Source organism: Hippichthys cyanospilos, chromosome 2, assembly GCF_059441005.1.
Source record: "Hippichthys cyanospilos isolate Australia breed blue-spotted pipefish chromosome 2, RoL_Hcya_1.0, whole genome shotgun sequence".
NCBI classification, from domain to species: Eukaryota; Metazoa; Chordata; class Actinopteri; order Syngnathiformes; family Syngnathidae; genus Hippichthys; species Hippichthys cyanospilos.
Window position 1 is genome coordinate 28386532 of NC_142370.1, and position 144179 is coordinate 28530710.

Below are 144179 nucleotides of genomic sequence, written 5' to 3' on the forward strand. Positions count from 1 at the left end.
CATTTGATTTCAGTTGGGACCTCAGAGGGTCAGCGGTTTCTGATCGCTGACAGGTTGGCCACAGCAAAACTATTCTTCAACATTCCTCAATACATTCTAAAAACCGTTGGGTCAAAAAATGAAGCATCCACCTTTTTGATTTACTCCTCTGATCCAACCTTTTGGCCTAATTGAATAACCTCTCAAAAGATTTGACCCAACATTTTTGAGGGTTTGAATAATTATCTAATTAGGATACTTATTGAACCAAACACAGGGTTAGTGTTAACCCTAAACCACAGAACCCAAACATGATTTGCACAAAACAACCTTTTTTTTCCCCATTGTTTTTGCTTTATTCATTGACCCAGTTTTGGGGGGTTTAATTAATAACCCAAAACATTGCGCTACATAACTGAAAACGTTGTCAGGCCATTTTTTGGCTCAATCTGGGTGTTTAAGGTGTTTGTGCATATATGGTGAGATGTACAGTTTTTCATTAAAGTGTATTGTATTGTTGTCATGTTATTAGATAAATATTGATTTCAAGCTCCCCCAAATGATGAAAATAACACATGGGCTACAACATTTTATTATTGTTGTTGTTTTTTGTATGTATTGCCGATTTACATAACTGCGTCATGATAATGTAACTGGAAACAAATGCACGGCATGCCAGTTGCTTACATAAATGCCTCTTACAAAAGATTCACAGAGCTTCAGTGGAGATGACTTACAGCCACAGAGACAGAACATTTTGTCACATATACCATCGCGCCCACTTTGTCATTTCAACGTCTCACATGGAGCTGTATGTCACCATGCACACATATGCTAGGTTTGTGAAAAACAGCAGAACTGGCCCGATGATTGACAGGCAGTTATCAGGGGTGGAAACTTATTGTAGCCAGAGGTTAACTGAAGGTGAATCTGTTTGCAAGGGCCTTTTTAAAATGTCAAGTGCAGCCATGCACTGTGTTGTGTCACATTTACACCCCCTAGCCATACAACTCCCACCCACTCATAAGCACATATGAGAGTCGTTACCGCACAGGAAATATGAATCACTATTTCGGGTTTTGTGTCAAAGGAAGACACTGGTATTCTGGATTTAGGGTTTCCTTTCATTTTATCAGTAAGCTATCACATGTCCAACCATCAATTACGGCCAATTATGCCCAAACCGTGAAACTGGAACATTTTGAAAAACATACATTAAGCAAAATAGAAGGATTCTCAAATCCTTTCAACCTGTAACCAATTGAAGACACTACGAAGACAAGTTATTTAATGTTGAAACTGACAAGCGTTGTTGTGTATTTATTGTTTTGTTTATTACAAATATTCACTCGCTTTGAATTTAATGCCTGAAACATTCTTCTAACATGTCTTTTAAACAAACCTTAGAATGTTTTTGACATGACGCGAAGTGATAAAGTGGAATTCCTTACCATTCTTGGTTGATATACGACCTCAAATGTTGATTAGTCCGTGATTGTCGTTTTACTTTGTGCTTCATAATGCGGAACTCATTTATGGGAGACAGGTCTGGTCTACCTGCACAGTTTGTCCAGGAAGACATGTTGTTGTAACATGAGCAAAATGTATTTTTGCTACTTGATGATTTCAAAAACTTTTGGAAATAGGCAGTCTTCAAACCACAACACACTTTTCCATTTTGCAACAGTCCATCTCAGATGAGCTAGGGCTTGGAGATGATGGCTTACATTTCCGGCTTTTGATTAAAAAAACATTTGCTTTGAATGGTAGTAACTAAAATTTTTTTGATGTAATGACAAACTTTCCTAACTGACCACGGTCACCTCACATCCATCTGTCGGCTTCCTCAAAGGCGCGTTGTCCAATTGGAATCAAGTTGAGCGGCTCGGAAAGCACCCGGTGTGGGTGGGAGTAACTGGGGCACTGTCGGCATTACATAAGAGCAGTGTTGCTGGGTTGATTCCACGGCACTATTTATTTTTATCACTGAGCGCCTGCCTGTGGTGGAGTCGCTTGTTACGCGGGGATGTGCACGGTGAGCGGCTGCCACTGTGATTTAAACTAGGTCACTGGCAAAATGCTGCTGGGGGTCAAGCGTGGACCGAACTGGCTCAGTTGGCTAAAGGTTCTGTGGCAGTGCCATATGTTTTGGGAATATATTTCAGTCAATGGATTTGTGGTTTTTGGGCCGTTTAAAAAAAAAAAAAAAAGCCATAATCCAAAAAAATCAGTTGTTTTCCATTGTTGCATTCCTCTATCGTTTGCAGGCAGCAGCACTCCCCCACCCCTGGACGCACACACGTATGCAAACTGCCTATACATGCTATAGAGATACACAATTCTATCTAACATTATCAGATTTACATTTAAACGATAAAATTCAGTTGTACTTCGTTCAGTTTTTTTTTTTTTTTAATTTCATTTTTTTTCAGGGTGAATGACAGAAATTATGATTAGATGGAGTGGACTCTACTACACACTCGTGGCACTGAATCACATCATGATTAGGGATGAGCAGATTGATATTAAATATTGATATTTTAATTCAGAGTGCTCAATTTTAAGTCTCAATCTTCTAGTATCGTTTTTTTCTGCACTATAAGCGGATCGGATTGTAAGGCGCGGCTTCAATGAATGGCATATTTTAAAACAGTTATCTTATATAAAGCTCACCACGTTATAAAGTGCACAGAATAGAAGCTACAGTAGTGGCTGAGCTTGCCTTATGCATCCACTAGATGGCGCATTGCTAAAGGGTATTTCAACAAAACAATCAGATAAATCAGTCAAACTTTTTAATCAGAAATGAAGAACAAAGGTGATTTGTGGAAAGAATCTGAAAAATGGGAAAAAAAACCTCTTGAATACATGAAAGGACTGTTCAGACCAATGCTAAGACCAATCAAGAGTTTAAAAGAATGACTAAAACTAAGATTCAATTAAATATTCAACTTTTTTTAAAAATCAAATTGCAACCAAAAACCTTAAAATATATTTCTTCGTGGATTTAAGATTGCTCTTTCTTTTACAAAAACTCATGTTTTTTGCACCTTGTCTCCATATAAAATATATGATTATAAGGCGCACTGTCAGCTTTCGAGAAAATTAAAGGCTTTAGGTACCCCTTATAGTGCAAAAAATACCGTATTGACATCTGCAATTCATTTTTTAAATATTCTTAATCTCTATCTTTTGTATATTTCTTGCATACAAATGATCATATTCCACCTTCTGCACACACGAAAGCACCAGCATCTGCTCATGCCCAATTTTATGCTTTAAACCCATGCCAAGCATGTATCTCCTCTGCCCTACACCAACATAAACATGTGGAAGTGAGACATGGAAGTGGTAACAAAATAGTTGGAAGCTCAGTTGTACCTCTACTCACGAACACCTCTCGTTACAAATATGTCAGCTTACAAAACGCCTTGGCGGAAAAATATTGTCTCTAGTAATGAGAAAAAACACAAGACACGAAAAGTGACATTGTTGGCATATGAGACACGAGACACCAGCGCTTGCGCAAACGTGGCTCCAATGTAATACGTTATCACTCAGCGCACCCACTGATGGTTTTACTTTTGTCAGTCGGGGTCACTACAGAAGGTTCTTTTCAGTCTGTGTATTTTTATGAGGCTTCCCATCATAAAGCACTTTCCCAAAGCGCAGTAATGCGCACCAAAGGTAGGTGTTCCGTTGATTTGGTGATGGATCTCCCAGCTTTGGCAAAAAGATCAAATCCACGTCCCTTCAAATCGCTCTTTCTTGAATGAAAATATGTTGATGATGTCATTGTTTATGGATAACATTGTTTATTTTTGCTGTTTGACCCTCATAGCACGGAATGTTTTTACACAATCTTGTGGAATTTGGATTTTCTTCCGGTCCAGTGGATTGTGTTTTTATTCTTTTCATTTTTGTCAAATACAATAATGTCCATCGCAATAATGTTGACATTTCCCTTAACCAATGAGTAAAAAAAACCCTAACAACCCTATTGTAAACAGCTAGCCAAAAGAGCCTCGTGTGTTCTTGCCAGTGCTGCAGTGACAAATGCATTTACTCAAAGCGTGAAGTCATCAGCCTGAGGTTGGCCAAAACGCTGTATGTCCTCGCTCGCTCTGTCAACTGCACTCATTTCGTCTTTGATATACTCTGATGTGTGCAGCCATGCACTAATGCTGCGAGATAATGGATAACAAGAGCTAAATTAAAAACCCCCAGCAGGAGGATGGGGGAAAGTAGAAATGGCTAGAGCTCCATATTACTGATAATAGGAGTCACAAAACTCATAACCTCCGCAAAAATGATAGGTCCCCTCCTGCCGTTATATCGGGTTGATCAATAATGAAATGGTAATTGTAAAAATAGCTAAGAACTAGTTCTAATTCGGACTGGAAACTAAATCAAGTGGGATAATATGTTTGCAGATGAATTGCTTGATATCCAATTGGTTCTTGCACCGTCAGGGATGATTGAACTGAATTGTACAGGAGTGATTCAAAAACATGACCCCTTTTTTTACGCCCTTTACCAATTTGAATGCTCACACTTGATTCTGGAGTAGCTGGTTAGAGTGGGGTTGCCTGTGCAACTAAGGTGGGCAAAGAGTCACTAACACTTTAAATCCTTAGCATGAGCACCATACTGTACAGGCAAAAATTCAGGTGAAACACCACGCGTAACTGGACAGGCACTGAGTGTGGAAAATTTGCATGCTCTCAGAGATGGCACTTTGCTCCCTTTTTCACTTGTTTCCGGCATCTCCTACCCTCCCTATTTGTTTGTAGAATTAGTTTAATGATTGTCATGCCGGTTTTGTCATGAGACATGTTTTTCCATCTTGCTGGATTTGCTGTCATGCCTCGGCTACGCTTTTATTGGACCATTTACAGCCGGCTCTGACTCATGTGAACATAATATTTGTTTCACAGGACATCAGTAGAGATCCCAGGTGATTACAAGTGTGAGATTTTGCTTCGGGTCGCAGCGGAGTTTTCTGACTGACCTGGTTTTTCCCAGCTTGGCACATGCACTTCTACTCAGTCCCCTGCCTGGCACTGAAATCTCTGACCCATGTCACAGGTTGCGTGTTGCGCCTCACTAAATGATGCACAGTCGAAGTCACCTAATGCAAGCGTCTGTTATCGCCCGTCTGTCATCACTGCTTTTGCGTCCACAAATAAGTTAGGAAGCAGAATAATTTGGCGAGGACATTTCTGCCTTCTTGCCAATATCTGCTTCCACTTACGGTATCTTTTATATTGTTTTGCGCTATAGGTGGTATTTGGATTTAGAACCCTTTATCATCTCAGGGAATGTAGGGGAGCAAGTAGTGACAAGTATTGACACTTTTTTTTTAAAGCAATCTAAGTATATAAAAGAGTAAGGGCAAAAATACTAGTGCACATTGCCCTAAGAGTGCAAAGGAACTTCAGCTTTCCTTGAAATTCTCTGCTCCTTTCCCCCGCAAAGTGATAAAATATTTATATGTATACATCCATCATTTCACCTCTTATCCTCACTGTTGCCAAATCCCAACTACATGAGCTGCAGGATTGCTGGAACATATCCCAGCTGTCTTTGGGCAGCAGGCGGGGTATACCCCAGTAGGTAGCCGGCCAATCGCAGGGCACTCTAAGAAAAACAACAATACCCGGAGAAAACCCATGCAGACACAGGGAGAACATGCAAACTCCACACAGGAAGACCGAAGCCAAAGGCGAGCCCATGACTCCTGGACTGTGAGACAGATGTGCTAACCAGTCTGCCACCGTGTGGCCTCTGGTTGTACATTTGATTGACTCTAAGCGCTAAAATACCTTCATACTTTGTTGGGAATCAGCTTCTTATCACAGGTAATTGAAAACAATTTCTTCTCATTCATCCCTGTAGTGCTGAAGTACTATTTACAGTCGGATACTGGGAGCTTGCCGCTTCCATGGGGACGTGTGGAGGGGGGTTTTCCACTGTGTGAAACTGGACTGTCATTGTTGTTGTCCTTTTCAATAATTTACTTGGAGTCCAGCTGTGCGTGTGTGTCCGACATTTTATTATTACCCCGAATTCCTCTCTGTCCCAAGCATCTGTACAAAACAGTTGCACCACATCTCCCCTTTAAATAGTCAGTGGGTAGACTGCCATTGGCCCAGCAATGCTTGAAGGTTTTAGTTTGCCCCTGTGGCTGGAAGGTTTGCTCCTCTCAACCGACACACCAATTCAACCTCAGCTTAGAACAAAAATTGCAAAGAATGATGCAAACACAGGAAGGCTCGGTGTGATCGTGGTTAGCACGTCCACCTCACAGTTCAGAGGCCCTAGTTCAAATCCAGCTGGCTCTGGCTTACCTGTGTGGAGTTTGCATGTTCTCCCCGAGCCCGCGTGACTCCCACACTCCAAAAACATGCATGGCAGGTGTTTCGGAGTTATTAAATTGCCCTTAGGTGTGATTGGGTGCGTGAATGGCTGTTCGTCTCTGTGTGCCCTTCAATTGGCTGACAACCAGTCCATGGTGTCCCCCAGCCTACTGCTCATCGTCAGCTGGGATAGGCACCAGCAAGCTTGTGTCATGTCTCTGACGCATGGCTGTGTTTGTGTTTGAAGGCCGAGAATCTCCTTGTTGAGGGGGCGGAGTCACCGGCCGCACACGTGAAGCTCATCGGTCATCACAGGGGCGTTATAAGTGCGGCCGGAGCAGGAGGACAACGCCAGATTATTCCTTGCCATCCGCTGCGTATTACCTCGAGTTTCCAGTCGACTTTTGCAGCATCTATTGCTTAGTAGTGTTTTTTTAGTCGATACATTGCGTTTCCGAGTTTTTTGTTGGTCTTGTTACTGTGAGTTTTTGTTGTCACTTTCTAGGTTCCTTTCATCCTCCTATGGACTCTGCAACCCTCCAAATTCAGATATGAGTTTTGACCTAGACGTTTAGTAGTTTTACTTTTAGTACTTTGATATTTGACCTATTGTCAGTTGTACTATGCCTTATTGGAGTTTTAATGGATCCATATAGTGCATGGTCTTTTTATTATTAAGCAGACCATCTAAGACTATCATCTTTTAATTTCTGCCTGGGGTCCACAACCCGTCTGAGTCTGGAAGTTGGTCTTGACAGCCTGTGACCCTTGTATAGAGTATAAGCAGCTCTAGAAATTGGATGGATGGATGATGCAAACACCTTTCACTGAGTATCTTTCTTCACTCTAACTCTGAGACTTGAAGATTTCCATTCAAACAATACAACAATTTAGGGGGGGGAAAAACACACAGAATTTATTTTCCCATTTCCATTTTTCTCTCTTTTTTGTGTGTCCTCATCTCTTTTAAATCTAATGAGCAAAATGTACCAGACAGGTCCGACCTCAGCTCTCCCAGACCTGGTTCTAAGAGTAGGAGTAGACGGTGGTTCAGGATCATTCTGCAGCAATGGTGTTGCTCTAGATGCTTATGGATCACTGTCTCACTCTGTCAAAGGTTACATGGCAATGAATGGCGACAGTTCTATTTGTCCCGTGAGATCCCTTTACCAAATATGAACAAGGTGTAAATGGATGGATCCTCCAACTTTTTCAGGAATCCCTTCTCGGTCTGCCCTGCACATTCAGCTTCAGTGTTTCCTTGCGGTTGTTTTGGACTTCTCGTGACATGACAGAACCCACAGGACACAGCAAAGTCATCCGATGAGAACTGTGGTCCGGTATCAGTGATTCCCCAGCATGAATAAATCTGCTCCACACTTTTGCCAAGGGTAGCCTGGTTATGGGGGTGGAATCAGTTGCTCCATGTAGTTTTATCTCTTGACACCATGTGCGGCACCTAAGAATCACTTCTTTCAGCTGCTAAGTCAGCCCTGGCTACCAAATAAATTTTTTACCCTCTCTCAATGCTTGACCACCCCTTAATGACCTTTTTGCAGCTTGACACGAACATATTTTCTCAATGTAGAGGGCATGACAAGTCTTTGTCTTTTCGGTCCATCTTGTATAAAGAAGAGTGTGATCCAGCCAGTACAGTCTGAGTCAGGTTCATTTGTGCTGTACGTTGGCCATTCTTCTGGACACAGTTGCATCACACGTGAACATACTGTGGACTTTTCAGCTGGTCTATCAGTCCAGTCAGATAGACAGCGATTGTAGGTAGGTTGTCCATCGCCATGTTCACATAGATGTTGGTGTCTCTTTTTCAGACTGTGTTTTTGCCAGTGTATCTGCTGTTCAAAAGCATTACACTGTCACATCAGATACGGTGTAGGAATAGTGCAGCAGACGCATTGTGAATCGCTGGATACACGCAGGTTAAGGAACCAGATCAAGAGATCCCAGAAGCGCGAGGAGAGGTTTATGATCTGTCTCCAACAAGTGTTTGCTCCCAAGCAATCATCACGATCATGTTCTAAGCTGTTGAAATTTCATATTGACAATGATAAATAATTATTCCGTCAGTTATTTTATGCTACAGCTTATGCAATGCACAAAACTACTTAGGTTATTGTTTCATTGTATTATTCTTAAGAATGGAAAGATCAAGCGTCACATCTGCAACCAAAATAGTGAGACGGCCATTATGTAATAATCATTTTCATGGTTCATGCTCACGAAAACAATGCAATTTGAAGCGCTGCATGAGTAGAAACTTCAAGAAGGCACAATTCAATGATCTATTGTAGAAGTGCATCAACTGATTTTTTTTTTTAAGACACCAATCTGTGAGCTGCAAACATTTTCAACAATATATATCATAACCTAGATTGGTGAACCCTACTTAACTGCAAACGATTATTGTTTATTTAGCAATGCATGTATTGCAAACATGCAGCTTCACACAGGCTAGTTGAATAACGCTAAACCACCACTTATGTCATAAATTTGGTCAGGCATGGCCTGTCACATGAGAAAAACACTACCTTGTCTCTCAGCTCACATTAATCATTGTACAGCCCACAGGTTATATGCCCTTTTGGTAGACAGCAGTGTAATGATACAGAACAGGGGCCACTCCTGCTTCCAAAATGAGCAGACAGTTAAGGAGTCCCGTTTTCATTGTTTTCGTCAAGTGTTTGACAGTTTAAAGGATGCAGCATCGTCACCCAATTTATACACCATTTAATGCAAAGATATCAAAGTTCTCTCTTTGGCTTGCTGAGCCATTTTAGCATAATCTGCACATGCTTATGGTCATGATTCATAAAGGTGTTCACAAGCCCCACTGCCGTGCTGCAAGATGCGAATCCAGGGGTCTAATAGGATCAAAAACACAAACGCTGCTTTTGAAACTTGACGACACTTAAAAGCATGATCACAAGGATGAATATTGAATAGGGCTGAAGTGGCCTACTTGAGGACAGACAAGATTTGAGACAAGACTGTTGGCAGCCTGCTATTGCACATATTTACACACACACGTAGAGAGAGACACACAAACGCACCACAAATCACACACAGTGGCATACAGCAGCTGAGACTCAGCTGGGGCAGAAGTGGTGAATGAGGCGGAAGAAGAGACAGCAGGCAACCGGGAGAGGGGAGCGAGGATGAGCCAGTTTGCCGGCCACACCGTCCGCAGGATCAGGAACGTTCCCCTGCTTGAGCAACTGGCGGTGAGTGTCATCCTTCCATCCCGTCCATAGAAGAGGAAAGTGGGGCAGTTGGCAGACTGTCTGGAGCTGGCCAATAATCAGGCTGCCTTTCAGTCAGGGCAAATTTACAACCACCTACTGTACGTTCGGCCAGACAGGAATTGCTGCAGGTTAGAGGACCACGTTGGGGGGGGCTGCAGGCAGAACACCAAATGTGCTGTACTATGTACAAGGGTGCATGCAAGTTTTCCGTGGATCGACTGCTAGCACTCACATTCCACTATTTTATTTGAAGTTTGATTTTATCCACCAGGTACTGTCTGTGCGCAAAGTAAGCCATGTCTGTGTAGCATATCTAGGTCACTTGTGATGCAGCGACAGTAATTATCCTTCACATTCGGACTTATTTCAGATCACGACAAGGCTGCATACTTTTTGGTAACATTGTTGTCATCTGTGACGAGATTTTGAAACCACCAGGATTTTTTTCCTTTTACCCGATTTTCTTCCCGCAATGTCTCCCTTTGAGAGATGTTCAGCGGTTGCAGTACTGGAGTCATACTGACATAAGTCCAGCTCTGAGATGCCATATATCTTATGTCTAATTACATTAACAGGAACTGAATAGTGACTAATGGCTCATGAAAAGAGAACGAGTGAGACAAACAGCCAAGAACTGGCGAGCCTTGTGATGCATGATTGCGTTTTTCCATCCTATTTCACTGTCATGCCCAGATTAGCTCCGGAGGACCTACCCCCCCCCCCCCCCCCCCCCCCCCCCCCCACACACACACACACACACACACGCACACACGTACATGCACACGCACGCACACACACACACAAACACAAGCACACACACACACACACACATTTCCAAATCCCAACTTGAACCTCCTCACGCGTTCAGGCTGACCCGGTGAACCTGTCTGACATACTTTAATGCAGCAACATACATCAAGCCTTGGCATTGCTGCTCATGTTGTATTTCTTTGGAGTCTGGATCCAAATTAATCTTTGTTGGGCCTCCAGAGCCATTTTCATCTTGCTTTTACTGGCAAGCCAATGAAAGCTTTACTTACACTAAAGGTGCAACAGATAGGAGATATTTATGTCAACCATGTGTAGTTTGGCGAGCAAGTCTTTCATCATCAGCTGGCAAGGGTTACTAATCTAAAGCCGTCTTTACATAAAAAAAAAACAAAAAATGTAAAAGAATGACTCATTTAGAATGAACTGTGTCCATGTAAGTAATAATAAAGATTTGTTTTTTTTCTGATACAACCACGAGTCATAGGTACCAGTTTTCAAAAAAATCTTAAAAGCAGTAAATTGTGAATATGAAATCTACCATGAATTCTACTTACTTGTATCAGAGTGTAATAATGCAGAAAATCATGTTCCTGCACGGGATGCAATGGTGCTCCTTTTTTTGTAATTTGGCAATTTAAAAGTATCTTGAGGATTACATTGCAATCTGCTACCCCCTATAACTTTATGTAAATATCCCCCAGCTGCAAGCTGCACCACCGTGCTGCTTCTCTACATTTGGACACACACACACACACACACACACACCAACACACGCGCGCACACACGCACTCGTAGATACACACATGCACCCACACGCCCTTGGGACAGTCATAGGAGGGCCATGAAAAGGATGCCGACATGATTAATTAACTCTGCCCTGGTTTTGATAGCGCCTTATTGGCTTTAAACACACTGTTTCTGCTCTAGAGCTTTGCATAGATTAGCTCCCAGACCAGCACACAGACACTCTCCCCAAATATCAAGGCCATGTTGCTTGTAGTGCTATAGTGGATGCACAACATTGCTTGTTTTAATGTTAGTTTTGGAAAAAGCTGTTTTGAGAAACCAGTATATTTGTTGGATAAATGACGTTCATTGTGATATTTTTTTGCATATATTAACTGTCAGTTACCTGTGGTCATCCACAAATTAAATGAATTATATTTATAATGTAATCTTTGAGTCATTCTAGGGCATATGCAATTGTAAAACATGTACATGTGACGCATAGACTTCACGTGAGCATCCCAAGGGTTCGAAGCATCGACTGTTTGCTCATTGTATGTGCGTGTGTTCGCGTGGGTCTGTGTTTGTGTCCTCTCCAGCTGTCCCTGCTGTGGCCCTGACCGAGCGTCCCTTGGGCTTGTGTACTTTTTCATTGGTGACAGCTTCAAAGGGACATTTGCACAATACACTTCCATGTGTCACCTCTGCACGATGGAGAGAGCCTGTCTTTCAGGCTCGCATTGGGCGGTATTATGGGCAGGAAGTCACCTGCCCACGTGGCTGATGTGTCACACAGTGCACATTTGCATGTTTTTGATTGAGTTGGCCTGTGCTTCATATTGTGTAAAAGGTTAAAATCCTGTCTGGCGTGTTTTAAAGTGCTTATTTTCATAGCAGACGCCGCTCCCTTAATTTCTTGCCTAAGTGCTTTTATTTTGAGCAGCAGAACCGAGGCAACATAAATTGAGACATCTGTCTTGACTCAAATGAGAACACCTTTGCCGTGTAACACGTAAGGTGTTGCGGGGAACCTGTCTTTTTTCCTTTCATGACCTTTATGACAGTCCTGATTTAGCATCTTGCTGCTGGTAAGAAATCATTTTGCTTCATTACTCTTATACAAGATACATTTAACCATTTTGTCAATGTGTTTTGTTTCATGATGCCGTCTCCTCAGATTAGACCATTTCATTACTGCCACACTTTCTCCACACAGAACACACACAGTTTTCCAGCAACCTCTGCGAACATGTAATCCAGGCAATTAAAAAAAATACAATTAAAAATGTATTTATTAAACTTCCATACACCATATTTCGCATATATCTGATGTTACGACCTGCGGCTTAGAGGCCTGTGCGGCTTATCTGTGGAAATTGCTTAATTTTTGTTGCTGCGCCTTATATACCGATGTGGTTTGTAGTCAAGAAAAAAACAAAGTATATATATATATATATATATATATATATATATATATATATATATATATATATATATATATATATATATATATATGAAATCTTCTTTCAGGTCATTCGTGGCGGCTTCACAGCAACACACTAACTAGCTTGTGAGCTTATAAAATTCTTTTCTGTCAATAACTCAAAATTAATACTAATTATTACTGGATACGGATGAATTTTATATTTGAAAAGGATTAGGACAACGTATGCATTTTAGTATACACCTCAGCAATTTTACATTCATGTCACTGCATTACTCATAGACATTAACATTTTTGTGGTAGCAAGACCTCTAACATGATTACTACTCCAATAATACAATTACAAAATGTTAAAAGAATCCACATAACTCAAGCAAGGTTTGTGTAGTTTAGCAACTTCTGTCCATGTCTATATTGCTAAATTTCTCTGGTGGGTAGCTTCAGTAAAAAGTGGAGCAGAGTAAAGTATGGAACAACATAATCATCTTTGATAACGTTCAATAATTGGTTTTCAAGATGAAAAAGACTCTGGCTCTGTATGTCAAAAGTCCAAGAAATAAATCAGTATCATCTCACTCTCCAAATAACTGCTCACATGGGTCTTTGTGGAGTGCATAATGTGAGCCGTGTGCTTCCGAAGTAAAGCACATATCAGTGATTTCTGTCACGCATGCATACCTGCGTACCAGTTATGTACATCCCTGTCCATAACTCAAGTTTATAGTGATGCGCTCGTGGCACTCGATGATTTTCTGGCGTGCTCACTTGCTGTGGACAGACGTAAGAACCGTGATTAGGACTTTATGAGGCGGGCCTGGCCCCAGGTGAACACTTTGGGTAGGGGGATGCTCCATGTGGGATGGGGTGATGCCCAGAGGCTGATTGTGTCAGTGGTCAATGGTTGTCTTTGTGCACTGCCACAGCGGTCACCAAGGGACAATTGTGAGGACAGGGCTATCAAGCTGCGACCCGACATCCATCTGGTGGTACAGCTGGGGTAGCTGTAATTTCAATGCGTTATATAATCTTAGTTTCCTGATTTCCAGATTTCTGATGAAGTGGGGGAGTTTCAGGGGAATGAGAGCTAAATAATGAATCAATAAGTCTTTGAAACACTTACTGACGCAGAATAAATGGTCCAATGAGAAACCTCCTTGCAATATGTTCTGTGTATGTTTCACCGCTGACCATGTAGTGAATGCCAGCCTCCATTAATAATACACCCCGTGTGGTTGGTGCAACTTGTGACCTACAAGTGAACAATGCAGAATGGCCTAGTGTGAGATGTACAATGCCATGGCAAACAGTTCATGCTGAAGGTAATGCTTTCAGGGGTAGAGGGCATCTAATGGGTGAGCTATTGTAAACCCTTAGAAAGAAGCTGCTACCCCACTTCAATCAGCCTGTTGGCCAGTGCCGCTTGAGAAATAGCTTCCAGAGGCTTCAGAGAATGGGAGAATAAATTGCTAGAAGGGGCTGGGGGTTAGGGGGTCAATGTGGGGGTTGCCCCAGATAAAAGAGTTAGCTGAGTAAACATGTAGAAATGATAGAACAGTGTTGTTATTGTAAAGCAAATAGCTGGCCTAAGCAAAGGAAGTTTAGGTCCTTGCGTTGCAGCAATTTCCCACAGCAGTGCTGTCGGAAAAACTTAGGAAAAACTGCAATTTGGGACATTCAACATTCTAAATCACCTTCCTTTTCTTGAAATGGGTTTAAGAAACGAAGGAGAATTATTGAGAAAAAAAAATGACTTTTGACACCTTGCTGTAAAATGTGAATCAAAGCTGAGCCAAAAAGAAGTCTACTGATGTCACCCCATTTGAGAGGCTTAATTAGAACCAGCCCTTTTGTCAAATTCCTCACCAGCACACATCTGGAAATGTTAAAACTGGCGTAGTTGCTAAAAATAAGATTGCACATGAGAAGATAACAAGGATTTAGTGCCATTAATTTGTGTAAATATGGCACGTGTCTGGCTCTGAATTCATTTTGGAATTCCAAGACTGCAATCTAAGTAGTTCATGCTGCTGAATTACTGCAAGCTTTGTACAAAGATAGGATGTAAGGATGTGCTGTGCATGTTGAGCTCGGAATGCTGCTTGGACGTCAAAACAAAAGAACATTTCCAAACGTGCGCCAAAGGACATAAACCAATGCGTGTATTATTCAACATGGAAAGCTCACCTATGACAGCGTTATTTACAGTTGGACCTGGAGGTTGGGGGAGGCATGGATTTACAACACCCATGTGCGCACAGTTGTCTTCTCTGTAGCTCCGTTCAAGTTCGGTTCATTTACTGTGTATGCCTGCGCACACCTTGGGGCTGCAGCCTCAGCCAAACGTTGAGAAATCATATATGACCCCGAGATTAGTTGTTGCCTGTTGCTGGGGTCATGGGTCGCAACAACTCATCTCTTTCTCATTAATATTCTTATATGACTCCAAAAGCAATCTCACAACTGTAGCTTTGTCAACGAAGACAGGAAATGTAATAAGATAGAGTGGCACAGGTGGTGACAGTCACACAAACACACAGCATTATAGCATATACGTATATATATATATATATATATATATATATATATATATATATATATATATATATATATATATATATATATATATATATGGGACATATGTAGGATATATATAGGACACACATATAGGATATATGTAAGACTAATTTAAGCAGTCTCACCATCTGCCAGACACCTGGTTTGACAAGCTTTATGCTTGAAATGGTTGAGACAATCAATCAGACTAAGGCCTAAAAAGAGACGACCCTTCATGAATCTCCGTTGGGATTTGCCCTGCAAGAAGATATGCTTGCAGTTCTAATTGTTGCTGCAACTGCTTGTCACCTTGTCAAGTCAAGTTTATTTGTACAGCCCTGAAACACCACAGTCTCAAAGGGTGAAAAAGAGGTCATAGAAATCATAGGGAACATCCAAATACACAACGGCATCCCCTGAACAAAGCGCCCAGAAGAAGGAAAAACTCAAAAAACCCATTTGGATAAAATGGAAAATCGTCAGAAGATGGTAGGAGCCAATTTCCAGGCTCAACAGGTTGCACTTGATGGCGAGAGCTAAAAAAAAAGAAAAGAATTGTGTCATATTAAGCAGTAAGTATGTGCAAAGATGCCTTGAGAGCAGGTGATCGGGTATGATCGGCCCCACAGTCTGGCCTAATGGGCCTAATCAGTCGATCGGCACAAGTCTGCATTTAGCCCCCTCTCCATACCAGAAGAAGGACGCAGGAAGGAGAAGAAGGAAGCTGCAGTCAGAAAGACTCATTAAGTGAATGCTTGAGTGTAGAAATGTGTTTTTAGTTGGGATTTAAAGACTTCTACTGCGGTGACTGCACAAACTTCTGTTGGTAGGGCATTCAAGGGCACTGGCGCGTGAGTGGAAAAAGCCCGTGATTTACCGGACTTATTTTCAGCCTGCGGGCTCATTGACAAACCAGTGTTTTGTACCAAACCTTTCGGGACCTTGTCCCGTAAAGACTGTTTGGCAGAAATGACAGGGGTCCATCCATTCATTTTGTGCAGCACTTAGGGTCACGGGTGAGCTTGAGCCTGTCTTGGCAGGGTTCGGGCGGATGACAAGGTACACTTCATCTATGACATCCGACTCATACTCACATTTAAACCTAATTTGCAGCCTTCAATGAAGCTACCGTGCTTGTTTTTGGAGACTTATGCAAGCACGGGCAAAGCAGGCAGAACATGCACACTTAACATAGGTAGGCCAGAGCCCAGATTCCATCTCCCAACCACAGGACTGTGAAATGTTATTTGCTGCGCCAGCTCCCAATCGAAACTGCTCAGTAACGTGTGCCGAATTCCCGTCAAAGGCTAAACAGAAGCTCTACTTTGCACTTGAAAAGTCAAAAGGCAAACATCTGTTTGGCATCACTCAGCTCAGTCTGCCCTTTTCCTCCTCTATCACTTTCACCTTCATTTCTTTTCCAAGTCTCAATCGGAATGCTGAGATGGCGTCTTAGTTTGGGCGCAAGCAGCACTCAGCAGACTCTTGTCTTTTCTCTCTGACCGGGTTCTTTGTAGCAGCAGCCTGCCGCTCTTACCTCAGCCAATTGAACTCCTTGCCGCACCCAGCTCCCTGTTTCCTTTTCGTTTCTTTCATCACCAACCACCAATCCAAAATCTCCCGCCCTGACTACACCTGGCAGAATACAAGCCCCAAGATGATCATAAAAGCTGAGCTTGTAAAACTTTGGGCAACTTTGTACCCCTCTTGTCCTCTTCAACAGAAAAGTTCCACACATATTTTGAAGTAAAAACATATGTTCAGAACTTGCATTTAGTTTTATGTGGGGTGAATTGGGCTATTACTTCAAGTCATTGAAGGAATAACACAGGTGCTACTAATGACTGTATATAAAGTGTGGCTTTGGGAACACAGTTAGCAGCACCGTCATGTTCCTGTCAAAAGCTAGTTTGAATAATACATAGTTTGCAAGGTTGACATTGTCCGTCCTGTAAGAAAGCCAGGATTTTTGCATGCTTTCACTTTTTTCCCAATTTCCCGTGCGCGGTTTGCCCCGTGAACAGTTTCACCACTGTTCCCTGCAGGCATGAATAGGGTGCTCTGTGCGACTCAAAGAGGCTGATAAAGACTCAAAACACAAGGGGGGTTATTTTAAACGCTGCCGGTGGCTCATGTTTGGAAAGATAATCTGCCGACGATTCTTGACGGTGGTGAGGTGTTGATGTTTGCGAAAGGCGCGGCAAAAGGTGCTTGGAGCATTAGATAGACCAAATCCATGGAAGAGGATGAACAGGGTCTTTTCTGCCTTCGAGATATTTATTGACTCGATGGTATTTGGGCCGGACAGGCAGGAAAATACTGTCCGGTGAACTGGAAGCATTTGTTCAGTGTACTGTATGTCTGCAGCTAACTTTGTGAAGAGCTAATTACCAACAATTAAAGCAGTATGACTCTCACCCTGCAGCCAACAAAGGCACTGGAACTTTACAATGTTAAAATTAAGCTTCAAAATGTATTTCCTGTAGATTATATTATTATTATTATTATTATTATTATTATTATTGTTTATATTATTATTACGATTGGGTGGCACACTGGAAAACTAGTTAGCACGTCCTCCTCAGAATTCAAGGGTGGCAGGTTTGTTTCAGTCTTCCTGTGTGGAGTTTGCATGCTTTCCCATGCCTGCATGGGGTTTCTCCAGGTACGCCTGCTTCCTTCCATATTATTATTATTAGTAGTAGTAGTAGGATTATTAGTATTATTATCATCAGTTGGTAGATGACTTTAGTGTAATGCACTTTGAGGGCCTTGTAAATGGAAAGTGAGTCTATGGGTGAAGTACATTTTACAAGTAATAGAATGTTAATTTCTATATGGAAATCCATATTACTTCTTTATGGAAAGCATGGATTTTAGTCATTCACTCAGGTGGAAAATCTTTAGCAATAGTCTTGTTTTGCTGTCAGCCATATTGGCCAATGTTAATGTTTGTTTTTTGATTGCAGAATGCAAAGATGTTATCTCAGTTTAGCCGCAAAGATGTTTTCTCAGCTTAGCCGCAAAACACACAATAATAGATTTTGCAGTCTAGTGCCTGGCCCATTGACTTACTAAGGCTGCAATTTAGGGTTTGGTGTTGCAATCCAAGATTTCATGGCATGACTAGTCAGAAATATCTCAGCAAGCAATGGCAGGAGCAGGTGACGGAATGGAGAGGTCACCACTTTGTCTTTCATGTGAGCTACTGACCTCAACATTGTGTCTTATTTGTACACATTTGGGCAGAGACTTTGAATTTACCAAGGAAGAGAATCCTTTGTTAAGCTCATATGAGATGCATAGAGGAGTACTGTAGTTTTATCTAGAGTAGTCACTGATATTATATAAAAGTCATTCAGTAGTCAGACAAATGATGCAAAAAAAAGGAAAGTACATAGATGAAACAGTGCTCTCTCATTTTATCTTTCAGGCCCTCTGTCAATCAAAGAAATAAACTATATTATGAAAATACGGGCTGTGATGCTTTCCTGCATGCCAAACAGATTAGTTGACTGAGAACGCAAATGCTGCAGGCACTCCTACAAGACACACGATTGGCTCGCGAGACAACATGAGGATACCTTTATTCTCCAAGTCTCGATGCTATTCGGACGAATTTTCAGTAAATTTACTCTTATGGGCTTAGCACAACACATGAAAGTTTAAAAAAATGACATTTTTGTTTGTAAATAGGTGGCGCTATAATTAATTTGAAAAATAACCAAGCAGATATTTTAAAGCAATTACTAGTAGATTTTCTGTACAATTGAGGGCAGGAGTAGATGACAACTCCTGGGCAGAAGTGGATTACAACTCCTGCCCTCATTGGTCTATGGCGCGCCAGAAGCCAATCATTTTCTTGTAGGAGTGCCCGTATTGTCGGAGTGCACTGTATGCGCAAATTGGTTTAATTAATGTAACTCAGAGGTCACTTGAATGGTCACATGAGCCCAAACACATAATAAACACAACTCAACATGGCGTGCCCCATTATCTGACATAGGGGCACACCTAGGCAAAATTTTGAGAAGATCGGTTAACAAATATGATGGGGGCGGGGCTTCAAAATACGTGTTCCAAAGTTAAATTATGATTTTGTACATTTTTCGGTACCAAAACCCTTGACCCGATCAACTTCACATTTGACGTGCTCCATTATCTGACAAAGTGGCACAACTGGGCAAACTTTCGTCAAGATCGGCTAACCTATATGATGGGGGCGGGGCTTCAAAATACTTGAATCATATTTCCTATGCCACCAGTGCTTAAAAACCTTAATATTTCAGTTTTTGCACTGTGGTAATCCTGTTTAACAATTTAACGGTACCAATAGCGACACCTGGTGCCAGACAAAAGAGATAGTTTTTACACTTTCATGTTCTCTGCTATGCTGCTTTCAGCAAATTCACTGAAAATTAGTCAGGAGAATATTGAGACAAAGAGAACATTATGAATCTCAAGTTTCGTGACTCTTCAAATTTGGGCCTGGCCTTTACACCGCCTCAAAGTCCGATGTCTGGCCAGACCGGTAAAACTTGTATGTATTTGGACCAAGATGATCTTCTCTAAATTTCATTTTGGGAGTGCAATGCTAAACACACTTTTTTTCCTCGTAGTGCGGGCGCCACCTGGTGGCAGCAAAAAATTACATTTTCATTTATAGGTACCTTGTTGAGCCTGTCAAAGTAATATCACTGAAGTTTTTTCAGACAGGCCTTCAGAAACGCTTAATTTCTTTCATCAAATATTACGATGTTTTGATCATGGCCGTAGCCTATTCAGCAGTGCTCATCCATTTATCGTAGCAGTAAATGCTGATGTAGTTTATCCCAGATGATCTCATCTTCTCACGACTTCACACGTTGATTGAAAGTCAATTCCTTCAGACATCAACAAACATATATTCCATCGTAGTGCTAGAATCACCTCGTGGCAGAAAATATATTACCAAGTTTGCAATTCCAATTACTTAGTTGACCCCGTTGGACAAATGCGAATGAAACCTTTTCTAGAACATTGACCTCTACATTTCGCCTGCATTTGCACGAATATATTCATACCCCAATATGTTCATACATGGAACTGTTCATCCTTCAACATGCTCATGTCTGCGAGGGCCTGTTATAGCTGCTTGCAGCTCTAGTTATTATTATTATTATTATTATTATTATTATTATTATTATTATTATTATTATTATTATTATTATTATTGTTATTGTTATTGTTATTATTATTATTATTGTTATTATTATTATTCTCCGAAGTAAACTGAACAGGAGACAGAGGAATCACAGACATGCTGTCAACAATGCTGTATCATGTCTCCACCATGCTGGCAAGTAAGGCTGTGAGAATGCTGTTTCGACAAATATGTTTCCAATCTATTCTAAGCTTGCTTTAATACTGCCAGTGAAGGTACATATTTGGATGCAGATTTTCTCGATAAAACGTATATGCGTTCTTCCTCGACACCAAAGGTCCACTTTAACAGTTCAAGTACTGTGTTTCCATTTTGTGCATTCACAACTCACAACTGAAGATTTTTAAGTGACGTTGTCCTGAACATGATCTTCCAAGAAATTTGAGATTAAGTTTGAGCAAGTCCAGACCTGTGAGTAACTGGTTTTGGTGGGAATGGTGCAGTTTTCTCTCATGCTGTCAGAATTAAAGCAATGTTCAGAATATAATACTTTGCAGTGCATTGCACACGTGAGCTAGGCTTTTAAATCTTCACTTGAAATACCATTCACATGACAAAAAGTACACTGCATTCCTGGCATTCCTGCACGTTTGCTGAGGAGTTTTCTGGTGCCCTGTCATTAGGAGAGAGCTGCCTGATGACAGCACTGACTCAGGCAGCCTTACTTTGTGTTTGATGTAGCCTGTAAATATTTCCCCTGACACTGGCCTTTCACAAAGAAAGGTCCCTTTTGTGTGGCAGTCAAAATCATTACAAGATTGTTTTGCTAATGGGAGAAAGGCGTTTGAGTCCAGACAGTAATTTTGTCTGCTCAAGCAAACAAAAAAAACAATAACCAAACCAAAAAAACCCCAAACAAACACGTGGTCTTGTTCAATTGATTATCTAGTTTTTGGATCATCAGTAGATTTGTTTGTTGAATGTTTCACCTTTCAATTATTTTTTTACATCTAACTGAGACTGCAAACTATGACTCTATGTTATTAAGCATCATTTGCCATGTCCCATTGGCATTTGGGGGTGTTCTGGTTACTTCACATTTGAGGCATATCAGTGATAGTTTCAATGATTCTACTTTTTGGTTTTATCTACATCCACCTGAACATTTTTGAGCATGATTTATTCACGGTTGGCATCAATCAACTCGTGGGAAAGGAGATGTTGTTCACACTTAGCAATGCACCTTTATCGTGGACGCAAAGTGCAGTAGTGCTTTTGTCAGTACTGTGTTGAGAATATTACAATTTGGTCATCATGGTTAGGATGGAGATTCCATCGATTCGTTTTCTGTAAAGCTCAATCTTTATATGACTGCAGATGAGCTGACCTATCCCAGATGATTTTGGGCAAGAAACAGGATATAGCTGATGATCTCACTTCAGGTTAATTCCATTGCTTACTGTTCTAATCTGTTCATGACAGGAATACATGGACTCCAACCAGTGCATCGATGAGCTGCTTAAACAGCTTGAGGAGGAGCGCCGCAACATTCGGAGGTAAGACCTTCTTACGACTTTTGGGCAGATGTTGTATGGACAAGGGATATGAGCATCTGTCAGCAATTTGTTTTCAGTCAGAGGCAGCATAACAATGTTGTTTGGTTTTGGGTCCGAGATGAGCTTTGCCGAACATCTTTATCAAAAAGACACTTTTTGTGTGCGGAAACAATGGGTGGGGGAGTTAAACCCTGGGCCAAGTGCAGCGTTGACTGGGGGCATTTCTCATGGAAAGGATCTTCCAGGACAATGGGCTCGCAACACTGATGGAAATGCCAACGTAATGACCTTTTCACCTCTGTACTTCTGGACCATCCTTCCAAAAACATGCGACCCATTTTTTTTAACTTCTCCCTTTATGAAAGAAACTTCTCTCCATCTCAAAGGAGCTATGTTGCCCCTGCTTAAAGTAATTTTCCCCCTGAGAGGGCAGAAAGGGGCTGGGGGTGAGGGGTCTCGGGATGCGTAGTTGATATGGAGGTGGGTGGTGGTGGATGACCAGCGGCCAGCCCCTTTACTAGGCGAGGTCGCCCCTTAATAAAGAAAAGAGATGCGTAAAGGAATGACCCTTCTGTCCAAGTCATCCGCACCCCTATTTAGACACAAGCCAGTCATCGTCACTGACCTGATGGCCTCTTAGCAAGGCCACAATGCCCTCGCAAGGTCCCGCTGTGTGTTTTTGAGAAGGCCATGAACTTGTAGGTTACACTGAAATTTGATCACGTATTTTCCTGAAATCACTTGTGTCCTGACCAGGACGAGGCAATGTCGATAACATGTGGCCAAAAGGTTTGTTCAGCTTCAAATTCTACATTTAGTGAAAGTCTTGCCACACCTGATGAAAGAGAACCTTAGCATCAATAAGATGTGCTTTGATTTTCACACTGTTTCTTGAATTGTGGCTCAGTTACTATCTTTCCGATTGCTTGTTTTATCGAGACAAAATATATAAGACCAAAGACAACCGGGAAGGTTCAAAGCTCCCCACTCTACAAGGCTTACAACATTTCACAGTGAGGAAAAAAAAACCCTCATCATTAGGCAGCACCTTGTGGGGTTGTAGACATTCCCCACTGGACCTCAATGGGGCCCATCAATCCATCAGGCCGTTACATTCCTTCGTCCTCTACTTCCTGACCCAGTGACCTTGTGCATTCATGTCATTCATTGTCCCGCATTATAGGGTACTTTCACACCAGTGGAGAGACAATTATGACTTCTTTTTAATGATTATTATTTATTTGATTACTTATAGGCGATTCTGTGACGACTCGGCTGCAAATTCAAGCACGGGTTTTGTGATATTCCTTTGAAAAATTCTAAGTGGCAACTTGTTGTTTTCATCACACCTCAGAAACATCTGTTGAATTCTCAGCTTCTCAAATTGATGTATAGCCAATGCTAAGACAATGCTCTGGAAAGTGTAGGCATCAGATGTTTGTTTTCATTATCACAACGATGTTCATTATGAGAATAACGTGTTCAGAAGATACACATTCATGCTTTGTGAACCAAGGCATGTCTGCTTGCTCTTTGACACAAGGGCCAGTGTAAAGCTCATGTGAACAAAGCACTTTTTACACAAGCAATTTTCTCACGCTTGTGTCGAGTTGGTGTTTGCAAAAGCAATTGAACAATGAAGGCCTGCCTGGTGAAGTAGATGTCATTCTTCCAGTGTCACAACAACATGATGATGGGCATTTTTTTTTTCGCGCAGCCGGACGCCTTGACCCGTACAGATGCACATGCACCCAAACGTTCACAAAGCCACTTGAGAGAATTACTATTTGTCACCAATGATTTTTTGCAGGCCTGCAATTTATTCATTTTAGACATATCAAACATTGGAAATACCACAAAAAGCATTCTCGTGTATTACAATCTGTTTTGCAAACTTTAAATCTGTTTGAATATTTGTAAAAAGTTCATTGCCGCACCAAAATACAACAGTACATAGATTTCGTCACTTCATGACAAAAAGAAGCTGACCAGTGGCGTAACAACATGCTGATGGGCCGCCGAGCAAACATTTTTTTGCACCACCAGATACATTGCCCTAAAAGAGTGGTTCTTATCCTGAGTTTGATCAAACTCTAAGAGTTCTGTGAGTCGTTCTCAAGGGTTCGACGAAGCCATCACTGTGGAGGTAAAAACACACCCTAGAACTTTTAGCTTTACCGTCTTTATTTTCCATTTTGTTTTTTCTTGTTTGTGAGCCACTTTTTTTTTTTGTTTGCCTTCAGTATGCAAGACAGCAATGTGGTTGAGGTGGTGGACCTAAAATGCAGAGAGGCAGGTCGCGCTTGGAAAAAATAATCATTTTATTTGGAAATAACACAAGAAAAACAAGGTCGACAACTGCGTGCAAAGTAACGAATCAAAACTCAGCAATAAGCTTTAAAATACTTCAAAAAAAGGACTCGGAGGAACACTAAAGCTTACGGAACTCTTCAACAGAACAATTCCACATTGAAACAACAACTTCGACAATGACCCGACAAGAACTTCAAGGAAACAGGAAACTAAATACACTCAAAACTGACAATACAAACAAGGAAAACCAGGACATGACACAATAGGAGCAGGGAGCTGATAGGCAGATACAAGGGAAGCAGGTTAACGAGGACAGGTGGACGCAGTCACAATGATGAGACGCTGAAACGAAGGGAACAAAAACATGAACTAACTTTCTAATCACCATGACAAAACACTGGTGTCAAAACATAACAAAAAATATCTCAAATAACCTTCAGAATTAGACAGAAATTAAATCTGTAAATTCCGTGTCGGAACCTCCAAGTACTGCTAGAATATTTGTGAGTGTTTGAATAAAAACAGATTGTGAGGCTTACTGTACGTCTGCTGAAATACATGCATCTACTTTATAGTGCCTGCGCCAGGTTAATCGAGTAGTTTGATGAGGCCTTCCGCCATTGAGCCGTCAAGGTTGAACAAATGAGAATTGCTGTGCTTAAACAGTAATATGGTAATGCCGATCCACGCTGCTGCAGCTTGTGACATGGTCAAGGTTAAGCTGTTTTTTCACAAGTTGTTTTTCTCAGCACATATCTATCTTTTGTTGTACTTGAGATAAATAAATTCATGTGGTTTCAACATGCCATTTGAGCTCTTCTCCATTGTGTAATGAAATTCAGTATATGAGTACAGTACCGGGAGAGTGCGGTGCGTCCCCTTTGGTGCTCACGAAAGCGCAGCGTTATTTGGAGCTGTGCCTGTGCTTCCGAGCCTTTCTTGTCAAAACATCCTCAGTGTAACGATGAAGATCCATCAGGGCCGTGTGGTTTTTATTATTATGCAGTGTTTTTGTGGTTTGGGCTGATAGGAGATCATTTCCATGAAACTTACCTACAGCTTGGAGGTCTTTTGAAAGCATCCCTTTGTCCCAAAGGAAACAGGAAGGTGGGAAAATGTGTAATATCCAAAACAACCCAATGTGGGCTTGCTGAATGATTCAGGTCAGCCTTTGAAGTACTGTATTTGGATTTTTTGCAGAGGATCACATCGAGTGCTGACTTACACAAACACACACACACACATATATATATATATATATGTATATGTATATATGTATATATATATATATATATATATATATATATATATATATATATATATATATATATATATATATATATATATATATATATATATATATATATATATATATATATATATATATATATGTATTTGTCACACTGGAAACAACCAAGGTTCAGTACAGATAAACTCAATCGGAGTTATTCTGTTTATGGAATAATTTCAGTATTTCCTGTGTTCAGAGAGGAAATGAGTCTGAAGCTCACCATGTCTCGTCAGACTTGCATCGCAATGCACACAGCCAACCCCACCCACCCATGCTTAATTAGAAATGACTATTCGGCCGTAATGTTTTTGTCCTATTACACACTTGTCTCGCCACATACAATTTCAAACAGACACTGGTGGGTTCTGCCAGCATGACTGTCTTGTGATTTGCATCTGTCTGGCCATTTGCTGATCTGAGTGGGTTTGTGTTGGGTAAACAAACAGGCTGTCTGTCTGCATTCTGGAATTTCCTTTGCTCATATTGCTGCAGGAAATGAAAGAGCTGCCATGTTGACACTGAAACATCTGATGAATGGCTGAATGCAAACCACACGTGCTTCCCCTTGAGGATTTAAAAAGTATCTAGAAATTATTTGCCATTGTTTACTTTCCTCTCTGAAAAACTGTTAGCTCCTGTTACCGGTGTGGTAAATGTTTGAGCACACTCCGAATCAGCCCATTGGACAAGTCCAGCAATGAACTCTGACGCATGCCGGCGTCCTCCGTCTGTCTTTGGTTACTCATCTGTGATCAAAACACCGCTGATTTATGTCACAGAGCGAAAGTGGGGCCGATGACTCTGGCGATTCCACTGATGGCCATACAGTGCCAACACCATAATCGAATTTTCAGCAGCAAGCTTTCGTGAGTCGAACACTCTAAAACTGTGCTGAAATGTAGCCAAAGAAAATCAGACGTTTTGAATTCACATAACAATGGGTCTCAACAACACACTCAGAAAATATGCATTCTGGCTTTCTAGCAGAAGACCCACTTTTAATAAGCCATGCAAGTCCAAGCGTTCCTTGAACAAGGTCGTGCTCCACTGCACTCGCTCTTCCAACAGCCCGTCACTCCTGCTGCTATCGATCCTGCCAACGACTGTCTCAGCACCGTCCTGTCTCCTTCCCTTTGCCCACAGGCTCCCTGTGGAATGCTAACCTAGCCCTAAGTGTGTCTTTGTGTACACGTGACAGCAGTGGAGCCTGGCTGGCTGTACGGGCGGCCAAATGTTTCCAAACAGAGGAATTTTTTGCTCACACTACTGCAGTGTAGTACAATACGGGACAGTATAGAACAACTAATGATAGCCGAATGACCACAGCACAACCGTTTCGTGTTAACTGATCAAAGACAGGTACAGGAATACCCACCTCGGTTCTGTCACTTTTATGAGTTTATTTTATTTTATGTATTTGTTCTACTTGTACTATTTGGTGAAGTGTATTAGGACCACGTACCATGGTGATTTTTCCACTCCAAATAAGTTTATTGATTGGTTGACTCATTATCCAAGCCGCTTAACCTCGCAAAGGTCGCTGGCGAGATGGAGTCTATCCCAAGCTGTCTTCGGGCAGCCGGCAGGGTGCACCCCGAATTGGTTTCCATCCAAATGCGGCGCATAGTAATAACATATAGTAGTTTATTAAAAGCGCAACTAAAAAACCGCATCATGTTTTCCGAGTTGAAAAGCTGAGTGCATGTGTGAAGTCAGTGCACAGCAAAAATAAAACCATCGCTCAGTGACCGCTTGCTGCTGATCTAATTAGCATGGAACACTGCCTTCGATATTTTTTGATTATGCACACATGTATGTGTTAATTCCGACTCAGTCGACCATTAGTCTTTTTTACCCAAATGGGACAATGGCATCTAATTGGCAGCCACCTGCTCTGAAAATCAAATCGCGCTGGCTCCATATTCAGATTTGTCTGAGAAGCAGCTGTGCTTATGTTAAACACGATTATCTCGCTGCATAACCCTCATCATCACCAACCATCATGAATCTTTCCGATTTTTATGATGATGAATGTGAAAGCGGGGTCCAAACAATGTGGAGCATCTTTCGTTATTCTTCATCCATCCTCTCTCCCCAGCCCCCACCCGCCTCCACAATTCTTTCCTCCTGCAGGCTAATTTCCTCACATGGTTGGTGTCATTGTTCTTTCAGCACATTAGTGACAGTGAATGTGGGGCCAAGTGGCAGCGATGGCCTCGACTCCAAGTCAGACCGGTCTCTTTCTCTTCCCTCTTTAACTGTCCGCTTCTGTCAACGGGACCCTTTTAATTCCCCCCTTTCTCCCCTCCCATGCCCGCCTCTCTTCATACCGGCCCCATTGGGAAACAGACAAAAGAGGGTACCCCCCTCCCACTCTTTTTCCTCATCCTCTTCCCCCCCTGCATCCCATCTCTTTCGGTCCTCGCTTGCAGGCCCTGGTTGAAGCTGCAGTTTGTCACAGCCATTCAGCTGAGACTGATTGTGATTGCAGCAGATGGGCAAAAACTCAGACCTTCTTTTCCCTCTCTGCCTTTCACCTTCCTCGCTGCTTCACCTAGAATTTTTGGTAAAATGCCTATTCTTGTAACTTGACATAATCATTCAGGGATTCAGAATATCTGGTACCTCTCTGCTTGTCTTAAAAAATGAAGATAGCAAGGCCTCTTTTCGAACTTCCTGGCAGTTCTAAACAGCACTTACTCAAATCTCACAAGGAGAAGCTAGCTTGCTTGTTCTTTTCCACCTCCACATTGTAAGCTCCACACTCCCCACATCCTGAAAAAATACAAATCCACCTCCTTATCCATGCAAACCCCCACTTGGTTCTGCCATTGCTGGAAGGCAGTACTTTCAGAGATGCAGCAGTGAACACATGTTCAGTGTCCTGCTCGGCGGAGAGACAAGGTCTGAGGGAGAGGCAGAAGCGGAGATGTACCATTGAGGCGAGATAAAGCCTGGGGGCGGGGCGGGCAGGGGGAAGGCTCACAGTGCTGTATGTCGATGTGAAAGAGACCACAGCTGAGAGGCAGAGCGCATGTAGAGAGAGGAGAGGGAAGCAGAGTCAGGACTCGCGAGTAGGGTCGATGTATGTTGGCAGACTGAAAGGGCTGCAGAGAAACACAGTACTTAAGAGGGGTCACGGAGATCGAGAGGCAGCTGGGGTTCGGTCCGGTCAGGAGGCTGGAGAGCTGTGACGAGTTGTGGATGTAAAGTTGATCATCTGCGGGGTGCCAGCTGCAGAGAGGGAGGCAAACGTGGATTACCATGAGTGTCCTCTGACTGTACCAGAATGCAGCATCTCCACCAGGGTAAGCCCCTTTTTTCCAGGTTTTGCTGGTGTTGATCCACAGTTTACTGAAGGACTTTTTGCAGCTAACCGTAAATATTTTTAAGAATATATACCGTGAATATATACCGACGCAGTTCTTAAGTGCAAGCAACGATCTTGGATACTGAGTGGGACAAGCCAATTTGAAGGGGGGGGGGGGGGGGGGGGGGGGGGGGGTGAGTGGACCTGGAGAAAAGCGCGTCCTGTTGCTCGTGGCAACAGAATGTGGCATTAACCACATTGACTCTAATTTGTCCAGAAAGAAATGGATCATTGTCATTTGGACTATAGCGTTGCGGAGGGGTTTATAGACACAGGAATTTCTGCTGCCTCCGCTTTTGTCCCCTCACACTCTGTCAAGCAGATTAAGATTTCCTTGCCGGCCCGCTAAAACCACAGTGGAATGACCGGTGTTGAAAATGCTATGAAAAAGGGAATTTTGATTCAGAGAGTAAGGGTTATGTATTGTCATTTGCTTCTGATGTTGGTTCCTCCAAAGTTATGCTACAATAGGTCAACGTCACAAGAGGGTCAGCATTATTTAAAGAACACAGACATGCATGTGGTTACTGAAAAACTTCTGAGCTATAAATGGATGTCTTAGTTTATTTTGTTATCTCAAAAAACAGAACCATCTGAGAAGTTGATAGCGAAGCATGAGAGAGTGAAGGAATTATCACTCTTGTTGGCTTTGACAAAATGCCAGTAAAAGTTCTTCCTGCCATGGGAATCGATGCTGTGCAACTTTGACAGCAAAACATAGATTCTTCCATGAGGTCATTGCTTGAATGCCACCTATCAAGAGGAGAAGATAATTTGCTGTTTTGGCAGAGAATGCCGGACAGCACTGGAACATGCACATTGCTTTGTTTGCATGCTCGGACAGTTTCCATTTGTCCCTTTAAAGTTGGACAATATGTCAACTTGTGACCAAGCCAGATGTGTTGCTACACTGGGCAGTTTGAGTCTGCCTCCATGTGAAATGTACCTGGGGATTACTGGATAAGAGGATTGCCAAGAGGAGGGATTTGATTTGGTCAAATTAAAACTGTAATTCTCTCCGTTGTGGCCGTGCTTACAAATGTTTCTCCCTGACATTTAAAAAAAAAATCCGCTCAGCATTTTTTTTCGCGCAGATAAATAGTCACTTTGTCAGATACAGTTTAGTGAGAAGCAATAGGTCGTTAACACTGGATCTGTTTGAATGATAAACACCCAGAATACCATGGTGAGAGGACAGATCGCCATGAAGATCCCACTGACATATGACTGTTTTTGCACGTCCTCTTCATTCAATTTTACAACCTAACCCATAACTTCTCTCTCAAACTACCCCCACTTCCCTGCCTTCATGTAGCCCTCTGTATTCATTGACCCGCCGCTAGCGTGTTGGGCTCGGGTCAAAGTGAATTATTGAGGAATGTTCCCCATGTTTAATAGCTTGCCGAGTGGGCCTCACCATGGAAGTGTTCCCCCATCTTTGATAGCCGAGCGTTTGGCAGTGGGGGTGTCCTACTTCCAGGCCATTTTCCCACATGATTCCCACCGCTGGCACAGCTCATCTAAATCAAGAAGATGTGATTCTTGCCCATTCAGGTTGGCCAGACAGCAGCATTAAACGGACCACGCACAACAGATAAAATATATGAAGAATAAAAGGATTTTATTGCTCGCTTTCAATGGCCTGTTGCATACAGAAATGATCTTGCTCAGAGACGTGTTTGTCCGCACTGTGAGCCTTTTTGTGGTTTCTGAACAGTGGTGCTAATTCCAGCTGAGTGCTCCAAGGTGTGCACGTCTACTTTGTAACTCAAACCCCAATCACATATGAATCTCATGATGATGCCTTAGAGCGTTTACTTCCTAAACTGGATGTGTTTAGGTCACATGGTCATCCCACATGCCTGCCTAGAGCACAATAATCCTTGTTTACAGTGCTTAAGAAGCTGAAACACAATCACATGTATCTCACAGGGTGTTTTTTTTTTTTTTTAAACAAAGCCAGCAAAGATACACGCTAATAGTTTCATGTTTCTGAAGTTGTCACTGCGACATGTTTATGAGAATGAGCTGCTAAAAAAGGAGGGGGTATTATATATGGCTGCACAGAGGCAGGGAGTGTCAGCAGACTTACGCTTTGGACAATAAATCAGCAGGTAATATTCACAGAAACATGCAGGCTGGCGTCCAGCTGCTGGAGGTGTCAGCGCAGCTGGAGAAACTCACAGTGCTGTTCTTTTTCCAAACACCTCTTCTGCTCCCCTTTAAACGGTTTAGCCATTAGCTTTTTGTCTATGCTGAGAGTGAATTATTGCAAGAAAAAGCTGTTGGATTACTTCACTGCCAGATTGCCAGAGGTCTAACGTGAGGCTGCTTTGCCAATTTACCTCCGGAGGGTTTAGCTAGTGGGCCCTCAGTTCAAGTGCTTATGTCGACACATGTTCCTACTGCATGTGAAGCTGTTTGTCCACCATTGTTGTTGGCTACTGTTTGATCGACGCTCAGAAAACGATGTGTTGACATCGTACATAAAACATCCTATGGCGGCAGTTTGGTCTCCATGAATCAGCAGAACAGTCCAGTAAATTTGAGTCCCTGCTGCCCAGTTGCGTCAAGCTGGGACAGCCAGCAGTAATGTAGAACAATGCATGCAAAGTGTGAAATACAGCGTACACAGGGAGCGTTATAGTAAGTTTATAAATGTTGTCTCGGACAAAAGCTTGGCTTTTCCCTACTGCAAAGTGCTAGTCATCCCCCAAAAACTGGCACGTTGCCCAAGATTCATGACAGGTTTATGGCTAGACAGTAGAGCTGAGAGTTTTTTTTTTCTTGTTCATCTTCCAACTTCCTGTCAAGTGTCAAGTCAGGCAAGGCAGTAAATAACACATTTTATGTGTCGCTCCTGGCTATATTTATTACAGGGCAAACTCAGTAAATGTATTTTTATCCTCTTTTTGATCAGTGATTATATACCACGCAGTTTTTATCTACATGTAAAAGGTGACTTCCTACCGCAGCCGGCCAACAGTAGCCTGGGCTTATAAATTGAAGTAGCCAAGAGGCAAGTATGTGACACGAGTGAGATAGTGATCATCAGAAAAGATGAAACACGCGGAACATAATTACTTGAGCTTAAGGCCAGGAATGCTTGTGTGTCACAATAAGGCGTGTCTGGAAGGTAGTTTGTTGTCTTTGAAGTCTTTAATCATTTTCCATCTCATATTTTTATTGCGAAATTCAACTTCATCACCTTGTTCTACTGTTAGACATTGTTCACACAATGTGCTGACATGCTAGTAATCTCCTTGACCCTAGTGATTCAGACAGATGTACATCAGAATTTCGTTCCACCTCTTCAGGAATGCATCCATGACACGGAAGCAATCGGGGTCCGCCCTGGCATCGGTGTTAGAAAACACTGGTGGGATTGATGTTGAGGCAGGAGTAAGCCACACTTGACGAGCCCATTTCTTAGAGAAATCACCTGTCCGTAGTTTGTGCTGCTTACGATGTTGGGTGAGGTTGGTGTTTCTGTTTGATTCAATCTGGGTGTGGACAGCGACATTCCCATGTTGGCCTTCTAAACAAGCGCACCAAATGCTTTGATGTTACAGATAACATGCAAGAACATACCGGGAAATGGAGTGGACTCATACAGTGCTTTCTTCGCCATACATACATGAAATAAACTTTTTTTTTTTCCTTATCAGTCAATTAAAACAATGAGTACGATTCAGTTTGGTGTGATAGTGTACATTATTTCTGCGTGTTTAAAAAAAAAGGAAAAAAAAACTATACTACTTGTTGATATCTTTTTAAGAACGTAAACAGCAGGGAGGTGTCTAGACAGAAAGACGCTACCGTCCATTATTTGTTTAACCTTCACTTACAAGCATCCAGCTGATCATTACTAATACATGTGGGCAATAGTTCCGTAATGGAAATGATGAAGGTTCACCAATGAAATCTGTGCCTTGGTGAACTGAAGTGAACTGTACTCCTTGGTACATTTTTCAAGTTACTTGCGCTTTTATGTACAGAGGCATTTTATCAACTGAGCCAGTGTCAAAGAAGCACACATTTATCCTGGTGAGAAACTTATGAACAATTCTGAGCCCCCTTGATGCTGATGATCATGTCACAGTGTGACTCCACACAGCACGCCATCAGATCTCCAGCATGGTGTACTTTGCCATAGGTGCACCATTGGCTCACAGATGACACAAAATGTGCTACTGTGCAGATTACGTACATTCACAACTAGCATGAGGAGGTTCTTTGTGTGCACCAGCTCATCACATTTCACCATGTCAATAATTTATGGTCTGCTACTGTGAGGTAAGACTTTATCAGGCTCCTCCTGCCAGCCACATGGGTGTGCCCACTGTCGACATGCGGCTTCTGGTTGTTTCTCCACTGCCGTCCAGCACAGTCAAGCTGCGGGTGAGGCTTTATCCAGGTTAGGGAGCCGCGTTCCTTTCGACCAGCCTGATCCGCGCGCTCACAGATGAGAGTATTTCCCTATTTGATGCTGTCTGCACTCTGCCCCTGAAAAGTGCTGAACATTATTGGACAGTGTGCTGCGATTGTGTTACAACCATAATATCCCAACCGTAATTGATAAAGGAAGAACCAAATTATGAGAAAATGTGAAACAAATTGATTTTTGTCTCATAAGGGCTAGCTCTGTTGCCGCACTGGCTCGCACGAGAGGATTTTGGATTGAATCTGACAGTTATGTAAACGGCCAATGGCCGATTAGGGATGGGAATGACCGATGCTGAACCGCAGCCAGTATGTAGGCAGAACCTCTATGTGGGCCACAGTATTGCGTGCGCGTCAGAGCTCTTAACCCAGCAGGAGCGCAGACAGTAATACATAAATTCATGGCAGCACTTCCCAACATGCAAACATTTGTGCATCCCCGTGTACACTTGTGCCTCGGACTGACATGTTCAAGTCATTGGGAAACTATTACGCATTTTAAACTAAATAGCTCCGACAATCAAGCATTGTGCAAAATGTTGAAAACATCATGAGATGTTTAATCCGGCACCCTCTTTCTGTGCATAGGAGATTAACCCAGCACGTACGGCACATGTGATTTTCTCCCTCATTACCAGAAAACAGTGGTGACAGCAATAGGGAAGCTTGCAAACATCTGCAGAGAAGGCCAACATGTCCAAAATGCCTACAAATTCCTGTATACCTACATTCTTGTTGTGTTTTTTTCCTAATCTGATGACAATGTCATGCCGCTGATGTTGGTTGAGGTTAGAAAACACAATTTCGAAGTATTGTGTTTGAGCTCAACCTATTCCAAATCAGCTGCATTCACATGTAAAAGCAGTGTTTATGAATTTAGATTCCAAAATGTCTGATGCGTTTTCCCTGGGTGGAATAAGATGGCAGAACAGGCAAAGGTGAAGGAAAGATGAAACGTAACACAGTCAGTCCCATCTTCAAGTTGAAATGACATCTTGCCCCCATCAACACTCAAGGTGGCGGAACAAGCACTGGTCACACTTAGCACTTTCATGAGTAGCTACACATTAACTGCATGAGCGCAATTGTATACCTTGACCACTGCGCGTATGTAAAATTTTACTGATATCACTGAATGAAGTACACTTAAAACAAATGCAGTGCAATGAAAAAATCAAGTGGAATCAAACATATTAGGCAAAATGTTTTAGCTCTCAATACAGTTTATTTAAAAACTTTTTTTTTTTTTAATCCAGCACAGTACATTTCCAAAAAATCAAGTGCAGTGTTGAAGTTAAAGCTTTTCCAAATTTGACATTAAGCCATTGTCCGAGACACACACCCAAACACACTGTTTTACTTTTACTCTTGCTTAGTTAGTCACTACCTCACCTGCTTGCTTCACAATGCCACCTTTGCTAGAGTTCTATTTTTTCAGTCCAGACGGACCATTTATCCATTAACCACAGCTCCGGCGGCCGCTTTCTTAATCACCATGTTTTTTCTGCCTGAACAGGTGAGCAGGTGGTTGAGAAACTATGATGTCATGTTGAGATTAGTGTGATGTGAATTTGAAGGCGGAGGCTTCTCCATGTAAATGCGCTCACTTGTGTTTGTGTTGCCGTATGAGAGAAGAGCCAAACACTTTTTTGTTTTGTTTTGCTATCTAGGTCAGTCAACCAAATAGACGAAAACATGACTAAACTGTTTCAGACCTTCCATGCAAATTAGCCTTCTGGATAACACGTTATTGCCTGTGCGTCGCCCCAGGATTTGATTCCATGAACAATCTGGAATGGCCTCACGTGACGGACGGCTTTCACACACACACTTCGTTTCTTTGTTCAGGCTTGTTCACGTGTAGGAGGTTTAAGGAGAGGTTGGCAGGACGATGCTCTGCTCTGTTTCAACCTACTATTTTGTTGTTCGCATATTTGAAAGGTTGCAAACATCCACAAACAGATTGCTTTAAGCAGCGAGGACTGTGACTACAGTTTCTAGTGATCCGTGTTGACCTAAATCATTTAAATCAACTGTTTCTCAATAAGTAGATAGGAAAATGGAAGATTTTTTTGGTGGGGTGGGTGACCATGCCACACGTCTTATCTTCCCTTTTTCTCTTTCTTTTTCGTACAGGGAAAAACTGGCTGTGGCTCGCCTGCAGAGAGAAGTTGCGCGGAACAAGAGTGACGGAACAATGGTAAAGTACCCTGGAGTGGTTTGTCTACAAGCTCTGCAAAGGCGCATGAGTCAGTCAAATGGTGCCAACTCATCAACTGGTTTTGTAGGAGACAATTATTGCAATTATATGATCTAAAAATATACTACAAACATCCAAATGCTAAAATGTCAAACCCTGTGATACCATTGACTTCATCTGATAGCCCCGTCCACAGCCTGCTTCAGATTAAAATTTAAAATTCCTTAAGCAAAATTCATAGCTTGCAGCATGGCGATGGTGATGTGTGACCCTCTTCCTGAAAGAGACCTTTTTTCCTTTTTCTGTTTGCCATGTCTTTTGGTCAAGGAGGTCAACGTTTTGGCACTATTCTTCAAAGTCAGTTAAGAATACTGTTGCTGTCATTGTGGTTCAAGTCTATCGTGTGAACATGCATACGCTAAATTATGCTGTGAAAGAAGATGACCACAGACGCCAGCAGACTCCCATCGAGAAATCTTCCCTCACTTCCACTCCTTTCTTACCTCCAAGTGACCCCTCTTCAATGTTGCGCTACTCATGTGTGAGCATCCAACTTCTATATGGCTGCGTCGCCGTTGTGGCTTGGGCAAACCTTTCAGCTTTTGCTTAAACAGAAAGTACATTAAATTGTTACCTGTCCTTTTCAATTTCTAGACCTGTCACAGCCACTGATTTCTCACTGCATTCGTGCTATATGTGCACACTGCGAATCTTTGTGCAACGTCTGTTTCAGTGCCCTCCTCCTGTACTGTAACACTAACCTTGTTGACCTCCGCCAAGAAAAATAACTCACTGGCTACATTGACGATGTAGGAGCAGCTCACAGTGTCGCGGGCACACAACATGCTAATTATGTCTTTGGAGAAGTGTGTGTGTTCTTGTACACGTGTGCGTGAGCGTGCATGTGTGTGTATTGTAGGCGTGCACATGGTGGCGAGAGGGGGATGAGTTATCTGTCTGAGACAGGAGCTGGTAGGGGGGTATCACTAAGCCCCATTTGAAATTGGGATTATCCCAGTTGGAGTCCCCTCGCACTCCCTTTCTGTCTCTTTCTGGCATTCCTGGGAGGCATCTCAGCTTCTCACTGGAAAGAAAAAAAGCTGCATGGAGAAGATAATAACTGACAAAATGCTGCCGGTTGGTGAAAAGTGGAAACTAGCAGCAGATTGTGCAGATGCCAACTTTGTTTCTTGCCCAGATTGCCCACGCCCCATCCAACCACCACCTCCATCTTTTTTTGCTAAATAGAGATGACCCCGTCGAGGACATGTGAGGCTTTGCTCTCAGGATGAACCAGATCCCAGGCAGAGGTTAGCCATCTATCCGCATGTCTCTTTAGGAACACTGCACCCTTAGAGGCACATTATGTGGACTGGTGCAAGCCACGGGTCATAGTAACACATAGTGCATAGTAACACAACCAAAGTGACAATACCGACCGAGTTTATGCAGTGTGTGCTGTGTTTTAATTGACAATTGACAACATTTCAGGTTACGAATCTTTTGGGAGAATCACTTGAAGCCTTTTGAACAATTTGCTGGTGCGAACCTGTGAACTTTATTGTCACGGATTTGTTATTAGTTCAGATGGAACTTCTTAACTATCCGCATATGCAAATTTAGAATTCCTAAGAAGAAAAAAAGGATTGTTTGACAGCAGTCGTAATTGGTTTCGTGGGTGCAGAGTCCAATCACTCATTAACAAGCCCATCGCCTCTTTCTGCTGGAATTCTTCCCAGAGGCGTGGTGCTGGGCAGGGCCTCGGTCTTTTAAAGCCACAATCTCAGTCCGTTTGGGGAGGGGGCAGGATGCGGGGTTTCCTGTCAGGCTCAAAACACACGTCCACACGCACACTCATAAAGAGAGGAGCGTTAAATGCCCTGCCCAAGGAGGCGGGGCTCCCTGTTAAAAAGGCATTTGGACTGTTAGCTAAGATTATGTCCACTGGAAACGGCTGTGTAAACAACATGTGAAAATAAACCATCTCGACTTCGGGAGCTTTATTTTCTTTTGAGGTCTGTGGATGCTCACTGATACATAAGGCCAAGAGACAGCGCATACTCACAGAGGTGCTACTGTCAAGGTTTGGCTTGATACTTGAGCCTGTGCTTAAAGGGCCTGCATTGTGTTATTTTAAAACTATCTACAGTTACCTATAGTTAGTATAGGTAACTGACATGCCCTCCGTGAAGCAAAGAACACATGGATCACGCAACATCTGCAGTGGGCCCTCGTCCGACTGAAACAGACTTAGGTCAGGGATCAGAAACCCACCACAGCTCGCGACCAGTCCGTGCCGTGCACTCCTTTAAAAGCTCTGCATCTCAAAGCACATGCGGACATGGAAGCGCCCGCCTGAACTTTCGTCTCCTCCGGGAAGCTCTCCACGATGCAAGTCCTTGAACTTGGACCGAGCACAAAGCACTTGCTGGAAGTACGAAAGTACTCGCTCCGCCAGCTACCCAGCTATGTTGATAGATTGCATTGCTCGAATTATATCAATTTATGTAGTATCAAGCTAACAGTGTCCCATATAAATAAAGAAAAAAGCTGATTAGGCTTCATTCTCGCACAGTGTTTGGCCACTTCTTTAGTTCACCATCCTCCTTGTCATTCATCATTTTAGCTAGCGCCACATGTTAGAGAAAAGGGGGAGTGAAGTCACGTCATCAGTTCAGTTTGAATAAGCTACCGTGTCCACTGTTCCTCGGTATGAACACGAAGTAGCGTGTTGAAACGTGTTGAAATTAATACAGTGAAATCGATGTATACAGCAAAAGACGGTCCGTCGCTTCTCAGTTGTCGGTGCCTGGGCCTCTTAGGGACATCATCAGTTCACATTGTAATCGTTGTTCGTCGGTCGATTGCTCGCTCCCGCCAATATCAACGCCCCACAAAAAAAAAAAAAAAAAAGAAATTAAACACCGCCATTCTGCTAAAAAATACTGCTGCTTCCACATCATTTTTACAGTATGTTAAAAAAAGAATGGCACACTCCTGGTAGTGTGATAACCAAGTGGTCGTGCCGTTTGAACTTCGACATGTTGTCAGCATCTGGGTGCAATTTCAGCTCCCTTGTGACTTCTTTCAATGCTTTCACTTTGATGTGAAATGCCTTTGATGTAAAGATCACAAAACTGGACAAAGGGGTGAAGTCCAAATAAACGAATCATGTCCACCAGGGAGTTTGCACATCAAACAACATTTATGTTCATTCAATGTGTCGCGTCAGGCCTAAACTGCAATTAGCAAACACATCCACTAGGGAGCATACACATACACCTTTGTGATTCAGGGACACATCACTTTGAAGTCATTTTTTTTCAGAAACAGGTACGTAAAACAAAATTCACATTTGATACATGCCATCCGTCATACACTACTACTAAGTAAAAAAAAAGCTTTGCTCATCTTAATTTATTAGATACTGCCTTGAAAAATAAATCCGACTATCTAACTTGGATTTCCGAGCTATGAGCCAATCAGAGTGAGATTTTGCGACGTTCCCTCTTTGCCCACGGAAAGATATCCCTGAATGCTTTGCTCAATTATGTGCAAGCAATCTGTTATTTCAAGTCAGAATCAAAAAGTAAAACAACACAAAAAATCTCCTCATACTTAATTCTTAAACATTTTTTTTCACCTAAGGTCTGTACAATGAACGGCAAACTGTAGCGAGTCACTATTGTGTGATTTGTTCTAATTAGATGGACACCATGACACCATGATTAACGACCATAGATTTATCACTAAACGACACCGACAGGCACTGTTAAAATTCGAGCTCTTCCGTCGACCCGATAAACACATCAAGGGGCTTCTTAGTCCTCATGGAGGCTTTCTGACAGCTGTTGCCGCAATGTGTTAAAGTGTAGCCTCAGTGTGTATGGGGGAGATAGGAATTGTGTGTTCCGCCGGACTCAGGTGCTGCCTTTGCAGCTTATCTTCTATGTCCAGGGACAGCGCTGGTCTTTGCTTGTCTCCCCCTTGAACACATTGACCTGACCGGTGAAGGAGCACTGACAGCCAGGTGACAAATTGAAGATGCACACCGTCACCTCACAGCCACGGCACTGAGTGAGTGACTCACAGCGCGTGGGTGAGGTGAAAAAAGGTTCCGCCCGGGCAATGATGAATAGCCGCTGTTATGAATTTGCATAATCCTGGGGAGTTTGTGCTCTGCTCTATTGTACCGATGGCTGTTTTTTAAAGGTGTAGTTTACTATTGTTATGGTTCTCCAGGATAATCAAATTACTGCCGCTGAGACACACGTTGTTACTTGATGTAATCCTAGAGTACACATTGCAGTTTCTATTCATAGTTTTTTGGCTGTTTGAGAGCAGAGCATAATTGTCTTTGCAAATTCACAGTCTGGATCCCCTGAAGGACAGTTTTGAGGCTGGGTGCTTCAAAGCCGCTCGAAGGTTCCCCCTCATGCAGTCTCCATAGACCACATGAAGCGTTTCGTATTTGGATAGGCTGTGCACAAATTCAAACGGTTGCGATGATCCCCCGGATCCCGCGCAACTTCTCTACCGTTACATCACGTGACCACAGTACAGACCTTTTTAACTCAGAAACACTACAGTATCACTGGCGGGTCACAGCGCCGGCGTTTGTATCACACAGAAAATACAAAATCAACTCTGTTTCTCCGAATGTTTGTAACTCGAATGTTCATATGTAAAGGACCGTCTGTACAGTGTTGAAGCACAAACTGTCATGTATGTAGTGTCGAGGGACAAACTATATTCAAGAAAATACTGACTACGAAAAGGCAAAAAAAAAGAAAGAAACACAGCTAATACACGGAGATTTAATGGGGTGCTATAAAATGTTTTTTGATCCTGTATTTGCCAGCAAAACAGCCTAAATCATTCTTGTTGTACTTCTCCTTTTGAATTCAGTTGATGCTGACGAGCACACACGCCCCCCCCCCCCCCCCCACACACACACACACGCACACACACAAACCCAATGGCATGTTTTATTAATGAACTAAGAACCTTTATAGTGTATTGTGTCCCTGATGTTTGCTTTAGCAATGAGCCAGAGAATCGCTCCAGGCCCTTTGATTAGAATCTCAATGAAGGGGTGAAGGTGTTGGGGTCTGAGTAATGAAGAGATTATTGAGGTGCCCCAAGATTGTACTCACGTGCTGCATGAGGATGCACACTTGCAAATGGACATCAGTTGATGGGCTGTCTGGGCTGGCTTATGCACTTGAGCTGATAATGCTGATGTAGCTTTTTCTAAATGGGAGTCGGAACTACAAGCAGAGACTGAGGCCTCTAATTAATTTACAGTCATCCGTGGATCTTTGAGGGCAGTAGGATAGAGCGTGTGGGTGGAGTGATACATCTGGGGCCCGCTGTTGTAGTAATTCAGACCGAATGGGTACCATTACCTTCTAATGCATCGCAATTTCAGTAGTAGACTTCATGCTAGACCTTACTTCAGATAATAAAATTTAAGACTACATAACAAGCATGGTCTGTATACGTACTAGTAATACATGTCCTCTTGCCGCTCATTCAATTATGATCGTTGCATGTTCATAGTGATAAATTGATTCATCTCTAGATGGCTGCATTTTTATCATCCAGGAAATGAAATCTGCCTCGTCTGTGATGGGGGTCAAATTTTATCCTCAAAGACCCAATCTGGGTTTATTGAAAATACAGTGTATTGCTCAGTGGATAAAAAGCCATCCCCAGGCTATTTTACAAATGACTTCTCCTTTATTCCGTTGATGTTTTTTGTTTTTTTTAAATCGCTTTGTGGGAGGCAGATTTGATGGCGCTCTTGTTATTTTTGCAAAATGGCGTGCTCTACAGGCAAAATTAGATATTACATCAATACGTCAAGGATGACGGTAAATGGAAGATTCATTTTTGTTTCTGACGTCGTTTAACAGAAATATATGCTCTCTGAGAGGGTTCCTGCATCCCATTTAAGGACATATCGAGCAATAAAAGCCATGGAGGCGGTGTCGGCATTAAACATTTCAGGGTCAGTCTGATATGTTGCTGTGGATTTCTGGCCACATAAAGATATGGTAATGTTGGATTTAACAGCCTCCTGCCCGGTTAAAGTACCGAAATTATATATTGAACTGAAGCCATCAAAGGCTTTTACGGGAATAAGACAGTAAATCCTGCCTTGTTATTGAGAATCTTGACTTCAGTCTGTCTGCAGACAGACAGTTTGATGCGTTACACGTTGGGCCTTTTGCTGTGCCATTTGGGCAGGCAAACCTAACAAAAGCTACTCTTGCTTGAAAAACATGAAACAATACTGTGTATATTACTAGATGAATAAAGGACTTTTGTCTTTGGTGTTGCTAGCAGCTTTGTCATTCAAATTCCATTTCCAGCCCTCTTGCTTGCTTGCACATTTGAAAGCACGTCTGCTTTACAGAAAAGTGAAGTAGAAGGTTGGCTATGGGTCCAGGTGTGGAGGTTTAGTTCTATATGGGGAAGGGTGGTGGATTTTATGTTTTTTTTTTGGAGCTGGATTTATAGCAGCCATTACGTTTGACAGAGGGAGCCTCTATGTTGTGTAAAGAACTGTTGCACGTACCGTAGGAGTGATAAATTTACAACCATGGAAATACTGTGCACTGGTTATAATGGTTTGGGGGGGGTTAATATTCATGCCCTAATAGATTCAATGGGACAAAATGTGATTTTGTGAATGGTTCTATAAAATACATCCATAATGCTATTTGGTTGTTTATGGTGTTGTATGTTTACAAAATGAAAAGGCAACTGTGTTGTTGAATTAATTTACAAAATTTGATAGTGCTGTTTCCAAATTTTACCCACACATATTGCCAAATTAAATAAAAACCAATATATTGGAAACATATCTCAATATAATACAATGTAATTCTACACCACTGCATACCAAAACTACAGTATTAAACTTTAACATTAACGGACATTAATTCCTCTCTGAATGAGCGTAGATTTTTCTTTTTTTACACGTGTTTTAATTTAACTCACGTCTGAGCAAAGCCACTTACTGTATTCCTTACAGTAATTGCATTTCCATTTTGTGACCACGAGATGTCCCCCTCATTCCTGTCTGCAAAACTGCTCTGAGCCGACCAACTGTTATGAAGGAGGAATACAGCCTTATACAAACGCATGCAGACAGGCAGACAGACAGACAGACAGACAGACAAGACAGACTCCTACTGTGACCTGTATGTTGCTTTGGTTGACACCTGATTGTGTAAGTGTGTCTAATGCTGTGTCTATTTTTTTCAGTAAGTTCTACTGGTTTTAATGGCAGCTATGTTTGTTTCTCTGCCGCACAAATTAAAGGCCCAGATGAATGTCCACTGGAAAGTGTAAACTAACCATGTTTGAATGAGATGAGTTTTTAAAAATATATTTGTTTGTTTGAAATGGATATCAGCAACATGAAAAACAGATGCTGATGGTTAACTGGACAGACAGATGCATAATGGATGGATAGATGGTTTTAAGTGATAATTCTCAACCAGACATGAGATGATTGGCAATATATCGCGGTTGTAGAAGTCACGGTTATTTGAAACCGCCCAAGTCCGCGTCAGTACCACTGTAAGTTAGCTACTGCAGCTAACTACCATGGGTAAAGTGGCTAACGTGTTATCATGGGCTACTTTCACTGAACATTTTATGTGATACTCCACGATGTAGGATACGAGCAGTCTTTCTAAAGTGTGGTTCAAGAAGGTGAATGAATGGGACTTTTGCCCCCTTCCAAACAGACGAAGTTGGTTGTCTGGGACGTGTTTGGCTTTCCAAATCGAGAAAGCGACATAGCGAACCATGAGTAAGATAGTGAGCAATACGGCAACCAGATGATAGCATAAAAGGCTAATTCACGCATGTTTTGAGTTACGTGATTAGAATGCCGTGTTTTAGGTATTAGAGAAGGTAAAAACTTGCTGTTTTTACAGAGTTGCACAGCTCTAGATGCCTCGTGGCGACCAAAATTTATTTTGAAAAACGGCAGATGCATTTGGAACATTAACATTCACAGCATTAGCACCGGCATTCTGCGTCAAGCGTTAAACGCACCATTCCAAACACCGTCTGGTGTGAACATCGGTCACTTGCCGTCAAAAACGGTGTTTCAGTATGGATCTCAGACGTCACTAGGCGTAAAAAGCTGAGATCCATACGACACACAACAAACGCACATGAGCGTTGTTTGGCGTCATCCACTTAGTGTACATAACAGAGGGAGCTTGTTTGTGTGGAAATACTAAACGTAAAATGACAGAATCCACATTGTACTCTTAATTGATACACATCATAGTTGAATGATTAATTTGATCATTTTTTCAAGTGCTCATATTTCAGTTGAAATTGGATGCGTTCAATCAGAAAGAAGTCATGTACAATATAGGTTTGTTGGTGAGCAAAAAAGGTGCTGCTCACCTAGTTTAATTTCGCATTGTAAATGTTTCTTTTGTAGCAAAAGCTGTATTATATATTTTATTTAAAAGTAAAAATGTTTGTATAAAGTAGAAAAATGGCAATTTACCAAAAACTGTCTTTAAATGACATAATTTGGAGCTGTGATTTCAATACCGTGACACTGCGATACCGTGATACTTTTGCTTAAGGTTATCATACTGTCAGAATCTGATATTGTCCCATGCCCATCACAACACTTGTACACAGGGGTTGTATAGTAAAATATAGAATGTCAGATAGTACAGTTAGTATTCTCTGCTTTTTATGTACATGTAGATAAAATCAACATTTTGAGGTCAGGTTTTAAGCAAGACCACCACCCACCACCAGCTATAGGTGACTGTAGGGTTTATGATTAATGAAATGAATCAAGTTAATTAGCTTATATTTTACATCGACATTCTATTACATTGTTTCATAATTAAACAGTTAAATTTTCATGTGAGCAGCTATGTCCACGCTTGAGTCAGTTTTTTTAGATGACCACTGATGGATGGTGCTTGTTAAGCAAAGACAGCCAGTGCTGTATCAGTTCCCAGCACCAAGCTGACCTAATTCACTGATGATTTCAAACTCCCAACCAGAAAAGTGTCTGTGACTTTGAAGTACATTTTGAGGATGGTGCGCATTGGGCAACAGATAGCTGAGGCCATTAAGAAAGAAGAATCCAATTACAGCATGAACAAAGATTTTATTTCAGACTCGTCTTGAGAGAGAAAGAGACTGATAAAAGTGGTTAACATGACACAAAGCTGACTACATATGCAACAAGTTTTTTGGGCGCTTTGGGCTTCTTTGTTAATTTCAAGTCCAACACGGGTATGCGCTTGAAACACAAGCAGAGCACAGATATGAAAAATTGAAGCTGCGATGTAATTAGACTTTTTTTTTTGTCAACATTCTTTAATAGAAGAAATGCAACAAGCCAAAACAGCAAGAACTTAGTGCTAAATGTCATTGTTTTTTCATTCCTACTCATCATTGTTACTAGAGATCAACGGATAAACTTTTTTCAGGGACGAAACAGATACCGATTATTGGTACTCGAAGAGGCCGTTAACTGATATTTTAAGATGATATTCATCTCTAACAATCAAGGAATCTTTATTGCAGTAAGAGTGAACATTTATGAATAATGCAAACACCAACTTCATTTTAGTTGCTTGGGATCTGTAAATCAACACAGAAAATTCACAGGCACAAACACGCGCATATGAAAACACTTTTTTCCTAACCATCCCCTCAACGCGTTTCCCTGCAAACCACAAAGTTAATTTTGCTCAACCTCTGTCAGAGTGATCAATCGCTTTGGAAAGAACGACTGCAAAAATGTGGGCAACTACGTCACCAATTAGCAGCTAGTTAGGTATTAGCCTGTATGCAAGGTCCCCAATGTTTACTGGTGTTGGTTAGCCCAGAAGGCTAGAGGAATTCAAAACAAGGCAACGCAGCGTTGTTTGTAAGGCACATTCAATATACAAGGCGCAATGTGCTTTTCACGTTTAAGAGGTTGCTCCAGTCTCTTAGTCTCTTTAACTTCCAACTTCTGTTATCTCGTCGTTGTGTCAGTGCTTGGAATGTGTGTTTACTTCTGATTGCCTCTGGCTCTTGCGTGTCGAACCAATCAGATGCTGCTATGGACTGGGCAGTGCTGGCATGAGGCCCGGCAGAGAAGTGCAATACTGCATTATCAGCCATAATATTAATTAAAAAAACAAAGTCCGATGTCGATATCCACCAATGTGAAGAATATTGGGAATTGTACATTTTTGTTGTTTCAAGTTATTGATGCATATTCTTCCCAGAATATACACTATGACTTTCTTTGTGCTTTAAAGCAGAATATAGGCATTTCACAATCATTGGCCATCGCTAATTCAACCATTTTGAAAGCCTCAAAACTATAGCGTGTGTTGAATGAGTATATTTGCAACAGATGAGGAAAGAAAGGTTGTAAACACTTTGAAGACCCTGAAACAACTGGTAATGAAATCAGTAACAACCTCACAGGAAAAAAGTGAAGGTATCGCAGTTAGTGGAAGAATCAATGATCACAACAGATTCAATTAGATGGTATTTTGTATTTGCCATTAAGTGCAGAGATTATATTTAAAATAAAATGGTGGGGGGCTGACAAGACAAATGTTAACTTTCACCAAAAAGGTGGAAATACTAACTTTGGGCAAAACAAAAGATTGTTTTGACTGGTCTTGCGATGGCTTCATTAAATTGGAAGCCAACCTAAAAGTTTTCGTGCAATAAAATATTCAATGCTGCTCTACTAAATACGACAGTTCTGATTAATAATTGCATTCGTAATATATGAATTCACGAATAATGATTAATAATAATTAGTCTGTGCTTGGGGCACAGACTAAACTTCTCGAGCCACCAAGTATCACCAAGCAATCTCACGCGTAAGAACCTGAAGCCAATAGCTCATGCTGTGTATCTAATTCAACTCAATGCAGGTCTCTAGATAACTTTTCAGGTTTTGATAAAGTGTTCAGAAAGTGGAGTTCAGTTTTGTTTGTTTTTCCCAGTCATAGGGGGGGAGACTTGGTGTGGGGGCAGTTATTAAGTTAATTATTGGAAGTGTGACATTGCAATTCAGAAACAACTATTTGGATCAGATTCCGAATGTTTCACTGCTTTGATGCAGTTATTGCGGCAAATCAATTTCCAACTAATTATTAAGTCTTATATAAGCCTATCTGTAAACATTCATTCTATAAGCATTCATTTTCATAGTTACGTCAATTTCTTGTTTTGTATTGTACGTATGTAATTTCTTGTTCATTTGTGTCTTTCACATTGCTTCAGCCATCTTTCGTCTTTATTACTTCTATCCTGTCTTTAAGGGTTAAGCTTGGTTTAGGCTTGACACGTACGCAAAACAAATGACCCCCGCGTCAAATGACGTTATTTCGGTAACCGCGTCCCTCTGTGCGGAGCCACGCAGAACAGATTTTCCGCAACGCCTGTTTTTTGGAATGTCTTTACAAAAGGACAACATGGCAGGCGAAGTATTATTTATTGAAGTTCTCCAATAAAAAACAAACATCCAAACATCCAGAAAGAAAACTGTGATCTAAATACCGTAAACAACTCTTGGCGAGCACCACGTTGGGTAGAGATGAGCAGCCTGTTTAAAACCGCTTGGAACATTTTGTATCGTTTGAATCTACTAGGATTCTCTACCTCTGTTATAGAGCAGTGTTGGTTGTACGCTGTAGAATCCATTTACCGCCGTCTATAGTATGGGAGAATATCGTCTGCCTGCGGAGTTTTTTTTTGTATGAGGAAGTAAAAACGAAAGGCCTCGATGCATGTTTTTTTTTTCCACATACAGGTTTCGCCGTGAAAGAGTTTTACTCTATTTTGGGAGGGAAATGTACCCATTAAATTTGAGCGATTTATAGATTTTTTTGCTATCAAGAAATTTCATTTAAGAAAATGCACTTGTTGCAAAATTCATTTTTAAGATGGTCTGTCTGTCATCAAGATGCTTTCAAATAACGTGTTGACGTTGTTGTGTCCCCGCAGCGAGAAAAGCTGATCCATGAGCTAGAAGAAGAGCGACGCCTGCGTCTGGAGAGCGAGAAGCGCCTCCGAGAAGTGACGGAGGAATCCGAGCTTGGCCGGGCACAAATCGCCTCACTGCAGCAGCAATTCTCCAGGTGAATGAGCACCAAAAAGCTCAATATGTTCACCCGCCCTTGTCATCTTCTATGACACTTGAGCTAGCAGAAGTAGGACAAAATGTTAAATGCTCAAACAAAGCCTCCCTAACCTCTTTTTCCCAGTCGGTCTGGAGCTCATAATTTGCAGATAGCCATTCAGTGGTCATGCAAGGAGTCTTCACATTAGCTTACTTCAAATTAGCTGCTTATCTCCTCATTAGAAAAGAGCTTCACACTTTAATGATCACAGCATGCAGCGGCAAACTCTTAAGCAGGAGAGGGATGGAATATTCAAATAGACATTTTAATGATTAGCGCATATTTTAAATGTGCCATTGATGCAACAACCATCCCAATTCCTCTCTCTTCTGTCTGATTAACACCCTCGCACCTCAGCACATTTTACTGCTTGCATTTCATTACATTATGTTATTTTACTTGAACTTTCTGACTCTTCAAAATCACACTTCACACTTGAAGCAATTGACGGTGCCCCTCAGTTCATAAAAGAAAAAAACAATGCAGGTAATGAAAAAGGGGGCGAAAAAAATGTTTATAATACAAATAAATTGCAGTCTGGTTAGCCCATCCGCCTAACATGCGGACGTCATGAGCTGGGCTTCCCCCTAGGCCGGATCTTTGGCTCCAGATCCCAGGAAAAACAATCATGCAGAAGTGTGCGGTACTGGGAACGGCTAAGATCCTGCGGGTGGATCCTGAAATAATTGAGTCCCAGCACATTTGTTCATGATTTTTTTTTCTTTTAACAATTTTGTTAAATCCCAATTTAAAAGCCATATTCCATGTTTATCATTTTCAGCCACTTTTTACATAAAATTAGTGTGATGATCACGATAATTTTCTTTTATTACCGTTAGTTTTCTTTTATCATTAGTAATAGCAGTTGTATTCATGTGTTTATGCTGTGTAATAGAGGGGTGCATTCATTTGTCTGGTTTTCATTGTTATTCGGACCACCTTTTGCCAATGTGCACAGACATGCGATGATAGTTTGAGAGTGTTGCGTCTTCCCTGTGAGTGAAATTCACGCAGGTAGTAGTGGACTGCCATTGCGAGAAGAGTCCGTCTAATAAGAAAGAAACCTATAACGCTTAGCCCTGAGTGGGTCTTACATCGGTTCCGAATGAATTTGTCACCATGATTCGGGATCATCTGGATGGATGGCTCTCATTGGGCTCCAGACAGCTGAGACCGTGTCATCAAAAGATTCCATTATACCTTCCAAAAAAGGTGCTTATCAACCGGAGGATGTTCACTCTGCTATTGTGATTCTGTGAGCGTTCTATTTATTGTCACCGTGCTCGATCACTGTAATTTCTGGGCTCAGGGCACTTGGAGGGAGGAGAGCTCACCGAGGTCACCTATCAGTTAAATCCGACTGCAAAGAAAAAAGCCAAAAGCATTCTGTTGTTGTAAATAATATCTACATATTGGGTCCAGCTGACAGAGCGGTAGGAACAGTGTGCTAACTTTGATTATCCACATAACAAGCCAGGTTCCTGGTGTCTTCCCATGAACCTTTGCCCCACTGGCATCTGCTGCTTAGGTAATTGATGCACTTTGGCCTGTGATTAGCAGGCAACCAGTTCAGGGTGTACATCGCCAAAAGCCCAAAGCCAGCTGAGATTTTCTCAAGCTCACTCATGACTCTGATACGGATAAGCGGTATAGAAAATTGAACGGATGGACAGATGGATGGATGGATGGATGGATCTTGAAGCCAGTGAGATTTGCTCAAGCTCACCCATGACTCTAATGCATGTATATATCTATATCTATCTATCTATCTATCTATCTATCTATCTATCTATCTATCTATCTATCTATCTATCTATCTATCTATCTATATATATATATATATATATATATATATATATATATATATATATATATATATATATATATATATATATAATAACTTTGCATATTCTTCTGCATTTGTGTGTTTTTTGCGGATGATCTGACTTCCTCTCACCCTCCCGGCCCCACTGTTTGCCTGTTGCCGAAGAGGATAAATGGTATTAACGATAGAGGAATGGTGTACTTTTCAGGGTGCATGTCAGTATATTGACAAAGTGTCTCACCACCAATCAGTCACCTTTTTAGAATTGGCTTGATGCTTTTTGTTACAATGTCATAACTTGAGGAAGGTTGAATCGCCATTTGTGGTAGCTTGCCAATATACTTGGCTATACTTTGATTCACAACTGAGCTACTTGTTTACATATGTACACAAAAATATGATTTTTCTCATCAATCAATCAATCAAATTTTATTTATATAGCCCTAAATCACCGAAGTCTCAAAGGGCTTCACAGATGAAAAGAGGTCGTACAGAGACATCTTTTCAGTATAAGGTACACAACAGCATCCCCTGTCAAAGAAAAACTCAAAAACCCCAATTTGGGGAAAATCAGAAACCCCCAGAAGGGACCACAGGTGGGAGGAGCCCCCTTCCAGGCCCACAGGTTGAAGTGGATGCTGCATGTACCAGACACAGAAACAATATAAATTACAGAAAACATATTGTGCTATATAGTGCAGTGATGTCTTGACAGCAGGCAAAGCCATTGGGCAGGAACCATCCCACATTCCAGCCAGGTGGACCGCAGACGGCCGAACTCCTAACCCGTGATGGTCGACCAGCGCAGGACCCAATGAAGGCGGTCAAGTCAACCCTCACCATCTAGCTAGCCCCCTCTCCCAGCCGGAAGAGGGGGGCAGGAAAAAAGAAAATATTAGAAAGCTGCAAACAGGCTCAATTAACTAAATGCTTTTGAATATAAATGTGTTTTTAGTCGGGATTTAAAAAATTCTACTCATGTTTTCATAGCTGAGATAAAAAACAAAAACAAGTCTATATTGTTCAAGTGAGTGGCCACTTATCTCCAGACGAAGGTGTGCACACATGCCAGCATGCAGGCCCCCTCCCCCCGGCTGAGTTGTAAGCCTGGTGTGGGTCACATGCTCAACCCCTCCTGACTTGGGTCAACCCCCCCTAGCTTCTACGCCACTTGGTGTGGCCTGCCGTCATTAAACTACTTCGGATTAGTGGTAGACTGCAGCCCACAACCCTGCAGCCTTCTAATGTCACCCTGAACGTCCCTTCCGCTCCATATGGGATGGGATTGCTTAAAAACAGGAAAAGACGGAAGGCTCAGCGAAGCCTTGGGAGCATCTCAATAGGATGGTTTGGTGTGCAGACTGAAGCGTTGGGGCTGATGGGTGCCCACTCACAAATGCTATCCCAGGGATGAAGGAGGCAGTCAACAGGTAATGGGTTCAACATCTTGTGTGCCTTGTCTTCCATTTTGACCTATTCTTCATTGGCAAGTGTTATCTGAGATTTATATTGGCCCATGTGTGTAAGATATTAACGGTCTTAGAACCTAAGACTGAAGGAGACTTAGTCGTCACACAACCAGATGTGCTAGCTGGTCAACAAAGCAGGCACGGCCAGGATTGTGTCTGTCAAGAGGGCAGAAATACTTCATGTTTTGTTTGATCTTTCTTTGAGGAATATTTACATATGGATTAGCGTGTGCAATGTGATTTATATAACCTTTGTTTCTTTAAGTGCAGTGGTACAGTTGTGCCTAACGAAGAAATCCTGACAAATTGAGAGTCAACGGGGTGAATGACCATTTTTTTTTCTAGCTAAAAAAATGGGTATGGGAATGCTGTATTTAGTTGAAAGTCCTTTTCAATATACTGTGTGTGTGTGTATATATATATATATATATATATATATATATATATATATATATATATATATATATATATATATATATATATATATATATATATATATATATATATATATATATATATATATATATATATTTTTTTTTTTTACAAACAAGCAATTAATTCACCTTTATTTTGAAAAAAAAATCAAATCTCTTATAGATGATATAAACTTTCCTTCTCTTCTAGAGTAGCTTGTTTGGCTTAATGCAAATAGATTTAGAGACATTCCCCATGAGAGCCAGATGTGAACATATATTACTGTTTGGATGCTACCATGTACATTGGTTAAAAAATCAAATGAAATTTCAGGTTATAACAATAATGCAAACACATCTGTGGATTTACCACTTACATATAACTTTTATCTATATAGATAAATTAATATGATAGATGTACATAGCCTGCATACAAAATATTAAAACCACCTCCAGTCAATGAAATCACTGTGAAAATACAAAGCGTATGAGGTCAAACAAAGACACGCGCAGTTGTTGTGTGCCCTAAACCTATTAATTCACAAATGTAAATTCATTGCAGAAAGGTAGCTGCATATCATGGGAATGGGACAGTCTGTGAAAATATTCCCCTTTGGCAGGAATTCAGTAGTTTCCCAGGATTATTTTCTTGAATCATGTTGCAAAGTCAGAGTCCTATCTTTGTATTGCTTGGCATTATGCGTGGTGTAGCTTCACAGAGGATTATTTTCGGCACATTACTCAATACATAAGGACACATGCTTGCATGATGCAAACAGGCAGGAATGGCTTCTTTGGAACTTGTTTGTGCTTACGTTATTGTCTCGTTAGCTCTGCAGAGATGGAGCACCAGAGTGCAGTAGCCTCAAAGAGCAAGCGGAACGATGCCTCTCCGCTTTCTGATCAATCCACTTTTTTTCTAAACATTCAAGTACTCAGCCACGCCTGGCCCAAGTCTTTTAATGTAGCCTACAAGGCCCCCCCACTGTGCTTAGGAAGCTGCGGTATGAATTGAGCGCCTGTTCAAAACCGCACATCTGGGGTCATTACAGAGAGGTCGGGTCCTGTTTTTTGAAGTACTTCCCACTCTTTCCAAATGACGACGGCTGCTGTTAAATAGATAATAGGTGTTTGCTCTACACTTTGGAAGCAGCTCTTATTTTGAGGATTTACTGGCCCTACTTTTCAACTTTCATGGATTGACAGAAAATTAAATTGAACTCACTTTTTTTTATCCATCTACCTCTTTCACCAAATTACTAGCTTTGGTGCCAGCCATGTTTGTAACATCTCTTTTCAATCTGTTTGCTCGAGTTCCACCTATTACTTCCTTGTGTCAGCTGAGACAAACACGCACACACGCTGCAGGCTTCCGCCGCAGATTAAACATGCTTGTTCTGATGTTTATAAGCATGCTGAAAGAGGTCAGATTACAAGCCTTTGCGGATGTAGGGCATATCCTCACATCAAAACGGCTTGCCTGTTTTCTCCAGCTCGTGGTCTTTCCTCATAGATTGTCGCCTGCGGCCAAACAGCTTGTAATTCAAACTGACCTCATGATTGCAGTATAGATTTGGTTTTCTGGGATCTGCTCTGGTTTAAATAAACACACCTACTGTATCGCATCTGCACTTTGACTATTAAATCATTCATTTAACTACTCTATATGTACAAAATTAAGTCTACAAATCAATCGAATTATCAGTTAGTGCTGTTAGAGCTCGAGCTCTTAGTTCCCCCAGAAGCTTTTTTCTTCATTTAAACAAGACATATGGAAGAAATCAATTCTCATAAATTTGTGGGGATGGTTTGATTAAGGGCATTTCTCCTCCATCTGACCGCCCAAGTGCACAAAGTCCATAATGGATGTTGTGATGGTTTTGGTACGGAAGCACTTGGAAGTCCTGACTTCAATTGATCAAAAACTTAAAAACTGGAAATTCTGAGCCCAGTTTCGTCAACCTCTGACTTCACAAATGTTTCTCAGTATCGATAGACAAATTCCCATGGACACACTCCAAAACCTTGTTGAAATGATTTGCATGAAGTAGTACATATCACAGTCCATAAGCATATGTTATTCCAGTTTTACTTCTTGAAGGTGTAAGAACCAGGCGTCTGGATCACGTATCTACTGGATTCCCACCACAGCTGGATATTCGTTGTGAGCAATGGTCTGCGTGGAACTGTCGTTGTTTGGGCTTGGTGCAGATTTACTGCATGCTTACTCATCGGAGAAGTACCAGAGTCTATCCTGTCATCATGACTAAGATTTCACACGAGGAGGCCTTCCTCAGTATCTCACAGATGCCTGTAACCTATTTGGTAAATGTTTTCAGAGCCACCCCCCGCCCCGGGCATGCTTTTTGTAGACCACCAATGTCTTCCTCGGTGTTGGCTGATTCCCCTGGCCAGAGGTGAACAAATGTATTCAGGATGCCATGTGGCTTTGTCTCTTCTTTGTCTGGAGGTTGCTACACAGACCTAGCACTATATGGCTAATTAATTCAATTTAATTGTCTTTTGTTGAAAGGAGATACACTTCAGGTGGTCAAATGTTGAGATTTGGTGACGATTTATCTTTTGTAACGTCCATGCATGGTTCTGTGAAATTGAATTAAAGTACAATTTCTGATTTAGGTCAGGGCATATCCAAGAAAGGGTCTCCATAAATGTTTTTCATATAACAGCTCTGAGAGGATCAGAGTAGCTTAGCGTCAGGCTGAGCAGGCAATCATCTGTTTGCTTCTTATGAGGAGCGCAAGGGTTAGGGTTAGAAGAATGGAGTATTCTTGAGCCAAAAGTGCATAATTTTGAGAGGGGTTTCTGTGGCCACATAAGGCGATTGTTGCGCACAAACTGTAAACCAACCCCAGATGGCCTCAATTCTGTCATACAACCAGGTGATTGTTCTTCCTATCGCTTCAGCAGCTTTGGGATTTTGCAATTGTTCTTTTGTCAAATCTGATTAGTGGCTTGAGTGTCTGAAAGCAGCGATAAAGTGAAAGTGTGACCTGTTGAGTTGGACAAAGAAAAGCTCTGATCTACTCAATTTTCATAGAATCCCGGGTGCTTATTTTCAATGACAAATAATTATATTATTGTTCTAGTTCCTTTCACCGTGGATGCATATGTTTCCCCCTAAATATGATGACAGCCCCAACGGCCATATTTCACACTCCGATTTTGTTTGAACGTTGACACAGGACAGCCATTAGGAGTACATTACAACAGTACATTTCAAGGTTTGACTCAAAAGTGGAGCATTTGATGAAAGTAGACTATGACGGCATGTTGAGTCAGTCTCTGCTACAGTATGCCAGTATGCACAGATGCTTTATTGAGTTCAAAGCTTCTTATTTGCCATTAAGGAGACATAACACAGATACACGCACATACAGGCACTGATGAGAGACCATCAGCCATGTCCACAGTTCATCCCAGCAAGCTTCTCCTTGTCCCCTATACAGTGTGATCCAGGACCAACAAGTCCGTTTGCATCCCAGCGGGAGAGGACTTATCAACATGGCCCATATGGGAAAGTTTCAGCCTCATCAGCGGACAAGGCCACTGTGGCAAAATGGCACAGTGCAAATGTTACTTGCAGAGGATGTGTTTCAGGCTGGCTCAGAAACATGAACCGACCACACTGCTGGCTTGAGCGCGAAGGCTTACTTGATGACAGTATTGCCATTTCTAGCCTCAAAAGCCGCACTTTTGTGTGCAAGGCCTGTCCATATGGAGCTCACAAAATAATGTACACAATAATAACTTGAGAAGAAAACTTAGGGGTCATTTTTAAAATTAAATTCCAAGGTGAGTGCACCTTTTCTGTTTTGTACACACTTCATGTTAACCATGTACAAAAAAATATATTGAAAAGCAAGGAAAGGGAGCTTTTGTTTGGTATATTTCGTTCAATAAGCGTACAAGGCTACTTACACAACAACAGACTTGAGGCACTATTTTTGTTCCCAGTGCAGGTCTAGCTCAAAGCGCGGTCCATTGCTAGGTGCAAACAGAAAGCACGCTAGGTGTTCTGGGCGGCAAGGTTTCATCCAACGCCAGTGCAGTTCATGGTTGCGTGACATTCAAAGCAAACCTTTGACTCTTTCGTCCATTTTGTTTGAGATGGCTAAATTGAAGTTTCCATGACAGTCAATCAGTATCGTGACCTTACTGCATCAGTTCACTGTATTGTTGCCACAACATGCGGCTGCAATGCAACGCCTATTGTGCGGGTAAATGTGCAACAATGGATAAGGTACTCACTAACTGTACAACACAGCCAGATATGTCCAGACGAACCACACAAACTGACCACACAAGCACCTATCTAACAAAACTGTTCTTACTTTCAAGTTCAATTCTCAGTACAGTTTTCTTTAATGTTTGATTAGCTTTATATTTGTTATGTATGCGCAACATAAATGAGTACAACCAAACAGAAAATATATGTTCTGCATCTCCTTTTTGTATACTGATACATATTTTCCATGACATAATACTATGAAATACTCTTATGAATGTGTGCTTCGCCAGTGTGCACATGCACAAACAAATTAATAAGTAATTTATTCCTGTAATGTGATAAAATGAGTACGCACCACCAAAGTACAACATGAAGTGAGAAGAAAGTATATCACACAATTCCCACAGTCAACTGTGTACTGATCATTTTACTCCCCAGGTCATGAAATTTGTATCTGTGTATCTGGGTGTGCTTGTATGTGCACTTGAATGTGCGTTTGTGAAGGTGCATGCACAGCGAGAGAGAGTGAGAGAGAGAGAGAGAGAGAGAGAGATAGAAAGAGAGAGAGAGAGAGAAAGAGAGAGAGAGAGAGAGAACCCACATTTGACAGTCCTCAGGCTGTAAATTGATTGCCCCCCTAATTGCATTTCCTTGACTGTTTGGCATTTTTGAAATTCAGCTCAAGCGCTGATGGGTCAAGCGAGTCATAATTTACTTTTGCTTCCCTCCATGCCCCGTTTGCCCTTTTTCAGGTTAACAGTCTTCCAGCGATTTCGTCTTTCTATGTTGCAGATATTTGCTGGTAATCGTGTTTGGTGATCTAGTTAAAGGAATTGAGCAACCAATAATGCCAAATTTCTTCTTGCATCGCTAAAATGTAATGCTTTTTTTCAAATGCTCATCAACCATTATTTTTACCACCACTATTACTGCTACTACTATTATAACTACAACAGCTACCACAACTACATATTTTTATTATTTTTTTACCACTGGGAGTGATGCTTGCAGATCTTACCACATGATACAATATCCATGTGGTCTTCAATTCCGTCCTTTGCCCAGCGCATTTTTAAACATCCATCTATCCATCCATCATCCATCTCTCTCTCTCAATACATATATATATATATATATATATATATATATATATATATATATATATATATATATATATATATATATATATATATATATATATACAGTATATATATATATATATATATATATATATATATATATATATATATATATATATATATATATATATATATATATATACAGTATATATATATATATATATATATATATATATATATATATATATATATATATATATATATATATATATATATATATATATATATATATATACTGTGTTACGAACTTAATTCGTTCAGCGGCTAGGCTCGTAACTCGAATTGCTCGTACGACGGGCTATGTCGGTAAAAACATCACGACTTTATACACATATTAAAAATTAGTAACATAATCTACTAAACAGTTAAATTTAGTAGCATAAATATAAAAAGGAAAAATGACATTTACCTTTGGGGCGACGTGACTTGAGCTGGTGGTGGGTGGAGGCGGAGGGAAGCAGAGACCAACCCACAGAATTTTTTTATAATTTTCTTAAACGAGAACTTTTCTTAAACGACAACATATCACCGGCGATTTCCTTCTCTTTAATCCATAATAGAAGAAGCCTCTCCATTTTGTTGTCGACCGAGGTCCGTCCCTGACAAGGAAACTTTTGCCCTTAGAAGACTTACTTGCTTTCATAGCTTCTTTGTTATTGAGAATTGTAGCGATCGTCGAGCGGTTACGGCCATACTCACTAGCAAGGTTAACTATGCGTGCGCCTCCTTCGTATTTTTTTATTATGAACTGCTTCGTTTCTATTGTCATCATCCTCTTACTTCTTCCTTTACCGCCACTTGCAATTTTAGAAGCCATGTCTAACAGATAAAGTTTGCAAAGTCTTCACAACACACCAACCAGCTGTGCCATCAAGCTAGATGAAGGCGTTCGGCCAATAGCATATCGGCATTTCTGTGATTGACGTGACGCCGGCCAATAGCATATCCGCATCTCCGTGACTGAGACCGTGACTGTGACCTTAATCGACCAATAGCATATCGGCATCTCCGTGACTGAGACCGTGACTGAGGCCATGACTGAGACTGTGACTGTGGCGATTAAAGTAATTTTTGTTGATGCAGCAAAGCAAAATAAATAGTGCAGACACACTGACCGTCATGTTGGATGGTTCGTAAGACGAAATGTTTGTGCGTAAGACAAAAAAACGTCAGGGAGTTCGTAAACCGGGGGCCCAGACATATATCACCAGTGACAATGTAGCATTATGTCATCTTAATCACGAATTAATTATAATTGTTAGATTGACGCTTATCAATCTAAATTAAAAAAGCCATTTACCAATGCCCCATCATCATCATCCTCACAGCGCTGATTTAGGCCAGTTGAAATTGCTCGCCAAAACAGTCAGCCTCGCCGACAATTCGCACATTCGCTTACCACCCTGATTACAAGCGGCTTTGCAGCGCAGCCTGAACAGATGGCAAGGCAAACCTTCTCTGCATGCGCTCATCAGAAGTAGCAGGGCAGATCAGATGACTAGCAACAGTTGTCGACAACTCGTCGACTTAGTATCACCTTATGTTCCGTCCTGACAACTTCGATCACAAAATGCCGGTTTGCTATCGACCCCACGGGCTAAAAAGAAGTCTGCGGGATCAAGGGCATTTTCCATTCGCGCGCCAGTACTATGGAATGCCCTACCTATGGAAGTTCGCGCAGCCACCTCGGTAGAAATCTTTAAATCCCGACTAAAAACACATCTATACTCAAAAGCATTTAGTTAAATTAGCCTGTCTGCAGCCTTCTTCTTTTTTCCTGCCCCCCTCTTCCGGCCGGGAGAGGGGGCTAGCTAGATGGTGAGGGTTGACTTGACCGCCTCCATTGGGTCCTGCGCTGGTCGACCATCACGGGTTAGGAGTCTAGCCGTCTGCGGTCCACCTGGCTGGAATGCGGGATGGTTCCTGCCCAATGGCTTTGCCTGCTGTCAAGACATCACTGCACTATATAGCACAATATGTTTTCTGTAATTTATATTGTTTCTGTGTTCGGAACATGCAGCATCCACTTCAACCTGTGGGCCTGGAAGGGGGCTCCTCCCACCTGTGGTCACTTCTGGAGGTTTCTGATTTTCCCCAAATTGGGGTTTTTGAGTTTTTCCTTCCCCTTCTGGGAGCTTTGACAGGGGATGCTGTTGTGTACCTTACATTGAAAAGATGTCTCTGTATGACCTCTTTTCATTCTGTGAAGCCCTTTGAGACTTCGGTGATTTAGGGCTATATAAATAAATAAATAAATAAATAATTTGATTTTGAACAGTTTGAATGTGACAAAGCGCGCACCGTCTTGTATACAAATTGTCTTTCAGGTGAAATCCATCGCGTGAGTTATACCAGTGATTCTCAGTAATTTAATTTAATTTTTACAAAAATATTTATTACAAATGTGTCTTTGTTCATCTATCTAGTGACAAGCTCTTTCCCTAGATGTCAGAAGGTACAATTAACCTGTTTCTGCATTTTCCATTCATACAACAGAATAATTGTGCTGTGTTTCACATCAGCTAATTGACAAGAAGTATACCAATCAAAAATTGTATTGTGAAATACCCGCTTTGGCATGATGAAGTTTGGGAAACACTGATTGACATGATGTCAACTGGGACTACTTATGTTGCTTTAGAGAAACGGAAATCACGGAGGTCGAAGTTCAGGCTGAATCTCAAGGGAGATCTGATGCAAATATAGAGGACCATTTTGACTCTTCTCTCGGATGCCTGCTCTGCATGCAGCCTGCATGTTTGGCGGCTGATTGTTTTGAGGAGACCGAGCCCTCAAGGTCAAAGTCACTCTGTTGGCGGTTGCTGCTGTGATTGCACTTTTATTCACGCGTGCAACTGCTTGTTTGCAAGCATGTGTTGTGCTGCAAAGCAAAATATGTGAGTTTATCTTAATCCCAGGCTCCGTTTGAAAAGAAAAACTGACAAAAAAATACTGCAGAAAACCTTCGAACGACAACTCGAGGATAGAATTGCTCAAACTGACCACGTGATTTTGTGTCTTGTCAATGCAGAATGGAAGAAACCGTGCAGTTGCTGCTGCAGAGTCAAGGGGTCATGGAGCAGACGACAACAGACACAGCGGACATCATGACGGCCTACACCGTAAGATATAGTAGCTCTAGATCACTATCTTCAATCGGCGCTTTTCATAGTCATTATACTGTAAGTGAAAGAATGAATCTGAATTGGCAGAAAAAACTCACATAGCTGGCTCACTGTGTTCAGTTGAGCAAGGAAAAAAGAAGGATGCGATCACAGCTGACCTTGTTAGCGGAAATAGCTCCCAGGAAATAGAAGAAATAAGTAACATTCGCAATGTCACCTTTTGAGTCACACTTGACAATTTGTTTTCACACCTCCCTTGTGTATGTGCTATTATGTTGTCTACCGAAATGAGAATGTTGCAGGCTGGATTTAAGAAGAAAAATGAAAAGTCTTGCATCCAGATGCAGTATTTATTAGTGAAAAGAACATGCTCTCCTTTATTGCACCAACCAAATGATTTATTCCAAGATTTCAATACTCGGTTGTGATCAAGGGATTGTCAGAAAAGGTCACCTGATTTTCCCACTGAATGCATGCTTCCATTGTTGTTCTTTGCCATTGAGTGTCGAGGACAAATAAAATGCAGGCAAAATAACATGGCTAAATGTCATTGCTAATGTGCTCTCGTGAGGATTAGCAGCTTGTTGGACTGGATAGTTTAATAGTTGGCCTTGGATGGAAAGGCTACAAAAGAGGTTGAAGACGGGAGGTTTTTGTTTACATGGAGGCACAAGAAAGACAGTTTAAATGTATTAAACTGAAAATGAAATGTAAAAGAGACAATTTAAATATCTTAGGTTAGTGAGGTTTTACAAAGGTTTTTGCTCTTGTGATTGCTGCCTGTAGATTTTGTGGACAAGAACAAACATGAAATGCCATTAGGCGATTCCCAGTTGCTGAATAACGGAACGCCAGCCAGTCCTATACAGCCGCATTCTGTGCATTCAGCAGACAAACTCAATAACTTGAAAGGGCAGCACGAGGAACGATGCTCTCACCCTTTTCTCTGTGGACGCTATTGCGGGATCATTTAACAACGCCTGATGAGCAGCTTCTGCAAACAAGCACAAAGACCCGACCACAATGAAGTAACTTATTGCACGTGTGTATGTGTGTGTGTGTGTGTGTATATATATATATATATATATATATATATATATATATATATATATATATATATATATATATATATATATATATATAGTATATACAGTGCTGTGAAACAAAAAAGTACTCCCTTCCTGATGCCATATTAATCACTTTTCAAAGGTTTTGTTTCATCAAACCAATTTTAATATCACACTGAGTTGCACCCCAAGGATCTATAAGCGGCAGTTTCTAAATGCTGATTTTATTTACCAAGAGGGGAGGTGGTGCAAACCTACCTGATCCTATGCACAACAGTAATTGCCCCCTCTTGTTAAAGCATAAAACACCTGTCACTGACCACACTTTGGGGGAAGATGAGTTCAGTTTCACAGGCCACACCCAAACCTGATTGAATCAAGAAATCCCTTAGCGTATTTCTCAGTACATAGAGTTGTTTTTCCTCATTTCCAATCCCCATATAGGGGGGTCAACTCTAACCGTATAACTCAAAACAGACCCTTTTTTTTCCACATATCTGTGTTTTAATAACATTCATTTGAATGCAAAATAATGAATATCATGTCATTTACAAGGCTTGAAATTATTATATATACTGTACCTCTAATTCGATAAACAGTAGTATGCATCTGTTTTAGAGCGGTTGCACAGAACGTAGCAAAAATGCATATTGTCAAGCACCGCCTAATTGCCTCTTTGTGTCAACAACAAGGCTGCGTGTATAATTTTTTTCATTCGACTATGTATTATAAAAAGGAAAAGACTGATTTGGCTTCTTCAGCCCTTGGCCTTATGCTTGACCAAGTCTGTGTGGATGTCGGCAGGTGGGGGGGAGAAACAGCGAAGGGCAATGTTCCACACTCTGATGTAACAACAGTTGTCACTTGGGTAAGGAAAGCTTGCAAGTAAGATAATCAGCAAATCATTTCCGAAGACCTCCATTTCAAAAGAATTGGTTGGGTCCGAAGATGCCTACCTGTGGAATAGTAACAAGGATGTTTGGACAACTGACAAAAGAGAAAGGCCTGTCACACCTTTGGAGAAACTTTCTGTGGACTGATAAGTCAAAAATTAAACTTTTTGGAAGGTGTTCAGTCCATCATAAAAATGTATGTGTAATGTGTAAAAATGACAAAGCATTTGAAAAAAAAAAGAACACAATGCCAACAGTAAGGCATAATTATGGCAATGTGATCTGGGGCTGCTTTACTTCCTCAGGAGCAGGACAACTTGCTGTGATTGATGGAAAAATAAATGTTGCCATTTACTGGAAGATTCTGAAGCTTGTTCAGCCATGAGTTTGTACCTTCAAACGCAAGTGCTCTTGGATTATGCAGGCGCCTGATCATGAGCCTAATGATATAAATCGGGTGTGTTGAGAGTGAAAAAAAAAATCAAAAACAGGCAGCTCTGAGGAAACCAGCTACCCCATGTACTGGAGGGTATCGTTGTATGTTTTTGACTTTTGGCCGCAATGTCAATTCATATAAATCATTTGTGAATGACAATATGCTACGTTCAAACTGCTGAGAGACCTTTTCTGATGGTGCGATTCAAATAAAATCATTATAGTGCAAGAATGCTCGTGGGGCAAAGCAGAAGATGCGTATGGACTATTGAGGCACGGGCCGTACAATGAACACTGCTCAGTTGCCAAAATTAAATCAATTAAACTATTTTGTTTTTGCATCAAAAAAAGCCCATTATTCGCCAAACTTTTTTTATTTTTCGCATCAAGTCAATCTGCTTCCAGAACAATGTCAAGCAAAGGGTACATGAATTAATCACGGTGGCCAGTTTGTTACCACCCAGAGCTATGCAACATGGCCAGCTGAGCTTTCAGTAGGGACAATTCAAGTGACCTGGTATCCAACAGTATTTACTTTTTTAATAGCTGTTCAACTCTACCAAGAGTGCAATCATGCAACTTTAACAGAATTATTCATGATTACAATGTTGAAACATTTAGTTTTCTATCATATTAAGTAAAGGTGCTATAGGATTAAATATTAACTACCCGTTGCTCTCGTTCTTCGATCCACTGAAATGGTACATAATAGTTGTCTTCCAAGCAATGCCCTTCCCTTTCATCGGTGCACAAAAATGAAATGGCCAGATCTATGTAGACCTGTGATGAAATGGCGGCAGATGACAAAGCAAGGCGGAACGCTCACCCTGCAGTTGGTTTATCAGAGGCACTCTAGCCAGGATAATTTATAGCAAGGTGCTATACTTGCACTAACTACTAGTCCTACAAATGGCTTATTTTTTATGAAAGAAAATTTCAACTTTTGTGCTGATATAGACACCTTATGAAGGTTATTATTGGTGAAATCTCCAAATGTATGTTTTTTTTGTCGAAATGTCAAAGTACAAAAAGGCACAAGTCAAGAGAGACTAGGAAAACTGGAACACCTCTTATGCACCAATTTTAAATGAAGCATACTTAGATGTGACTATTTCTTCTTTTCTTTTTTTTTTGGGGGGGGGGGGGGGGGCAGGCAGACTGCCCATTTTATTTTATTTTTTTGTGCGGTTCTGTGCCAGCCAGAAAGTGCTAATTAGAAGCTTATTATTACCACTAGTTAATTATGCGATGCTGGGAAGACCTCCATCTACTCCAAAGATAACTGGCAAAAAGATGCAGGAGGGCCAAACGGGAGCACCATGAAGGTCGCTGCTACAATTTGGAAAACAAGAGAAACATGATTAGGGATTATGGGATGTTTAGTTGAAGCTGCTTCCCCGTCGGCCCATCTGCCCATTTGATCCGCTCCCCTTTCTCTCTGCTTTCATCTTGCGTTGCACTTCCTCCTCCTTCTGTGATTTCTGTCTTTTCTCGACTTCCTACTCCCTTTCCAAAAGCGAGTCATCCTGCTTTTTTTTTTTTTTTTTTGTTCTCAGACCATCTGCTATGACTCCTTCTTGCCAATAACACCTCCAGCCCCCCATCTCACTCTACCTCCTCTAACCTGCCCTCTTTGTTTGTGCCTCAGGAGAAATTCTCAGAGGAAGTGCAAAAGCAGCATGATTGCCCAGAAGAGAACAGCCCCCTGCCGGCGACTCAGATGGAGCCCGAGTCTGGGATGCGGTTGCACGTCGACACCAGCCAAACAGATGATAACGATGACAGAACCAAGCTCCTCTTAGAACGACTAAAGACCCTGGAGGTAACTTCTCTACTGGCAGTTTTTCCTCAATCCCCCCTCCACACACACACACATACACACACACGCACACGCACGCACACACATACACCATTCTTTTTTGCTTGATTGTCAAACAACAAGCTAGTGAAACTCGAAGATGGCGGCCCTGACAGGAAGTATACACAACACCAGATATAATTATTTAGCGGAAGATAATTCCCCAAATCATCATTTAAATTTGATAGAGAATATTACCTCAACATTGCATTTGAAATGCCTTTATCACAACTTAGCCATTTAATCCCGCCACATGACGCCATGTGATGGATGCACCTTTTGCTGGAGTGGCAGGAGCAAGGCAGATGCTATGCATCCTTCGCCTACAGGTGCATCTGTTAATTTGGTTACAAAAAGTAGACCTGATTTTAGACTCCTTAAAAGGAGGTATGACAACAGAGCGGAAGAATGTATTAAATGTTCATACAATTACAATATAATCATTGTCATCATAAAAAATATCTGAATGGAAACCCTGTGACTACCCAACACACCTGTCATCAGTCTCATCACATGCACATGCCAGCTTCACTCTAAAAACAGATTTGTCAAAAACAATATTTGGTTGGTTGATCTGATTTTGATTATATAAACCAAAAATTAGTCATCAGTTGGCCAATTAAGTTAGTTATGGGACTACCATTTTCATGGTTAGACAAAGTGACCAATGAAATGAACAAATATTTTGCACCTACTTACCTTCCAATCCAGGGGTCAAGGGTTTCATTCCGGTCTATGGCAATATCTCTTTGGGTCCTCTGGTTCACTCCCAGATTCCTGCCTCGTGCATAGTAGGGAGATTCATCACCCTAAATTGTTCATTGGGCTGTTCAGCAACAGGTGCGCTGTGATTAGCTTTTTTGGGGTGTGAAAACAAATTAACCAATATAATGATCAAAATGGCCAATTTGTATTGGTTGGCTCTCACAGACTGACGCTACCATAGTGGAAACACTACCGATCTAGATTGGCTGTTTTCAATAAAGAAGACACAAAACCACCAAAAAATTTGGTAACCACCAACAAAATTTCTGGTCAATTTGACAAATCAATTTTAAGAGAGAGCGTAAAACTAGTTGTCTTTGGGGGAATTCGGTTCTTAGAGCAGCAAAGTAGACAAATCAAATATCCATAAATATATGTAGCTACATGATTACAATCAGGAAATTATACTGTGCAGAATGAGAGCAGCAGCATCAGTCAACTGTACATGAATAATAAATACTGTACATGACTGTGTGAATGTTTGGACTGCATTGATATCGTGTACAAACAAGGTTGATTGAAATGCTAAGCAAGAAGTGGCCGTGCAGTTACCAGTCACTTTATAAGGTACATGGAACTGTTGACAAAGCGTTTTTTTTTTGGAAGGAGGGTGTCATGCAAACGTTCATTTATGATGATTATAGTGACCAATGAACTATTTAAAGGTGTACTCGACCTCCTACCAGGCTCTTGCCCCACACCTCACTAATATTTTGAAAATGGAGGTCATATGAGGCGTTCCCTGGAGGAACGTCAGTTTTCAAGAGAGGAGAGGGTTGGGCGTGGTCGGTCTGCGATAGCAGCAGTTACACTGCAGTGATGCTCCAACTCCAACCTGCTAAAGAGCAGAGAGATTCAGATTCTCCAAGTGATGTCCAATGTCTAGTCACTCCTCTTCCAAAGAGCGGGATTGTGTTTATCCCCGTGTTTAACCTGAAGATAGTGTTCTCCCCTCAAATTGAAACTTTCAAAAAACTAAAATGACAAAATAAACATGAAGGTAGTGTTAGTAAACAGCTGTTTATATATGGTATTGTTTATTCTATATTTGGGATTTGATAATCCATTTAGGTGATACATGTTCTTTAAAGTGAGTGATTGTGCTGAAAGATTAACCTAGGACATTTACCATGGTTCAGCAGTTATCGCCATGTACCAGCTTGCCTCAAACACCTGCTTGACGAAGTGGGGGTTGAAGCATTCCTTGAGAGAATAACTTGTTCCTCATTACATTTGCATCCATCTCTTGAAGCTTTGGGGATTTAATTTACCTTCTTCCCCCAGAATGTTGGAGGCTGTAATTACGTCTCTCGTGTGCCTAGGAGGAATGGCGAGTTCCTCCGAAAGGGCAGAGGGTGAGCGGCGGCTGGCTGGCTGACAGCTCCTAATACATTGCCGGCCTCTGACAAATTGGAAACCCCTAGAGATCAATAGCGCTGCGACTGGTCCCTCCGCAAGTGAACGAGATATTCTTATTAGATCCGAACCCCAAAGTTCAGTATCATGACTTGCATCCCGTTGACCTTTTCTTCTGTAGTACCTTGGAGGGTTTTATTGGCTGTGCTGATGCTTTGTTGACCTTTGTAAAGCCAAGCATGATTGTTGTACACGCCTCCTTCGCTGTCGTTTTTGTTGCATCATCTCGACAATGTTGGCAATGACAGCGCTGACTGAACAAAGCATGCGCTTTTTCCAGGAGAGGAACTCCGTCTTGGCAATGGAGAACGAAAGCCAGAGGGAGCAGTACGAACGCTGTCTGGATGAGGTGAGTGGCACATCATATTTTGAACACTCTGGTGTCCATGACGTTTTCATCCAAGGGCAACAAATCAAAAAAAAAATAATAATAATGCAAGCCCACTTTGAGTTCATTCAACACATTAACATCCATCATATTTTGATCAACTGCTGCATCACAGCTTTCTGTTAGGCAACAATCATTTGTGTAGGGATGTTTTTGGTTGCCCCTGGCCCTGCAACCTACTAGAATGAGCCACTCCTTCACTGAGCAGCAGCTGAATTCCATTGCCACATTGCTCACCAATCAGACCTTGACACACCGCAGAAATTGGCACAAATCAGTTCTTCCTCTGAAATTGAATTATCTTTGTTCCCCATTGGAAATATCCAGGAAAAGCTGTACTATAGAGTAAATCAATGTAGGAGTAGCAGGCGTAGATCTTGTTAGAGGTGTCGCACCAACGGGGCATGTGGATCATACCTCTGACTTTTTTGACACCCACACCTGTCACGGTGCCTGCCGCCCTCTCTCCACAAACTGCCACCCGCCCACTCACACAAACACTCGCTGTTCTTTAAAATAGCACTGTGGACCGTGTCAAACGTCAATTTTAGTATTTGCCGCAAGCCATTAAAAAATGGACAAATGACCGCAAGTGGCCCCTGAAGTGTAGTTCGAACCCCGCTATTCTACTGGGCACCATTAACCTCAGGTCAACTCGCATGCTGTCCGTGCTCGATAGCACGTCTGTAAAACTGTTATTTGGCTTTCATACAGCGCAATTATCTTTGCCTCGTGGTTGTTTTTGAGCTGAGAGTTGGTCAGTGAATCACATGGGAGGGAAATATCAGTGTAGCCGCTTGCTGAATCACTGTGAGTGGGAGTGCACGGTCCGAAAAAGGATAGGGGACGCAAGGAGGCAGCATCAGCATCTGCTGGAGGGTGGATGAGATTGGATTTGAAAGTGGGTGATTAAAGAAGATTATTGTTTACATGGGCTTGTTGAGATGTGGGCAAACACATTAGGTACTCAAACGAGACGAGCGCAATCAGATGTGGAGGCTCATCTCACCATTTTTACTCTCACCTTTCCTCATTCAATAAACAAGAATACTCCAGAGCCAATGTGGACTTAATGAGGGATCGATAAGCAGTAATGTGAGCCGCTTCCATATTGACACTGTGGTCGGAGTAAAGACGCCGGCCGGGCACAACAGCACTTAGGCTGCGCACACCTCTGCTTGGGTCTGACGGTGCAGTCTGTCCCACTGGTACGAAGTTCATCTTGAGACTGATAAAACAATTGCAATTCATATTCCCTCAAACACCGGATAAAACTCTAATAAGGGCATGAAGCCCTAGTAAAACTGACTGAAAAAAATAGCATTAACAAGAATTCTTTTCCCAATTAATTGATCAACCGGAACATTTGATTTCGCTTGTAATAAATGTATGTGTTGTATTGTTAGGCATTAATTTGTAAAATTTGTTAACATAAATCGATCGCCAGGATGGAAAACCTCTTATCTGGAAAAAACAACCCTTTTGTTTTTTTTTTAATTGGAAGTTTGTATTGTGGGGTCATCCTTGTTCCCACCATTAGGTGTTAAAACACAAAATCAACGAATTTGCCAATGGGAAGTTGTCTTTTTTGGCCATATAAATGTCGGCTCAAAATGTGACGTTAAGTTTATTGCACAGTATTATATTTGTTACTACTGTATACCAGGGGTCACCAATGTGGTACCTGCCAATTTTTGGAGCATTCCCTCATACAGTATATCGATGCGGAGCAAAATTGTGCACCACTTTTCTATAAATATTTGCTCCTTCAAAATTGTAAATGAGTTTTATCACTGGTGCGACTGAAATAGATGTTGTCTATCGATCGGCCACATTGGCTTAGAGGTGAGTTCTCCACCAAATATATGTACATTACCTCATTCAGATACATGTAAATAGTGTGCGGCCAGACACCGAGACACATTCTGCTTGGCGTTGTAGTTCCATTCGTCTATCCAATTTCTTTACCCGCTTACCCTCTTAGGGTCACTGGCTTGCTGCTGCTGATCGGGGGCGGCATGGCTTAGTGGTAGAGTGGTCGTCTCCCAGCCGAAAGGCCGTGGGTTCGATCCCCTGACCATCAAGACCATGTCTAAGTGTCCTTGAGCAAGACACTGAACCCCCAGTTGCTCCTGATGCTGCGTCATCAGTAGGTAAATGACTAGTTAGTGTGAAGCGCTTTGAGTACCTAAGGTAGAAAAGCGCTATATAAGTGAAAGTCCAAGTCCAAGTCCATCCCACCCATCTTCGAGCAGTAGGCGGGGGACACCCTGAACTTTCTGCTACCCAATCACGGTGCATGACAGTTTGTAAATCCACCACTTTGTTTGCACCGATTTTTCTGGATAGAGCCATGCAAGGCCTCGCGATCCTTTAGTGAATTCGGCCCTCATTTTCTTATGCAATTTGATTGCTGAACCAAGAGAGTAAAGCTGTAATCACTGAAGCCGTACCTAAGGTGTTGCAACAAGGCAGGCGGTACTTGTCTCAAGCAGCACGGAATCTGAAGTAGGGCAAGCCCCCATAATGATGAAGGAAAAGCATCATTTGCATTCTCACTCATGGAGGCAAATATTCATCACACATGTTGTGTGGATCAATTCATTGGACGCATGCAGTACAAACATCCACATCGCCAAACGCAATCACAGTTAGCTAAGCCTAATCTGTGCTATCATTTTATAATATGTCAGTTAGCCACACGTTGTATGACAGTCAAGCAAAATTCACAATGGGTCACACAGAAACACTCTCACGCCTACTGTACGTATTTCACAAAAGACTTGGAGAAACATTTGCACAAGTCCATTTTCCATGTTTTGCCATTACGATTGACCTTGCGCTCGTCTTTCGATGTCCCTTCCTAGGTCGCCAATCAAGTTGTGCAGGCACTTGTCACTCAGAAGGTTTGTCTCCTATTTCTCCACCATGAATATTGTTTACATGCATATTGTTTAATCTTCTGGCTCTGTGTCGCCACCAGGACCTAAGAGAGGAATGTCTAAAACTGCGCACTCGAGTTTTTGATCTGGAACAGCAGAATCGGGCGCTGGGGGTTCTGTTCCAGCAGCGTATCAAGCCCACCTCGGAGCTACTCCTCCAGGTAGGCGACGTGACCCAAACATCATAGAATTTTTTCTGAAGTAAATGTCTTTTTATTTTCCAATTTATTTGTTCTTTAAAAAGGTGTTTGGTCTGAGCTGATAATGAAGAGCGTTTGATTAAAAAAAGAAATAGGCAGCAAAGTGGTGATCGGTTCTTTGTGATTATCTTTATATTCCAAGTTTCTCAGTGAGGCTGTGAAGTAAATGACTTTGCACTTTGCACTGGCTTCTAAAGGGATGCTGGGTTAGATTGGGTGGAAATTGCCTCAGATCATTGCAGGTTCACCTGAACACAAGCACTTAACTGCAAAGCATCAGGCAGAAAGAAAAGAAATGAGACAGACCCACCCATCTGTTTTTAGTGACGGTATAATATTGCATGTGCAGAAGGTCAGCACAGGGGCCACAGGGCTCCACGCTGTCAATATGAAAACAACAGGCAGCAAAAAAAAAAAAAAAAAAAGGAGAGACAGGACTGTCAGGGCTGAAAAAAATGAGCGAAATAGAACAGAGCGGGTGGACAGGCATAAAGGAAGAGCCAGGGGAGATAAGAAGGGAAGAGCGGCGAGTTCAAAATGAAGCTATCAGTGAGCCCCACTGCCATAGGGAGAGAGGAGGAGACAGTTTAGTGAAACAAAATTGTAGTGGGTGTGTTGTCAATCTGAAATGTGTCAAAGGCTTCAAGTACTGTAATGATGTCACTGAGGTGACCTGCAGTCGAGCTTACCGCTGAAGTGATTTTTCTCACATAGGAAGATGAAGATGTAGGGCTACAAAGCAGTTGAGAAATCATGGATTTATGTCCTCATTTCTTTTTTTTCTTAGCATCAGCAATTGACTGCATACGATTAGGAATCGCATGCAATAATATCATCCATCCATCCATCCATTTTATTTAGACGCTTATCCTCACTAGGGTCACTGGCTTGCTAGTGCCTATCTCAGCTATCTTGGGGCAGTAGGCGGGGGGGCACTGGATTGGTTGCCAGCCAATTGCAGACACAAACAACCACACACACTAACAGTCACACCGAAGGGCAATTTGGAGCGTCCAATAGGGACCCTCCAATGCACCGACCAAGCATGTTTTTGGAATGTGGGAGGAGAACCCTAACCCTGCAAGCATAGAGAGAACATGCCAACTCAACATGGAGGCCAGCACTAGCTGGAATTGAACTCAGCACTCAGAACCGTGAGGCAGACACGCTGAGCAATCTTCCACCTTGCCGACCGATAATATCATTACTCTGGATATTCAGAACATCAATTATGACTATGTGGTTGTCGACATGCTGCATATGTTAAGCACCCTGAGACAACTTCTGTTGTAAAGTGCTAGACTGTATAAATATAGTGGCATTTAATTGAGTTCTTATCGTCTTTGTATAATTATCTTCTTCATTAGATGATACAAGCTGTTAAGTCAAATAACTCCTTCCTATAAGTTACAACTTTAACGTGTAGTAATATAATTAAGATGAAGTTCATAATCAGTATTGTGGCAGCACCTTATTGTTGTAATTTTGATTAAAAAAATAAATAGCTTTTTTTTTCTTACTTTTTCAGCTTCAAGTGCCCCACGATTTAATTGTGTCTTATTTGCAGTCCAAGTCTAAAGCTCTCCTTATCAGTAATTAAAATGTTCCTTCGTTCCTCATGGGCATCTCGAGCTTCTCTGATAAAACGCCTTAATGTATTTGATGGTGCTTTCGCCATCCACACACCTTCACCATCTACGGTTTCAGCTGCATATTTTTGCCACATAGTCACAAACATCTGGCCAGGGCTTTGGAAAAACGTAGAACATAAAATGGTTGCGCTCAGTTTGAAATGATGGAGTATGAGTGTGCAGCCACCCCTAACCAGCCTATGCCGCTTATCAAATACGGCAAGCAATTGGCAATTAAGTGTCCCATTTACTTAGGACAAACGCTGCAGTACTTCAGGGCCTCAAGGACAGAGCGTGACCTCCTTGCTGCTATTGCATTTGCAGCACCCCCTGCTTGCTAATCTCACCAAGACTGAGCACAACCCTTTAAGAAGATGTATAATATTGTTATATAATATATTGTTATTCATCTGGCTTTGCTCTTATCGCAAAAAAAAAAAAAAGCCCCGTACGACCGCATAAGTGTATGTGCTTCATTGTCATGGGTATTTCTAACAATATTTATCTGGCTATGCAGAGCGAAGAAGGAGGCATTTGGGTCATGCAGATGAGAATCAAGTGTAGAGTGGGTGTTTTTCTTGCTTTGCAATGCTTATTGCCTTGATCTTAGAAACACTGACAAGAACAAGTGAGAATGAATCACACATCAACATGTTGTCCTTAGCATTGTATTTACAGTGTTTACATACATTTTAAAAGCCACAGACTTGCAAACGTTTTGCAGTAGTATATTCAACGTTGATTCTGGCCCTGCAAATCCATGTGGACGTGCCATCCATTCGAGTTTTTGGCCAAATGCATGCCCCCACCCCTCCTTGACCCGGCGACACTATCGACTGAATGCTTGATGAGGATGCTGAGGAGGTGAAATTCTACACCTTACGATAAGATCAGGAACCCTGTGACACACGGGAAAGCGGCTTCATTTTGACATTGATATTAAACCTTTCTAAGGTTTTATTTTTTATTTTGAATAAAAGATGCCAAATGTATACCATCAAGCCATAAAATTACTTTCAAAGTTCAAGCGGGATGAGAAGTGACACAAATCCAACGAGACAAGATGTCTCACGAGATTTTGTTTGTTCTTGGGTTTTTGTCGCGTTCTTCACTTTGTCTAACAGAATCAGAATCACATAGGGTCAGATAGGTTTGTATCCCCCCCACCTCCCCTTGGTAAATCATCATTTAGAACCTGTATCATATATGTTATACATCTGTCGGTTGTCTCATTGTGATATTGAATTATATTTGATGAAGCGAAACTTTTGTGAATGATTAAATATGCAAAAGCACAGAAATCAGGAAGGGGACAATTTTTCACAGCACTTCATATGTTGTTGTTTTGTTGTTGTTGTTGTTGTTGTTTTAGATTTTTTGCTTCAGAATCATCTTGTAGCTGTTTGTGTAGCCCTCCATTCGTTTATTTGGTATACATTTACAAACATACTGTTCTGCACTCGCTTGCAGGAAATTCAAATTAAGTTAATTTGCACACAGGAAATCCAGACTAATTAAACGGTAAGATTAATGCATGGAGCTCTATTTGGTTTTGTCTTCTTCCCACTCAAGCAAATGAATTGGGAGGAAATATTAAAAGGGGCCCCTTATTCCCTGATGCAATTATTTCTTGTTCAGTTATGTTTTATTCCAAGTGATGATGTAAATGTCTGTGAATTGGAATCCAGCCTGTGCGTGGAATTATTAGAGAGGCTCTGATGGACCTATTTTAAGGAATAATATCAACGTACTGCATGTAGACTATTACCTCAGTCATTTTAAACACGCATTTTGTGCCGTGTGCAGCACAATTTCAGAACAAGTTTCGTTTTCAAGTCTTTAGCATCCCAGATGTCAATTGTTTGCAACGTTTGCATTTCAGAAGCTCCAGTCACGGATCATGGATCTGTCTGCGGCTGACCTGCTTCAGGAGCCAGAGAGAAGCAAGGCTTTCTTACTGACCAGGAACACAGATTCTCCTTCGACTGTAAGCTTAATGGGAGGCAGCTTTTTCTTTTTTTTTTTAAGTACTGTTGTTGTAACTGTGGCCTCAGGCTACAGGAGAAATCATTACATGATATTAAAATACAGCCCTTACCATCGCAAGGCCTGACCCCTACCAACTCTTAGCAGAAATGGCTGGTGGTATCACTTAACAGCAAGAAGAATAAATCCCTGTCATGTTACCAGAAAGCCATCGATTGAGATGGTTGTCGTTTTAAAACGACTTTATGGGACAATGTTCTGCATTGGCTACCTTATGTATTATGCATTAAGGTGAGAAAAAGATACGGTTTTGAAATAAACATGCCCAAAGGTAATTTTCCTTGTTTTATCCAAAAGTGAAGATTTGCGTTACTTTCATTACATTTGGGTATGATGAAGCCTATGTTCATAGGTTTTATAGCAACAGCAATATTTTGTCCAGCAGAGCTGTTCAGGTTTCAAACTTCCACAGTGTTACATCCTTGTTTGAATATCTTACAGGAGATCCCGTTCAGTGGAAAGTCAGGTTTGCCCATCACCAAGTGTCTGAGCCAGCTGAGTCTGACAGTCCCTGGGCCAGTGTACCCACGCAGCAGCTGTAGCAGCAGTGAACTGTCTCTGTCAAGCGCATGCAGTGAACTTTCTAGCGGTTCCTACACCTGGAATGATGGCCGCTCCAGTGGAAAAGTGGTAAGAATCTGTCACTTCATTTCTCTTTTCTCCTTCTTCCAGAGTCATGGTAAGGTGGATTTTAATCTTTTTCCATTCGACCCTCTCTCAGAATTCATCTCTCACCTGGGATAAGAGGCTAAGTTTGGGTTCGTCTGCTCCAAGTAACATCAGCGCCCCACTGGAGGAACAGATGCCCACCAGGCGCAAGGAGACCAACATATTAGAGGGGCTGAGAAAATTGCAGAGGAGGAAACACAGGTCCTCATCTTCATCCAGGGTCTCCAAGTCAGGCTACAAAGACTGTATGAACTCCAATGAAGGCATTTACTCACTTGGTATCAAGAGTAGCAGTAAAGGCGTTTCCAAGCCAACCCATGTTGGAAGACCGTCGGTTCTTATAAAAAAAAAGGTTTCATATGATTCTGATGACGCGGATGATGAGCTTGTACAATCTGGCCATTCAGCTGATATCCCCAACAAGGACAGCTGGTTCTACTGCAAGAGGCTCTCTCACAGCATCTCTGACACTCTGTGTAGTTGGGAGGGGATACAAGACGGTGGAAGTGTGGGTGACAATAGCTGGGGCCGTGTGGTGACAAAGCCTGTTCCATTTGACTCAAAGGAGCGTCCTGAGAAACTCACAAGCAGTTGTCTCACTGAAAGTGGGCGGGCATCAGCTTTCACTAGAGTAACAATGTTGCATGTTACCCCCTCAGAACCGCGAGGACCCAATGGCTTCTCAGGTGTAAATGATTTAGAAGAACTCAAATGTGAGTCTCAAGATTTGCAGGTGCCCTTGACCCAACAAGAAGAGCAAGTAGAGAGGATGTCACGGGATGCTTCTAAGCCGCTCGTGACACAGCGCTCGCAAAGGGAGCAAGTACGAACCCGATCTGCGGATGGTAAACCAGAACCTGTCAGGGCAACTATTGGGGCAAATGATCATCTGTCCGAGGAGAGCTTTGTGGCAGTATTTGATGCTCAAGGGAAGCCGATCGACCTAAGTTCTCAGAAGCTTACCAAAAATGCTGGAGCCATAACTGGCATTCCTGTTTGCAAAGTAGTAGATGAAAACAATGACTTAGACCCTCAAGAGAGGCCAGCAAGGCAGAAATCAACTCATACAGAAAACTACATAGTCCTTGATTCTCCAGAGAAGCCATCGGATTATCAGTTCAGGACCAGCAAAACAAACAATATCAGGGGGGGAAATGCTGATCGGTTTTCGATGCAGTTAATGCCACAGAGAAAATTAATCAAACCACCTGGAAGCCGAGCTAATAAAGGACATTCAATCCCACCTCTGAATAATTCTGCCAGTCCCATGTCAGCTGCCTCAAAACTAAGAGGTTGTAATAAACCTTCTGGCTCTCCAGTCAGATTGTCAAAGGGCTTGACCACTGAGCCAAACAGTGACAACTCAGGAACTCCTAGCCAGGAGAAAACACCACCACCTCCAACAACTAAAATGTCCAGGTTCATCAAGAGCTCCCAGAGCCCAAAGGCGGTGAACTCCAAACTTGCCAATAGGTCTGAATGGAGTAAGGGCTCTTCCCCTAGTTCCCCTCGACTCTCAAGAAGAGACGGAGAATATGCTGACAGTTGTGAGCAACCAACTAGAGACAAACACTGTGAGAGCATGATCGACAAACTCAGGTCACCTTCACCACCCCCTCCCCCTGGTCGCACCACCTCCTTACTGATCAAACCAAATTATGAGGTGTCACCTCAAGCACTTAAAATAGGGGTAGCTCACCCATCCACATCAACCACTGTGAGGGGCCCTCCCCCAAGTTACCACACCTCTCTCCAACCCAATATGCAAGCTACACTACCCATTAAAGATAAAGATATAGACATGGATGCCGGCTATGGGACCGCACTTGCACCTCAGAAACTGGTTGACAAACCTAGTCAGGACTTTCAAACGTCCAATGTCACACCTGTTACAGGCACTCACAAGCAAATCACAGCAAAAGACTACCTCGCTCCCACATACTCAGGCTTTGACTTGAATACTGAAAGTGCACCTAAAAGCTCAAAGAATGTCCCTCCTCCCTACAGTGCCGTCAGAGGGTCCTCTCTTCTCAGCTCTTTTGCATGTAAGGGAGAGTCCATCCATGAGTATGACCATCACCTGTCTGTGCAGAAGCCCTCGGTTAATTTAGCAGTTTCCCTTCAGGCAGCCCCGATAGTGAAAAAAGAGCGACAGAATTTAAAAAACGTTGTCAGCCCACCAAGCTCATTTGTGACTTCACCTAACTTATCAGAAAAGAAGCATAAGACTGGCATCTCTGTGGGGTTCAAAGCATTTTTAAAATCCCCCCCGAGCCATAAAAACAACACCTCTTTGCCAGACAAGCAAGAGAAGGATCATATCAACTTAGTTTCCAAGGAGACCGTGACTTCAAACCTCTCTAGCCATGGTGACAGCTCGCACCCTGTGAACAGTATTGATTCTCCACTCAAGATGCCTGTTACAGAGGTGAAAGGTGAGGTTCACACTATGTTACCGGAGGAGGTGGTAAATCCTGCTTCAACACCAGAAAAGGGAGACGTCTGTGACAAAAGAAAACGGAGCAGTCAACTTTTCTCTCGATCCATATCCATTACCGCCAAATCCCATCTGAAGCCCGCCTTGGGAATGAACGGAGCCAAAGCCCGAAGCCAGAGCTTCAGTACCAACTACATTGAGAAACCAAACATCAATGTTCTGGAGGGGCCAGGAAAACTCCGAACTCAGATCATCACCAACTCAACAGAAAGAGGTAACTCTCTGTCTCGACAGAGTTCCTTGGAGGCACCCAACACTGGATTGACAGAGAGCCCAATCTATTTTCCGAGGACAAGAGCCACCGCTCAAAATGTGTCACCTGAGAGAATCTCGACATCAATCTCCAAAGGTGAGGAATCTCAAGGCACAGTGAAGGGTCACACAGTCATGTCACCCTCTTTCTCTGAAAAAAATAAAATAAATAATAGCTGTAGGCCTGGAAAAGTCAATGCACACCTTCAACCTCCAGCTTCCTATCCTTGTAATTATGAAAACGTACAAGAAACAGGAAGCACGGTGACCACTCCTAATGAGGAAGAATTGAGTTCAGGATTAAAAATACAAGCAAAATCACCAAACAAACCCCCAGATGACAAAAAAAGTCCACCAGCCTGCACTATTGAAGAGAAGGTCATGATGGGAATCGAAAAAAATCTGCAAAAATGTCAAGAACAAGAGAAGGTCGCTGCTAGTGAGGCCAAACAAAAGACCGGTCCCTCGCTGGCAAATTGGTTTGGCTTCCGGAAAAGTAAACTTCCAGCACTGTCTGGAAACAGAGCAGATTTACCCAAAGCAAAAGAGGAGAAAAAAGAGGTGAAGATTGGATCAGTGCTTGGAGGCAAACAGATAAAGTTGGACAAGAAGAAGGAGAAGAAGAAAAATGACAGTCTGGAGGCGCAGAATCAATCCGAGATGAGCAACAAGCTGAGCTCCATCATGGACCACTGCAACAATCAAATGGGCCAGATCGCCAGTCAGATCCAGTGCACCACAGCGTTCATCGGCAAGGACCAGTTTGTAAAGGAACTTCTTGGCAGGTGTGTAAGTCTAGGACTTTCATGAGTAAATTAGCCTTGATTGATTACTGATTACTTCCTGTCACTGCAGCTATCTTGAGTTGTTTCTCAAACGAGTGGGCTGAATCCTTCAAATAGGCTGCACTCATGTAAACATAGGATTCTAATCCTGAGAATGTGTGAAAAGAGAAGAAAAGAAAAAAGATCATTTCAAACAGCTCTTTGTACAGTGGCAATTGTTGCACAGGCACACCGCGACGCTTCAATACATTTTTCACGCCCTCTGAAATGCATGTTTATTGGACGCTTGTCTTCACAGAGGCAATCTTTCAATCAGGCTTAAGGCGTTCAAAAATAGAGATCAAATGTTGTTTCTTCACAGATCTGCGGGAAAAGACAACTTTGTAACTGCGTCACCGACAGGGATCTCCATACCCAAGAAACATTCTGAGATGAAGGCCGACATGAAGATCTGTCCCGACGCGGCAGTAAGTGGACATTTTTGGATGAGTACTCCTTTTTATTGGTCCTCGCCTCATACAGATTCAGATGTCACAACACACATGAACCTTAAATAAAGCTTTGTTTTCTGCCTTCATTTTGTGAATGATAATGGGGAATTTGGTTCATGTTAGTTTTTATTATGGGTGAGTTAAAAGATTAAACATCGATGGGGAGCTTTTATTAAGGGCTTTGAAAGCAATAAAAAAAGGACATTTATGGAGAGGACTAAGTGCAGTCCAAAAGAGAGCCCTGCAGAATAACATAGGAAATTTAATCCTGATGTGGGGTTTTGATAGCGCAGAGGAGGCTCCTTATCAGAAGCACTCAATTTGACAAAGGGCCATTTGATACCATTCCTCCAGCCTTCCATCCATCTTCTACTCACAAAACAAGCGCAATAGAGAGACTCTTTATGACCTCTGTGACTTTTTTCACCCCACACTTGAATTGCCCAATTCGAGATATATTAACTACATTATAAATTGACTACACTAATAGAGCCACTTGGCACTGATGACGATGAAAGTAGCATCTAGTAATGGCGTACTGAAGTCATTTTGTAATGTTTACTTCACAGACCCTCCTAATGAGTCAGAAGCTCAATTTGAGGGTGGACAACAAAGATGGTCAAGACCACATGCTGGGTAAGTGTTCATGTTTCTGCCGAGAGTGAGTTTCAGATGGACATTAAGACAAGCAATGCCTTAGCCAATGAAGTGGGATAAAAACTGCGCCTGTTAACTAGATGATAGTTATTACTGCAGTGTGATCGATGTCTTGCTCAACAGATGGGATTTACAACGTGTTTGTGACTGGCACCCAGTTTTAAAGGTCATGATGACAGAGTGACTGCTGTGTTCAATGCTCATTTTACCTCTGAAAACTGTTGAGTCCATATTCCAGATCGTAATGTGAAAACTGTTGAGTCCCCAGGACTCGCAATACTAGAAAACTATGGGTCCCAACAGAAATGTTTAGAGTCCCAAAAATTGTGCAGTAAAAAGGGCAAAGTAAGTCTAAGGTTCAAACTGCTTTTACATGATGTAAGCAAAAACCAAAACAGATAATAACAAATGTCACAGTAAATTTCATTCAAATAGAATGAACTTACAAGTAGCATTCATCATCATCTTCTCCATATTGCACTCACTAATACAGTCCATTTTGGTAGAAAAGAGAAAAGTCCACTTTTTACTTTGCTTGTTTTTTTAATTAGTTTCAACATGTTTTGTTCCTCTTCTCAAGCTTCTGAAGCATTTTGTTTTCGTCTCTACTTTCTGTCTCATGAGTGTGTATTATTTGACTTGTCATTAATACTCAAAAACAAAAATGCTATTTACTTTGATTCAGGCCTAAATTTAGCACTATTTTAAAGGCTTTTTTTGGGGGGGGGGCAGTGGAAAAAAATAACACAGATCCCAGAATCTTTGTAAAGACAAATAAGCACATTGTGCAATTTTTCTGTTATATGAATTTGAATGGTTTGAAAATTTGGCCCACATTTGATGATAGGGAAGAATGTTTTTCTTTCTGAAGGTAGACCTTTTGAGAACCACTGCACCATCCAAGGCAGGAGTGCTAAACTCATTTGAGCTTTCAGGCCTCATTGAGGAAAATGAGTGGGCTGGAACCAATAAAAACATGGGCCCACTGTGTACATATATATATATATATATATATATATATATATATATATATATATATATATATATATATATATATATATATATATATATATATATATATATGTGTATACCGTGGGCCCGTTTACGAGATGAATCCGTTCCATACGGCCGATGCAAACCTATGTAAAATAGCTAACGCGTATAAAACTCCAGGTAAAAACATCAAAATTGTATATACATATTAAGAGTTGGTATAAAAATAGTAAAGTAAGTGCTACTTATATATAATACACCTGTATACAATTAAATAAAATCATAAATAAAACATATAAATGATTTATTTACCTTTGAGTGACGCTTGATATGGCCGTATTCCCTAGTAACGGTAGTCTAGGCCTGGCTATCTTAGCTTTCTTCTCATTTGTTGATTATCTCTAGCTTCATTATTTCCATATAAATCATCTTCTTACTTCTCTCTTTAACATCACAAGAGATCATGGGACTCATGGCTAATTAATTCAAGTTTGAATACGGTTTAGTAAGCACTCACAATAGAACAAAGCTTAACCATTCCACCATTTTGAAACGAGTGAGGCTGACCAATAGCAGACCAGCATCTTAGTGTTTCCTGGACACCGACCAATAGAAGACTAGTATCTTAGGGAGTCGAGACGCCGACCAATAGCAGACCAGCATTGTAGTGACTCGTAGCAGCGGAGGCAGTTTGACGCCAATAGAAAATAAGAGCAATTACCTAAAAACGCCTCAAGAGGGAGGTTAAACAGTAAACACAACCAACCCAACAGGTCATGACAGTTGTTGATGTTAATCATAAAGCGGGCTAAATGCCTTAAAGAGGGGACTCAAAAACTCAGTATTCCAGATCGTAACGTGAAAAAAACGTAAGCCAGGGACGTAACCCGGGAGTTCACTGTACTATAAAACACCAAATTCAAAAGTATTATTCTTTTTTCATTCTGTCCAAAATAAAATAAGTAAAACATCACTATTAATCATAAAATATCAACATTTATAGTAATCATACATGTCAAGTTTGACATTTATTAAAAAAAAATTCATTATCATCAGACAATGCTTCAAAATAAAATTAAGGATATCAAGTAACGTATGAAATGAATGACATTGGGACAATTTTTTTTGAAGTTACTCCCAGAAGCATGGTTGCGATCCACTTGACATCTCTTTTATCATTACTTTACAGCATGAGGCTCACGGCATGACCATCATTCTTGTAAACAAAGATGTGTTCTGTTTTTCCCGATTGACATTCATTGACGGAGAGATCAAAACAAACACGGCGGACGGAGTTGTCAAAAATGTTTGTAAGTCGTCAAGTTTTGTTGAGTAAAAGTAGATGGACAATGATGAATATTTTGATGTCAAAAAACACTGCGTCCGAAGGCCGCACTTTGATTTGAAAGTATGCATCTCTGTCAAAAATCATGCGTCTGGGACGAACAGACCAAGGCGATCGAGAGCACTCGGTGTTGTTACCGCTCTTTGTGGAAAGTCTAAAAGAAACACTTTCAAATGTTTAGCAGTGATGAAGAGGTTGTAAAGAGGTTGTCCCACCAGATCAAAACCCACCTTACCCTCATTCTGCTCTTAACCATGTATTAATATCAAATATATGCTCAGCAGAGGTAATTCTTCACTGAGGTGGCGAGTCAATAGGAAATAGTTAGAAAAGAGTTGGAGCTAAGAATCTAAAGTGCAATTAATATGACAAACAGGAGAGCCTGTTCCAATTTTATCGATGAACAGATGATATTCTCTTTAACATAAATGACATAAAAAAAAGCAATTATATACGATGACAAACTTGGAAGATTTCACTATGTTTTGACTCATAGTGCCTGAGCAATAAAGAACGCTTTTATGGTCCAGGGAACTAACACAATAAATACATCAAAACAAATAGAGGCTAACCATCAGACAGTGAAGGTATCATCACAGCAGCTTTCTCGCCTCCAAGCATGCGGCCTGGATGTGATAGCAGCTCATGAAAAACTACATTACGTTCAGTAGCTGTTGCCTCAGGCTGGAATTACGGTGGAACTTGTTATAGTTTGCTTATAGAGGGCATTTTGAACTGTCAGCCCTGGCATTCGATTATACGACTTAGTAATCTATGGCTGCCTCCACTCTGCTCTCTCTCTCCTACATGCAAGGAGCCCCTCCCAATCCCCCAAACGCGCACCCCCTTCCCTTGTGTTATTTGTTCTGCATTCTGATTCTGTGCAACCTATGTTCTCATTTGCGTCAAACAACAAGCTGTTCATTGGCGCATGTTGAAATCAAATGATTTTCATGTCCAGTGCATAATGTGCACACAAAACAACTTGAGCAATGTGAACGTCTTGAATTCTTTCGAGTTTTGACACGGATTTTAAACAAATGACTTGAAGAGCCTCTTTGGACAAAAGATTTGGCACGGACTTTTTGCTTAATGGTTCAGGGTTGACCTGACCATTTAGTTTCACTTGAATTTATAGATGAACTGTAGTAGAGATAACGAGCCACCATTATTTTCAAAATCAGTGGCTGTTTGTTTGTGAGCCTAAGTCTGTTTGGGATGCTACACCCTTTTTGGAACCAAAACATCCAGAATGCCAATAGGAATATAAAAATATGAATCATCCATCAGATATTGTTATGAAAATGGTGGCCGCAGCGAATAAGCCTTTAAAATGTTTACTTTGAATTAACTCTCTCACGAGGCTGTAGTGTTCTCTCACTTGCGTATTATGACTATAAAGGTATTCTGTTGTATTCTAATTTACATATCGCTGGTGTTACGTTTACAAAATACCTGCAATATGTGAACTCAATAGAGGTTGAATGTTTTTGTCTTCATTTTTTTTCATTTGTTTGTATCATGTCTTTCTCTTATTGTGTTTCCATTTTTTTTCCATTTATCATACTTTGTATAAATCCGTAACATTTTTTTCATTCATTATATTTTGTTCCCTTATATACATTTTAAAACCGTAAAACCCCTCACCTTACTCTTAATACGATTATTTTTCAGGAATTCAAACTTTGTAGAAGGGTGGCCAAAATTTGCTCAAAAAGAATCTGTGAAAGAGTGAGGCTGCAAATCCTATGTACGACTTGTCTACCTACTTAACAACATCCATGTGTTACTGAATGCCGCCTGGCCTGACCAATCGCTCCAGTTGTCCGTGCTGTCCGGAGTTGGCCTGTGTCCATTATTATTAAAGGAGGTTTCACGGTGTGCGCTTATTCCATGCGATTCCTCTCACATAATCCAAATGTTTTTTCTCTCTCCTTTGTACCAACGACCGAACCCACCGCAGACACCCTGTTCGCTCACCAGCCCTTCCGTTGCATGTGACGCCCTCACTCCCTTTCCTGCGTGTTGACCCTTGCTTCCCCTACTTGTCATATTTCCTTTTCACTCTAGGTTCCAGCTGTCAGATGAGGACACTGGACAGTGGGATTGGCACCTTCCCTCTCCCTGACTCTGTTACAAGGGCCAACGGGCGCCACCATCCAAAATGTGACTCCAGCCCAGATGGGGTGACTCCTGAGCTCCAAGCTGAGACTCCCTCTCCTTCACCAGAATGCTCACAACCCAGTGTCAAAGTGCCTTCCCCACCCAACACCTGCCTGCATGCTCCTGGAAGCTTGGGTCACTCCTTCTCAGACCCATCCCTTACTTTCAGTGGTTTCACCCCGGACGCAAAGACTCGACTGCCCAAACTAGCCGGTAAGTCAAGCTTCATAAGCTTACCCAGAAAATCAATGAATAAATAAATAAATACAATTTATTCTTGTTGATTTTTGTGTCGCTCTTATTTGCACAAAAGAGCATCTCTAATCCTTTTGAGGCATATGCGTACAGTAATTATTTCACTCAGGAGGCACTTGGAATGGAAAAGTTGAATGTCACCATTTTCGCGAGAAACATGATCCTTAATTTGACCTTGTAATCAATAAAGCATTTACATACTTATCTACCCGTTTACACACCAAGCCTCGACGACTGGGACCCAAAATTCTGCTTGTTTAGCCACTGAGCATATGGCACAAATTCATGGGCTGGCAAGCTCATCTTCTCACGGTCTGCCACATCGACACCGTGTCATCAGGACACGCTAATGCGAAATCCGTGCGGGGTACAATCTGGAAGCTGATTCATGCAGCAACCTATTTGACGTCAACACAGCCAAAGCACTCCAACATTGTCCCACCATCTTACCTTATTCATCATTTTGCTGCTTTGTTTCTCTGGACTTGTAGGTGCAAACAGGGCCAAGAGGTTGAGTCTGTTCACCCCACGGAGCAGCGGTTCAGCCTCAGCTGTAGACCAAGACGATGAAACTGGAAGAAAGATGAGAGCAAAGGAGCATGACGTTTCAGCCGTAAGTTAGAATGACGTAGTGTGAATGCATGGAATACACTTGCCAGGACAAAATGTCTGTTGCTGTGTTTGCATTTTGCACCAGCCTATTTAAATAAGTTTGGAAGTGCACAAAAAATTATTGGAAGGCACTTTTCAGAAAGTAGCAGGTTCAGGACTGCACTAATGAAATCCCTCTTGAGGAAGCACTATGGCCGCAACGATAAAGGGGGAACTTCCCTTAAAATAGGAAGAAAGCTCTCACAGAACCATGACTCCACTTAAGGTAGCCATCTGCCTCAACTGACAGAGCGAGAGAAATAATATAAAATGGGCGTGTAACTCATCAAGGGAACTAGTGGTAACGTTAGATGGTGCGTCACGCATGATGTTTGTCGTTTTCTGTTTTTCTATTTAGGAGAGAGCCTTGCGATTGTCTACCTACTCGGGAGGCAGCAGCGGCAGCGACACTGAGACCGAACTTGAGCGGCCTGCAGTCACTTCGAGTTCGCTGCGGACCTCGATGATCACTTTCAACGAAACGGGCAACTCCGGTCAGGCACTACACTGTCAGAATTTGTGATTCATTTTGGAAAACAGGGAAGCCAGAATTTCAGACCTCCGACAAAGAAAATTGTAACGCTTGTGTAAGTCAGCGTTCCTGTTAGTGAAGTTTGAACAAATTGATCTGGCCGATGTAAGACATTCAATCCCAATGTCCCACTTCCAAGTTTTCTTCAATGCATCATTTAACTTAGACTTGGGAGAAACATGCACAGAACTTGACTCGGGTTGAACTCGCTTTCTGCAGTCGACCGATGCGAAAAGACGCTGAGAAGCGGCATTGTGGAAGATCCTCTGTCAATAATGGATGTCTACCAACATGGGATGTTCTCTCAACTGGAGAAGGACAGCAGGAGGATCAGTCAGTACGACCTGTTGCACAAAGAAGCGCCCCTCAGCACAAGAGACATGCTCGGCGTGAGTACTCAAACCCCAAGGTTTTCTTTCGTTGGGAGATTTTCATAGCAAAAGCTGCCTAATTGCTTTCGATCGACTCGCCATCTCATGTCAGGGGGTATTTGCCTACCCTTATTTAACGACGCTCAATGACAAATGAGGACCAGAGACCGTGAAATGGCCTCCAGCTGCCGCCGCAGGACAGCCAAGCTACCCTCCACTGCCCCGATGCCGTGCCTGACACAAAAATCTATACATTCGGAGGGGGGGAGGGAATCTGACTCAACACTTGTGTACGTTTGAGTTTGTTGAGTGAGTTTTATTCTTGACCTTTGATGAACTCAAGCAAAATGACTTCAAATCAAATCAAACCATCGGCCGTGCAGCAGTGACGCGCAGGCACTTTTAAGCAATCTGCAAAATGTCAAATTCATCAAATGCGCAAAACAATAGACAAAGTAGCCAAGAAAAAGTAGAACTACTGCTAAATTATAGTTTGAAATGTCAAATTCATCAAATGCGCACAATAGACAAAGTAGCCAAGAAAAAGTAGAATTCCCGCTAAATTATAGTTTGTACTGGTCACAAATCGCAAAACGTCAAAAGGAGTTCTCAGTTTCTCTGACGGAAGTGATGCAACAGATCATCAAGTTTTATTTAGACAGAGAGGCCAATCACTGCACCTGCCGCAGCAGCACAGCGTTCCACTTGCGAGGCATGGCCGTCGGCCACACTTTGGGAAAAAGTTTGGCGACTGGTGTCAAAGATCTTGATTTGAGCCCCTTTAATAACATTCCACAAACACTCAGGAGAGCGATGCAAAGCTTAGTGACTCCCATCAGAGCCCCCACGGCCCACGTTGGCCTCCCATTCATCATCCTGACAGCACCTGACAGTCTTGCTAACAATGTCTTCTTACCCTTTTCCTTTGAGTCCTTCCTTTCAGGAGCATGTCTCTCCTGCCTGTCTTCCTATCAGTTCCCTCTCTTTTCTGTTTGTCTAATTTTTGTTTTCAGCTCATCATCCAATTCCCTCCCCTCATTCTTACCTGCTCCTACACGTCTTCCTATTGTTGGTGCTGGGGAATAAAAAATGCCTGAGGAACAAAAGAGAATTCTGGTTGTTTTGGTCCAAAAGAAAAGAAGACGGATCGCCCCCTCTGTGGACAGTGCTTATTTTTTTTGGCAATTTTAAGATGCATAGAAAATGAAAAGTGAATGTTACAAAATGGAATCTGAAATATAAGTTCCCCCTGTGATTTGCGACAAGTGTGAGGTGCGCCTCTCATTCAATGATATATATTTCAGAAGACCAATGCAAACACACACACACCATATTTTCTGGACTATGAGCTGCACAGTTATATAAGCCGCACTGGCAAAATTTGAGCAAAAAAAATTTACAAAGAAAAATGTTGTATGTATATATATATATATATATATATATATATATATATATATATATATATATATATATATATATATATATATATATATATATATATATATATATATATATGTGTGTGTGTGTGTGTGTGTTATTGTTATTGCTATTGCTATTGTTAGAACTCTCTGTAACATGTCAACCACACTCGTCCAATACACGTGTGGTCTTGAATACCTCCATAATTTGTTGTTTTGCTCCCAGGCTCCTCTTTCTCGCTTCTCAAGATAACGCTTGAATGTTCCCGCCCGCTTTTCAAAGCACCTGAAAGGATGTAAACAAGTGCTTTAGCCTAATGTGTCGGGTAGCTTCTGCAGTATGAGGAGACCTGAGGTTTTCTATGTCTGTCTCTCCGCAGAAGGAAACTGCGGCAGGGAAAACGGCCATGTGCCCCAAACAACCTGGCTCACTGGACGTCACCTTGGAGTCTCTTAACAAGCTCAATCACAGCAGCTCAAGTATCCGGAAGGAGGTCGGCCTCCGCAGCGGGAGGTTTGATGTGTTGCGCGGCAGCGAGCTGGATGAGCCGTCCGCATCCGGGCTCTTCTCTTGCAAAGCTGCCGCTGATCCAGCGGGCTCTCTCAGTGACTCGCTTTACGACAGTTTCTCGTCCTGCACTAGCCAGGTCTCCAATGATGCGTGACAGGATTTCATGATGATTATTTGGGTGTCCAGCAGCTTAGATTGACTGACGTCTGCGAGTGTTCTTGCTTCCTCCGGCGCCCGTGGAGGATCACATTTGATTTGAGTGACTGCAGTCCTGCGCCTCACAAGTTGATGAAGAGCCCAACAAAAAAGCACTTAGGGGTGGAAAGCTTGATGGTAGCCACACATAAGTCATTGCAACTTTTGATGTCCTTTTGGGTTTACACTGTTTTTTGGGGGTTTGCCGAGTCAAGTCAACAACTGTACAGGCAGGTGCTTTGGATCTTCCAGGAAATGCTATCCGCTCCTCCATCTGGCCCTTCACGGTGCACTTGGTTCCGTTTTGTTGTTCTTTGAATGAATTCTTCCAGTAGAAAGCCGAGACTTGATGTGACTTCCTCAAAGGGTCTTCCAACACGGTTTTAACTTATTCATAACATCTCCTAGACGTCTCTTGCCTCGCACCTTCCTGAGAGGAATGGGGAAGTTATTCTTTATTTACTAAACACCTCTTTAGTGCAGATTAACAGACTGTTGGTAGCTCAGGGAACAAACTGAACTCAAATAGATTGTACCGCCAGGAAGATGTTGACTTGCATACAAACACTATGAATAATTTGTTTTTCAGCTTCCGCCATGCAAAGTCCATCTCGTGTGGTTTTCTGAAGCAAACCTGAAGCAAACCTCACCTCTCAGACATAGGATTACTTTGTAAATAAAAATGATGTAAGTTAATATCAGAAGGGGCTTTGCTAATTCATATATGCAAAAATGCACAAAAAATACACATGTACATTATTTTTGCCAAGCTTTCAAATGAGCTTTTGAAAATAGCATTGTAAGTTTTCATATTGAATTATTTTGGGGTCCTTTATAGAAATGTTTATTTTGATCAAAAAAGAGCGCAAATATTTTATTTTCAAAGACATATATAGATTATGGTATGCCAAATTACTATCTGGAACATGACCAGCTGGTGCTAATCAACACAGCAGACTTTGTGTCGCAGTTTTTTCAATGAATCTGTTGAGAGCGTGTGAGTGCGGAGAGCTTGCATATTTTTCTAGGTGTCACGTATTTATACCCATGTTTTTGTACTATCGGACTGTACAGTGTGATTCACCTCTATCCTTAAGTGTTACGTTGGAAATGGTTACCGGCAGTGTTACTTTGATAAATACAATTATTATTCATTGTTATCATTATACCTGCGTGCAATCTTGTCTATTACACTAATGCTCTATTTTATGTAACTATTTCTTAAATAAATATGAAAACTATTTTCTCTTGTCCATCCCGACATACACGGTCAGTTTTCCAGGAAGAAAGACAAAGAATCCCAAAGGGCCATGGCTGTAGTCATTTTTTTTTTTCTAACAATCTGTCAACAGGAGACGGTTTGCGCCGGGAGTGCAGAGGGATTTCCAACCAAGCAGTCCCTCGATGTGTCATTATGCAGCTTGAATAAATGCAATTAGTTGATCTCCATCATAGTGATTGTGCACCATAATCTGCCTAACATGCTGCATTGATCTGGTGCTTCAACAGAATGTTCATGAGCTCCTTTGGGGGACAGTTAGAGCTGCTCCATTCAGGTTGCATAGGGCAATAGGTCACTGAATTAGCAGTGCAACTGAGATCTTATTTACTCTACACACACATCACCATCTAATGAGAAATGTGTTCTGTCCGGAGCTATCAGGAGTACATATCACAACAATGGTAAATAGCAGTCGATTTTTCTCTTTTATCTTAGCACCTAGAGTAATGCTGCACTTTAGGCAAACAGGGCAGCAAATGAGAGTTAAAAAAAAAAAATGTCTCGACTTAAACTAAAATGCCTTGGGAGTCAATGCATGTCATACATGCAATTTGAAATGTACTGTGAATGGTAGAACATTCAAATTCTTGTCTGTGGCAAACGGTACAATAAACCAGTGTGCCATGCACTTTTAGAAGACATCATGAATCATGGTGTCATATCAGTTTTGCGTTACTAAGTAAATATGCCCAGATCGCAATCAAAGAAAGTCGGTTTTAGAACAAGGCCTACATTTAAATTGTCACTTATTCTGTGTATTTTTTGTCAGCCAAATCGTGTATCTGTGTCACATAAAAGTGCTGAATAGCACTGGTCTAGGACAGTCGTTCTTCACCCTCAGTAAACTGTGACTGACATGGTAGTACCGGTACATTGTGTGATTTCTTCCTTATTGTTTTAATCCATATTAACATGTCGAGCTAAAAAGCAAATGGTCAGACAAAAATATAAAACACTGATGCACATGTATTACAAATTGTGATGAAGTCAGGGGCCTATCCATGATTTCTATTGCCAACTTCAACCAGTAAAACCTAAACATTTTATTTTTTACATTTTATTTTAGGGGTTTGGTAAATGCGTGTGAAACTGTTGGGTTTTCCAACAATGTTACGAACCGGTGGTCTCTGACAACATTTGGCTGGATAGCAACGGAAAGTTATCACTATTACTATTAATTTGGAGGTCATGTCAAATATCAGTTATATGTGCATCAGGCTGCTAAATGATAAAAATACATAGAAGAAAAACAAGAAGAAGAGACCAAAGGACAAGGGCTGCAAATGGTCCCAGTACCCTAGTTTGGACACCCTTACAGTAACGATGCCAACAAATTGAGAAAACTTTTCATTGCTCGAGCAAGCATTTTGTACAGAACCGTGTGCCCTTCACAATATTACCATTTTAATTTAAGACTAATTTCATCAACAACGCCCGTTGAGATTAATACTCTTTTGCTCGGGAATATGAAAAGCAAAAAGCTGCGAAAAGTGATCATGCCTGGACTATGCGCGCCTCCGTCACGTGGTGCTCTATAAGGGTCTTACACTCACCGTGCGCGTGCAGTGGCGGCCAAGATCCAACACGAGCGTGGAGGATGCTGACGAGCGCCAGCGTGTTAGCGCTTCATCTGCCGTTAACCTTCTGAGCAACTTTCTTCGGTCGGATGCCCTCCCGGGAGACATGCGTCTGCTCGTTTTGGCGACTCTTTTTGGAGTCCTGGTTCACGCAGGTAGGTGCAGCCAATCCCTTTCGTGAGGAGCCAAACTGGCGTGCATGTCGTGTGTACGTGTGTGTGTGTGTGTGTGTTTAAATCAGAACGTAAGTTGCACAAATGTTTTTCTCGATCCAAAAATATTTGCTCTAGATGCGTATGTCTTTATTCTCACATCTCAACCGTGACCAGTGTGAGAAAACTTTAGATGCATGTGTGATTTTATTTGGGAAGACGCACAGTTGGAGCCATGCATATACCAGCCTCCTTTGCGCAGTTTGAGCACAATCTGGCAAAGGAGCATTTACTTGGATGATCTTATTCCTAAAGGCAATAAGAGTATGTACTCCCTACAAAAAGGTGCAATGTTTCTTTCTTTCTTTCTTTCTTTCTTTCTTTCTTTCTTTCTTTCTTTCTTTCTTTCTTTCTTTCTTTCTTTCTTTCTTTCTTTCTTCCTTCCGCATTAGATGGACGCAAGGAACAACATTTAATTTCCTTATCAGTCTGAATTCTTCTTCTGACTAATCGAATGCTATTTGCTCATGCTGATAAGCTGCTTTTCACCGCCCAGCATGACAGAGTACCTCTGAAATAATAAGAAGCTGCGTGCATCCACAATCTGATCCCAACTGATGGATTGAGTCACTCACTCGCTTTTTGTTGTAGTTGGGTGTGTTCATCAGTCACAACTTGGCAGATTGATGGCTTCCACCTTTTCCATAATTACACCAATGAGCAGATGTGCCGTGTTTGGCTTGATTGAGTGCTGCTTCAATGATTAGTTCACATTAGAGGAACTAATTTAAGTTGAAAAAACTGCCGGGGTTTACTGACATTGTTATGCATTGCACAGAATTGTATTGTCTCCTTGAGCCACTCTGCAGCATGTGGCAAAACAATCAGTTAGACTTCTGTGAAGGTTTTGGTACAACAAACACACACAGTCGCTTTAAAAATACCTTGCAAGGTGACGTGGTGGCACTTACACTTCCCTTAGGCACTGCATTAGACTCATTCTGTTTACATTGTAAATAAAACTTTACTGACCTTAAGAAAGCTGGCTGTTAAAAATACCACTGATGTGGTTTTTACGGCCTTCTCTCGCTTCATGGACACAGGCATCATTATGTGCTCAGCGTCCTTTGCAGAAATCCTCAGCCGCCCTCCAGCTGGAGGAGATGTCAAGCTAGCAGTGCAGCAAAGAGAAGACTCCATTAGTTTTGTTTGGACATGGATCCATACCTTATGTCTGGCCTTTGTGGACTTTGAAAACTCTGACTGAGAGTATTTGAGTGTGGAAAAAAAAAGGAGGCAGACATGCGTTGTGCTAACATATGAGCAAGGTGACATCGGTTAATGAGTAACACGGAGAGAGCGTATGATACCAGATCAGATGAAATCATAGCTTCGTTTGTTTATGCATCGTTCCATTGTCAATTATAGTCTACAAAGGGTCACAGGGAAGCTATGAAGCCATTCCACCTGACCAAAGCTTACAGCTGGGGAAGAGTGGGATGAAGATGATGCCAATTCAGGCCCACCTATTCACTGCGGCCGATTGAAAATGCTCTTTTTCACAGAATCAGGGACCTTGAATATGATTTCTCTACCCCTTTGGACACACCCACACCATAGAATGATATCAGTCATTCACAGTACTCACAAAAACACAAAGCAAAATTCATACCAATGACCAGTACGATATGGACTGCGCAGAAAGAATATATTCTTTTGGTTTCAGTTTCCTACATATTTGTCTTATTACCTCTTATGACTATTAACACAGGTGGACACTTTTAAAGTGCTTATGGACTCACTGGATCATTTTGCAAATTTGTTGCTGTTTCACAATCATTGCACTAGGGTCACTTTATTTTTGCTTGGTGACTGCACATTATTTGCATAGCTATCGATACTACAGACACTTACATTACATAAAGACTCTCTGTACTTAAAGTACATTGCATCCCAAATGGCATGCTTGTTATTGGCATAGATACAACTAATGCAGCTCGAAAAACAGGAGACAAATTCTTGGTGTGTTTTTTTGACACACTTGGCCATTACAGTAATTCTAATTGCAATTCCAACAAATTGTATATTTCCATGGGTAACAAAGACCAGACCAAAATATGAAAAAAAAAAAAAAAAAAGAAATGCCTGAAAACTTTAGCAACTTTGTGAAGAAACAATCTGTGCCTTCTCTCACCTTCCACCTTGGGTCGTATGGGTTTGCAGGAGATGCCCTTCAGATCCAGTGTTACCAGTGTGAGGAGATGAAGCACAACGACTGCTCAACGCCTGAATACATTGTCAACTGCACTGTCAATGTGCAGGACATGTGCCAGAAAGAGGTGCTTGTCAAACCTGACGGTGAGTAAGAAATTTCACGGCACCCTGTTGACAAAGCAACAGCTCTGTGCGTCAAATCTGTCATTCAGTTTGAAGAGTTACCCCTTCACTTACAACATCAACAAATTGACCGAGCTAAAAAAAAAAAAAAAAAAAAAAGATCCTCTGCCAATGGCTCCGCCACCAACAAGCAGTTGCGATTGAGCAGTTGCAGGGACTGTGTGGTTCTGCAATGACTTCTCGTGAGTCGACTGTGCAACGCCAAATTTCATTGATGTCAATGGTGTCACCACACAGATGTACATGGCCAATCAAAAACGCAATGTTGTATCATTACCGCATAATCTTTCATAACAAATATTACTTTCCCCTGTTACCAAGAAGGGAGCTGGCGCCAAGCCACACGTAATACGTGTGTGACTTTGAGGAAGCACGGCTTTCGGGTACGCCTTACAAGATACATGATTGGCTCTCGGCGTGACCATGGGAGCTATAAAATAATAATAAAAATAATTCTTAACCATACCAATAATTATTTGAGAAGTACTCCGACCCTACTGAGGTGGACATAAAGACAGATGCAAATAGATCAAGAAAACAATGATTGCCTTCGCTCGACAGGGTGGCGGTAGTGATAATTAAATGTCAGTCCGACGCTATGCGACTGGAGCGGATTAAATCAGAGGTCTGGTCGGACTCCAGGAAAAGTAAATGACTGATCCATCCGCACAGGGATTCATTATCGGAAATCATGCGCATCGTCCGCAGCGTGCCTCATCGCCTCCTCTGGCTACCAGCAGTTCTGCACCGGCAGGCTGAACTCCGTCTGCATTTCCTGTTGCAACACAGCCCTCTGCAACGGGCCCAAGAGGAAGCGTCCCGTTCCCTCGATGGCAACGCCCAGCCCACGGATGAGCGTCATCCTCGCTCTCCTTCTCACGCTTTTTTATCTGCCGCATTTCATGCACCCTGCTTGTTTGATCTGAACCAAGGGATTGTGGATGTTTTATCATTAAAGCTCGTTGCTGCACATATCCAAAAAGTACATTTACAAAAATCTTGAACCCTGTCAGTACCACTTGGAATCTCAGTGAAGACGCCATCTCAATCACATTCTTTACTATGGACTAAAACACTCCACCATGTTTTTTTTCTTTCTTTCTTTCTTTCTTTTTTGTCAAAGCTGCTACTAAAGGGTAAATAAAATGTCATGCTTTTGGGGTTTCTGTCGTTGCCAAGTAAACACTCATACTCTTTCGGTATGAGGAATGATAGCTAAAATGATGACATTACACACGCGCACACACTCACACATGTACACGAATGCACACAAAACACAAGCGTTTCAATTGTATTTAATACTTGAACTGTAGGTTCAGGTGCCTGAACTGAAGAGAAACACATGGGACAAATGTAAAGGTAACGTAAAGACTCATTGTAACTCTCACTTGAAAGCTGCTTTCGTTGCAATTAATGTTTAGAAATAGATCAAGAACAATTAAGCAGATTTTTGTGAGATCCAGTATTCATCATTCCACAATAAATGACACTTTCATGCTTGCATGGGATTCTTTCTTCAATATGTATAATTGTCCTGATTTGGTTTGATGCTCCAGTGTTAAAATATCACTGCTTTGTTCAGATTGGTCTTCTATGAAGAGTGAAACTAATCTTCTTATACAACAGTTGTCAATAAATTTTGGGCTGACACAGCAAGGAGTGCTTTTTTTTTTTTTTTAATGGAATTTGCAAATACAGGATTTTTCAAGGAAGTCATACATTCCTAACATTGCTGCATGATATAGGAAACATTTTAGCTACTCTTTTGTGTTGTAGTGGATACTTGCATACGAGTACTCTGTGAAGCCTTTCTGGTTGGCCACGTCAGAATTTGGATATAATACAACTGTACCGGATCAGAAATGTCTCAATCTGCATTGCTTTACTAACGAGTAAAGTAAAGTTGTTTTTCATTAATGCAGCAATTCACCATTGAATGTCACTAAACTGTTTATCTGCATGTGATGAAAGCTCGATGTCCCACTCAAAAAAAACAACGAACCTGTCAGGAACTTCATTGAGGGGATAGCATAGGCAGATTCATAACACAGCCGGTCCCCTTGGATGACTGGCAGAAAAAAGACTTATTAGCTAAAGTAAACCTATAAGCCTGGCTCTGATGAAGGCAGAATTACTTAACATCTTAACTTTGTACGATGGTAATGAGTCACCATGCAATGAATAGAATATGCCAGCCCTATATAAACTATATGAAATAGCTCCTCAATTGAACAATGATCCTAAATCTACTGGCCAAGCAGCTTTAAACACTACCTGTTACTACTTGCAATAAAATGTAAGCAAACCGTAAAAATTTATACAAGTTAATGCAGGTCATGAGACAAAATTAACGGGAGGATGCAAGAAAGCATTAGACTAATGTGAAATATACCGGTATACAGTACTGTCCTTTGCCAAACTGGCTAGCTTTATGCCTACAACTGTGATTACTCTTAAGCAGAAAATATACCCAGTAATGAAGGCGAAAATAAAGCTGTGCATGATACACTACTACCCTCTAGTGTTTCCCTTTCATTCATTTTCAAACACTTAAATAATAGAAGGGTATCGCAATTCAGGGACAATGGGAGGGCGGGCTGTAGACAAATGCCGACATGAATAGAACAAAATCTAAAACGAAAGAAAAGAAAAGAAAAGAAAATGAACAACAACGGATATTGCAATTCAGTACAGTTTACAAGTTCAAAAGGAGTAGAAAGAATTTTAAGACTCATTGAGTTCTACCCCTTGTTTTCTCTCAATTTTGCAACTAGGTTGGGTGTTTATCGCAACATAATGTAATGTATCAGAAGAAAACAGAAAAATACACACCTCTTAAGAATTTTCTACAGGATCTCAGGTCACGATCCATGTATTTTTGTAACACGGTCTTTTCAAACCTCTACGTATTTGAAAACAGTAAATAATTGCCTTTTTTCAGATCCATTCGATAAGTATTCCATAGATCAGTGGTTCCTAACGTGAGGGCCGTGGACCCCTGGGGGTCCGTGAAATAATTTGGGCTGTTATTAAAACTATGCCAATATTTGTGTTGATTTCATTTTATTTCAAATTCATTCATGAATTAATTTCAAATTAAATTTCAAATTCCCTATATTTGCGCTGTCTTCTGTGTTGTGTCACTTTAGTCCTACTTCTCCCTAACATTTTCTCTGGAGTGTGTGCTCAATTTGCTCAGACATTTCTTCAAATGTTCCATTGTCCCGACGGATTTGGAAACAATGGTGCAGGGTTTCTGGCAATAATAGTATCTGTTTCCGTGCAAGCTTTTGGTAAAGGGTTCACAATTTGTTTAGCCAAATTTAAGACAACTTCGCAAAACAATAATTTTATTTGTTTTGGATTTCTCTTGATGCAGATGGAATTGATTGATTTTGGATCAAATGGTTAGGGTAATCTGAATTTCCTGCTCAGAGCTAACAGTATTTAGCACTTCACGTGTGCCTTGTGTATTGTTTTCATATTAAATTTCCAGTAAAATATTGTCATGATTTTTCTAGTCAACATAAAGTACAGTCCGATTACACTTTAAGAGCAGAAATGGCAAATTACAAACTCAGTAGAGAATACAGGGAGACGCTGTTACACAATCCGCGACGGTGATTTTTCAAAGAAAACGTGTTTACAGCACACTACTGCAGTCGAACAAATCTTTTGCACTATCCAATGTCTTACACTGGGAGTCACTGTTTCAACATTTGACTACAACTAGCGAGCGAGCAAACGTTTCAGAACCCGGAAGCGCTCGGATATCGACTGTGTCTTGCTGCTGTGTTTTTTGAGGTGGCGGCGAATTCAATTACCAGCGATCGAACGTCTATCCAAATCGGTGGCCGGGGACATTTACCTTGCATTTGGCTAGAAGCGAGCGAGCATGGCTGGTCGACTGCCGGCTTGCGTTGTCGACTGTGGCACGGGGTACGTGTGGCTCATGCTAACGTTTGTTAGCCTCAATTTGCGGTTAGCTTGCATGTCAAATACCCAGCTAACGCCCTTCTCGTGTGCACCACTTTTCCCCCTCGAATTTATACCGCCAAACGTCCCAGTTATTTGAATTAAGAAGAGATGGGGTCGCTCCATGTTACCCAGGCTTGATTTGTTTGATGCCGCTACTTTTTTTTTCTTTTAGTAGCTACTAGGGCTAATGCTACTTCCTGGTCCTAGTTCCCCACACAAACCGCGAAGTCGACAATATTTTATCTGCAGCTAGCCCAAATCTCAAACAGATGTTGTTTGATTCCTCTCCATATATAGGTACACAAAGCTTGGCTATGCTGGAAACACGGAACCCCAGTTCATCATACCGTCATGTAAGTAGTGGGATGGAAGAGCTCCGTCGGTGAGATTGTACAGCAACATTCACGCACAAGGAATATCCATTGTCCTGCGCAGTACATTGAAATAGCTAGTTATAGAATAGCTGTGAAGAAAAATCTTAAAATGACGAAATAAAAGTAGCTATATTTTTAATCTGTTAAAAAGCTCAAGTCATGAATGTTTTCAGGCCATTTCAAGAGCGCTTTCAGTGTTAGCAGATCTCGGGTGTTGAGCGAGATTTTTTTTTTCCACAGGTGAGGAGCATATAAACATAGTACACTTCACGTTGTTCAGTTTTGGTTCTGAAAATACTCCCTCTTGATTGATCGGGAAGTTTCCCTATTAATTAAAAGCCCATTTTGAGTCTTGTAATCCAACAGTAAGATTGTATCACTTATTTTTACTCTGTCCTCATGAGAAATGAAACCCATCAGAAGTTTAAGTGAAACACAATTCACACGCACATAAAAAAAATATTCTTACCTTAGTATTTCTTGATTAGGCATTGCAATCAAAGAGTCGGCCAAAGTTGGTGACCAGGCGCAGCGCCGGATGATGAAAGGTGTTGACGATCTGGATTTTTTCATTGGGGACGAAGCCATCGACAAACCATCGTATGCAACAAAGGTAAGATGTCCTTTTGCCCTGTGTTAACACTCCAGCAGAGCATAGACATTCATTTCTCTTTCTCAGTGGCCAATTCGACATGGAATCGTAGAAGACTGGGACTTGATGGAGAGGTTCATGGAGCAGGTCATCTTCAAGTATCTGCGGGCGGAACCTGAAGATCATTACTTCCTTTTGGTAAAGCTTTAGTTTCCTACATTCTGTCCATTCCCCCAGAAATTGTTGTATTGTTTTAGTCTGAGGTAACGTGTGCTATGTGTCTCCGACAGACAGAACCTCCATTAAACACACCAGAAAACAGAGAGTACACAGCGGAGATCATGTTTGAGTCATTCAACGTTCCAGGTCTCTATATTGCTGTTCAGGTACCTAAACTAGACCAACATCTTCATTCCTGCACACTGAGAATGACAAAATTATGAATCAAATGTTAAACTACTCTACTTTTCACATTCGAGCAGATCTATCGAAGCTCATTCTTTATTGCGATTATCACAATAGGAGTACGTTTAGCAGGTGTAGCGCAAGTGAAGTTTGCCCCTAGCATTCCCCAGGTAGTTCCCTAGCATTTGGGAAAGCAGGGAAGATTACTGTTTAAAATGACTGTTTACTGTCTTTATTGCGATTATCACAATACGAGTAAGTTTAGCAGGTGTAGCGCAAGTGAACTTGGCCCCTAGCATTCCCCAGGTAGTTCCCTGGCATTTGGGAAAGCAAGGAAAACTACTGTTTAAAATGACTGTTTACTGTTTAATTACTGCTTGTATAGCTTCTTGTCCAGCCATGCTTGAAGCAGTTATATCACACAGACCAAAATGAGGAAGTCATTAACACGTTATCGTGATTTGTTGGATTTATTAAGTACAGCTTGTGCTTATATTTAGCTATATTGTCATAGTATTTTTTTCTCTTTTTTTCAAACTATTATGTAGATTTAAATGAATAAGTTTTAATCTTACCACACACAATATATTCGAATGATTACCAAAGATTTTTGGAGCCTGATTTAAAAAGTTAGGCAACCAATGCACAAGATGAGGCCATTTTTATTTGAAATAATATACTACCATCATTAATTGTGATGTTAGGCTGTCCTGGCGCTGGCAGCCTCCTGGACATCCCGACAGGTGGGCGAGCGAACACTGACGGGGACAGTGATCGACAGCGGTGATGGCGTCACACACGTCATCCCAGTGGTGCGTTCGCTGGCCGACCGTGTGCTTGCAATTTCCATGCTTTTCCACAGTCATTGTTTCCTTTTTGCATTCCAGGCTGAAGGCTACGTCATCGGCAGCTGCATCAAACACATCCCTATTGCGGGGCGGGACATCACATACTTCATCCAGCAGCTGTTGAGGGAGCGCGAAGTGGGAATCCCTCCCGAGCAGTCGTTGGAAACCGCTAAAGCTGTCAAGGCCAGTTTTACTTCCTGCAATTAAAGACTCGCTTATCCTTCTTCCCATGTCGCCGTATGACCGAGCACATAGCTTATTTTACGTATACAGTATATCAAAGCCAGTTTACCAAGGATGTACAGTGGGCCCCCGCGTTACGAGATGAATCCATTCCGCGGTTGGGCTCGTAAGGCGAATTCACCGTATGGCAGGCAATCCAAACCTATGTTCAACAGCTAATGCATTTAGAACCCCAGGTAAAAACATCAAAGTTGTACATACATATGAAAAATTGGTACCAAAATAGTATAGTTAGTGCTACTGTTAGTGCTACACCATAAATAAAAAATAAAGAAAGGATTTTTTTACCTTTGAGTGGCGCTTGTTATGCCCATATTCCCTGGTCGGGGTAGTCTAGGCTAGGCTAGCTTCATATTTCTTGATTATCTCCAGCTTCGTTTCTATACAAATCATCTTCTTATTTCTATCTTTAACATCACTAGCAATCTTGGGACCCATGGCTAACCCTTTCAAGTTTGAATCAAGCAGTAAAATGCACTATAAATACGGTTTTGTAACCACTGACGATAGAACAAAGCTTTACCATTCCGCCGTTTTGAAACGAGTGAGGCCAAGCAATAGCAGACCTCCTCACGGAGACGCTGACCAATAGCAGACCAGCATTGTAGTGACGCGTTGCATGGAGACAGTCAGGCAACAGAACAGAAAATAAGTGCAATTACCTAAAAACACCTGCAGATGTAAACAAAACAACCCAAATACAGCCAACTCCCTAGAGTCATGACAGTTGTTTTTGTCACAAAGCAAGTAAAATACTGTAAAGAGGGGATGAAAAAACTCAGTATTCCACTTCGCAACGTGAAAAAAAAAAACGTAAGACAGGGACGCTGTAACCCAGGGGTCCACTGTATTCGTTTCGTTTTCAAACTGCCATCACTCTTCACTTTCATCGGCTACTTTAATTGCTATGTTTCTCCTCGTGTGTGACTACAGGAGCGCTTCAGTTATGTCTGCCCTGACCTTGTCAAGGAGTTTAACAAGTATGACACTGACGCCTCCAAGTGGATCAAGCAGTACACAGGCGTCAATGCCATCACCAAAAAAGAGTTCCATATAGATGTGGGCTATGAGCGCTTTCTAGGGCCTGAGATCTTCTTCCACCCTGAGGTGCCTTTGAATTTATATTTTACCTATCTTGCACAAAATCAAATTGACGTAGCATTGAGATACCATTGACATATCCTCTTCCAGTTTGCCAACCCAGATTTCACACAGCCAATCTCAGAGGTAGTGGATGAGGTCATTCAGAACTGCCCAATTGATGTCCGCCGCCCTCTCTACAAGGTATAGAAATAAAATGCAAACAGGTAGATTATGTATGTTGAATTTGTGTTAATATGTGTGAACTGGCCCGCCAGAACATTGTGCTCTCCGGAGGCTCTACTATGTTTCGAGACTTTGGTAGACGCCTGCAGAGGGATCTCAAGCGGGCTGTGGACGCACGCCTGAAAATCAGTGAGGAACTGAGTGGCGGCAAGTTGAAGGTGGGGAGCACAGAGAAGTTGCTTTACTACCTTACATATGGAAGGGTTGAATTTAATTTGCACTAGTTTCAGAAACGTGTGTTTTATTTAACAATAATATTATTTCACTTTGCCTGAAAAGGTTGAAGGGTGAGGGCATCTGCCAAGTTCAACGTCAAAACCATTTCAAATATTATGTCGCGATTAGGTGTTTGTTTTCTACTGGTTGTCAGTGTCAATTATTTTTTTCGGCAGCCAAAGCCCATTGATGTGCAGGTCATAACTCATCACATGCAGCGCTATGCCGTCTGGTTTGGAGGCTCTATGTTAGCATCCACTGTGAGTAGGAAACTAGCTTGCCATTCCTTTTCTACCCGAATCGTTAGCCATTCTAATGCTATGCTCTGTCGGCAGCCTGAGTTCTACCAAGTGTGCCACACCAAGAAAGACTATGAGGAAATTGGACCAAGCATCTGTCGCCACAACCCGGTCTTCGGGGTCATGTCTTAGGCCAAGGGGAAGTTTGTCGGATGAAGCTGGAGAGGAATTAGAGGGCGCACGCCTATGGCTGTCGCACCAGTCATCGGTCCTTCAAAAGACCTCTTCATTCGGATCGAGTGACAGTGGACCAAGCAAACTCTCAGCAATGGTTGTGAAGTTGTCCATCAGTTAGAAGGGACGAGGAACATCTTCAATCGCGCTTCCTGCAAATAATTTGATAACCGCTGGTAAATATTTAACTAGGGCTCACAGGGTTGTAACATGCTAACTTAACAATTCTGCTTCAACACCTGGGTTTGCTTGTCTGTCAGGAGGTGGGAATAAATAAATGATGGGTTGTAAAATTCTGTGCAATATTGTACTTTCGAAATAGGTGATGGAACAAGCGTACTTCCTTACAGGTCTTCTAAAGCTGTAAAAAAAAAAAAAAAAAAGCATCCATCCATGCTCTGATGCACAATCATGATTCTTTGGCAAAAATCACCACAGTGTCACTCCTTTTTTTTTGTTTATGCAGGCACGTCATGTATAAACATGCAGAGGGACTTGCTGAAACATGGTGTCTCTGCTGCCTTTCCAATAAAAGCGCAAATGTTTTGACTTTTTTTTTCCTCTTGAATTTATGCTCAGCATGTATTATATTTAGTTGTGGCATCTGCTACACTCCTTCATGACACATGATGCAACTGTTTATTTTCATCCTCGACTGACGGGGAAGTCCTGCAGCCACGCTGGGAGCGCGCGGAGCTGACTTAACATGCTGGGGAGTTGCCACCTGAGCCTAAATGACCGCTTAAGCGTCCTTCTTTTCTTCGCTTTGTTCTCCGTGGCACTAGGGGTTCTAGCTACGCTGTTTTCCTGTGCGACTGACTACTGGTTGCTCGGTTCGGCTGAGCTCTGCCGTCCAGGAAGTGGCCCAGGAGACGCAGAGGTACCGTTGACAGTCAAAATGGCGGAAAACTTTTGTTGGTAAATGGATGAGCCGATACGGAAGCTATGACTGAACAAATCTTACTGCAGGGGTATTCAAGATAACTATGTAATGCCATGTACTGTGTAGTTGTGTTCAGAATAGCACTCCGCCGATGTGACCACATGAATCCACGTATTCGGTATATTTCATTGCTTCTTTCCAAACAGGTAACAAGTACTGTAGTTTGAGAAGATTCTCAGAAGACCACACACACTGATGGCTGTGCAATGTGGCAATTAGGTGAAAGGATCTGTTGAAAAAAATAGTGTGGCATTCAATTAGTGAGGTAATCGATTTTGAAAAAAATAGGTGGGAATGGGGTGGGGGGCGTTGTGGAAGTCACCGACAGACATCCGTCGTCTGACGGACCGACAATCAAAAAGGCGGACTGATGCTGAAATCCTAGAAACAAACCCCTTTGACTAATAATTGCCTAATTTCACAGCCTTAGTGTGTCTATAACGAATGTTGGGCCTTGTTGATGTTGTTGTCATTTTGTTTGCAAAATACCAAACTAAAAATATACTTTCGGTAGGTTAATCTGGTTAGTCTTATTGGATTGCTATTATTTTAACACTATTGTGGTAGTCACAGAAGTAAAATTTTAACTTAATTTACAGAGATTATTACAATTGAAACAAGGCACAATTTTATTTCATGACACAGATAAAGTTAATCCTTTTCAGTGACAAATAATGAATTTTCTTCCATTTTGTGCTCCATGCCAATATCCATTTTGTAAACATCACAATGATTTTCAAGTAAACTACTTTAAAATGTTTCATGTTATAACTCATTACTGTACCCTTATTTTGAATATTTTATTTTCGTTTAATGGATATCAGTGTCACGGACCACCACAAACTATTTGCTAGATTACCTTAAACAGAACTATGTTTTTGTTTTGTTTTTTTTCCTTTCAAGGGTCAGGTCTGTACGGTTGCTTGATAGATTGCAAAAGTTCCCTGTATCTTTCCGTTATTCTGTATACTCTCCCCCAGGGGAATTCCCCCGAGGAGCAACATGCATATGTTAATGAATTAACCAGTGTTTTTGTGACTCAAGACTGCAGACAGCGTGCTCTTCCATGAGGGGCTGTTCTGGCGATGCTCCTTCCCAGTAACATCTTTGAAATACTCTCTTTGGGATCTTTGGATCTGTAAGAACATTTTGCAACCGCGTGACAAGATGCTGACTTTGCTTTCACAAAAATGACAACGATATCTTTTACTTCCAGTAAAAGCGCCACATGTAAAAGCATGTCAGACTGCATTCCTCTTTCCATTTCCTGCAAAGGCCTCATTTTGGGTGGAGTCACCAGACTCCCCAGCTGAACCCTTTGAGCATCATAGTGCAATTGGTAGGACATCCCATTCTTCACATGTATGCAATACATGCACTCTGTCTTAAGTGAATCTCAAAGCCATGTTCTCAGTTTTCAGGACTTTTTGGAGCATCTTCCTAATCACAGGTGTGACCACTGTGGTCACTGGTGGGCTCTCTGTTATCTGTACTGCCCCTCTCTCCAACCACAAGCTCTACAAAGTGGGTGGGGCTCTTTTGCTTTGTGGAGGTAAGTAAGAATCTCAATTTTCCCGAGCTAATCCACTGGATGCTTGATTGTACACCAAAAATCATTTTCTTTTAAACATCCATCCATTCATCCATCCATTTTCTTCCGCTTTATTTGGGATCGGGTTGCGGGGGCACCAGCCTCAGTAGGAAAGTCCAGACTTCCTTCTCCCCGGGCAATTTGTCCAGCTCCTCTCAGAGGATCCCCAGACGTTTCCACGCTAGCATGTCCTAGGTCACAGGTGTAAAATTCCAGTCCTGGAGGACCGGTATCCTGCATGTTTTCTAACTTCCTCACTCTAACACCACTGATTCAAATGACTAGGATAATTTTCAAGTTTCTGCAGAGCTTACTAACGAGATAACCATTTGAATCAGGTGTGTTGAGGAGAGAAAACCAGAAAACGCGCAGGATACCGGTCCTCCAGGACTGGGGTTTGACACCTGTGTCCTAGGTCATTCCGGGGGCCTCCACCAGTGAGGCGCCCGGACATCCTGCAGAGGAAACTCTTTTCAGTCGCTTGTGTCGGGATCTCGTTCTAAAGGTGACGACCCACGGTTCCTGACCTTAGGCGAGGGCAGGAACATAGATGGATCGGTAAATGGAGAGCTTTGACTTTCCGTTCAGCTCTTTCTTCACCATAGCAGACCGGTACAGAGTCTGCATTACAAGAGACACCGGACTGATCCACCAGTCGATCCCATTCCATCCTACTCCCACTCCTTAAAAAGACCCCAAGAGTTCAAGTACTTCTCCACTTGGGGCAGAGAGGAGTGGAACATGGTCCACACGGACTCAATGTCCCCCGCCACCCCTGGGACGTAGGAAAAATTGAAACTCCTTCCGACAGGTGAAGTTCCCAGCAGACCTATACAATATGTTTGGGTCTGCCAGGTCTGACCGGCATCCTCCCTCACCTCACCAACACACCACCAGGTGGTGATCAATTGACAGCTCCGCCCCTCCCTTCACCCGTGTTTACAAAACATGCATCCGCAAATACAATGATTCAACCTCCAAGTGGATCATAAAATTGTGGCCAAGGGTGTCCTGGTGCCCTATGCACAAATGGATACCGTTATGTTTGAACATGGTCTGTGTTATGGAAAATCCATGATGACCAAGAAGTCCAATAACAAAATAACTAACAAATAACACTCGAGTTTAGATCTCCCAATCATGCCTCTCCAGGTCTCACTGTCATTGCCCACGTGAGCATTGAAGTCTCTCAGCAGAATGAGTGACTCTGGGGACTCTAAAAAGGGTGGGTACTCTGAGCTGTTTTTTGGTGCATAGGCACAGTCAGAACCCGTCCCCCCACTCGGACGTGGGGGAAGGCTACCCTCTCATCCACCGGGGTGAACCTCAATGGAAAGATGCTGAGCCGGGGGGCAATAAGTATGCCCACGTCTGCTCTACCCCTTTCGAGAGGACTGGTACCAGAGCCCAAGCTGTGTGTGGAGACGAGTCTGACTTTATCTAGTCGGAACCTTTCGGCCTCACACACCAGCTCAGGCTCCTTCCCTGCCAGAGAGTTTACGTTCCGTGTCCCGAAAGCTAGCTTCTGTAGCCGGGGATCAGCACGCTAAGGAACCCAACCAAGGCCGCCGCCCAGCTCCTTTTGCACACTACCCCTTTGGACCCTCCCACAGGTTGTGAGCCCACGGGAGGGGGGACCCAAGTTTGCTTCTTCGGGCTGTGACTGCCCGGGCTCCATGGGTGCAGGTCTGGCCATTAATTAAACATAAAGAAATTTGTAGACAATAATCATGAGAACTGTTCTTTCACAAAATATTACCATGTTATTAAGGAATCTAAAAAAAACTCAAGCAATGCCTTGACGTGTACAAAGAGCCAAGACATAGTCATGGCAACAACTGCCATAAGCCTTTGTAGGCACTTCAAATAGCCCGAACTCAAGGTCGCAGACTCAGATGCCGCATTTAAAACGTGGGAAGTTGGATGTATTCCTCTTGAATTGCCCCAGTTCCAACCTCAAAGTGTTCCAGGCGAACATAAAGAGTAAAGATGGCTGATGAATTTGTGTGAGTGTGAATGAGAGAGATAAGTCAGGGTCCTTTTTTTTGACTTCACAACTCAGTGTGTGTTCAAGTGCTGTTTTAGTGACTAGTTACTTAGTCGGGTCTCATCCCAGAAAACAGATGAGTCATCACGGTTATTTTCAGAGGACAGCAAATGGGTAAATAATCATCCTCCGAGATGGAAAAAAAAGATGAGATTTTACTACTTAATTCATATTCACGACTGCAGTATCGTTTATTACTTTGTTTGCTCTCAAGGATGCACAAAGAACCTAATATTATTGTAAAGAAAAAACCTCTGAACTGTGAGGCGGATGTGCTAACCAGTCTTAGGACTGCCCCTGCTGAAGAAAGCCATTTCTGAAAACGGCACGATAACAATGAAGAATCAAAGACCAACTATACAGTTGATTAGTTGATTACTACTAGCTTGCCACCCTGCTGCCCCTGCTGAAGAAAGCCATTTCTGAAAACGTCATGAGAACAATGAAGAATCAAAGACCAATTATGCAGTTGATTAGTTGATTACTGCTAGCTTGCTGTGATGTCATACAAAGGCAAAAAGTAAAACAGCAGAAAAAAAATCGCTTAAACCTGTTTAGAGGCAAATGCGTAGGAATTGTGTATGTATGTATGATTGTAGGGCGGTTAGCACATCTGCCTGACAGTTCAGAGATCCTGGGTTCAATTCCAGCATGTGTGGGGTTTGCATGTTCTCCCCTTGCCTGTGTGGGTCTTCTTTGGGCACTCTGAAAACATGCATGGTAGGTGTATTGGAGACTCCAAATTGTCCTTAGGTTTGATTATGAGCGTGTATGGTTGTTCGCCTTTGTGTGCTCTGTGATATGCAGGCAAACCATTCCAGGGTGTCCTCTGCCTGGAGACGGCTGGGGTAGGCACCAGCAAGCCGGCGATCCCCGTGAGGATGAGTGGCTATAGAAAATGGATGGATAGAAGTGTTTGTACATATGTGTCTGTCTGTACGTTATTTATTTATTATTTATTTTTCGATGATTGATGACACAATTGGCTTAAGGTCAAATCTCAGAAAATGAGTGGACACGCTACATGTTCTCGTTCAGATGTTTCGATCGTCTTTTGAAGTTCGTGTCAAAAATGTGATTCGCGGCAGTAAAAAAAGACACATATTTTTTACGTCTGGCAGGTTTGTGTCTGCTGGCCGTAGTGCTCATGTACCTGCTGTGGATCCAGGTGTTGGACACACTGGAAGAATTTGCCCGAGGTCAGCAAGAGAGCGGCTGCGTATCCTTCCGCCTGAGCATCCAGCAAGGCCCGTCATTCCTTCTGGCTCCGGTGGCCTCCTTCTTCAGCCTGCTGTCCGGCCTGCTTTTCCTCGTGATTGCGCAGAGTGCTCGCTCTTTAGAGACGAACCGCACGCACAAAATGACACATTCACTCGAGCTTCATACCGACCTGTGACTCTCTATTCGGCTTGCCTGAAGGAGCCTGCCATTAGAGTCATGTAAAAGGACACGACTGTACAGCATTTGCCCCATTTCATGGCAATAAGTCACTCAAGACTGGTCCAGCAATTACACTTTTTTTCCCCCATTCACACATAATTGTTGTTTCGTAGACCATACTTTCATGACCGCATGAGTAATATGTATTTGTGTAATCATTTTACTTCAGTTTACTTCATTAACATGCTGAAGTTTTGGACGGACTGTTGGCTTTCAAATTTGTTTGAATATTTTTCCTTGTTGGCACATTTATTTGGCATGCACATAGGAGAGGGAAAGAATGCAGTAGAGCGGGGAGAAACGCCGGGACTAGAAAAGGAAAAATAAAGACATGACTGAACACTGTTCCTTTCATTGTTTATGGAGTCTGTCAAAAGATATACAGTATGCATGATCAATGATTCATCGTAATAACTTGTTTGAAATCGTTTCTTGTGACTCAAAATGGTGAGGGTTTGAATTCTTTTCTTGTGACAACAAATCAAGATTGTGTGGGTTTGTATTCTTGTGAATAGGAATCCAAACCCTGCGAGTGCAAATTCTTGTCACTACAACTCTCACGTCCACCATGGCGATGCTTCACTTCATACATCACGTCAGTGCAGATTGCAGCGAGAGCTCACCTGTATGAAATTAGTGGACTTTCACTGTTTGAAGACTGCATGTTGGTGTGGTGGCCAGGTATCAGAAGAGAAATTGCAGAGCTTAAATCAAATGCATTTAAGTTTTGCATCATGTACAAACCCACTCAAGAGACACCAGACTAAACCACTGCCACTATGAGCTTGACAGATGATAGTTGCTGATTTGTGCGACCTGAGTGATCAAACAGTATTTGGTAGTGCCAGACTATTATTACCCGGAAATCACTTTGTTAGCACATATTTGCTAAATGTGGGATTCCACAGGAGCTCATAACTGACAACAGCCCTCAGTTTGCTTGCAGTTTTGCCGGCCCAGTGACGAGTACTACTTTAAGCACAAGACATCAAGTAGTGAATGGGGCAACTGAGAGGAGTGATGCCAAAACAAATAGAATCCCTTGCCAACCGGACCCGCAACGCGCTTTGCTGAGCTACGGAGCCACTCCCGTCGTTGCAACTTACCAGAGCCCAGTTCAACTGATGTTTGGACGTGAGATCAGATTGACAGTTCCCGTCCTGCAACATTGCCTGGGCCCAGCTGCAGTTAATCACAAAGCGGTTAAGACCACAAGACCAACAGGCCAAAGCTGCTTACCGCTTCTTCTACAACTCTACCCAACCTCTACCTGCACTGCAGTCCGGTCAGTGTGTAACGGTCAAAACTGGATGGGGAGAAGAGTTGCAGATGGCTAGCAAAAGTGATTGCCAAAGCTTCAGAACAAAGGTCCTGCCTTGCCCATGGATCTTCCATGGAATTTTTTTCCACAGGAACAGGAGGCATTTACAGCAAGTACCTGCACCATCTCCCCGGAAGGCTAGACAAGAAACTAGTCATGACAGTGACTTTGCCGACCCAGGAGACACAGAGACACCTTGCACCCTTCTTTTCTGTTGTATTCATGGCCATCCTGGAGCATGGAAAACCACAAAACCTGTGAGTGATATGCGAGGGCTGCTACAATATCAATGGTGGGCTAGAGCCGAAGTTATAACTAATTTGAGCTCAGGTGCCACATGGGGAAAATCTTTTCTCAAGTGGGCCAGACTGGTAAAATCATGGTATATAATTTAAAACATGCCACTGTTGAATGAATGTGCGAGTGCATGAGTAATGCATCCATTGTAGAGGATCTAGAAAAGCCCTACACAAAAGTGATGCATGACTATTAGTCAGTGCTACCTATATATAATATACATGTATACAATCAGAAAATATCTTAATTAAAAATTATAGAAAGGATTTATTTACCTTTGAGTGGTGCTTGTTATGCCCATATTCCCTAGTAAGGGTAGCCTAGGCTAGGCTTGCTTCATATAGCTTGATTATCTCCAGCTTCGTTTCCAGATAAATTATCTTCTTACTTCTATCTTTAACATCACTAGCAATCTTGGGACCCATGGCTAACCCTTTCAAGTTTGAATTAAGCAGTAAAATGCACTATAAATAAGGTTTTGTAACCACTTGCGAGAGAACAAAGCTTTACCATTCTGCATTCTGCATTTTGAAACGAGTGAGGCTGACCAATAGCAGACCAGCATCTCTGTCATGTGACGGCAACAGAAAATAAGTGCAATTATGTAAAAACGTCTGCAGATGGAGACAAAACAACACAACTAGGGTCATGACAGTTATTTTTGTCGCAAAACTGGGAAAATACCATAAAGAGGGGATGAAAAAACTCGGTATTCTATGTTGCAGCATGAAAAAAAATGTGAACTATATATATATATATATATATATATATATATATATATATATATATATATATATATATATATATATATATATACACACACACACTGTATATGCTCACGCATACACACATACACAGGCTTTTTTTTCCAGAGCATTTAAACATCAATAAACCCACATCAGCAATTAAGTTATCATTATCAATTATCATTTTCCGGGCCAAAACTTAGAATATGTAATAATAATAATTTCAAATTATTTGTCCACAAAATTTTATGAAGTCCACCTAGAGCAGGCAAGTTTTAAGAAAGCTAAATTACAAATGGCAATTTAATACAAGTGTCACGTCTGGGCATGGTGAGTTGAGTTGGGAGGAGGAAGGAACGGGACTCAAAAAATGGAGGAAAAATGAGAAATATGTGTCTTAAAAAAGAAGTTTCAACAAGGAAATGAGGCAGGCTGAACGGAAGCAAAACTGGATGAACAATGTCTCGGACCAAATCAAACTAACGAGAAAGCAGACAATAAAGGAAGACATATATATATATATATATATATATATATATATATATATATATATATATATATATATATATATATATATATATATATATATATATATATATATATATATATATATATATATATATATATATATATATATATATATATATATATATATATATATGAGGTCAAAATGTATATACTCACACACGTATTCTGCTCCAAGACCACATTACATTTTAAGTCAACATTTGACGTGAAAATGACATCATCACATAGCCAATAGCACACATCATCATCTCGAGTATAAGATAAACCAGAGGATCTTCCTGACCTCCATCAGAGAGCGTAATTGGAATACTTAATTTGTAGTTTAAGTCATTTTTTAATCTAATGAATCGGCCCGCTCTTCCTTTATTATAATTGATCGATTAGATTAGGCAGAAGTGCTGAAAAGACGGTTGTCGAGTTTGAATGTGCACACGGTCCGGACATGAGAGGGATGTTGGGTCACAGGGATGGAGATAATAAATGAGACTGTCACAATCCATTTCCTGATGACAAGAAGGTTGCTTGACGCCGCGATCGCTAGAGGGCAGTGTTGCCTCATCGTGATATTTCTTTGAGGCTTCAAGTTACTGGAGTCGGCGCAACTTGCGGAGTACAAACAGTAAGTGTCAATCATCTTTTGTCTTTTTTTTTTTTTGTCTTTTCCAGGCAAACACCTTCACCTCGGAATAATTAGGTTGAAGGAACGAGGGTAATCTTACAAATCGATCGCTACAACAAGACAACACGACGTGTGATGTGACTGGTGGGATTTTTTGCTTTTAATCTGGTGTGCCAATTAGGCGAGCGTCATAGCACCTAAATTAGCTTCTCACACACATGGCTCACCAAAGCCATGCTGTGCCATGCCATGCCTTCTGTCTTAAATAAAATTCTGAAAAAATATGGAAATGAATGATTGCACAGCATAGCCACATTATCTATCAGAAGTATGGTGTTAAATCCAGACCCTTTTTTAATTTTTTTTTAAATTGTTTTTAATTAAGTGCCAAACAGTAATGCAATGTACATGCCACAGTTGTTCCTTTCCCAGAAAACCACCAACAAATCATTGTAGCGTGTTCTATGTATTAAACAGTGGCGGTCCGTGACTTTTCACACGTACGCCTTCTGTGATGTCAGGCTCTCGAATAAATACCCCTCATGTGCACACGTACGCATTACTGGGCTACACCGGCTATTTTCCAGAGCTTTTAAACAGCAATAAACCCGCATCAGCCATTAAAACTTGATGCTGTCAAAACAAAACAAAACAAAACAAAACAAAACAAACGAACCACAACATTTTATGAGGTGCAAATTACAAATGACAGTTTATTATAAGAACAATGTATTTCTTAACTAATAATTGAATATGAACGAAATAAAATAACACAAACATTTTAAAATGAAACAATAAATAAAGAAAAGGCTTGCACTCACAATCGGTCAGTCTTTTCAAATCTGATTTTTCTTGACCTCTTTATGCTCCATCTCTTGGCACTGAGATTTACAGTGTATCCACTCGGGTGCTCCCAAAAGTTTTTTAAAAGCACCATAGCGCATTGAGGAGCTTTTTTTACAACTGAGATGTACAATCCTGTATATCCCCTCTGGTGTCCCAAGAGGTTTTTAGAAGCACCGTAGCATGTGTGTCCAGTCGTGCTTTGGTGTCTCCTTGCTATTTGGTTAAACAATTGAGGTTTGCAAATCCAGTGTAGCTCCAAACACCAAATTGATCCTTCACAAACAAAAGGCACAAAAAAAACAGACTATGGTGAATAATTTTATGAATAAAAACAAATATATATATATATATATATATATATATATATATATATATATATATATATATATATATATATATATATATATATATATATATATATATATATATATATATATATATATATATATATATTTAGTAAGAAATACATTTACTTTCATAAAGTTAATATAATTTTTATAGTTTATTATAGTTGTGATAATGTTGTCAGGTTATGTTAGGCCAGCAGAGAAGGCCTTGCTGGCCCTGATGGCCCACCACTGATATTAAAAGAATCCTCTTTTTTTCCATGTTACCGAATACTGCTCCTTCTGTTGCACCTGCATTTGCCAAGTGGGGGTAGTAAGTAGCTCACAAACAAATAAATCATTTGTCTTATCAAACAAAGAAAGAAGCAAACAAAAACAAAGAGACAGACAGACTGAATTTGATGGTGTACATTGTCAGGTCCATTTGTCAGAGATTTGTAAGAAACTGTACACAGAAAGGAGACAAAGCAATCTTCCCAACTCATGCATGAGGGAAGCGAAGAAGAACTGGCCAAGGACAATTCTACTGCGCTCTGCCAGTTTCTCCGACCCATCTCACTTTTATTTGATAAAGAGATCCCTAACTACATGAAGGTCCCGGCACTCAAGGGGCAGGAAAAAATGCAAGTCTATGCCCGGAACCTTGCGTACTTGTCCTTCTATGAGTGAGCATGTGGGTGAGAAACTAATGCATGCATGATAAAATATTATAGGTAGCAAGACATTCTGATAAAATATTATGCATAGCGAGAAATCGATAAGAGTCACAGCTGCGGGAGCGCTCCAACTGGCAGGCTTGAGCGGTCTTCCTTCTGCTTGAGACAAAACAATACCAAGGCAGGTTTTTTTTTTTCCCGGTAAGCAGTGCACTCATTCTCACAGCATACCACCAACATACCACAGCAGTTTATATTTGATAGTAAATTCATAGTCACTATAATAAATATAATCCAAACCACAATCATTCACACAGCAAAGCATTTCTTCATTGCAAGCATTAATATTTTGTATCAAATGCATAATCACTGTACCTACAATTATTCTAACATACATGAACTTCAATTTCTACTAAGCAGAAATGTGCATTTGACAATTTTTTGCTGGTCTGTCAGACAGTCGTCGAAAAGCCAACCTGCTTTGAAATCCTCCCCTTTGCTTCCCTATCGCGTTCTTCGACCCGCAGGTAGACCCAAGGGTGACAATTATTCAGGACATTGTTCAACCAAGCAGAAGAATTAGCCTCCTCTGTCCATCTAAGACCTTCTTAACCTCTTCTCTGACCTCAAACTGAGGCTCTGACTCAATCAGCTCACTCGTGACTGTCCTTGCCAGACCTTTTCCATATAGCGTTTGAGTCCAGGCAGGCCAGAGTAATGTTCAGCTTTTGATTAAGTCAATAGAAAGTCAAGATATGATCAGGTGAGAGCGGATCAAATGAACACACACTGTAGATGTCAGTGAGAGTAAACGTTGTCAGAAGCGTGAACTCTGGTCTTCCTTTGCTCACTTCCTCACTTGGTCTGGATGCTACATCATAGAATGACTCCACAAGCTGTATCGTCTTTCCATAATTGTGGAAATTAAAGATAGTGATAGAAGAAGCGATTTAAATGGAAGTTTATTCTTTTTTAAGTACTCTCCTCTTTAGCCCCCCCCCCCAAAAAAATGCATGGCAACTTTGAAAATGCTTATGGTTAGACCTTGTGAGTGTGTTGGAGGGGTGTTCATATTTCGCCGTGATGTCACATGTACATTGCTGTGAAATAGTATTTGCCCCTTCCTAATTTAAGTTTGTTGCATATTTATGACTCGCAAAGGTTTCTGTTCAACAAACAAATATTAATATCACAATGAGACAATTCAAAGATACAGCATATCAAATACAGTTGGGTGGAGCAGTGGTTAGCACGTATTTCATATTTTTTGATTATCTTCAGATTCGTTTCCATATAAATCATCTACTTACTTCTCTTTTTACCATCAGTAGCAACCTTGGGACTCGTGGATAACCATTTCAATTTTGAATTAAGCACTAAAATGCATAACAAATACGATATTGAAAGCCCTCTCACACGAGATCAAGTCTTTAGGCAGCCATCTTTGTGACCCCGTGCACTGACCAATAGCATTGCAGCGGAGGCAGTTTGACGTCAACAGACAATAAGAGCAATGACCTAAAAACGCCTCAAGAGGGAGGCAAAAACACAAACAACCAACCTCATAGGTCATGACATTTGATGTTAATCCTAAACTGGGATTCATGCCTTAAAGAGGGGACGAAAAAACTCGGTATTCCACATCGTAACATGAAAAAAACGTAAGCCAGGGACGCCATAACCTGGGAGTCCACACTTTTATTTATTTATTTATTTTTATCATGGAAGTGTGTCAGGAGGATTTTGGGAGGAGTACATCACAGATGTCAGAATGCCATTGGATCTCATGGCGGGTCCAAGTGAGCTAACAGGCTTTAGCTGAAAGAATCAGCGCTATTGAAAGGAGAATTAGAGTACCATCGCATCAGGCCTACCCCGCCAAATCTCAAATCTATTTTTAACACCGATATTAATTATCAAGCTAAAGCTGCCTTTGCGTATTGATTCATTGGGCTTCACACTTCCATTATCTCCTATTAGGCAGAAAAAGAAGGGGAGCTTACACCGAGCCTTCAGGGGCGTTTTGCGACTCCCGTGAGAATGTTAAACCATGTCAGACGCCACAGCGGTGAGCCAAGCCCTTTTTGTTTGTGTGCATCGGCACACCGTGGAACTTTAAGCTTTAAATTTGATTATTTTGTCGAGTGTTTTTCAATTAACGCTTAAATCGACTTTGCGCACAAACGTGTCATCTGGGTACAGATGGTTTTATTTAAGGCTACAACCTTCATGTGGAATCGTCAGGGTCGTGTTACGGGCGTTGGCTTACTTGAAATCAGTAGTGCTGTGGTTTAGTTGTCATGGTTACAATAAAGACCCCAAAGCAGCACGGTTGAGCTCAGTTCTGAAGTATACAGTGCTCTTGTTTGCGTCCCTGTGTCCGAGGCGCATCGTTTTTGACGGGGACGCATACTTCCAAGTCAACGTGTGTCCCTTGGACGGACAGTTTTCTGATATTTTTGACAAGTTCGTACGCCATGCTTGTTTTGATCTCACGGAGTAAAAAGGACATCAATCGAAAAAAAAAGAACACATCTTTGTTTATATAGACGATGTTCATGCCGTGAGCCTCACCGCATAAAGTTAAGATGATCAAGTGGATCACAACTTCGATGTTGTCGCGACCATGCCTCTGAGAATAACTTCAAAATAAAATCATTCCAATGCTGTTCTTTTCATAGATGACTTTATACCGCGTTTTACTTTGAAGGATTGTCTGACTTCCTTTACAACCAGCCGCGTCAACAGACATATTTCACAGGGACACATGCTACAGAACTGATCTGCAGAGCTCCGGTAAAAATGAAATCCAATAAAAACAAATTTCACTTCAGAGCGTACATGCCACACACTATTTAGTGTAATAATGAATTGCTTCTGTATTGATTCCACATAAACCATGTGCACATGGCCAATTAATATGGTAATATATTCACGTGTAGCTGATTTTATTTCCGTGAGCACAAGAGGGAACGGCAGCTGGTAAAGATCACTGCAAGAAGTCGGTAAGTTTAGCTGACAACGATGTGTTAAACATGTTATGAATAATTGACTTTATGTGTAACTCCGAGATGGACACCATAAAGTTATTTGCCGCAGCAGGGATAAAGCAGCGAGGAATGAGAGAGGTAAATGAAGTCCTAGCTAGCTAGGCAACATATAGTAGATTTGATTGAAAATAGATTTTATTGATCTTGGAAATGGATTTTCCCCCATGCAGCTGTTGTTCTCCAATGTTCTACCTTCAGAGGGAAACCATTTTTTCCTAACATCAAGTTGTGGGCCAAATCTCCAAACCATCCATCTATTTTTTCAAACTTATTCCACTAAAAAATTGCCCATTGGACTTGTTTGTCCTCAAAAAAAAGTCTTGCATCCGTTTTTTTATTTTTAATCTCCCTTGGTGAAATGTATTCTAAAAAAGTGCTATTTTTAAGCGCAAAACAAAGTAAACTCTGCATTTTTTTAGTATCATTGACAAGCCAACTAATACACAATCAGGTAACAATGACCCAGAAAGTAAAGAAGCAAAAATGAAATGCTTCAGAAGCTCAAGAAACGGAACAAAACAGACATGTTGAAATTAGACAAACACTCAAAGTAAAAAGTGGTCTTTTCTACCACAGTGGACTAAGTTATATCATTGGTTGCAATAATAAAATGACAGATGCTACGTGTAAGTTCATTCTATGTTAGTAAAATTTACTGTGAGAATCGTTAATATCTGTTGTTGGTTTTTGCTCACGTCTTGTAAATGCAGTTTGAACCTTAGATTTACTTTGTCCTTTTGATTGTGCAATTTTTGAGACTCCAAACATTTCTGTTGGCATCTATAGTTTTTTCGTATTGTGAGTCCCAACGTTTGACAGAGGCAAAATGAACACTGGGTATAGATGTGTTTTTGGGGATCCTTCATCCAAAGCGTTTGAGTGAGAGTGCACTTTTTTTGGCTGTAAGATTGCAAACAAAATGATTCTTTACTTTGGTGACACGTGGCTTGTGTTTTATAAAATGAGAAACCACAATTATCTGATTTGATAATATTTTGCCACAAATAGTCTTAAGAAACATGTCGAAATCTAAACATTCCCATTCACCTTGAATTTGAGACAGCCTTTTTACTAACTTGTCTTTCGGAATCTGAGATTCAACATAGCACTTGGAGAATTAACCGTCTCAGCTATCATATAGGTGTGGGCAAAAAAGTGAGCAACGCATCATTCATGGTCCAAAGGTGTGAGACTTCTTCACTGGTCGTCATTTTTTGAGATCCTCGCAGGAGGTGGAGGTACATTACATGGATCGTGTGACCGGTGGCCAAATAATGAGACCTCCAACGGTGTGACAGCCATTTCACACATGGCTGACATTTGTGATTGGAAAACATATGTTTATATTGATGTCTAATTATGAGCCCTGGTGTCCTCTGAATCGGTGGCATTGAGCCTGCGTTGGGATGGAAAGACAAAGAGTACCGGCGAGCGCTTTATCATCAACACCCATCTGACTGCTCTCAATCACCTTCTTAATTATGCAGTGAGAATCCAAGCCACTTTCAGCCCGGAAGAACTTGTATTTTGCGAGATGACGTTTTCCGTACCACCTTCACCGTTGGTATAGGTGTGACACGAGTGGCGAGCCCGGATTTTTAATAGAAGAGGTGTGAATATTTTTTGACTTTGTTAGAGTTGAGGTCGGGCGCCATGTCCCTGAACATGCGAGAAAATGCCGTGAGGAGGAACGCAGATAAAAAAAAAAAAAAAAAACTGAAGGATTAACATGTTGGAGGGTGAATACACGAGAAGGAGGGTGAATATGTTGACAGCAAGAGAAGGCGAAAAGGTGGGATGATGAGGAAGCTTCAAGGTGGATGAAATGAGACCACATTTTCTTTGTAAATCTCTCTTTTCCTGCTGCAGGTGCCATTCCATGAAAGCAGGGCCGGATGCCAATGCCATTAGTTCCTGAGCCCCAGGTGAATTGGCCACAGTTCCACATGATTAACCCAGATAATTGTGTGTTGATAGAAAGCATGGTCGATGGAATACAATTTTCGAGCCCAGATTCCTGAGCAAACAGCTTGGCGACGAGGCTTGTGATGCAGGTGTCGTTATCGCACTGAGGCTCACAAAACAGAGAAGACGACAGATTAAAGAAGAAAAAAAAAACAGTTCTTGATGGATTCAACCTAAAGTTTTTGTCATAATTAGAGGACATATTTAGGACTTTATTGATACAGCCTTTACATCCTGAAATATTCTTCACATTTTTCTTACCACCAGGGAGGTGGCAAGTTCCAAGGGCAAGCTGTGAAATAAATATTCTAATTTCTTTCATTTCAGTATTGGTTTAACATTGTAACAGATTGTTGGGCTTATGTGATTTGTCGATGGGCCTTGGATTTCATCAGCAAGGTGAGAATTACATGCGGGCGATGCAAACATGTTCAAAATACATAATCCCTCTACAGTAGCACATATGAGAGGTGTGCAGGTTGTCCTCCTGTGCGGTGATGTAACGAGTGGGGAGTTTGTACCAACTCTTTTGTTCTGAAGCCGTATGGTTTTTAAACAATGAAAAATGCACTTCCCACTCGGCACCGATATAGTAAATTAACAGCTCCTCTTTTGTTTCAGCGAAATAACTGTAGTAAACAGTCTATGAATTAAAATTCACATCTGGCCTGTGTCAGTCACATCTGTAGATTTCTCCCAACTGCAATGAGAAAAAGAATGTGGATGCGCACTTGCTGGGTTATATCTTCAGCCATGGATTCACAGCCCTGTGTAACTGGAATCATTGCTTGCTTTGATTGACTCATTATTGTCCTTTGTTCATTGGCGCAGCCCATAGGGGTTAAGCTATGCGTGATGGGATTTGCAGTTGGAGAAAGGCTTTGAGAATGTGTGCCAATGAGAATGATACCGACCGACTGAAGGCTAAAACGAAAGACTAAAAACTCCAAGTAAGCGTCTTATTTGATACAATCCAGAACAATGGAGAATGTTGAGTCATTTTTATTTATTTATTTATATTTTTACAAGAAAACACTGAGGGATGAACTTTGGTGGTAACTTGCTCACTGACAAGATTAGTGCTGTTGTACTGCTATTTCAATTCGGTGAGCCCTCTCAATTCACCTTAGTTTTGGTTGCCCACTATGTAAATCAAGCAACGACTCACGATGCAATAAATGGATTGAGCACACCTGGTCTAAAGTGAAATTTAGAGGAACCTCGGCTATGTAGCCCAACGTTAATTAATAAGAAAGTCGTATCTTGAGTTGTTATAAACACTAGTGCTTATGTATCCATCAATCACAGGTCTGGATGATTCTAGCTGCCAAGTACAAGGGGGATAGCCTGGCAAAAAAAGGGCAAAGCACACTTGAGTTTAGCAGAAGAAATTAGGTGAAACAGATAATCCCTCCGAGATTTTACAACTATAACATTTGCTAAGAGATGAAAGTGTCAATGTTACTCAGTTCTGAGCGTCTGCTAAATAAAGCATTCATCAGTGGCATCACTCGAATGAACTCTGGAATAAGCAGCATTCTGTTGACATTTTAAAAAGGATCTGGGCGTCTCACAAGACCTCTGACTGGTTAATACGGAAAAACAATCCTAATCTTTTAGGTGGTTGTTGCATGCCTGCTAGGTCAGACAATGGGTAAGCGTGCTCATCTTAAATATCTTAGAGCTCCATAATCTTCTTAGGATCTTGAAGTCTTTTGCCAGGCTGCAAACAGAACGCCGCGTTGTGTTTTCAGAGGCGTTCATATGGAAATCATTTTATTTATTTCATATTTTCCACCTACACACTTTGTCAGTAAGATCCCTGAAATGTGAACTTACTTTCTTCCAAATTTAATAAAAAAAATGCAGTGTTCTCACAGAAGGGTTTCTGAACATGTTTGTGGATCTAAATAGAAATGTTTCCATGTGGAAATGATGATTGAGTCTTTCCTTAGATGCATATCAGTTGTAATAAGGCGATCAACATTTACAGTAGTTTGTTGATCATTTGGCACCCAGTGTCGTATTAAGCCAACAGAGAACTTTAAGCCTCCGTGGACTCTCAAGCCTCTCAATGATTGGATCAAGTCAAGCAGAAAGATGCAAACAGTGAGGTCGAAAGGAGTTCTACCTAAATCATTTTTCATAAGGAAGTCTCAAGGAAATGCTTAATGCCAGATATGCATTTATCATCAACAAGCAGCCCACCCTGCTGCTTGCGTAAGGAGCAGTCAGACTGATGTTAAGCTTCCCATGATGAGAAATCAAACCCAAAGTAGCGAATGAGCCATAATGGTCCTTTTTGGAATTGATGACCTTTTCTTGGCTTTTCGTTTACTTATTTATTCTTTTTTTTTTCGCCTGAACATGAAAAAATATTGCGATGGGTTCAGAAGACAAAATTTCAGAACAACATATTTATCTCTGTGTAAATGGTAAAACTATTGTTTATAACACATTACAAACATCATGAATATTCTATTTTAAATCAGCATATACAGTATGCAGGGTGTATAATATGTAATATTTCAAATGCAATTATAGTTGCACACATCAGCAAGTCTTAGTCTGGCATGCATGTCATTCATTCCCCATGTTTGCCCCTCCGGGTGAGGTCTGACCCCAGCATAGTTCGGGAAGTTTAAAAACACAAAAAATACTTAAATTATGTTTTGTTTTGTTTTTTTACATGGTCATTCACATGTAAACACAACACAACTACCACATTGTTTTCTTTTTTTTGTAATGTCTTATCGTGTTCAGAGTCTTGGGGAGCATGAACATTTCCAAAATGACTCTTGGTAAAAGGTAGACCTCGTTGTCGACTCGTCGCCAGTCAGCCACAGGACATGTAAAGAGACAGTTGAGCATTCATCCTCACGCTCACACTGTCACTGAGTGAGAAATGAACTCACACTCATTTGAACTCTTTCATCTAAATCATTACCAAAAGACAGTTTCAGCTTACTGACTAGTGCAGGATAAATGGTCCTGTATTTTTATTTATTTTTAATTGTTTTTAAATTATAGTTTTATTGTCAAACCTCCTATAATGTGCTTCACTCGCTTCTCACCTTATGCCACCAGACCCCTGTCAAAATGGAATCAAATCAATACTATTTTAAACAAGGGCACACCCTATAATTACTGGCTACAAACCAGGAAGGTCGCTTGTATATGAAGGGTGGAGATAAAAGCCAATTGTTCTGTTTGGTGCTGGAAAAATAGAAACTGATTAAAATTGCAGGCCATTATGATTTATGGAAAATGTGGCTCAATCACCTGCTTTTTTTTTGTTCAAGCTATTTTTTTTCAAGCCAATTACTTGGCCTGGAGATAGGGTTGCACACGCCACACAGAAACCTGCACGCTAAGGTGGCTAATTTTGGTGTGTGAATACATTACCCCCCCACCCCCTATGGAATGTCACCTCTCTGGCAGGGAAAGAGCCTGAGCTTGCGACTGAGGCTAAGAAGTTCCTCAATGTTATCGGACTTGCCTCCACACACGGCTTGGGCTCTGGTACCAGTCCTCTCGCCAGAGCTTTGACCCTCTTCCACTCTGGAGGCGCAGAGCAGGTGTGGGCATACTTATTGCCCACCAGCTCAGCGCCTATACATTTCGGTTTACCTCGGTGGATGATAGGGTAGCCTCCCGCCGCCTTCGGATGCGGGGACGGGTCCCGTCTTTGTTCGAGTGCACTCTCCAGGTCGGGGATGAGGTCCAGCCCCAAGTGGAGGAGTTCAAATATCTGAGTGACAGGCGGATTGGTGCAGCGTCCGCTGTGATGACGCTATACCGGTCTGTCATGGTGAAGCGAGAACTGAGCCGAACGGCGAACCTTCCTGTTTACAGGTCGATCTACGTTCCTGCCCTCACCTATGGTCACAAGCTGTTGGTCGCGACCAAAAGAACGGGATCCCGGATAAAAGCGGCCAAAATGAGTTTTCTCCGGAGGGTTTCCTGGCTCTCCCTTAGAGATAGACTGAGAAGCTCAGTCATCTGGGAGGGACTCTGTCTTGAGCTGCTGCTCCTCCACATTGAGCGGAGCCAGTTGAGGTGGCTCGGGCATCTGCTTAGGATGCCTCCCAGACGCCTCCTTTGGGAGATGTTCCAGGCATGTCCCACTTAGAAGGAGGCCCTGGGGTTGACCCAGGACACGCTGGAGAGACTATTTCTCTCAGTTGGCCTGGGAACGCCTGGGGATCCTCCCAGAGGAGCTGGATTAAGTGGCTGGGGAGAGAGAAGTCTGGGCTTTCCTGCTCAAGTTGCTGCCCCCGCGACCTTACCTCGGATAAAGTGGTAGATAATGGATGGATGGAATACATTGGTCTATTGCTAGTGGAAAGAGGCATACAGAAACTTTCCAAATTTCAAGTGCACACACTTTGAGTTCCTATTGAGATTTTGAACAATGCTTACACTTGGCTGATACAGTGGCCCCCGTGTTACGAGATTATTCCGTTCCGCGGTTGGGCTTGTAAGGCGAATTCACCGCATGGCGGACAATCCAAACCCATGTTCAATAGCTAATGCATTTAGAACCCCATGTAAAAACATCAAAATTGTACATACATATTAAAAATTGGTACCAAAATAGTGTAGTCAGTGCTATGTATATACAATATACATGTATACAATCCGAAAACATCAACAATAAAAATTATGGAAAGGATTTATTTACCTTTGAGTGGAGCTTGTTATGCCCATATTCCCTAGTAAGGGTAGTCTAGTCTAGTCTAGGCTAGCTTCATATTTCTTGATTATCTCCATCTTCGTTTCCATATAAATCATCTTCTTACTCCTCTCTTTAATATCACCGGCAATCTTGGGACCCATGGTTAAGCCTTATAACTTTGAATGAAGCAGTAAAATGCACTATAAATATGGTTTTGTAACCACTCACAATCAAACAAAGCTTTACCGTTCTGCCTTTTTGAAACGAGTGAGGCCGACCGATAGCAGACCAGCATTGTAGTGACGCGTTAAAGGGAGGCAAGTGTGACGGCAACTGAAAATAAGTGTAATTACCTAAAAACGACTGCAGATGGAGATGAAACAAAACCAATAAAGCCAAGCTTCTAGGGTCATGACAGTTGTTTTTGCCGCAAAGCGGGGAAAAACTCTAAAGAGGGGAAGAACAACTCAGTATTCCACATCGCAACATGAAAAAATTGTAAGACAGGGACACTGTAACCCAGGGGTCCACTGTACTAAATTTCTTTGTGCAGCACATGTTTTTTAAGGAAATGTGATGTTTCTTTTGTGCAATTTTTTTTTTTTTTTTGGTAACATTTTTAACGGATGGCCTCATTGGTTAAATCCGAGGCAACTTAATATTTTTCAAATATTGAGCAACATCTTCTGGGTCTGAGGCACATTTACTTCACCTTTACTTCACGTCACCTTTCCATATAACACATAAAATATGTGTAGAAATTGAGGACTCTAAATTGTCAAGCTCCAGAGGTGGAATTCTAGCCCTCTCTTACTTGATAAGGTAGAGCACAGTATCCTATTGGTTCATTTGCATGTGGCGTTACGGCTGTAGTTAGATGCTACACTCTAAAGATATAGTACAATTCCTCGTGTGCTACTCATGCAATGAAAGAAGCAGAAGTACTAACCCTAACCCTAAGCCTCAAAGGCAATCGAGCCTTTTCTGTGGCCCACCATTACCTTTGAATGACCTTCTGTTAAATGTCACACGTCACCTCTCTGTTCAACATTAAAACTCCTCTCATGACACATTTTTATTCCTGGACTCAAAACAAGATGCTGTGTTGTCCTATTGTAATTTGTTTTGTTTTTATTTTCTACTTTTTACTTTGTCTTTTATATGTATTTATTTTTTTAATGTTTTGTGTTGATTGGTTGACTATATTGTATTAACTTAGTGTTTTCACGTTATTAGACGACTGATTTTACCCCATGTACAGCACTTTGTACGCAGTAAGGGATATTTTAAAGTGCTGTATAGATAAAAGTTGAGCTGAGTAGAGATGTCATATTTTCTACTTCAACATATGTCAAACACAAGGTGAGTAAAGTCTGGATTGCTGTCAGACCAGTCTAATTCCATACTTCTTTATACTACAAAGCCACACATTTAAAATGCAAATAGAACACATGCAAAATCCGTGTGGTGTCATTGACAAAAAACGTTGCATGGATGTGAGCGTATGATTTTCCAAAACCTCCATGTACCTTTCATCTGTCTTCACTTATGCGTGTTCAAGTTACCCATTTCACGGGCACTAACATAGCCCCATACCGTCATCGATGCTGGCTTTTGAACTTTGCGTCCATAACAGTCCAGGTGGTTCTTTCCCTTTTTACCTTGGAGAACATGACGTGCCCAATTTCCAAAACCAATTTGAAATGTGGACTCGTCAGGCCACAGCCCACTTATTCACTTTGCAATTGTAAATGTCAGATGATCTCAGGTCATACATCAGCAGCGTTTCTGAGTGCCCTTAATATATGGCTTTTGCTTTGCATGGTAGGCTTAGCTTGCATTTGTAGATATAGCAATGAACTATGTTAACTGACTATGATTTTCCAAAGTGTTCCGGAGCCAAAGCGATAGCCTCCCTTTTGCTGCCATCTTTGCAGGTGAACAAGTGAGCCTATCGGAGTTTCTTCTTTAATACTCAATCGTGACATTCATCTGTTTCCAATAAACTGTTCAGCTCTGGAACTAATTCAAAATATGATTTGCCCCGAGCCCCAAAACAATACCATTCCTTAGTTTGAACATGAAACGTCTTCTCTTCACAATGTAATTAATTGTATATTTGCTAATCACTGTGTTCTGTTTTTATCTGCATTTTACATTAAGTTCCAAGTTCTTTGGAACAGAGGTTTATATAATGTTGATATTTTGCACTACGTTTGTCTGTCTTTGATAGGGTGGAATGCTAGCACAACCAATGTCTGACCAATCCTGCCCACATATTAAAACTTTAAGGTCTAAGAGTACAAGTTCCTGAAAGTTAAACATCTACTCCGTCTCTAAAATGTTAAAAGCCAAAGATGGTATTGCACTAAAACGTCACCAATAACCAAGAATGATCCATATACCAGTGTCGTAGAAATATAGCCTTGGTGTATGCTGCCAGGTTCTGTCCAGTAATAAAATATCCTAATGCGTGATGAACGCACCTCGAGTGAGTACAGGCTCAAATATATTTAGAATTTAATTAACTATTTAAAATCAATTGAATTAACATTTAGTATGCATGAATCAGAGCAGTGCTCCAAATGTAATTGTATACCGGTTGTACAATGACAATAAAGGTATTATACTCCATCCTTGTCATATGCTCACGCACACAGATGTTGAGATTTGAAAGCAAGCACTTTTTTTTTTGTTTTTTTGCAAAACTTTCATTCCTAAAACTGATAATTAATAATAAAAATAATATAATTAATAAATAATAATCGGCACAACATACCTCAGTCCCACATTGGAAATACACTGCCATAAAAGAGTCAGAGCGTGTTTACTGTGAGTCTTGGACACAGAAAGTAATTCTACTTCAGAGGTTTCATGTATGAATCGCTCTGACAACTGTGTGATTGACATTCACAGGGCCCGAACAATTGGCTTTCTTATTGGACAAAAAAAAAAAGAAAAGAAAAAAAAAGGAACATAGGACAAAACAATTGGACTGGAAAAATCCACTAAGACTCAGAACACGAGGCTCAAAATCGGAACAGTCTCAATTAATCAGGGATTGGACACACTAGTAGAAGGTAATCAAACATCGATCACAGATTCGGGCTATGAGTCTTGCCTCAACTAGACACACTTGTGGTGCATGGTGTATATGGTACAAAACTTGGTGACAGTATTATCGTACACCGTGGGATAGAGAGGAGATGGTAAAACCATATCAAAATTTCAATACTGCCCAACTTTAGAGTACATTAAACTTAAGCTTTAGTCCCCCATTGTCACCATTGAATTAGCAACGTTTTTTAACGGCCATTATTTATGTACTTGGAAATCGTGACACTACTGCAGCTTCCCGGCTGTTGTTTGATGATGTCTGCAATTTTTTTTTTTTTTTTTTTAACTCCTCGCCACAAATCGCAATCTTCAGGTGTCAGCTCTGCCTGTCATGAAATTGATGCCTCTTTGAACAATTTATGTACGTACTTGAAGATGACACCGCTTGTCTGGATCAATCTCGTTCAAAAATAATGATTTGTAATTGCATTTGTAATTTTCACAGTCATAATTTAGCCAATCTGTTTTTCCAAATATCATACATATATATCCTGTGAATACAAGTATGCTGCTGCATATGACTGATAAATTATCTTCTGCTGACGTTTACGTGCAGTCATATTCGGGTACGCCAGGTTCATGTCAATATTTGTCAAAATCAAAATAAGAAAAAACACACTGCAAATGTTTGGATCTGTTAAAGGTGTCAATTTATGGAACAGTTATGAAACGGAACTTAGAAGATGTACATGTACGACTGTGTTCAAAATAATTTTGAAAATATAGTATTAGGCTTTTTTTTAATTTTTTTTTTTTTGTTCGCTATGGTATGTTTAAAATACCCAGCATAGCACAAATCAAAGTCCTATTCAAAGTAGATAACCTGAATGCATATACAATCTTAGATTCCGATTAGAACAGGGGTAATTATTTTATTCAGATTTTAAAAACCAAGAATATGTGCTTTTTTGGATTATTGGACACCTTCAAATCATATTTAAACTCTGAATGCCAATATTCAGGTTTCGATCGAGTGAAAACTGAAAGAAATCATGAAACCTATGAAAAAAAATTATATATATATATATATATATATATATATATATATATATATATATATATATATGTATAAAATATAAAGGTTGAACGTTCTTTCCAACTATCATATCAACATTATACCACACAGTATAAAGCAATGATTGCTTACCTTTCTTATTAAAGGTGTCAATAATTCAGAATAATTTATCACTAAAAGTATCTTTTTTTTGTTGTTTTTTTTTTGTTTGTTTTTTTACAAACAATAAAACTGTAACTATATCAAAATGTCTGCCCCCCCCAAAAAAAAAAAAAAACGAAAAAAAAATTAAAGCTGCATAACACAGTGACATGTCTCACTTGTAACGGTAGCAAAGCATGATGGAAAGTCTCGGTCAACTAAGTAGACCACTAGAAGTGTTGAGAATAGGTTTCAAAATAAGACCACTAAGAGGAATTGCAAGTTTAGCTGCCTTAATGTTTCTAACATGAATGCATTTGGGAAATGCACCTTGTTAAAGATTAGTATAAAAAAAAACCATACCCCGTGTTATGTACGGTTTACCATTCCTATTGGTCCCTTGTTGTTCTTTTGCCCATTTGCCCTGTTTATATTCTCAGACTTAATCAAATAAACACTAACTGCGATTCCGTAACAATATTCAATTGTAATTTATATTTTTGGTCAAAGGGAATAGGCATATCATTGAGGGAATGATAGTCTAGTTTATATTTGATCCACTACTATGTGTAAAATTATGTATCTTCATTAAAATATTGTAAAGTGGGGTCTGACGTAACCACTTGCATTTATGTAGAAGAGGGGCGCATGAAAGGCAGCTGTAACCCCGAATAGCCGGTAACGGCTTTTGAACATCCCCCACAGAGGTCTGCCTAACAAAGCCTCATTGATTCAACCACTTGGTAAAGGAGGCGGTGGAACTGTAGCGCTCGGTGCGCCTCCAATTGCAGGTCCCTGTTTTTTTTTTCCACAATGTTATTTTTGCTATAATTAATCACTGCTATTCATAATGGCGTAGTATATGGAGAAACAAACTTATAAAAAACATTTACATTGATTCCCGCCGTTGGGAACGTCGTTAAATGCCCGCTAGATGGCAGCCTCATCTCGTGTTTAAAATGTGGTTTATCTGTGTAACCCGCAGCCTTATAAAACCTCATTCGTGTCACGGTTTGAGAGTAGATTCGGTGCCAATGCAAAAAAGACAAGCATTAGATCCAAGCAAAACTCACATTCAACACTTAAATTGTAATTTACAAGTGAACTATACCTGATCAGTTTCATTTAAATGACAAAATGTAGGGAGAAACATGCCCATATGTCCATTTCTATTATTATTATTAACTTACAATTTTAAGCACATTCACACTCAGAGTTACACAGGTACACTTGCAAAAGTAACGTGATCTAGTAAAAAAGCTGTATATACTTTGCTTTTATGAGGTTAATAATGAGATATGAATTAAGCAATATGCGTTTTACTGTAACTGGATTACACAAGAAGGTTTGTATTTTGCAGCATAATTCATTGGCAAGCTACAACCAGAATTTAAAGGAAAAAGCAACAAGGACGGACAGGCCATCATAAAGCTCTGTGCTGCTATTCGGCAAAAGGGCCAAGATCAAATCTATGTTGAATTGAAGTGAAGTGAAGTAAAGTGAAGCTGGGGCTGGACTTTTAAGTGTCGTGTTTGTAAATATTAGGGTCAATGAAGACACCTACTGTAAATAAGGATGTGTTGTTACAGTATTAGCCCTGACAAAGATGACCAGGTGATACGTTTGCAGTACGGCGTGCCCCACCACTCCCCATAGAGGAGCTGGGATAGGCTTACATTCTTTCCTGTGACCCTCAAAAGCACAAGCAGGGAAGGGAATGGTTGGATAACTGTATAAATCTAAACTGAGCAGAGAAAGAAAAAGGGGTGGGGGTGGGGGGATTGGCTGTCATCAACAGCTTGCCATTGAGTGTAATTTATGTGGGGTAACCTTTTGTGAAAAGTCCATATGCTTTCAATGGCGACGTGCTAAGTAGCTCACTGTAAAGACAGATGGACCCAGCTGCTGCTGAAGCAGAGGTGCACATGTGTATGGAACTGATCCTCCTGCTTTTATCAAATCGCGGGTCCGTACAGTCACACAGTCCCTTCCTGTTTGCTTGTGACTCCGTTGCTTTGTGAACTACACTTTAAATTTCAAAAGAAGTGACTATTTTGGATAATGATTGACAACGGAAGGCTCATCCAGGTTACAAAAAGGCTGCCGGAGAGGTGAATGAGTTCACTTTTTCTCTTGTTTTGCTGCCATGTACAGTATTTGAGGCTTTAACCCTGCTGCACAAGAATTCGGTCATCATTTGGATCAGTTTGTAATAGATTACTGGCAAGGAATAACTGAGATGCTGTTGCGCCAGTGCTCTCAAGAGAGCCGCATGCTTTTAACTCTCAACTAATGATTGAAATTAATTTAACAAAGGAAGAGTGAGTTTTTTTTTCTTCCGTTTTACATGAGCAGTTCTTAAGGCGCTCTGTCATTCTCGTGCATCGACCAAGTGTTTCGAATTCAAATGAGTCGTCGTCCGTCACGAGCCTCCCAGCTGCTTCAGCCCGTATTTAGAATGCGCTCATTTGATATAATAACACTCTTTATGAATGTGGATTAACCCATGTGACATTTAAGTGTAATTTTCATTTCAGTTGGCCTCTGCCTCGCAGTCAGGAAATGTGTCAGAATCACAGGAAATCTACATTCAGTTATGCATACACTGCTACTTGAGCCTGCTTTACATAATTCCTCTGACTGAGAAGACACATAAACAAAAAAATATGTGCAATATTATGAGTGGAATTATGAAATAAATTCACAGGGTGGCAGGCCTCATGCAGGCCTCATGCAAAAAAATAAATAAATAAAGAGGGCAGCTGTAGCAACGGCCAGTCGGTAAATGACCCATTTAATGTAGGTCCACCACAACTGCTGTTTGAAAACAGCCTTTGGACAAATTGGTGTAATGCTTCAAAGTCTATGTTGTTTTTTAAATTGCTGTTGTAAACTGAAACAACCTTGCACAAGATTCAAAATCTCTGAGGATGACAACATTTTTAGACAAACCCAAAAATTAAATATACATCCACCCTTTTAGACACCCTAAAACCATTTTTAAAAACAAACAGCTAAAATTAGAAATACATTAATTCAGTGAAATCTCTGAGGCCAAATATAATCTGTTTTAGGTTTAATTTACAATTATCTTGGGCTTTAAATCTGTCGACAAGCGAGGTTACACCGTTCATGTGCTTGCTTGTTTTAAGTGTGAAGCTAACAATCGTAAAAAAAAAAAAAATTGGTAAAAACAACAAAAAAAGAATGTATATAACAAAATATATAAAATAAATAAAATAAATAAATAATGGACTTATGTAGAAGAACCAGCATATTTACTGACTTCATTCACCGCCAACGCAGTTAACGTGGATATTTAGCTTTTATAGCTGTCAGTGCCCTGAACAAAAATGTATTCAAGTATACAATGATCGTATCCTTTATTTTTTTTATTTTATAAATAAAATATAGGCAGTACACCTTGTTGCTGACTTTTTAAATGCTCTCTGATAAGACAAGTTTGCTGAAGAATGTATCTTTGGCTTGTACTGAAAGGTATATAGAAAAGTCTAAGTGGACTAATTTTAAGATTTAGATTTATACTTAAATGAATGCGTAAAGTGTACTCCTTACTTCTCTATAGTGTATGTAAAAATCTAACACTTCAACTAAAACCATTGGTGGGCCGTCAGGGCCAGCAAGGCCTTCTCTCCTAGCCTAAAATAACCTGATATTATCATAACTATAAAAAACTATAATACTTACAATAACTATAAAACAAATCAATTTCATTTTCATTTATTTTTACAAAATATATATTTTTAGATATGAATTTATTCTCCATATTCTCTTCTTTTCGTGTCATTTTATTTCGATTTGGTTTCGCTCCTTCTTGTGTTGTAGATTTAAATTGGAGTTTTTAGCCAATTGGAATTCAGCTAACTTGTGTCGCTGTGCTGCGTGAAATCTGCCCTCACATGACGCTTCTGCGCAAGCGCAGGTGGATATGTTAGTGGCCCTAATGCTGTCTATTAAGACAGCTGTCATAGTCAATCGAGCCATAAGTTCGCCATCTAGAGGCCTTACGTTGAATGTGACGTGACTGGATGCTCACTGCACGAAGGCGGGGCTATTTTCATCCAAAACGTTGGATGTAGTTAAATAAAGTTATTGAAAAAATTTGGTTTATGTTTTCATTTTTAATATGTTTCGTCATGTTATCTTGTTCACATTCAATTAGTGGTAAAGAAACAAAATGATATTCTTGCAATTTGTAATTTAGCGTACAATCTTGTTGCTCTTGTTGCTTTTGGTGTCACATTCTGTCTGGGTTTTTCCTGTTGCTTTATTTTGTGGAGTTTGACCTATTTTGCTTTTGGGTTCATGTTGTTTTTGCCTGGCGTCTGTCGTTAATGTAATTTGTGTCACCTGTCATGAGCGTGTTCCAGCTCGAGTGTAGCTCGAGTGTTTCGTGTTTCACCCAGCTTTTGCGAGTAATAAGTGGTTTTATTGAGCCAATCCCCCCCTTCATTTTGGATCCACCTTTCCACATCCGTCGCCAACATGCCGCACCGACATGACACTTGGTGGACTTCAAAAACTTTTGAGAACAAATAATGTAAAATTATTTGTCATTATTTTAAGTTCTGTCAGTATCACGTATAATGATGTTTCAATTGCTGACGCGGGTTTATTGATGTTTAATTCCTCCGGAAAATAGCCTGCGTAGCCCAGTAATGGGTACGTGTGCTTCTGAAGGAGCCGAATCACTGAAGAACCGCCACTGACTAAGACTAACTCGACTTTGAAAGCACAAATTAGTTTCTAGTTCTTTCTATTAAAAGGAGCGATGACACGGTTCATCTCGGCCTACCTAACTGGTACACAGAGTACCTACTACCATTTGTAACTACTCGTAGCATTACTTATATTTTATTCAACATGTAGTCAAATCCATGTGACACGGTAGCCAACTTGTTAATGTGCCCGCCTCAAAAAAGTAAAAAAAAACAAGAAAATCATTCACACTTAAGGACAATTAGCGTTACGTGCATCCTTTTTGTTGTTGTTGTTGTTGTTACATTCGACCAATCTGTTTTCAGAATAGTGCACTGAAATTTGTAAACTATACCGTGGACTAGACGTAAGTAAACTGCTAGAAATATGAGCATGAGTAAAATTAGTTGATTTTTAGAAACTTAGTTTGTCTGAGTTCAGTGTGAACAAATATTAATGTATTTGAAGGAATGGGAGTCTTCTTTGAGTTTAAGCTGACTCGAAAGCAGCAAAAACATCTAAAAACGCTATCTGCTTAATAAATCAAGGACTCACAAAATATGCCATTGTCTCGCAAAAAAAAGCTTATGCGCTCTATTTTTTTTTCTGCCGAACTTGTTGTAGCCCGAGCGCATTGAACCTTCCTGCTGCTGATGTTTTAATGGTGAGGTGTGGATTTTTAGTAACCTGCACCCATTAAGTATGCCATTTGGACCTTGCCAGTAATAACACTTGTCGAATAACATCCCAACAAATGATAATAAAGAACAATTAGCCGCAAAGCAGTTTTACATCTGCGGCCACTTGGCAGCGACGGATATTTGTTTGATGGACACGCAGGGGCCTTTGATTTTTAATTGTAATTGTAATCCTCTCCACTTGAGGACCTGGAAATGTGTCGTATGAACCCCCCACCGGCACCTCCACCCTTCATCCCATCATCCCCGTCGCCACCTTCTTTCAGCTGCTGCCCACTTCTGGTTCAGCATTAAAAGGTGTAATCCCAGTGAAATGTAAATCACAGTTCTCAAAAACAAATTGGGCCCAAAGATAACAGGGCTGACGCGCCATCAATAAGGCATCAGAGAGGCCCGGCCGCTTTGCCTTTCATACATATATTTCCTTTTCGAGGCTAAATTGCAGCTGGCCTACTGTCGGGGCTAATGGCGGGCTGTCAGCAGTGCCGGCGTGATTACAAGTTGGAGGGTAAACAATTCCGTGCATCTGCCGCAGACGGATGGCATGGTAGGACGTTCATCAGGAATCGCGCTGCAGGTTTAAAGCAAGTGCTCTGGCCTGGTCATTTTGTTCGGCTCCGCTTCGATGTTGGTGATTTCTCCCACGCTTGGTTATATCGTTCGTCCCATTGACCATGCTGGAAGTGCTCGGATGGGAAAAAAAGGAGAAAAGAAAACTCCGTACCTGAGTAGTTCTCATTACACAGGTTAATGGCAATGCAGAGAAAAGGAATTCTGAGAAAGTGGCCAGCGATTTGACACCTCCTGGCATGTTGGCATACGACCTGATGCACCTGCGTGTTTTTCGCTTCTCATGTCGAAGGTCTGCATTCGGCGTGCTCGCCGGGCGACATGTGTTTGCCACTCAAGAGCAACAAATTGGATCCGACTCATGCTTGTCCAGCTGAGAAAGACCCATGGAAGGAAGGGCGGTGTAGCGGGATGGATCCATTACAGCCCGCTCGCAGGCCACTCTGCCTCCTGATGGTAAAGATTCTCCGAGGGCCACGAGGGCCTTTGGCAACAATCGGCTGTATTGTTTGGGCCTTGAAAACGGCGAGATTGCAAACGGAATCCTGCCGGGGGAAACAAAGGACGAGGAGATCATTTAGTGCAACTGGACTCGCAAGTCGGAGCCCCTTTTAGTCACGTTAATTGATAGCATCCTTAATTTGTTCCAGACTCTGGCCCGATCATTGCAGCCTGCAGGAAGGACCATCCTGAAGAGTTGACGCACGAAAATGAGACTTGAAACCAAAGTGATGAGGGTCTCCTTTCTCGCCACTCAGACACTCTCATCTTACGGGCTTGCTTTTCATTGTCGCCCCTGAAACCGGACGCCACCCAAATGTCCCAATTACACCTGCACTTCGTGTGCTTTTGTACATGGAAGTCTACTTTTTTGGCTCTTCTCCTAGAATGTTGGTCCCTGAGGAATTGATATAAAGGCACAAAGATGCCCGGGATGACAAGCGGCTGGTATACGCGTTTCATGTAACCGTTTGGACGCGGCAGGTAAGGAGGTCTGCTGTCTAGCGCCGGGGCTGTTGCGTTCGCCATTTTACTCGCGTAATTTATTTCTGTGTTTACCTTCGGCGCTTATATGTGACGTATGCATCGTCCCCGCTCTTTCAGACAAAGCGTGAGTTTGTTCAAGGTTTTGCAAAAGTGAGGCTGCCATCTCATTTTGTTCTTTGTCTCTCCTGCGACTTTGACCCCCCCTTGCTTCCGTCGCTTTCAAGCCTGTGTAGCTGGGTGAGAGCTCTCCAAGCTGCCCGCAGCTTCACATGCATCCTGCTTGGCTGTCACAAGGCGAGATGGGTGCCATTCAACCCAATTAGCAAAATCAGCTCTGATGTTGGGACGAGAGGCGGAAGGGGGTAAAAAAAAAAAAAAAAAAATCAACAAAAAAAACCCGACATGAGCGAAATCACAATTTTTTTTCGCCTCTTTCCGTCATCTGCCAATTTCACTGGAAGTAAGAGAGTGGCACCAATTAGTGACGGTGGGCCGGAGGCGTCACCAGCGCTGGCACAGGAGCAGCATGTTTCAAGCGTCGGGTGGCATCATGCGAGCTCCGCTTCTTTACCGAGGCTAAAGCAAATGAAATGAGACTAATAGGGAACTCGTTTCCAGCCGCTGATTAAAAGGCCTAGAAGCTCCTGAGGCATCGCCCCTATGTAGGTTCGGGCCCGGCGTCACTGGGCCTTCATGTTGCTCCTTTAATGTCATTTCGGACATCAGCGCGTCTAGCTCCCCGGGGTCATCCTTCCTCAGACTCCTTCAGTTTGCCTGTTCAGCAGCAAATGCAGGCTAGGAAATCTACACTTTCCTTTGGGGTGTTAATTAAGGGTCGCATCCAAAATTAATCAGCAAATTCACTAGGGCGAAGGGCGATGTGTCTGAAGGCCCGGAAACAAGGTCCGCCGAGCCCACAGAGAAAGAAGCCCTCGGCTATGGCCAGGCGGAAAAACAAGTGCACAGACGGCGATGTGACACAAAAATTCATGTAAGTATAAAATTTTACACTCATTTTCCTTGTCAGCTTGTCACAATGAATTATAAAGGTTGATTCGCTTATTCGGCTACAGGAGATCCCACATGCCCGTCTGTCTGAGCGCCGTCATATGCTCTATGTCTACTTTTGGAGGTCTGTGCTTTAGGTCGCTGGTCATCTATAGGCCGCCATCAATGAAAAGCAGTGGGGCCGTCTGTACTTTTTATATCTGTGGGGAAAAGCCTTTTTTCCTATCCTTCTGACAATGATCAAGTTTCTCCTTGAGGTTCTGCCACCCGGCCTCTGCTTTTTCTCATCACCTCACCTGTTTTCATCTCATCACGTACTTAATAACTCCATTTTTTTGTCTTCCAGTTTAGCTTTTTTTGGTAACCTACTGTAATTAGCACAGCGCCTGCAGGCTATTTGTGACCTTTCTGTGTGATATGTAAATAGCTGGTTGCTTCCCGCCCTCGGACTATCCCCCACCCCAACCCGAGCCTCTTGTTCATCCTGACAAGATGAGCGCAGTCGGAGTGGGCCAGCACTCGCGTGTGGATGGATGTCAACACTCCCGGCATGTTTGGCAGCGGCCGCGGTGGTGTCGGGGACCGAGGTGTTTGGGTACGTTGTGATTGACAACTGCCAGGTGTGACACTGGCAGCCTGATGCAGTGCGTGGCAACTGTCAGCTGTCACTTCCCCTTGCATCAGCGCCTGAGCGCCGCCTCCTGAGCCTGCTCTTCCAACCTGGCTCCTATGACCTCAGATTGGGAACTTTGGGAACATTTCTCAATTTGAACAGACAATACAAACATGTCAGGAAACATGTCATCTTTTCTAGGAAACATGTCATCTTTTCTTAAGGAATTTATTACCAAAAACCAATAGCTTTCATAGTATGTCATGCTTGATCCATACAGGCAAAATCCAAAAAGAACAAATCAGAAAGAGCTTTGAGTTGACCGTATTTTCCAATTATTTTGTGTGAGTGCGCTGCTGTTTCTTTTCCCCGATGCATGCAGATATTCTAGAAAATATAAAATATTAACATAGCGGCTGTTTCCCACTCTGGACTGCAACAGTTGCAAATAAATCCTTTTCAACAGTGAAACGTTAGTTTACTACATTATTTTCTCTTGTACAATTAATACCATTAAAAACACATTTCAAACTTGCTGTCAGCTAAAAATGACATCACATGTGCTCGGGGCTCAGGTAATGACCTATCATGGCTTGCTTGTTTTCTGGGTTTGTGGAAGTGACTTTCGCAAGGTTACCAAATCAACTATGGACAAAATATGACCTTTTTACGGCTGAAACTAGGAAAAGTTTCCCTTTAAACTTTGTGCTCCCACGTGTGTCGAACGACCAATAATTACTCTTAAAAAATGATCCACACTAAACAGTAGACGTGACTGAACTGTCTTTTAAACAGATTTTTTTTTTTTTTTTTGCTTTCTTAATATCCTCTGCTGACTGGGTGAGTTTGTAGAATCAAACAAGGTTCAGAAAATGAAAGCAGTGTAAACCTAGGAGTTGCTCTGTGGCATCAACAGCAGTTAAATGTGTGTTATTTATTTATTTATTTATATTGGGGAGAGCCTAAAGCACCCTCAGTATCAGCGCATGCTTGCAGCCTCTCGTAAGGTCAAGGTCAAACAGGTTTGTTTCTCCACGAAGGAATTTTATTTGCCTCGTGTATGCATAGCGGCTATTGTGCGTCCTTAAGTAAAACTCCATTTCCGATCGTGAGAATGTGTCCACTAGCTGTGCATCTTACTAAAGAGAATGTAATCTAGCAATGTCAGTGCCTAAAAATGTTCTTTGTCCTCTACGGTTGCATTTTGTGAGATACCTTCTGTGCTGCTGAACCACACCGAAGCAGATCACTTAGCACACTTGATAGAGAAAATGACGATACCTCCCCTAGATTTCAATCGGTTCTATTTGGACAGTGATAGCTGTGGGGCATTGACAGTCTCTAGTGAAATATGCACGATCATCGATTTAGCACTGATGCATAATATGTATAAATGCTTGTTTTCCTCCTTTCATGTTGTGGATGGGAGTGTGTTTAAAGGCTGCGGCGGTCCCCAGAGAGTCCCCAACAGTATTTAATAAGTTGAAAGTGCCTAATTGCAACGTTTGCAGTGTTAAAGGCATCTTTCATTCCACGTGAGTGAAAAAGAAATCTTACACCCCTGCTTTCATGTGTGTTCTGAGGACCAACATGACAACAGAGCGGCGATACCTGTACTAGATTTCTTTTTGAGCACCGAGCAAGCTTGGTTGTCATTTAGTGTCGAGCAACCTGCGGGTGAAAACGAGCCAGGGGTTCCAGTGATTCCGATCTGGCACGGTGACCTCTGCAGGGGGGCTCCCACGGGCTCTCTGTGTCCACCTCACCCCGACGACAATGCATAACAGGGATGTGTAACATCAACATCATCCATCCCCCTCTCCCTCTCCACTATGCGCCCAGCACCTGCGACCCCCTCCTCGCATCCCCCCAGAGTGGCTTCCCCGGCCAGGGCCAGGCCACGGCACATTCCGGGCCGACGATGATGCGAGCTGACCGGGCTCGCTGGTTCACACAACCCCTGCAGTGGCGTCGGGGCTGCGGCCGACGTGAAGGGAGCCTGAGGAAAGTGAGGAAATGAATGAAAAAGACGGATGGCACAAACAGCCCAGAGAGAGGAAAAAGTGGACGACAGCGGTCGGCGGCCAAAGACACTTGAAAGTAATCAAAACTAAAGACCGTATAGTTGTCGGGAGCGTCCTCAAATAACAATCACATGTCACTTTTCATGCCGCTTGCCGCTTTGTTCACACGCTTCAGAGAATAGAATTGTGTACGTCGCAGCTGCAAAGATGACCGTGAGCACGTGTAAGATGTTGTAAATATGATGGGGAAGGAAATCAATCCCCCAGAAGATAAAGCAGAGTTGTATGATATCGTCACAGTCTCTCACTTTTGCTCTCGGTCGGATTCTGTCACCCCAGTAGACATTTCACTCCCGCCGCAACGTGACGACAGTTAGCGTGTGCTCTGCGGAAAGTGCTAATTAATGAAAGAACAACCTTCTGGTACAACCTTATAAGCCGTCGTCTTTGCAGGCTTGCTGCCTAAAATTAAGGCCTAAGATAATTCATTTAATTTGGAGCGTCTCTACAGCTCAGCAGGTGAGCAAAAACGACCTTTTGTGTGTGTGTGTGTGTGGGTGTGTGTGTGTGCGTGTGTGAGACCGGTGATGCTTTGGGTCACGTCGTTTGCGTCCTTCCACCCCATTGACCTGGCAGCACCAGACACCCCCCAGCTCTCACCCCTCCCCTCCTATAGGGCTTATCGCCAAAAGAACTCCTAATTATCTCTGAATAGCAATTTTATCGAACCCTAATTTGCGGTAATGAATTGTGAAAGGTGGCGTTGCCACTCCCTCACCCGACACACATACCGCCATTTGTAAAGTGTTCCGACTCGGTGTCACTCTCCACTACAGTGCATTGGTAGTTGTCAAGGATTTTTGGATGTTTTAAACTCCCGAATATGAAGCTCACAGGGACCCTAGAATTCTTCAAAAATGACTCTTCATAAAAACTCAAAACGACCTCAACACTCAACTGTATTTGTTGGCGTGCCGCAAACTTTATCCAAGTCAAACATAATATATTCAAAGAGTAATATGAAGACCTGAGGGTGCGAGCTTGAATGACCATCCAAATGCGTTTCTTATAGATGCTGTTTGCTTAGCATTTCCCGTCTGCGCTTGCTCATGGCGAAGATTTACAGGTTGGGATTGAACGGCTTTCTCTTCCTTGTCACACTGTGGTGCAATATCAGCTGGTAGGAGTTTGACACCGGCACCCCAGAGCTAAAAGACCTGATTACAATTCACCAATACAATCATGTATCAGGGGCAGGCTTAAGGGTAATACCTCTTCCAATAATATCATTTATTTCTGTGCTTGTTCCCCGAATCCCTGCACAGATTGAAAAGCTTTTTCCTCAAACACGTTTTATTATTTTCTGCCCTTTTTGAAAACATTTGCTGTATTTTCACTTTAGTAGGAGGGCAAAATATTTATAAGATGTAAATTGTGACCAAACTGACATTTTTGGGCCATGACAATTATGATTCAAATGTATGCTGCTTATTCATATTTTGCAAATATGGCATTAAGTACACTGGCCATTATTATTCGCTTTTATATTAACATATTAAGTATCAACCTATTAACATTGACGTGTAAGAAAACCAAGGGGCTTTTTATGTAAATATGTTTGATCATAAAAGTTATTAAAATAATTGGAGTCAAATTGAGATTGCATTCTTCGTTAAAATTAACTTTGCAAATTTGGAATCACATCCATAATATTCATCTTCATTTTAATTTGCAAATATGACTTCATACTTTGTTAGCATTTATTTTAAATTTTAGTGAGTGTTAAGACTTTTTGACAAAACAATTACCAAATGAAGAGAATAATTTCAAAAAGACCTTCAGATATGATATTGCTTATAAAATTCATGTAATTCAAAAGATGTACAAACAGCATTCATGTATTCAAAAATATGCAATGTCAGAATGATTAATACATCCTGATATGCTTTGATTACCATCTTTGCCTTTGTGAATTTAATGAAATTAGATACCCCCACCGAAAAAAAAAAAAAACCCAGCAGTGGTGGAATATAATTCACCCCACTGCCACTTTTTTCTTTTTAACTCGTTTTGTGTTCAATTAGAGGTCAGAAATAATAATAATAATGATAATAAAGATAATAATAATAATAAAGATAATAAAGATAATAATAATAATAATAATAATAATAATAATAATAATAATAATAATTCATGGAAACACAATTCATGCACCTCCATTTAAATCCCACAAGTAAAATCTTTGGTAACCACGTTAACCACGCGCAAGAGCCAAAGACAAACAAACAAACCAAAAAACAACCTAATAGCAGTTAAAGAAAGCAAAGTTTTTTGTTGTTGTTGTTTTTTTCTTTTTATGCAGCAGGCTAGTGGCCTGTGAGAAAGAAGTGTGATCTCCTTTCTCGGTCAGTGCGATGTGGGCAGAGGTACGCCTGGCCGCCCACACCACTGTTGCTCGTGCCCATGCAGAAGCCACATCTACACCACCATCATTAGTCATTCAGCTCCTTATTTTTGTTTGCTTTCCCCTCTGGCTCTTAATTAATGCTTAATCGAAACTGCTGAACTGAGCTGGGAGAAAATTCATGAATATTAAAATCGACTCAACGTTTTTTTTTTTTTTTTCTTCTTTTCTCGCTTTCTCAATTTTTCTGCTTTTGGCTTGTCGAGTAACATCCAGACATCATGTTTCCTTAACACTTTTCAGATGCTACAAGGATAGAAGGCGGCTGATTATTTATTTATTTATTTTTTAATTTGATTTAGTTTTTTTTTTCTTGTATTGTGATAAAGAGAGGCCTGACTGGAAAGAGTTGATAAACATTACAACAAATTCTTTCCCTCCTTTCATTGACATGTTGCTCTCAAAGACTGATGACTGGCATCGTTCTACACTTTTTCACATGCATATTAACCCCATGTGATAAAATACAGAGTAAAAATTGTTATCACACACTGGAATAGGAATGAGTGCATTTAAAAAAATATATATATTTATGTACCTGGCATATTTATGATTACACATGAATTCGTACTCGGATTAAGTTGCATTTTGTAAACCACATCTTGAATATTACCAAGGGTAATTAGCAGATTGATTTTCCAAACCTTCAAGATTTGAGAAACATCTTGAAAATATTTGATGTGGTAGACCATAAAAAGACCATAAAAAATATTTATTGCAGTGATGAGCAATTTAAATGATGACTTAGGTCAAAGATTTTTGTCAGCGCTACTGGGGGTCACATAAGACCCTTCACTTCCTAACCAGATTAAGGACACAAAATGTTATGTGGACAAAATCTGTGCAAAATACATGCTCTTAATGTAATTACATTTGGAACATGTTTAATAAATGCAATAGGTTAAAAGAAGTGTTTCTATTCAGTGCAAAGGACTCTTTTGCATAAAAAAATACCTTTCAAAAACAGTATGAAACCCCTGTACAACAAATTTTAAGTGCAAGAACTTGTTTGCTGCATTTTCTCACAAAATTGAACTCACCCAAAATGTTAACGATATTCAGGTGCTATGTTTGTTCTGCATCTTATTCCAAATCCACAAAGAATTACATTTTAGTTTAGGAGCTGTAAGGTACAAGCGTAAATAAGCCATGGCTTGCATTCAATGGTTAATAAATTTGCAACTTAATCCAATATCCAATATTATCCACTGCAAACTGAGGACATCCTTGCAACAAGAGGCCAATTAGAGTGCGGTCTGAGTGGCTATGGACGGTTAGCTTTCCATCCTTGATTTAGAATACAGCCTGCCAGTTTGAAGGCCTTTCAGTAATACATACAGTATACTGTGTAAGGTGCCAGTCAAAAGTTTGGAAACACCTTCAACTCCCTCTGCAACACATCCTTTACGAGGTCGGCAAATTCACGCCTACTACCTTTTGCTAAGACAAAACTGTCATTTTAGGCCACAAAGTCTACAACAAAAATATGACTGAGGAAATATCAAGATGAACAAAGCTCATCTGGTCAAAAGGTATCCAATTTGATAAAGCTAAATTATAAAATACATTTTATTTTGAATATCATTTTTGTCTATCAAGTTATTTTGTCAATATTTCTTCATAAGGTCCATGATTTAAGTAATAACCTACATTGTAGTCATTTTTTACAAATTGAAAAAAAAAAAACAGGATTAGATGGCATTTCCAAATGTTTGACTACTACGTTTGACAAGTACTGTATAACAATAGAGCACATGTATAGTGTTTCCTTGTCAACACGGCAGGGAAACTACTCTGAAATAGTCTTGACAGTTTCTGCAAAGGTCCCCAAATGCAACTTGACTTCTGATTTAAAAGGCGTACATGTTGTCAGCGGTATTTGCATAATGAGGACGGCTTCATTTCCACCAGCCATGTTTTTGACAAAAACGTTGCCGTAGCAAGGAGGGAAAGATGTCGATAGAAATCAAGCAAGAGAGGCGCAGCCGGCGGATCCATCAAAGAGTCGACGAAGGGAACAAATTCACTTTGGCAAAGAAACAAGGCGCCAATGCTGCCGTGACAGTTGGTGAGCATGGCAGAAGAAGGACACAGGGGCCTTCTGCCCTGAGCTACAGCCGTGACTTTGAACGCACCGGCGAGGAGTTAAAGGACCGCAGGAAAAACCCGAACAGAGCTTTCTCTGATAGGTTGACAAACATGACTGAACTGACGCTAATGCCATGTAGCTCTCTTGCTCTAATTGTTGATTCAATTTGCTAATGACTAATTTGATTTAAGTGGCAGCCACATTTCCATGAACAGGACACGGACAGCAGCAACATAAAAAATGGACTCGAGGTGGCGTGATGGCTTGTCACGCAAAGGCTGCTCGCCTATGAATATTCCATGAGAGTTCACACTTAATTGTTTCTGATTTGTTTATTTTTTTCCAATACGGTGCTTTTGCGCACACTCCATGCGCCCCTGCTTTGACACCCCTGTGCACCCTCACATCATAACCACCCCCACACACCCACACCACCTCGTTCGTCACCATCCCCCACGCTTTCACAAGCGCTGCTCACATCTGTCAAACGCAGGACGAAGGACAATTCAAAGTTGTTGGATCTTTCCAAAAAAAAAAGAACTTTGCCCCTTCTTGTGTCCCATTAAAAATGACCACCAGTGATCCAAAACGTGCGTGAGACTGAACACGAAAGCTGGGTGTTAACCTCACCCTGACCCCCTGCAGCTCGCTTTACTCCAATTGTCTCCTACTATGGAAATTGACCGAAAGAATGGTGAAGACGAGAGCACTTACCAACATGAAAGCTGCTCCGCCATTTGAACCCACTGTTCTTCTCCCTCCTTATTCATCGGTGGACTTTTATCTTCTCCTCGGCGACTGCATGACTTGCAAATTATACCATGACGCTGACTGGGATTGACAACCCCACATGTAAACACATACTGTAGAATGTTTCATATTTGGTCTATTTTGCCTCACAGGTCTGGCCGGGCCTGTGACTCGGTTACTATGGAGATTATGAATAAATATGTCCCACTATGTATGTATTCATTCCACTGTGTGGACACCGACTGGCTGTTCATATATTCATGTATTAATTCACACATCTGCCAAGTTGTCGAATCTGGACACGGCAACAGTGAAGAGACAGAAACTAACTCTCAGTTTGGTGAAGTTCTCCCAATTTTTCCCCACAGTTGCGTTCAAGCATTCTGATGCACCAGCCTGGAGAGATACGGAGCGGTAGCAGGAGTGTGGCGGTCCGGGGCACTTTATATTAGTACTGATAAATAAACATTATTTCAAACAAACGTCAGGACCTGTTAAGTCTCCCCCGGTGTGGTTCAGTAGCTGTGCCAACCAAGGGCATTGAATATTTAATTATTGCGCCCAGTGCATAATAAAAAAGTCAATTTGCTGACAAACAGGCGTCTGCAGAGGACAATTGCATTTCTAATATCTCCATGCGAGATCGCGATGCCTCGGAGGGCCCCTGCTGACTGAGGCTGCTCCTCGCATCGACTTGTTACGACTAATTACGTGTTTAACCCCGCGCATTGCAAGCTTGTTTTACATTCAAATTTATGGGGACCTGCCGGTTCCGTGCACAGATAGGAGAACCGAGATTCGCCTTGTTGTAATTGATTACGCTCTTCCAAAATTGCCAAGGCTTCTGCAGGAGAACAGTCTTAAAGTTGGTGACCTTTGGCCTCCACCGTAAAAATGAATTAGTTTGACTAGTGTCATAGAAAGCCATTGGTGTTGCTCCGTAAAATGGATTTGCATTCCGTTGCTACATCATGCAAATACATGTTTTCGTATTAGCACAATGCAGTGGCAATTTTCTGATCTTGTTGCTTGTGGAATAAATAATAATGCATGCTGTCAATATTTACATTTCCACTGTTTAATTTAACTCTAATAGCAGTCCCCGGGCAATTGGAGACATAACTAATGGAAGAGCAATGATTAAAGCCTTTCCCATAATAACCCTACTGGAAAACAAGTTGCTGTTGTCTAATCTGATGTAGCGTTTCTGTGTTTACAGCAGTATGAATCACTTCGCTTGTTGATTTATTTTCCTGACGTAATTTCCTCTTGAATTTTCTCTTGACAGCTTCTCGATAACAAAAAGAAAATCTTAGAAAAAAAAGAGCCTCATCGGATGTGTGTGAAGTAACTTGAACGTCATTGTATGTATTTTTGTGCGTGTGTGTGTGTGTGTGTGTGCGCGCGCGTATTTGGCATGCAGTACCAAGCCGGGTCAAAGCAGCTTAGTTCCGATCTGATGGGTGACCTGCCCGAGCCTTGCTGGCCTTGCTGACCCGTGTGATTTCATTACAGAGAGGTAAGGTGCACCGCCTCTGGAAACACTGCACATGTGCACGGATCCTTGAATTTTCTTGCCTACACTTGCAGCATAGCTTCTTTCATATACATATTTTTCTAAATAGGAGTATTATTTAAGACAAAAGCATCCATGCATGTTCTAGGTTGAGTCACATTAAACGGTAACTTTTGATATTGATTAAAGTAGGTCTTAATACGGTTTTTATTGGACTGTATATTTGTACCTTTAAATGGTCCAACCACCTCAACATACACAAACAACAAAACAT

The 144179-nt window shown here is 41.4% G+C and overlaps 4 protein-coding genes and 1 long non-coding RNA gene across 9 annotated transcripts; 4 read left to right on the forward strand and 1 right to left on the reverse strand.

Annotated features, from left to right (window-relative positions):
- The first annotated feature begins 9475 nt into the window (after positions 1–9475).
- On the forward strand, positions 9476–88500 carry LOC148428133 (nck-associated protein 5-like). Of its 3 annotated transcripts, XM_088408296.1 has the most exons (19): positions 9476–9577; positions 21718–21791; positions 35345–35408; positions 47433–47566; positions 59738–59828; positions 63875–64048; positions 66546–66614; positions 69521–69559; positions 69637–69756; positions 73309–73413; positions 73914–74102; positions 74194–77675; positions 78037–78142; positions 78736–78802; positions 83232–83537; positions 84071–84192; positions 84589–84724; positions 84982–85151; positions 86932–88500. In XM_088408296.1, the coding sequence occupies exons 1-19, from the start codon at positions 9512–9514 to the stop codon at positions 87214–87216; spliced, it is 5799 nt and encodes a 1932-aa protein (XP_088264422.1). In that variant the 5' UTR covers positions 9476–9511; the 3' UTR covers positions 87217–88500. The 3 variants fall into 3 exon arrangements, with proteins under 3 accessions (XP_088264422.1, XP_088264424.1, XP_088264423.1); XM_088408297.1 differs by lacking the exons at positions 9476–9577; positions 21718–21791 and adding an exon at positions 28415–28703; XM_088408298.1 differs by lacking the exons at positions 84071–84192; positions 84589–84724; positions 84982–85151; positions 86932–88500 and having other exon boundaries at positions 83125–83313.
- Positions 59010–90406, reverse strand: LOC148428134 (uncharacterized). Its single transcript, XR_015864843.1, has 3 exons — positions 90093–90406; positions 84030–84151; positions 59010–60825 (listed from the first exon to the last, which is right to left on the reverse strand). It is a non-coding gene; the product is annotated as an uncharacterized LOC148428134 (long non-coding RNA).
- LOC148428135 (ly6/PLAUR domain-containing protein 1-like) lies at positions 90090–94321 on the forward strand. Of its 2 annotated transcripts, none has more exons than XM_088408302.1 (3): positions 90090–90271; positions 92492–92626; positions 93338–94321. In XM_088408302.1, the coding sequence occupies exons 1-3, from the start codon at positions 90223–90225 to the stop codon at positions 93589–93591; spliced, it is 438 nt and encodes a 145-aa protein (XP_088264428.1). In that variant the 5' UTR covers positions 90090–90222; the 3' UTR covers positions 93592–94321. The 2 variants fall into 2 exon arrangements, with proteins under 2 accessions (XP_088264428.1, XP_088264429.1); XM_088408303.1 differs by having other exon boundaries at positions 93374–94321.
- Positions 94322–96403: 2082 nt separating this feature from the next.
- Positions 96404–101669, forward strand: LOC148428136 (actin-related protein 3). Its single transcript, XM_088408299.1, has 12 exons — positions 96404–96604; positions 96941–96996; positions 97506–97630; positions 97697–97807; positions 97900–97995; positions 98719–98826; positions 98902–99045; positions 100039–100212; positions 100297–100389; positions 100464–100589; positions 100824–100907; positions 100983–101669. Exons 1-12 carry the CDS (start codon positions 96561–96563, stop codon positions 101076–101078), a joined length of 1257 nt encoding a protein of 418 aa, XP_088264425.1. The 5' UTR covers positions 96404–96560; the 3' UTR covers positions 101079–101669.
- A 154-nt stretch (positions 101670–101823) lies between these two features.
- On the forward strand, positions 101824–107486 carry LOC148428137 (transmembrane protein 182-like). 2 transcript variants are annotated; one of them, XM_088408300.1, is made up of 5 exons: positions 101824–102000; positions 103108–103201; positions 103280–103402; positions 103478–103615; positions 106823–107486. In XM_088408300.1, exons 1-5 carry the CDS (start codon positions 101827–101829, stop codon positions 107095–107097), a joined length of 804 nt encoding a protein of 267 aa, XP_088264426.1. In that variant the 5' UTR covers positions 101824–101826; the 3' UTR covers positions 107098–107486. The 2 variants fall into 2 exon arrangements, with proteins under 2 accessions (XP_088264426.1, XP_088264427.1); XM_088408301.1 differs by lacking the exon at positions 101824–102000 and adding an exon at positions 102008–102209.
- The last annotated feature ends 36693 nt before the right edge of the window (positions 107487–144179 follow it).

Coding starts and splice junctions, on each gene's coding strand:
- LOC148428133 (XM_088408296.1), top strand. CDS start 9,512: ATGAGCCAGTTTGCCGGCCACACCGTCCGCAGGATCAGGAACGTTCCC. Junction 73,414..73,913: donor ACACAGATTCTCCTTCGACT/GTAAGCTTAATG, acceptor AATATCTTACAG/GAGATCCCGTTCAGTGGAAA. Junction 84,725..84,981: donor CAACGAAACGGGCAACTCCG/GTCAGGCACTAC, acceptor CGCTTTCTGCAG/TCGACCGATGCGAAAAGACG.
- LOC148428135 (XM_088408302.1), top strand. CDS start 90,223: ATGCGTCTGCTCGTTTTGGCGACTCTTTTTGGAGTCCTGGTTCACGCA. Junction 90,272..92,491: donor TGGAGTCCTGGTTCACGCAG/GTAGGTGCAGCC, acceptor ATGGGTTTGCAG/GAGATGCCCTTCAGATCCAG. Junction 92,627..93,337: donor GGTGCTTGTCAAACCTGACG/GTGAGTAAGAAA, acceptor CCATCCGCACAG/GGATTCATTATCGGAAATCA.
- LOC148428136 (XM_088408299.1), top strand. CDS start 96,561: ATGGCTGGTCGACTGCCGGCTTGCGTTGTCGACTGTGGCACGGG. Junction 96,605..96,940: donor GTTGTCGACTGTGGCACGGG/GTACGTGTGGCT, acceptor CTCCATATATAG/GTACACAAAGCTTGGCTATG. Junction 100,908..100,982: donor GCTCTATGTTAGCATCCACT/GTGAGTAGGAAA, acceptor CTCTGTCGGCAG/CCTGAGTTCTACCAAGTGTG.
- LOC148428137 (XM_088408300.1), top strand. CDS start 101,827: ATGCTGGGGAGTTGCCACCTGAGCCTAAATGACCGCTTAAGCGTCCTT. Junction 103,202..103,279: donor TCTTTGGGATCTTTGGATCT/GTAAGAACATTT, acceptor TTTTACTTCCAG/TAAAAGCGCCACATGTAAAA. Junction 103,403..103,477: donor TGAGCATCATAGTGCAATTG/GTAGGACATCCC, acceptor CCATGTTCTCAG/TTTTCAGGACTTTTTGGAGC.